Raw genomic sequence first — 118,942 nt, forward strand, 5'->3', positions numbered from 1 at the left:
GCTATGATACCCGGCATTGGTTTGTGTGTAGTGTAAAACTGATCCGGAGATTTGGTTCCGTAAATTACTATAACTCTTTTTCCGGAATTAGTGTTCCGGCATTTGTGTAAATTGTTAGTTGTTACCCCGGGAATAAACAAGAGGGAAGACGAACAGATGCGTTGAAATTATTTATTGAACAATTAAGCTGCTGGCGCTGCCCAGAATACTGAACATGGTGGAGAATCCAAACCGGGAGTATGATTCGTAATTTGTGTGCTTGCATTACATAATGACATTAACGTTGAACCGGTGATAGACTGTAGTTAGATGCGTTGTCCTACTTATGATGACATGTGTGCCGCCATTTTTCCCGCATCGCTGTGCCGCAACTCTAGCTCTTGAACTGTTGACCATAAGCCTACTATTCCTGTGGAACATGAACAGTAAATTAGCAATAACAAATCCATTTGAAGTTGGGTATACACCCGTAGGGGGGTACAGGGACATGGATTGTGATTTAGACCCAGTCGGAGTCCGACGAGATTTGTTTGATTGTAAGATGGAGAATGTGGAGTCTTTTGGCGGGAATCCTTTTACCAGTACGCAAGTGCCGGAGTTTCACACCAGATCATTTGCTATGCAGAGTTCCGCTCCCCAGATTTCATCATTACCCCCATTACAGAAGTTTAATGGATACCCAAACGAGGATGCTGGGAAATTCCTCAATGACTTTGTTTCTCACATGTGTGTACAGGGTATACACTCTCAAGATATATATGACAGTCGGCGCCTTATTAGTGCCTTTTCACTGTATTTAACTGGGCCTGCTTATACATGGTACCAGGGACTTGATGAGCTATGCCGAACATCATGGTGTGCCCTACAGTCTAAATTCAAGGACACTTATGTTGAAATAGGCCCAAACACGAATGCATCCCTATATGCTGAATCCCAGTTATTCAATCAGTTGCAACTGTTACCAGATATGAGGATTGAGGATTATTATGGCCTTATCATGAAGAAAGGCAACAGACTTCACAAGTCATCACTGGACATGCTGACCAAGTTTATCGATGGCCTGCCAGGCCAGCTCCAATTTTTTGTGCGGGCTGGGAGTCCCAGTACTATGGAGGCAGCTTTCCAAAGTGCGAAGATGGGTGATACCTTCGGATATCGGAAAGACAGTGTAAATTTCTCTGCGCCCCATACTGCAGTCCATGTTAACGCTGTAAGGAAGGAGGAGAATATCAGTCAACTTCATCAGCAATTACAGACCCAGGGATTACAGATTCAGGAACTGACCCAGAAGATTGATTCGCTTGCACGCGGAAATATTCACGGTTTACAGGGTGGGCAACATAGCACGTGTTTTCAGTGTGGTGGAAAAGGTCATGTGCGACGACAATGTCAGTGGGCACAGAACGGACAGAGTTCTCCAGAAACTCAGTGCCAATTATGTGAACAATTTGGTCACATGGCCAATGACTGTATTAAACTACATACACTTTCTGTGAACACAAATGTGCCCCCACCCGTCGCGCAAACTCAAAGTCATCCCCCAAACGGTGTAGGCCCGGGCGCTCACCGACCAGGACGTCCACAGAGGGTATAACGCGTCGGAATCGCAGTAAGTCCCCAACTCGGTGGGACAAAGTACAACATACAGACACTGACAGTACGGACAATGAGAGTATTGGTTACAATGAACACCCTGAAGCAAATTGTGTTGATTCTGAAAGTACTGATACATGTGGTGCTGAGAGTTGTCCGGCTGGTGATAGTGCCAAAAGTACCAATTTCCTATACTTACCTATTAAGGTTCATAACCTTTCTATTAATTCTCTACTGGATAGTGGGAGTTCTATTAACCTCATGTCATACCAGCTGTACAGCTCTCTACCCCAACAATGTATTGCCAGTAAAATGTGTAGTAGTGACAATCAGCAAATTACTCTTGCCAATGATGAAAAAGTTAAAATATATGGTATTGCCAAGGTTAAAATTTCTACTCCATATGGTAAACACAGAGTACCAGTTTATATTTTAGAGTGTACATCTCATCCTTTAATTTTGGGCACACAGTATTTACAGTCCAAAGGAATCATTCTTGATTTTTGTAAACACCAAGTGAGACAAACTTCATTTTCAATTAGGTCCACATCAGTGGTGCAATTACCGCCACATAGTGAGAGTGTTGTTTATGGTAAACTGCCTACATCTGTTGATATAGGAACACAGGGTATTTGTACAACCAGTAAATATGTATTTAGTAGAAACTGTTTGGTGGCCAGAGCTCTTGTAACATTACATATGGGCCACAGAGTACCTGTAAAGATCTATAACACTTCTAATGAACATGTTACCATTGCTAGGAATAATGTTTTAGCTAAGTTTGAGGTGTTAACAAATGATCATTTTGTAAACAAGACCAATTCAGCAAATTTTTGTGGTGCTGATAGTGTGAAAACTTGTGTTGGTGCAACAAAAGGTAACCTAAATCAGAATGTTTCACATTGTAACTCAGTTTCTACAGAGGTTACCTCCCCTGATAGCGCAAACTTGAATCAAAGTACTGAGGGTACTGCGGGAAATGAAAATGACAAGACAAGATTTTTGGGTAATTTTGATATCAATTCTTCTAGTTTGCATTTGAGTGAATCTGAAAGAAACACATTATGTGATGTATTGTATGAAAACAAAGACATATTTGTGACAAAGGATAATCCTACTCTGGGTTTTACAAATGTGATGCAGCATCATATCCATCTTAAGCCAGATTTTCAACCCAAACATCAACGTCCACATCGGCTTAATCCTGATAAACGCGAGGTGTTGAGAAATCATTTACAAGAACTTCTGAATCAAGGAATTATTGCTCCTGTGGCTCCAGATGAGGATGTGCCAATTACAAGTCCAATTGTGTTAGTTTCCAAAAAGAGCAAGAAAAATGATCGAACTGTTCCTGGAACAAAGGAAGCCCATCTATCCCAATATCGGTTTTGTTGTGACTTCCGCTATTTAAATTCGCAGACACAACAATTCAAGTACGCTATACCAGATTTACAGGAATTAACTGAATCTTTCACATCTTGTATTCCAAACTTTATTACTTCCATAGACTTAAGCTCTGGTTTCTTCCAAATGGGCATTGATGGACAGTCCTCGCCTTATACAGCATTCAATACCTGTTTCGGGACCCATAAGTTTCTACGGTTACCAATGGGGCTCAGTACTGCCCCCAACTCATTCCAATTATTTATGGACACTGTCTTGCGCGGGCTAACATTCCAGTCCGTCTTATGTTATTTGGATGACGTCATCATTTGCTCTGACTCGTTTGATCATCACATGGCTGATCTTCGTGAAGTATTTTCAAGATTTAGAGAATCTGGTCTTAAACTTGGTCCTCAGAAATGTCATTTTGCACAAGAAGAGTGTTTGTTCTTAGGTCACCTGATTTCAAAGAATGGTATTCGAGCACCGCAAGATCGTATAAAGGCTATACAGGATTACAGTCGTCCAACGTCGGCCAAGTCATTACGTCGCTTTCTTGGATTAGTCGGGTGGTTTCGGAAGTATATACCACAGTTTGCCGAGACAGCAGACCCTCTTTTCTTCTTGCTAAAGAAAGGAGTCAAATACCATTGGACACCAAGTCATTCGAAGGCCTTTCAAGACTTAAAAGACTTATTGCTCAAATCACCCGCTCTTGCATACCCTCGCTATGATCTCCAGTTTCGGATAGCGGTAGATACTTCTAGCCGAGGAATTGGGTATATGTTATATCAAAATCATCCAACCACAGATAACCCGGATGGTGTACCAAAAGTCGTTAGATTTGGATCAAAAAGTCTGTCAAGGTACCAACGGTCATATGGGCCTACTAAACTTGAGCTTTTGGGAGTAACTACAGCTGTATTAGACTGTGCTCAGTATGTTAGAGGTACTAACTTTATTATAGAATGTGACCATCAAGCCCTCAAACCCCTCTTTTTGAAGAAACTCAAAGGTGCAATATATGATAGGTGGCTGGCGATTTTACAGGAATTTAATTTCACCATTCACTACAAACCAGGGAAGGAAATGATTGTTCCGGATGCACTTTCTAGGGAACCAGAAGACAGAGAAGAGAGCAACAGTGGTTTTGAGAGTCCAGCTGCCAGTGATCCTTTCTTTCCTTATGTGGAGGAGAGAACAGGAAATATAACTTTTAAGGAAACATTATTGTCTGATCCACAAAGCAACAACATCCAGGTAATGGCGCGTCCACCCCCTTCCATATTACATATTGATGATGGTTATGATGCGGACACAGACATGGAAAGTGACAGTAAAATATGTCTATCTAGGCGACGCAGGGGAAACCATAAGTTTCATCAACAAAACCAGTCTTTCAGGCAGAATATGAAACATTTCAAGGAACATGATATAGAACACAAAGAAGGTCAGGATATGGAACACACACCAAGTCAGGATGTGGAACACTTCCAGGAACATATGGAACAGTCAACAGATATCGACACTGAAAGGCGGTGTCCATACTATTATCGGGAAACTACACAGGATGACAAGAAATCTGGGCTATATAGTGTTGATACAGACTTGGGAACTCCAGGTGATGCTAATTATCTGGTATCTACAGACATAGATGTGACGGATCATCCGAGCGAGGTGATTGAGAGTGATCATGATCATTTTGAGGATGCGATAAATGCTTTTCCTGTAAATGACAATATTACAAGTACTAGTGATAGAGACACTCTTTCCAATAGTGACACTGTATTATTTAGTGATAAAGACACTATGAATGTTTCACATGATACTGAGCACGGTGCTGAACATGTGCCAACCGACTCAACTGGTGTTGTGGATGAACCTTCAGTGCCTAACACTAACAGCGAGATTGACACTAATCATTTCTCACTTGACCAATTTCTCGCAAATGCCGATCTCAGTCGTTCTAGCATTGCGATTCTACAACATGCTGATGCGGATCTTCTTCCTCTACTGAAGTATCTCAAGAACAATGAGTTACCTTTATCGCAGAAACTGTCGCGACAAATTCTATTGGAAGCATCTGATTACATAATAGCTGATGGTGTTCTTCTCCATTCGCGGGTCGCGAAATCACGACGGACAAAAGACATGTGTCAATACCAAATTGTTGTTCCCAAGTCATTAATCAAGACAATACTAGAACTGTATCATGATTCTGTAATAGGAGCTCATGGCGGTATCACCGACACCCTGGACCGTATCAAAGAACATTACTTCTTTCCTAAAATGTCTACTTATGTCAGTGACAATGTGAAGTCTTGTACAGAATGTCAAAGTCGTAAACTCACCAAAGTGCATACAAAAGCATCAATTACATCATATCCAACACCAAGTCGTCCATTTCAAGTGTGGCAAGTCGATTTGCTTGGTCCCCTACCCACAACTTACAAAGGGAATGTGTATGTCTTTACGGCTGTGGATATGTTTAGCAAGTTTCTCTATGCTCAAGCTATACCAAGTAAAGATGCTTTGACTGTGTCATCAGCAATGTATCAGATGTTTTGTCAATACGGTGTTTGTCATACCATACTCAGTGACCAGGGATGAGAGTTTATTGCTCGCGTTACACAGGAAGTTTGCAAACACATGGGAATCAAACAACAGTTCACTCCTAGTTTCGCTCACCACTGCCTTGGAGCTTGTGAACGGCTACACAAAACGTTTGAGGAAAGGATGACACCTTTTGTGAATGATACACGGAAAAATTGGGATGACCTTCTACTTTCTATTGTCTTTGCTATCAACCTTAGTGTCAACTCCAGCTTGGGATATGCCCCTTTTGAGATATTGTTTGGTCAACGCCCGAGTTTCCCTCTGGTTCACATTCAACCTGACAATCTCTATTCCCTGTCACCAGATTGTGAAATCTACATGCAACAATTCTTAAGGAAGCTGAAGACCATTCGTTCTTGTGTGCTGGAAAATGTCGAACAGTCAAAACAGATTATGGTTGATAGGGTAAATTCATCAGCAAAGGATCTACATTTATCCAAAGGAGACTATGTGTACCTACATTCCACACAGACTGGGAAAGGTCAGAAACTGCAGCCAGTCTATACCGGACCTTATGTTGTAGACCAAGTTTGTTCTGATCATCGAGTCATTCTCAGTGACCCTATTTCTCGGAAATGTCAACCTCACCCTATTCATGTCAATCGTCTGAAAATGGCTTACGTCCGTCAGCCATCTCCTTGTTCATACCTTACAGGATCTGTCACTACACGAAAGGATTTGTCAGGTGTAGATTGTGGTATTCAAACGGAAAACCCCCAACTGCCACGCAAGGATACAACCAGTGTAGATTGTGGTAGTCAAACTAGTAACTCTCACTTTGATAATGATCTACCCTCCAATAAGGAATCTCTGCCCACAACATCTTTCCCAGTTCGTCCCAAACGAACTTGTGGAAAACCTGTTCGATACCGTGTCGCTGAATCTCAGAACTCTTTTAGTACGGATTCCGACAGTGCTCCATTTTACAAGGTCAAACGTGTCATAGGTCAAAAGGGGTCAGGATCTTCATTGAAGTATTTACTACAGTTTGCTGGAGAACCTGCACAAAATGCAGTGTGGATTGATGCCTGTGACTTAAACAAGAATATGCATAAAGCTGTTAGAGCACACCCGTCCCCTATTCTGGAGTAAATCATTGTATATGACTTGGAAGGACATTGTTAGATATTTACAAGTCATTCCTTCTTAGGAGGACAATTTACTAGTTTTTTGTCAAGAGGTTTAATTAGTATTTCTGTAAATTTTCCAGGCAGAAATAATACCTGTTATTGAAACTTTACAATGTTAATGAGTCATTTTCTGAATTTATATCATGTTATATTCACCTTTACCGTTTGTGAAGTAGACTGTTTTTCTAAGATTTTGAATTGTATTAATTCTAGTCAGTTTGAATATATGTGCCAGAATAGGTGCTGAACCATTTTTTACTAGTTATCTCCCTTTGTTAGTGCTGAAATTTTTGATAACTTTGAATTGTTTGTCATCATGCACTGTATTTTGCAGACCACATTATATTGTTCCTACTGGTATTGCCATTGGTTTAGCACATGAGGAGAAATTGTGAGAAGTACTGATTGTGGGTAAATGATTATGAGTTAATGAAATGCATACACTATATCAGCACTATACTTGTGAACAAATGCACTGTTGAATTGCCACGTTACATTTTGTAATAACAATTGTTATAATTGTGTGCTTTATTATCATGGATAAGAGTCTTTTCTGATAGTTAACTTGTGTCAGTCAAACATAGAAGGGAGCTATACCTATTATTATATCTGTCAGAATGAGATTAACTAGGGTGATATAAATTTTTCACTTTATCCTGAATGTGGTACACTTTGATTGATTACTTGGTATTACTTGGTGCAATCAGATATCACAGTACATGTATATGACTATTTCATTATTAACTATCTGTATCTTCATTTCATCCCATGATTATATGATATATTCTTGTCTTTGTTCCAAAGAAATGGGATACATTTTACTTGATAGATCAATTTTATTTTCAATTACATGTAATTATGTGATGAATTTTAAATCAGTTTGATTGTGCCAAAATTTGGTAAATTTTGTTAAGCCGGGGGGGATGTAATGTAGTGGGATCAAACTGATCCGGAGATTTGGTTCCGTAAATTACTATAACTCTTTTTCCGGAATTAGTGTTCCGGCATTTGTGTAAATTGTTAGTTGTTACCCCGGGAATAAACAAGAGGGAAGACGAACAGATGCGTTGAAATTATTTATTGAACAATTAAGCTGCTGGCGCTGCCCAGAATACTGAACAGTAGATGACCTCGCTATGATACCCGACATTAGTTTGTGTGTGGATGACCTCGCTATGATACCAGACATTGGTTTGTGTGTGGATGACCTCGCTATGATACCCGACATTGGTTTGTGTGTGGATGATCTCGCTATGATACCCGACATTGGTTTGTGTGTGGATGACCTCGCTATGATACCCGACATTGGTTTGTGTGTGGATGACCTCGCTATGATACCTGACATTGGTTTGTGTGTGGATGACCTCGCTATGATACCCGACATTAGTTTGTGTGTGGATGACCTCGCTATGATACCCGACATTGGTTTGTGTGTGGATGACCTCGCTATGAAACCGACATTGTTTTGTGTGTGGATGACATCGCTATGATACCCGACATTGGTTTGTGTGCGGATGACCTCGCTATGATACCGACATTGTTTTGTGTGTGGATGACATCGCTATGATACCTGACATTAGTTTGTGTGTTGATGACCTCGCTATGATACCGACATTGGTTTGTGTGTTGATGACCTCGCTATGATACCCGACATTAGTTTGTGTGTGGATGACCTCGCTATGATACCAGACATTGGTTTGTGTGTGGATGACCTCGCTATGATACCGACATTGGTTTGTGTGTGGATGACATCGCTATGATACCCGACATTAGTTTGTGTGTGGATGACCTCGCTATGATACCGACATTGGTTTGTGTGTGGATGACCTCGCTATGATACCCGACATTAGTTTGTGTGTGGATGAACTCGCTATGATACCGACATTGGTTTGTGTGTGGATGACCTCGCTATGATACCCGACATTAGTTTGTGTGTGGATGACCTCGCTATGATACCAGACATTGGTTTGTGTGTGGATGACCTCGCTATGATACCGACATTAGTTTGTGTGGATGACCTCGCTATGATACCAGACATTAGTTTGTGTGTGGATGACCTCGGTATGATACCGACATTAGTTTGTGTGGATGACCTCGCTATGATACCGACATTAGTTTGTGTGGATGACCTCGCTATGATACCCGACATTGGTTTGTGTGTGGATGACCTCGCTATGATACCCGACATTGGTTTGTGTGTGGATGACCTCGCTATGATACCCGACATTGGTTTGTGTGTGGATGACCTCGCTATGATACCCGACATTGGTTTGTGTGTGAATGACCTCGCTATGATACCCGACATTAGTTTGTGTGTGGATGACCTCGGTATGATACCCGACATTGGTTTGTGTGGATGACCTCTCTATGATACCCGACATTGGTTTGTGTGTGGATGATCTCGCTATGATACCCGGCATTAGCTTGTGTGAGGATGACCTCTCTATGATACCCGACATTGGTTTGTGTGTGGATGACCACGCTATGATACTCGACATTGGTTTGTGTGTGGATGACCTCGCTATGATACCCGACATTTTTGTCAGGTTCAAAATAATGTTATTGATCAAAAACATGAAAAAATATAATTGGTGTTCTCGCGCAGGAGGGTATTCATACGATATACATTTTTTCGGATGAAAATCCTTATTGTTTTAGTTAAGTTTTTTCTTCAAAATTATTCTTATTATTATTAACACTTGCTGTGAACACTCTCTAGCAAAAACCAAAACAGACAAGGAGCCGCAAAGCTTGGCATTATCCCCCGCAGTTGGTATGAAAACCCAAATACATGTATATATCAAGCTCAAAGTAAGAGTTATTAAGGAAACAGTAATTTGGTATTTTTGATTAAGTCTCGATGGTGACAGAAATAATACCGAACATGCAAGGTCCGCAATAGCAAAAGGCACAACTAGTCTGATATATTCAGAAAGGAGCTGCGTTGAACAGTTTTTGAGTTATAGCCCTGAAACAAAAGGAAATGGTAATTTGGTATTTTTGACTAAGTTTCCATGGTGACAGAAAAAAACCGAAAATGGAAGGTCCGCAATAGCAAATGGCACAATTAGGGCACTATTCTGATATATACAGAAAATTTCAAGGAGCTGCGTTGAACGGTTATGGAGTAATAGCCCGGAAAAGAATCGCGGACGGACACAAGGACGGCCGGACGCACGGACGGACGGAGGCCAATTTAATATCCTCCGCAAACGCGTTTCGCGGGGGATAATAAAACGTTTATATTACAGTACATGATAACGAACATCAAACTGGTGATTTGTCAGACATTTTGTTGATCCTATTTGAAAAGGTCAAGGTCACAGATCAAAACACAGAGATTTATTGGCACGACTATAACTTCATACAGGATCGTTCTATTTCATGAACGTTAAGTTTGTCATGTAGATCATGGTCGGGGCTAACTTTTCCTATACCTTTGTATCGCAAAATGTGTCATTGCCTCGCTATGGGTTCAAAATTAAGTCAGAAATAAAAGTCTCTAATTGAGTATTGTTTTTACCTATACCATGTGAAAAAACGTAATCTATTGAGCTGAAATGTGAAATTTTTGTGGTCAGCGGATGAAAAATGATTGAGATATCCCGCCAAAATAAAAAAAAATTAGGCAAAATGAGCTGAAACGCTTCTATATACCTACCGACTTAATTTTTGGCACACCAATAGCAAATAAGAGCGGCTACAAAAGTTATTACTTTTTTTTTTACCTTGACATTCATCAAATAAATAAACATAAAAGCATATCTTTCAAGCCAAATTCTTTGTCCTTTCGTTCCATTTCTTGCTCACTCGATGCGTTGCTTAGTTCATGGTCGGGGCTAATTTTTCTTTTAAACATGTTATCAGAAAATAGTTCAAGGTCAAGGTCTCAGCACGAGGTCAAATCAAGGCCAAAAATTTAAAAAAAAACTAAGAATGAATTTGTTTTCATTGAATATAAAGGAACATGATTTATTGACCGGAAATGTGCAAGTTTTATGGTCGTGCGATAAAAAAATGGCACAGAAATGGCACTTTGAAAAAAGTTCATTTTCCCGCCAAAATTCAAATTTCTCCAAAAAATGCGCTTGATTTATTTCTGCTCCTTTATTTTAACACATAAAGATTATTGGTATGTCGATATCATATAGCTGTGCCTACAACACAGATTGATTTTTTATTAACCTCGACCTTCATTCAAGGTCACAGAGGTCAACTGATAAAAAATCCTTTAAAAACGGTTCATTTTGATCATATCTAAAAATATTACCTTAAAAAGATGTATGCAACGTTTTAAGGTCAAATCATCAAGAATAACAGATACGGCACTTCAAATTTGTTATATATAATTGATAAATCCGTTTAAGTTTTTTAACAACCGGATTTTTCTCACCACTTTCGTCTCCCTTTTTTGCCAATTATATTACTTAGTCCGTTTCCTGTCTCTGGATCATGTGGTATTTGATATGGACTGAGACCACAATTAAGTACTTCCGGGTTCAGGCCCCACGAATGAAGTCCCCTCAAAAATGTATGTATTTCAGGAAAACAAATTAAATGCCTCTTTGAACTTGATTTCTGTTGATGAATTTAATGTGGATTTATAGCAGAGATGTCAATCTAGGTTTTGTGATGTAAAATAATAATATTGATCATTTATTATGTGCTCAAGGACCCTGTGTGATGAGTCCTGATTTGACCTCTACCCCTGACCCGGATGTATATAATCCACGTTGGTGACACATTTTGACAGCTATCTCCAGAAAATGCCGAACATGCCGGTTGAAACTTTTATATTTTGCTTCTCAGATGTTGGTCTTGGCCAGGTGAGATGGAAAGTTGCATATGAGATGTTGGGAATTTATTATGAATTTTAATGTTACAATGAAACATATAGCGAAGCTAATTGTGTTCTCGGTCCATATATGGTAAATATTGTACAGTTATATAGTAATCTACAGTTTAATGCTGTAGTTTATTGATATTTAACTGTCGATTATTATGTGTTTATATATATATGTGTGTGTGTGTGTGTGTTTATTTAATTAGCCCTCATAACTAATTAATCGTCTGAAATGTATATGACTTGTTTTCATTCCTGTGCATCTGATCGATCGCGATAGTGAAAGTAGGAAACAAAATTACACTTTCCTGCTTAGATTATTTAATGATACAGTACATTTTCCTTGTATATTTATCATCCTAGTCGAATTATTATCTTTCTTTGTTGCCTACTTTTAAAAAACAACCGAATATTAACTTATAAAATTTTCTTAACCATAATATAGTAGAGGTCGGTGTCGGTCGTTTATTTTGATATTTTACAACATTTCTGATTTTCCATATAGCCCATTTGATTGTAAAGATTATGATGTTTATCAGTGGAGTATTATCATAATTACGGCTTTGGCCTAATAAAAGAGTTTTTCCATCAATGTCTATCTCTAGAAATAATGTCAAAAAATCCATTTTTACTAGTTGTGTTATTTGTTTAGCAAATGTGCAGTGGTAAAATAAGTGTCTGTGGTAAAATAAGTGTCTGTGGGTTTCTATCTTGTTATTATTGCACGTATGACAATTCCCATTCTATTCATAAGACTGAGTTTGTGCTCAGTGTATATTATATATTGTCTACACATTTCAAATTGAATTTTTTTATTTTATTGTCTGTTGCAGTTCCCCGAACTTTACTTATTAACAGTTTAAATGGTTCAAAAGTTATAATTAAACGTTCCCAGTACTTATTCGATCATTATATTCCTTCTCAATTCCTTATTACTTATTCGATTCCTTCATCACTTATTCGTTTTCTCTTTTCTACTAATTAACATTTTAAATGGTTTATTACTAATTAATTGGACATTCGAATTACCCATTCGAACATTCCATTCCCTTTTCATACCTGTTGTCATTACTTATTCGATTCATTCATTACTTATTCGATTTCTTCATTGTTTATTCGATTCTCTATTACTAATTAACACTGTTAATGGTTAAAAACTAAATATAAAACATTCTCATTACCATGTGACCATTCCATTTATGAGCCATTACAATGTTTTCTTTTTATAATGAATCACATATATTTGTATCGGCAAAAATAGCTGGTAGTATGGTAAAGAGTGTACGTTGTGGGTAAATAATCGGATTGGCGTGTCATCACAGCTGTTAGACGTTCCACTTGTGTCAGTGTACAGGTATGATGTAACGAAGCCTACAGTTTGTTTGAAATATATAACATTGTAGATGTTCATAGGAATGAAGTCGTTATAAAGTTGACAAGAACAAAAAACAATCGTAGACGCGCCAGGTAACCCGGATATGCTACATTCGGTCCTTGTTTCACTGCCGTATTTATTGTAAAGCACACGCCTTTAGTAAATGACTATCGTACAAACAAATGTTTAAAGGCAGATAAAAAAACATGGGAAACCAGAAAATACAGTTCAACCAAATTATATTTCTAACTTAAAGGGGCAATCCTTCGTTCTGGCATCAGAAACATGCACAATTTATATTGGTGAAATATATGTCCGAACGATGATAAGATGTTTTTTGTGCCAACATGTAATAAAATTTATGCCAAAATGTACAAGAAAAGGGCGTATTGTATATACAAATCCCGTATGTCTTTGCGGTAATTTGTGATACTTCGGGTAGAATTAAGAATTTTCAGGACTTAATACTCAAAGAACTTTGGTTTATCTTGAGAGCAAAACTGCCTTTTTAATGTAAATAACTTTTACTACTCGGAAAAAATACATATTTTCCAGTGAGTTTAATTTTGACGACCTCAACTTTATTCAAATGAAGGGATGCCCCTTAAAAATCAACTTAGGCAAACTAAGAACATTAACCGCCCTGTAGTCAGAGCGTCTGTACCTGCTGCCCCCATTGCATGATCGTAATAGGAGAGTAATTTTGAATCTTATCTGTTCTCTTTTTTTTTCTTAACAACTCTCTTCTTCCTAATGTCTCCCTTGACAATGCCTCACTTTTTGACTTTAGTTCAGTTGAACGTGCGCCAATGTGAGGAATGTTTGGGATTCTGTGCCCTGGCCGAGACAAACCGTGTCTTGAAGAAATGGTAGTCGCTAGTCCACCTTAGTGCTCCGCATTTTAGCAGTGGGACGATTAATTCGCCCGTTGTAAGTGTATAATGTATAATATGACCGGGAGGGGTGTCCTGCTGGGTTTCTTCGGCAGTATGCTTCAGTGCGGTATCACTATATATCAGCAAACGTTCCGGACAAGGAGACATAACACGAACATACCGCAGCCTCCTAAAAACACACATACGCACTCACCACACGCATGCATGTCGCACGCACTAGAGGCCGTCCTTAAATGACATTGGCTGTTGATAGGACTATAACCAAATAAAACCAAAACCAAACCGGAATCTCACAAGGAGACTTAACACGGACATATCGCTGATTTCAAAACACATACATGTATGCACACACTTCAAGAATGCATGTCGCATGCACGAGAGGCCGTCATTAAATGACCTTACCTGTTGATAGGTTCAACAATGATTACCTAAAACCTTAAGTATTAATTTGAATAGAGAACCGTAAAGTTACAGGAAAAGTACCAGGGGTTCCGGAGGGGAAGGCGTCCTCACTTTCGGACGCTTCTATCGTCGGGTTGAAATTGAGGCTGGCTACATCTAGTTTTGCGGGTCTTTCACAGGAAGTTCTCTTTAATAAACTGAATTATCGAGGAAATGGGTAAACCACGTCTTCTCAACTAACAATCAGTCAGATTTAAGCTATTAACACATACATGTGCACATGCTCTTTTATAGTTTGCAATGCATGATAATCAAATATAAAGCAAAGGAAGAAATATCAAGAAAACGAAATAAAGTGAAGAGTTAGAGACTTGCGACCGCTGTAAGACATTTTGACTTAAGTTTGTATTAAATAGAGCTTACTTAATACGTTAAATACCAGAGCACACAAGCCGACAAGAGCGCTCAAGTGATATTCAAATATTGCCGTGGTGTCGCTTTTAATAAATACGGTAATTAGCGGGGTTATGGGATACAGGTACATACCATGTTACGACAGGGTTATACTACTGAAGTATAACACAGGGTAAGTAAAATTATCATTATCTACATCTCCAACAAGAAACAATATCATAAAGTGTAATTTTAAAGGGTATTATAAGGCACTGTTCGCGCAGTGTGTGTGTTATAGAACTCTTTGCTATCTACGGAAGTGTAAATGTGATATGTTAGTAAACAGGAAATTATATTACAGTTGTAATGTATAATAAACGTCTTGTTTGAGGACGTATAACAACATTGTGAAGGTTATATAGAATATAATAAGATAAGTTTGTTTTGTTTGATGACGTACATTACGGTTATGACGGTTTTATATAATACATTTGTATTTGTGCTTTGATTGATGACGTTTAACATTATACAGGTTACATATAATATTTGTGCTTTGTTTACATATAATAATTTGTGGAGGCGTATGGTTAGGTTGTGCGGGTAATATATAGTGTATGGTATATTTAAAGAGGACGGACATATTCATATTGTTCAACTATTTGAAGTAAAATTATGAAAATGTATGTAATTTCTTATTTTAAATTTATTAAAGTGTTTTTTGCTCAGAGAGTCTATAGCTGACGGTATCTCTAAACCACTGTCAACTGTTACAACCAGTGTAATTCTATATGGAAGTACTGGGACGGCAGATTGGACATTGTTTAATGCCGTTTAAAAAGCTTGTAAACATTAAATAAATAGAGGGATACGTTACCTATACGATATCTGAAGATCAATAAAATTTGGCCGTAGTATTCTGTGTCTGATATAGGGGACTTTAAACAACCTGCTTCACACACGAACGTCGTGCACGGGGACTACCTACCCAGGTAAGTATGTATACGGGTTTTACGTGTACGGGTGTTTGTATAGGTTGTGATATAAACTTCACTTAGTAAATATATCAATTATCATAATATATATTCACTGAGCCAAGTCGCGGCAGGGCGCAAGAGATTTTAGGATGTGATATGTTAAAAATGTCTTATGATGATTCAAAGGCGAAGTAAACTTACAGCTTACAACATTAACGACTTAACATCCTTGTCGGGACACTGAACCGTGTGAACTTAGGAAACTCTGTGGAGCAATCATATAAATATAAATGTCATTTATTTTATATGTTTTAACATTTTGTTTCTCTATGGCTATTTGCTATTTAGTGACCAACGAGTTGTGTATATTATACATTTGTATATAGTATTTGGATTTTGTCTTCTTATCTATAATCAATATTGAACATTCCGTCGTGACAGTTTATAGCGGTCGTCCTTTGTATTACTAATAGATCACTAGATCAATGAAATATTTGAGCGATATACGATAGGAATAACAATGGTTTAACAAAGGTATAATTAGCAGGTGAGTAGGACTATATATAGGGTATCTAATAGTATCTTCAGTAATACCAAAGATATATTTCACGAGTGTGGCTAATATCTTGATATTTTTCACGAGTGCGCACTGAAGATACTGTTAGGTAGTATGTTTGTTACATTTTCACAGCGGAATATACCGGGTCAGTTTTTAAGGTTCTACCTTGTCGTTTTCTTTGTCAAATCAGAAAAAAGGTGATATATGTGAAATACATCGCTTTTACAGAATGAATACTAGGGTAGAATTGATATGTATATATGATTATGTGGTCTCTCTTCTTGATTTACGGTAAAACATAAAGGATACAATATCTAAGACAAGATTTTATATGTTTGGTATCTGTTTCTGTTGATGTATCAAAAATGTTTAATAATGTGATTTTTTTTTATCTGGAGCATGTCGTGTCTTCACGCTAAATATGACTTGTTTGAAAATGTTCATCATTGTAGGTGGCTTCTGTAATGACGAGGTCGGCTGATATCCTCAACATGTACTCAAACTCCTATTATGACGTGGACGGATAATGACGTCACATCTTCGTCAGTGGCTGATTTGGCCTACAATTTATTTCTGTCTAACAGGTGAGTAATATAATTTACATATGTTATATCATGATCTAATATTTCAACTTCTACTCTAGTTGATGCCATGAATTGATTTAACCTGTTTCATCAGCAAGATAAACATTTACTGCGCGTATGAATATATGCCTCATTACACACCGTCTTACCATTATCAATCCGACATAGAACTTGTATTGAAATGATTTGTCGCATTTTTCATTGCTTTAAAAATCAATTAATCATTATATTTTAAACGTATGATGTTGTCTCAGTTCATATTTATGTGTAAAGTATCCACAAATGTAAACCTATCTGTATATTATAATAACATAACGATGCCAGAAATCTAGCAAATTAAGAAACGAATATCTCGCCATACTGTGATGACGAGATTCTGTTTTATCCAACGTCCTGTGGAACGGCCAGGATCATCCACGGACGTTATCCGAAGAAAGTAGACAGGGAAGTAACACTGGGACTTAAATCTCCAACCCACGATATACAGTAAAACCTTGCTATAACGAATTCCATGGGACCAGGAGAAATAATTCGTTATAACAGAAATTCGTTATAGAGTTTCTGAAACTAAACGTTGAAGTCATATAGGCCTACATTATACATATGTAAGCTTCCATCCCGATTCCACGTATGTTAGTCCATAAACACAACCAAAGACGACTGCACGTTACAAATATTTTATTTCATAAATAGACATCGTTTATTTCTTAAGCTTACATCTTTTTAAACCAATCTGTAATTTTGACTTGTTTTTTGACCGAGACTTTTTCAAAGTATGCTTCGAATGCTGATAAGTTGCTGAATAGTTCTTGCGGAGCGTTTTCTGTCTGACAAATATATTTGCGTAACGTTTCAACACATTGAACGGCCGTTTCGGTTTTTACTGGTTCGATACAGTCAACTGAATCGTCATCCGAACTGTCACCTGTACATTGTATATCTATATATATATATATTATATCAACACCGGGTATTGGCACGAGTTCACAACCTATAGTCCATATATATATGCATTATAATATCTGATTCTATGATACACACACGGGACGTTCGATGGGAATCCATGCCAAGTCCTTGTGTTGAGTAGGTACAATATACAGACTGTGTTGTAAAAGGATCAGTATGTCCGAATAGTCTCTCAAATAAAGGACTTAGAATTGTTGATACATTCCCCTCATTAAACTTTCACATGTTACGATGTGTTATATACAATACACTTACGATGATGATATAGTATCACAGTGTATAAATGATGGCTCGTTAGGGCCAAGTATCAAATCTCGCATTCTCGCACTCTCGACCTTAGGTCGAAAACGAGAGAATGCGAAAACGCGACGGCGAGGGAGCGAAAACGCGAGAATGCGAAAGAGCGAAAACGCGAGATTGCGAAAACTCGACGGCGGGAATGCGAAAACGTGACGGCGAAAACGCGAGATTAATCTCGCACTCTCGCCGTCGCGATTTCGCTCCCTCGCCATCGCGTTTTCGCATTCTCTCGTTTTCGACCTAAGGTCGAGATTAGACATTAACAGCCGTCCTTGCACTCTCGCTCCATCGCGTAAAAGACATTATACATCACTAGCTAGTGGCTACTGCATATATAAGGCCTACTTACCTTATACTACTGGTATTCCAAATTTGTGTAATAATTGAAGAACAAATCCCCAAATATATCATCCCTGGTATTTCTGTTTTCATTAAAATTAAACATATAATATTAATCCTTGACTGTACTGTAGATGATATTCTCAGAAAACGTTTAAATTGTTAGCTTATTACTTCAGATAATTGAGGCTCATCTAGTAAATCGAAGGTAGCATATAAAACAGTTAGGCCTATATATGTGTCAGTGTATCAGTGTATCAGACCTATTAAACATTTTTTTCTGGATTTCGATCCTATTCACCTCCATCACCCACAGACATACATACAACAAGCCTGTCATGATGAGGTTCTATCTATTACCGGACTTCCTTACGCGAGGGACCGAGAGTGCGAGGGCGGCCGCTAAGGTCTAATCTCGCATTCTCGCACTCTCGATCTTAGGTCGAAAACGCGAGAATGCGAAAATTCGACGGCGAGAATGCGAAAACGCGATGGCGAGAGTGCGAGAATAATCTCGCGTTTTCGCCGTCGCGTTTTCGCATTCTCGCCGTCGAGTTTTCGCATTCTCGCGTTTTCGCTCTTTCGCATTGTCGCGTTTTCGCTCCTTCGCCGTCGCGTTTTCGCATTCTCGCGTTTTCGACCTATGGTCGAGAGTGCGAGAATGCGAGATTTGATACTTGGCCCTAACGAGCCACCATATTATGATATAAATGATAATTTGTTACGTTTTTGTCACAGAATCTGCTGTTAATGATCATAGAATCAAAATGTCCGATGATATCAGGCTGGCGTCAGACGTTTTGTAGAAGTATGGCTTTGTTTCTATTTACAGTGATATCGTCTGCCCAGTCCACCGTGTCTCCCTCCGAGTCGGCGGGACCAGATAGGTAATCCTTGTTGTACATGAGTGTAATCATGTATGGAATTTATTAAGTTCATTTCCTTATAACAAAAGTTTCAAGTAATATTTACGAGAACATAAACATTCATTTCCATATAACCATGCTAATTTTGACTCGTACAATACATTATCCACCAAACAATCACTTATATGATCTATGACGTCACTATAGGGATATTTTTATGTCTTGCGATATCTTGACGGCATGGCCGTATGACAGGACTGGACATGTCAATTAAAGTCATCTTGTCCGTCAGTAAATTTACATATGTACTATTTATGTTATATACTGTAAGTGTGTACCTTATAGGGCCAATCACAACTCGGTCCCGAGTAAAATTTGCAGTATCGCTGACTTATATAGTGGAATTTTTATCTCGGGACGCGAATGATTAACCCCTTACTAAAATCATTTCATATAAAGTGGTCATTATAAGTCATACACAAAGACATTCGCATGTTGATTTCTTTTCAACGTAGCGATACACTTGAATTTCAAATAGACGGTCGGGGTTCGATTCCCATAATCGAAAAAGAAAAAGGTCTGCGGTCACCTGCCCTACCACGTGGATTTTCTCCGGATACCCAGGTTTCCTCCTACAATAAGACCCCTCGCCCGCTACTACATACAATCGATATTTGTTGTTATAGCTTGTTTCGCAATTATTGTACAAAAATAAGTTTACAATGTGAATAATATATGTGATCCTTGTTACAGCTCCGTTGTGGCAGTGATCGTGTTGGCGTCCATCTTGGTAGGATTCGGGTCACTGTTCTGTATTGGTGGAGTGTGTTTCTGTTGTTACAAGAAGTGTCAGGGTAAGTAGCGTCCGTCATCCATGTACAACCACACGATCTTTGTTAATAATATATCATCAATTAAAGACAGTTTCTATGTAACTAGGTAAGGTCTTGTTGTTTACATGTATCCGTTTAGGATAATACCGCGTTAAACTGACCACAGGCGTCTGCTTCTTGTTACTATTTATAGAAAAAATAGTCCCCTTTTTGCTGTATCAACTTAGGGGATTATTATTTTTTATATTAATAAATTAACAGAAGCTGACGTCTGTAAAGTGATCAGCTTTATATGATAATTAACGTAGATAGCGATATTAATCTGTACCAATAGTATTGTCTTTTATTTTTCCAGCTTTTACAGACATCCCATCAATAGTAATGTTAACATTTCTGTCTCTTTCTTAAGGAAGAATGTTTTCTCTACATTACAGATGGCTGTTACGTGTGAGAGGACCAGTGCTGAGCTATCAGTTCATTAGTCAAACCAGAGACTTGTATATCACGTGGTATATACGTCTCTGGTCAAACCACCGATATTTGTTGAGAGGATGCTGATTAGCTGGGAATCGCTAAAAGACCAAATGCTATTTTGATAAAAGTCAAAAAGTGTATTACTTAGAATGTACCAAGTGATTTTGTGATTAATTAATCAATCATGTTTCAAAAAAGACACGAAACGTTAAGTTAAATAATACATCTAGATATTGACCTCCACGTGATCAAGTTTTAGCCAATGAGAACCGAGGAAAATCGTACCATATACTGTGGTATAAAGACTTGTACCAAGCACCTGTGTTTTCAGTAATAATGATTGGATATGATGTACCAGTGTTACTCGCTACTTAACCCCGTACTGTCGAGATCAATTTGAAATTCAGAAATATTTTATGAGATTGTCACTGAACACAATTCGAGGTTCGACAAATAACAAGTGCGATCAATGATTGCGAAAGCTCACTGGCGGCAGCAATCACGCAATGCATTCATTTTTTATGTATGTATAAGCATGTCATTTTGAAATTGTATGTCACATAATATCGCTCCTAGACCTCTAATGGTTGTATAAACCAAATAGGAAGGGTGTGGACTTACAAGCTTTCCAAAACTAACCCCCAAAATCTTTAAAGTGGGTTTTTTTTTTTGTGTCAAAAAAAAAAAAAAAAAATTACATTTTTTTTCTACATGATTTTGACACAGTGTCACTCCTGGATCTCTAATGGATGTATAAACCAATTTAGAAGGGCATGAGGTGTATACTTTTGGACTTACCCCCAAAACTTTAAAGTGAGTTTTGGTGCCAAAGAGTTAAGTCCACTAAATGGTAAAATGCGAAAAAAATCGCAAATTTTGTTTGCATGATTTTGCCATAACATCACTCCTAGACCTCTAATGAATGTATAAACCAAATTAGAAGGGCATGAGGTGTATACTTTTGGACTTACAAGCTTTCCAAAAACTTACTCCAAAAACTTTAAAGTTTTGGGGTGGGACGCGGACGCCGACGCCGACGCGGGGGGTGACAGCATTAGCTCTCGGTTACTTGTAACCGGTGAGCTAAAAATGAAAATATCCTAAAATAAACGTAAAAAAAAAATCATGATATGAATCATTCGAAGTCTTATATTATATAGGACTATTTCTATCACATTTGTTGAACATTTTAATTTCTACTTATCCTATAAGTTTCGGGCTGTGTTGTTACGTCGAGCACGGAACAACTTTTACCTGAATGAAGGAGTGATGTTATAGTTCCTTCCTAATTTAGTCCGTCGTTTGAATATGATGTCCGATCATATTCAATAAAGATTTGACCAATCGTATCATAACTATTCATGCGAGTATACTTCGTTACAAATACCTGTACGTACTCAGCTGTTCAGGTCTTCTTTTTATTATTGTTAACTTGTATATGAGTTTCTTTCCTGTGTAGTGTGGAAGGATAATTTCTATCAATACATCACTTCAATGCCAAAGTTCATCAGTGTTTTTAAATATTTATTACCGTCTAAGGTATCTATGTTTCACCTTTCATTTTTTCTACCTAGTAGGAAGAAGTTTCTAATCATCTTTAAGTTTCCATGTTTTTATAAAATATAATTTAATCAGAGACTTGTATATCAGGTATATACATGTACGTAGAGACTTGTGTATCAGGTATGTACATGTACGTAGAGACTTGTATATCAGGTATATACATGTACGTAGAGACTTGTGTATCAGGTATGTACATGTACGTCTCTGATTTAATGTAAAATGAAAAGAGCAACAACAAATAAGCTTTTTATAATAATTTAATGACGATTTTAAATTGACACAAGTTTCACGACAGAATCTTGTAAATCTTGACACTTGGTTGTAAAAAGGTTTTATTAAGTCGTTATGTTTGTGTGAGCTGAGACAATTATGACACCTGTCTGGTATAACAGGGCAGTGATGTGACCAATCTACAACCAGAAATAGCTCTCACTTCCTCATAATAAAAATATGTTGCTACAGTAGCATATTCAAATGTAAAACAAGTTTTAATATTCTAAATTAATTTCTTTTTTTACACATTCAAAAACCCAGTCACCAATAAGAATTCACGTTTTGGTCAGATCTATCATATATTCAACAATATAATTGTAAGTACAATGTAAATTGATAATTAGATAATACCTGTAAAATGTATACAGGTAAAGTGTTATCTCATTAGTAGGACCATATCATGAGAGTTTTGGTTAACAATATGTCGTGTCAGACATTTAGTGAATGAAACTATCTTTACTACAAATATCACAATGAATGTACAGATTTAATTGAATTTTTTAACATAAACAAAAATATATATTTTCATATATTTCTATTGAATTTGTTTTATCTAACACAGTATGGTAAGCCGTTTCAATTCTAACATCATCTCACCTTCCTGAGAAACAATTTAACTTTTATTTCTTTAATTCTCTAATAATCACAGTAATTGTGATGTAATAAACATCCAGTTTTACTAAAATTGTACTGATGTTGGAACGGTTCTCCATACTCATGATTCCCCTAATACTTGTAAATACTATAAATATCTTACATTAAATATATTATCAATACATTAAAAAAATATACATTTAGAAAGCTGGAGGCAAGTTCACAAAAACTGATGATATTTGAAATAGAAAAAAATATAACCCACTAATTATAACTGCTAACTGTTTTTTGTAGACCAGCCCTGGTAAAATTCTCTTTAGCTTAGTCTGTAAAGTATCAGTCTAGAAAACCAAAAGACCTATGTTATATCTGTTGTGGAGGCATTACAAATGCCTTTGATTAAATTTTCTTAGGCTAATGGGCATGTTAAACAATACCCTATGTTCAATCTCCCAACGAAGATAAAACATGATGTCAGGAAAAAATACTCATCACTCATTGTGTCTCAAAAACTAATTCCAAATACTTCTACAGAATACTTGAGGAATACACTATATAACCTACCTATAACATTTACTTTATAGCCTACAGCCCTCAGGGGAAGACACTATAGCCTACAGCCCTCAGGGTAAGACACTATAGCCAACAACCCTCAGGGTAAGACACTATAGCCTAAAGCCCTCAGGGGAAGACACTATAGCCTCAAGCCCTCAGGGGAAGACACTATAGCCTACAGCCCTCAGGGGAAGACACTATAGCCAACAACCCTCAGGGTAAGACACTATAGCCTAAAGCCCTCAGGGGAAGACACTATAGCCTCAAGCCCTCAGGGGAAGACACTATAGCCTACAGCCCTCAGGGGAAGACACTATAGCCTACAGCCCTCAGGGGAAGACACTTAACCTACAGCCCTCAGGGGAAGACACTTTAGCCTACAGCCCTCAGGGGAAGACACTTTAGCCTACAGCCCTCAGGGTAAGACACTATAGCCTACAGCCCTCAGGGTAAGACACTATAGCCTACAGCCCTCAGGGGAAGACACTATAGCCTACAACCCTCAGGGGAAGACACTATAGCCTACAACCCTCAGGGTAAGACACTATAGCCTACAACCCTCAGGGTAAGACACTATAGCCTAAAGCCCTCAGGTGAAGACACTACAGCCCTCAGGGGAAGACACCATAGCCTACAGCCCTCAGGGGAAGACACTTATGCTTCTTCCTAGAGATTTCCCTGTCTCACCCCCAAGGGAGAACGATTCTATTTTCCCTGTCTCACCCCCAAGGGAGTGAACAATTCTATTTTCCCTGTCTCACCCCCAAGGGAGTGAGCGATTCTATTACTCCACTCTCAGACTGACTATAATCTTAATACCTAAAATGAATATCATCACTTTGCTATGGACGGATTAAGGATGAATTTGATTTTAAATACAATCATTACAGTACAAAAATATCTGATGACATATTTCAAAAGCACTTTTCAGCCTCCCTTTTACATGCAATGGAATGACCGGAGATAAAAGGACGGCAGTGTCTATTACACAATTATAGGTTTGGCAGGTCTATGTCCCTGTCATGGGCTTGCTGCGGTTTACAATGGAATTAAACTTTGGTCGTTTCTTCAGTTCTTCTGTTTTGCTGAGTGAGAATTTGTTGGACAGACCAGGGCTCCTGTGAAGATAAAATAAAATTTTAATGTTTAGACTTATCTCAACACAAACTAGAAAATGTCTGTAAGACATAAATGGTGCCACTTGACACCCTGAAACACAGTTTGGTGAGGATTGCATCAGCAGTTCCTGAGATTAGCTAGTTATATTTGTGTACATTGAATCAGGACGGGACGGGACGGGACGGGACGGGACGGGACGGGACAGGACAGACATGGGTAAACACTATATATATGCCCACCACACTCATTTCATGGCGGGGCCACAGATAAAGAAATAAGGGAATGTCACTATGACAGTTAAAGAAATTTAAAGTCAAATAAACTAAGAAAAAATATGAACAAATCTTCCTGGTACATGCCAGATATGTAAATTTTACTGTAGCAGACACAGGCTAATAACAAGGACCAAGTTATATTTCAGCTTCCAAGTCCAGAAAAAAATTACTTCATTAATGCCAGTCATTTACTACGGATGGATTAAACACGTGATTGTCCAATAGTAACTAGTATTTGTAAAAACTGGTCCAAGATTTCATCAATGTTCTGTAACCTCAGGAAATCTTGTAACTATATATACTTTTCCATAGGAAATCATTATACTGGAGTTAAGGAAAAAGCATTATTTTTCAGTAACATGCCGTATATTCTGTAATGGACTATGGACAATTTTAAAGTCAGACATCAAGGAATATTGAGGACTCTGGTTCCTGGACAGCTGAATTTAGTAGTGATTTATTACAGTTTATCAGCTCTATACGAAGATACCAGACTAAGTATTGTATTGTATAAAAATATCTTGTACATCTCTAACAGAATAGGTGTTGTTCTTTATCAAAATATCTTTATACTTACGCCATGAGTATCTCAATGGTGCGTTCAGAATCTTTTGTTTTCTTAGAATTCTTTCCGAGGACAAGACATTCTATGTTATGACACTGTAAACAAACAAAACAGATGAAATCAGAAGGAATTATAATCACCCCAACTTTAAGATTAGGCCATTTTTTTATTTCCAAATGCAACATATCATATACGACTTCAGACGTAGTTCCATTCTATACAATAAAGTCAGACTATATAGAAATCATGATCTTAATGCAACGCTAATTCTAAATTAAGCATACTATTGTAGAGTGATATAATGAAGATACTAGTACATGTATATATATACTGTATAGGTGTTTAATTCCATTTTATATCTGAATACAATACAATTTTGTAACACGCCAGGGGAGGTAATCCTTGAATACCTTTTGATAAGCTCGAATAGCTTTCTCCGTACCACCGCCTGACAAGTGTACAGAGGCGATGAGTTTATATGTGTCGGAAACCTGCTCAGAATAATCTCCATAAGCTTCACACTTTCCGGGCAAACTGGAACGCAGGATACTCAAAGCTTCCTGGGGAAACAGACAGCAAACAGTTTAACATACCAGCTTTAATTAAGAAATAAATACTTATAACTAATAAGATCAAGAACATCTATCATATGGCATTGATTTTGAAAATTAAAAAAAAGGGATAAAAAAAACTCCCGTCGTGATAAAGAGTATAGGAGAGACTAAACCATTAGCCCAGTCGGCTAAAGTATTGTCGATGGGTGAATATATATATTAGATACATAAGATTGTAACAGCCGTGACTCACGAACGTGTATTAATGACACGAGCATGTATTATTGGAAAATAATACAGTTTACATGGTTTTAAACCAATCAAAACTGGTGTTACATAGCAAACATGGTAGACTATAGAATAACTTGTAAACAGCATTAGGTGGTCGCTACAGCAAAGCTTACCTCTTGTCTGTCTACTCGGATCAGAAGTCTTGCTAATTCATCCATGACTTCTAATGTTTTCTTGTGATTTGTACCATGACAAGTCTGACAAATGGCAAGACATTCGTTCAGGTATTTCTCTGCCACACCTGTTCAATAGAACAAACACACCATTCATTTAATATTTTCTCCATCATATTACCTTGAAGTTTATAAATGTAATTTAAATCAAATAATCTATGTTGTATCACCACCATTATCACCAAACCCACAAACCAACGTCGAAATGATAAACCATCATCACCACCATTATCACCAAACCCACAAACCAACGTCGAAATGATAAACCATCATCACCACCATTATCACCAAACCCACAAACCAACGTCGGAAATGATAAACCATCATCACCACCATTATCACCAAACCCACAAACCAACGTGGAAATGATAAACCATCATCACCACCATTATCACCAAACCCACAAACCAACGTGGAAATGATAAACCATCATCACCACCATTATCACCAAACCCACAAACCAACGTCGAAATGATAAACCATCATCACCACCATTATCACCAAACCCACAAACCAACGTCGAAATGATAAACCATCATCACCACCATTATCACCAAACCCACAAACTAACGTCAAAATGATAAACATGCTAAATTACCTTCGGCTTCTTCCCTGCCGGTCTGTGAGTAAGCTCTGGCCAGACTTAGAGCTGTATCCATGGTGACAAGGTTATCTTCACGGTAACTAAAATATATTTACATATTCAAATGTATCATTACAATTATGTTGGTAAAAGAATCTCTGAAACATGAACACTTCATACTCCTTGCTACATTATAATTAAGTATTATAGATATTCTAATGATGAAATATTTTGGGTAACACTCAAAATATTCATAATTATCATCAACAAACATTGAATGTCTATTCATACATCTGTCCCCTACAGAAAACCTGATTTCATCAAACTTTTATCCGTGGTAAATTTTTACTAGCTTTTGTCATTATTACGGAGGCCTGCTATGTATGTTTCTCAGTTTTCTATGGAGGGTATTTCTATCTCGATAGATCTATCCTAGATTGGAAACTTCTCATGAACATATAATTACCACTTAAAAATATGACACATTCATGTAAATAAATGCATATTTACGGGTAAACAATATTTTGATTTGTGTATAAGGTGACACTCACTTGGCGCCGGCTATGGAGTGGGCCTGTAGGTACATCTCTATAGCTTTGTCGTGGTTGGCATGGCGACCTTTACTCTGTTCCAGGTGGGTGTAGTTAAGAAAACAAATTTCCTGATTGTTTTAATATCAGATGTCTGGAGAAACTAATTAGAGTCTTTCACTTTGAATACCACTTCTTTTAAAATCTTCAAATAAAATTAGTAAAGAAAGTAAAGCCCTGATTTGCATGCCCTTCTGAGGAAAAAACACCGGCCTATGGTCAGTACCTAGCAACTGCCCCACATAGGTTTTGAACTCGCAACCCAGAGGTGGAGGGCTAGTGATAAAGTGTCGGGACACCTTAACCACTCCGCCACCGCGGCCCCATCAGCTGACAGGCGAAACACAATGGAAGAAATCATTATGTATAGAAAGAAAAAGAAATACAGTAAAACAAAGGAATGCTTAACATTAACAGTTGGATACTGACACCTGTCCACTAGTACTACAAGTTGTCTGTATGTTACACAAAGGATATCTGTCCATTCTCCTGGTAAACAGGGACTAACTCCATACTGTCCTTGCCGTAGTGAGCCTCCATCTGGTCCAGCAGTTTATCATACTGACTGCTAGCGAGGGCGTGCTTCTTCTGTTTCCAATATAGTCTAAAAAACAGTATAACATAACACCAATATAGTCTAAAAACAATATAACATAACACCAATATAGTCTAAAAAACAATATAACATAACACCAATATAGTCTAAAAACAATATAACATAATGATGTTGGTACATTTATATGACAGAAAGTTCTATTTCAACCCTATATTAACAAACATGGCACCCATTCTCTAATGGATACAGACTATTCCGTCAATTTTTCAAATGTTACTTACAAGGCATATTTCAGGACAGACTATCACATATTAATACAGGGCCTGAAATCCTTGTCAAGGTTTGCTAGAAACTTAAACTAGAGCTGTCACCGAGGGGGTGACAACTTACAAGTATACCCCCGCTTTTCCATGATTGGTTTGGATACTTTGTGAAGTTGCCTATTTATGGCATATCTTCAATTTTGTTTGATTTTGTATCCAGTAACTACTCAGCTGGCAGCCATTCCAAAAAATCATGACAAATGATTCATTGAAAATTGCTCGACATTCGCATAGCCAGATCGCATAGCTGAACATTTGCTCAGTCGGATGAAACTCACCAATTTTTCCTGTTAAAAGTGGCATAATTTATTTAAAAGGACTACTTGGGGAAAATCACAACACCATATATGGTCTTTTAACTATACAACAATTTTGTGAAAACTGAGGAAATGCATAACTGGACAAAATTGTAACCATTTTTCAACAAGAGATCCCAGAGGGATCTTGGCGCCCACCATTGAATGATCTTTATAGGTTCCATGTCAGATTGATCTTTTCTCTACTTTTCCCTTCCTCTAAGTCTTACTAATCTGTGTAAATTCAGAAACAGCCCTCTAGTACTTTTCAAACAAGGGGAACCTATATATAAAATTTAAGATTTAGCGATAATGGCTGTCTGTTGTTTTCGGATTGGTCCCAAAATGCAACACCAGGGACCAAGGGGAACCTACATATGAAATTTGAGAAAGATCCCTTCAGTACCTTCTGTAAAATAGCGATAACAAACTTCAATTGGACCTAAATACGAAAATTTGAGAAAGATCCCTTCAGTACTTTCTGAGAAATAGCGATAACAAACTTCAATTGTCAAAATCTAAGATGGCTGCCTGTCGGCCATGTTGTTTTCTGATAGGTCTCAAAATGTAATACATATTTGTATGCATAACTAGGCACCAAGGGGAATCTACATATGAAATTTGAGAAAGATCCCTTCAGTACTTTCTGAGAAATAGCGATAACAAACTTCAATTGTCAAAATCCAAGATGGCTGCCTGTCGGCCATGTTGTTTTCCGATAGGTCTCAAAATGCAATATGCATAACTAGGCACCAAGGGAAACCTACATATGAAATTTGAGAAAGATCCCTTCAGTACTTTCTCAGAAATAGAAAAAACAAACTTCAATTGTCAAAATCCAAGATGGCTGCCTGTCAGCCATGTTGTTTTCCGATTGGTCTCAAAATGCAATATGCATAACTAGGCACCAAGGGGAATCTACATATGAAATTTGAGAAAGATCCCTTCAGTACTTTCTCAGAAATAGCGATAACAAATTTCAATTGTCAAAATCCAAGATGGCTGCCTGTCGGCCATGTTGTTTTCGGATTGGTCTCAAAATGCAATATGCATAGCTAGGCACCAAGGGGAGCATACATATGAAATTTGAGAAAGATCCCTTCAGTACTTTCTCAGAAATAGCGATAACAAACTTCAATTATCAAAATCCAAGATGGCTGCCTATCGGCCATGTTGTTTTCCGATTGGTCTCAAAATGCAATATGCATAACTAGGCACCAATGGGAGCCTACATATGAAATTTGAGAAAGATCCCTTCAGTACTTTCTCAGAAATAGCGATAACAAACTTCAATTGTCAAAATCCAAGATGGCTGCCTGTCGGCCATGTTGTTTTCCGATTGGTCTCAAAATGCAATATGCATAACTAGGCACCAAGGGGAGCCTACATATGAAATTTGAGAAAGATCCCTTCAGAACTTTCTCAGAAATAGCGATAACAAACTTCAATTGTCAAAATCTAAGATGGCTGCCTGTCGGCCATGTTGTTTTCTGATAGGTCTCAAAATGTAATACATATTTGTATGCATAACTAGGCACCAAGGGGAATCTACATATGAAATTTGAGAAAGATCCCTTCAGTACTTTCTGAGAAATAGCGATAACAAACTTCAATTGTCAAAATCCAAGATGGCTGCCTGTCGGCCATGTTGTTTTCCGATTGGTCTCAAAATGCAATATGCATAACTAGGCACCAAGGGGAACCCACATATGAAATTTGAGAAAGATCCCTTCAGTACTTTCTGAGGATTAGCGATAACAAGAATTGTTTACGGACGGACGGACGGAGGGACGGACGGACGGACCACGGACCACGGACGCAGGGCGATCTGAATAGCCCACCATCTGATGATGGTGGGCTAAAAAACTATGTAAAAAGCATTTTTTCAGAAAAAGCATTTACTGGAGGCACATGTGCATGCTTCAACTGTGTAAAAAGTTTCAAGACAATCCATTGAAAACAAAATAAATCCATAGCGGGACAAACTTGTAACCATTTCTTACATAAAGGGTCATAACTCTGGGTTTTTATAGGAAAAAGCTGTTCCTGGCGGCAAAATTCCATGTGGTCCTTCAATTCCATATAAAGTTTCAAGAAAATCCATCCAAAACTAAGTTTTAAAGAAAAAGGGGCATAACTCTATTAGAACTGGTAATTTGGCAAAATCTTGACATAGAGCACAGCCTCATAGGGTCATCTAACTATATACCAAATTTTAGTAAAATCCATAGAAAACAAAGCAAATGCATAGCCGGCAAGCTAGTAACCATTTTTTACATAAAGGGGCATAACTCTGTAAAAAGGGTTTTTACGGAAGAAGCCGTTACAGGAGACACAACTTCATGCCATCCTTCAACTCTGTATCAATTTTCAAGAAAATCCATTAAAAACTAAGTGAATGCAAAGCCGGACAAAATTATGACACATTTTGTATGAAAAAGGGGCATAACTCTGTTAAAAAGGGCTAAATAGCAAAATCGCTGCAGGGGACAAAAGTTCATATGGTCTTCTAACAATATACTAAATTTGAGTGAAATCCATAAAGAAATGAACGAATGCATAGCCGGACAAATTTTGTAACAGACGGACGGACAAGGTGATTCCAGTATACTCCACCTAACTTCGTTGCGGGGGGTATAATAAGATCACTATATGATATCCAACCTTATTTTTTAACCAATTTGTCAAAATCACTCAAACCGTTAAAACAGCAACAAGGAAAACAACCAGTGATTGTCAGGGAAATGAAACAAAAGTGGAGATAACTCTCAATTCGTTAGGCGACAAACATTGTTATTACCAAAGTAATACAGGTAGGGGAGTATAATATAACATTGTTATTACCAAAGTAATACAGGTAGGGGAGTATAATATAATACAGGTAGGGGGTATAATATAACATTGTTATTACCAAAGTAATACGGGTAGGGGGTATAATATAACATTATTATTACCAAAGTAATACAGGTAGGGGGTATAATATAACATTGTTATTACCAAAGTAATACGGGTAGGGAGTATAATATAATACAGGTAGGGGGTATAATATAACATTATTATTACCAAAGTAATACAGGTAGGGGGTATAATATAACATTGTTATTACCAAAGTAATACGGGTAGGGAGTATAATATAATACAGGTAGGGGGTATAATATAACATTATTATTACCAAAGTAATACAGGTAGGGGGTATAATATAACATTGTTATTACCAAAGTAATACGGGTAGGGGAGTATAATATAATACAGGTAGGGGGGTATAATATAATACAGGTAGGGGGTATAATATAACATTATTATTACCAAAGTAATACAGGTAGGGGGTATAATATAACATTGTTATTACCAAAGTAATACGGGTAGGGAGTATAATATAATACAGGTAGGGGGTATAATATAACATTATTATTACCAAAGTAATACAGGTAGGGGGTATAATATAACATTGTTATTACCAAAGTAATACGGGTAGGGGAGTATAATATAATACAGGTAGGGGAGTATAATATAATACAGGTAGGGGAGTATAATATAATACAGGTAGGGGTTATAATATAATACAGGTAGGGGAGTATAATATAACATTGTTATTACCAAAGTAATATAGGTAGGGGGTATAATATAATACAGGTAGGGGAGTATAATATAATACAGGTAGTGGGTATAATATAATACAGGTAGGGGAGTATAATATAATACAGGTAGGGGGGTATAATATAATACAGGTAGGGGGTATAATATAATACAGGTAGGGGAGTATAATATAATACAGGTAGGGGAGTATAATATAATACAGGTAGGGGGTATAATATAATACAGGTAGGGGAGTATAATATAATACAGGTAGGGGGTATAATATAATACAGGTAGGGGAGTATAATATAATACAGGTAGGGGGTATAATATAATACAGGTAGGGGAGTATAATATAATACAGGTAGGGGAGTATAATATAATACAGGTAGGGGAGTATAATATAATACAGGTAGGGGAGTATAATATAATACAGGTAGGGGGGTATAATATAATACAGGTAGGGAGTATAATATAACATTGTTATTACCAAAGTAATACAGGTAGGGGGGTATAATATAACATTGTTATTACCAAAGTAATACAGGTAGGGAGTATAATATAATACAGGTAGGGGAGTATAATATAACATTGTTATTACCAAAGTAATACAGGTACGGGGGTATAATATAATACAGGTAGGGGAGTATAATATAGCATTGTTATTACCAAAGTAATACAGGTAGGGGAGTATAATATAACATTCTTATTACCAAAGTAATACAGGTAGGGAGTATAATATAATACAGGTAGGGGAGTATAATATAACATTGTTATTACCAAAGTAATACAGGTAGGGGGGTATAATATAACATTGTTATTACCAAAGTAATACAGGTAGGGGAGTATAATATAACATTCTTATTACCATAGTAATACAGGTAGGGGATATAATATAACATTATTATTACCAAAGTAATACAGGTAGAGGAGTATAATATAACATTGTTATTACCAAAGTAATACAGGTAGGGGAGTATAATATAACATTGTTATTACCAAAGTAATACAGGTAGGGGGGTATAATATAACATTGTTATTACCAAAGTAATACAGGTAGGGGAGTATAATATAACATTATTATCACCAAAGTAATACAGGTAGGGGGTATAATATAATACAGGTAGGGGGGTATAATATAACATTCTTATTACCAAAGTAATACAGGTAGGGGGGTATAATATAACATTGTTATTACCAAAGTAATACAGGTAGGGGAGTATAATATAACATTATTATTACCAAAGTAATACAGGTAGGGAGTATAATATAACATTCTTATTACCAAAGTAATACGGGTCATGGAGTATATTATAACATTATTATTACCAAAGTAATATGGGTAGGGGGTATAATATAATACAGGTAGGGGGTATAATATAACATCCTTATTACCAAAGTAATACAGGTAGGGGAGTATAATATAACATTCTTATTACCAAAGTAATACAGGTAGGGGAGTATAATATAACATTCTTATTACCAAAGTAATACAGGTAGGGAGTATAATATAATACAGGTAGGGGAGTATAATATAACATTGTTATTACCAAAGTAATACAGGTAGGGGGGTATAATATAACATTCTTATTACCAAAGTAATACAGGTAGGGGAGTATAATATAACATTGTTATTACCAAAGTAATACAGGTAGGGGAGTATAATATAACATTGTTATTACCAAAGTAATACAGGTAGGGGAGTATAATATAACATTGTTATTACCAAAGTAATACAGGTAGGGGGGTATAATATAACATTGTTATTACCAAAGTAATACAGGTAGGGGGGTATAATATAACATTGTTATTACCAAAGTAATACAGGTAGGGGAGTATAATATAACATTCTTATTACCAAAGTAATACAGGTAGGGGAGTATAATATAACATTGTTATTACCAAAGTAATACAGGTAGGGGGGTATAATATAACATTGTTATTACCAAAGTAATACAGGTAGGGGGGTATAATATAACATTGTTATTACCAAAGTAATACAAGTAGGGTGTATAATATAACATTATTATCACCAAAGTAATACAGGTAGGGGAGTATAATATATTAGAGGTAGTGGGGTATACTAGAACACATTATTACTTTGCCTTGGCATGTGAAATGTCAATTTCCATTTCATCACACTCATCCTGTGTCACACAAGACATCTTGAAGAGGTCGGCAAGAAATTTATCCGCCTTGGTAAGGACCTGTTCTGCTTCTGGAAACTTCTTTAGTGCTGTCAAAGCCCGGCCTTTTGTGTGGTATAGTCGGAACAGGACGGTGTAAACATTGGCTTTCTCTGTTTCCGTGGTGATGGTTGGTGGGGAGTTGAGGAGGATAGCCTTTCCATTGTCCGCGTGGTAATCAGCTTGAGCTGCGTAGGCTGCAAAAAATATACCATGAACATCAAATCGGGTCCAACTTCAAACATTGGAAATATTGACACTTACCATTTACCAACAGTCCAATTAATTATAATTCAATAACAGTGGAAAAATTGGATGAGACTTGGTGTAGACTATACTAAGATGTTTTATTTTCTCCAGGTTTTTCTACTCCTCCAGATAACACAGGTATTTACTTCTATATACTGTATACCTGATAATTTTCGCCCCCGTTTAATTTTCGCCATTTTTGCACTTCGAAGATAGGGCGAATTTAAGATGAAGACGAAAATTTCTAGCTGAATTGAAATATTTATAAACCATAATACACGGGCCAAGTGTAGTCAGATCACAAACATACCCTCTTACTTTTCAACTGTTAAATCACATACTAGGCTTAGCATTTTCAATTAAAAACGATACATACATGTACTAAGTTATCTTAAAAAATCAGTAATTTCTTTTCAATTATGTAGTCCGGTCATGATAAAAATGAAATGCAGAGTAGCATCAAATTCCTGCCATGGAAAAAACTAATTTTATGAGTTCACTGTCACTTAATATTGTGGCTTCCATTCATGTACATAGAGAATACATGGTCAGTGTCTTAAAATATAAGTTGTATTTTGGTGAGGGTAAAGAAAGACAAACGTGGCGAGCCTTGGCGAGCCACTTTTGTCTTTCTGTCCCAAGCCATGACCATGTATTCTATTTATCATGTAACAATAAAAACAAAATCATCAAAAAATAGTCATTTTGAAGTGAAACGGTGTCAAAAATGACAGAAATATGTTCGCCTATTAAACGTAGTTTCACTTTGAATTAGGTCAGTAGAACTGACGCATGTGCTAAGATTCCAAAATACAGCTGTTTTCTGTCACTGCCGTATACAGCAAAAAAATATATATGGTGGGTGTATTCCGACAATCCGGTGGCAGTTGCAGGATAAATGTATATACGTGTGAACAAGAGAAAAGACTGGTCAGTCATTAGTCACGGTGCGGGGAACTTACAATTGATCATGTTTGCTTAAAATCACCCATGCATACCCGATACTACTTGAATCAGCAGTGACTAAACGAAAATCTCAGCACAGCTAAACGTTCTTTGTTTCACACCTGATTACATTTCACATCTTGTGCTAGTAAGACAATTAGGGAACTCAATAAGTCCCGAGTGGTCCGATTGCAACTGTATTGAGAATTCCGAAAGGAATTTTTCGATTTTACAAACGAGGAAAAGGATATTTCTTGAAATTCATTTAGGGCAAATTTAAAATGGGGCGAATATGTTTTGTGTTGCTCAAGGGCGTAAATAACCTGGGGCGAAAATTACCAGGTATACAGTAGTGTCAGATTACACAGGTATCTACTCCCACATTGTGTCAGATTACACAGGTATTTACTACTACATATTGTCAGATTACACAGGTATTTACTCATACACAGTGTCAGATTACACAGGTATTTACTCCTACATATTGTCAGATTACACAGGTATATACTCCTACACATTGTCAGATTACACAGGTATTTACTCCTACATATTGTCAGATTACACAGGTATTTACTCATACATATTGTCAGATTACACAGGTATTTACTCATAGTGTCAGATTACACAGGTATTTACTCATATATATTGTCAGATTACACAGGTATTTACTCATACATAGTGTCAGATTACACAGGTATTTACTCCTACAGATTGTCAGATTACACATGTATTTACTCCTACATATTGTCAGATTACACAGGTATTTACTCATATATATTGTCAGATTACACAGGTATTTACATACATATTGTCAGATTACACAGGTATTTACTCATACATAGTGTCAGATTACACAGGTATTTACTCCTACATATTGTCAGATTACACAGGTATTTACTCATATATATTGTCAGATTACACTGGTATTTACTCCTACATATTGTCAGATTACACAGGTATTTACTCATACACAGTGTCAGATTACACAGGTATTTACTCATACATATTGTCATATTACACAGGTATTTACTCATATATATTGTCCGATTACACAGGTATTTACTCCTACATATTGTCAGATTACACAGGTATTTACTCCTACATATTGTCAGATTACACAGGTATTTACTCCTACATATTGTCAGATTACACAGGTATATACTCCTACATAGTGTCAGATTACACAGGTATTTACTCCTACATATTGTCAGATTACACAGGTATATACTCCTACATATTGTCAGATTACACAGGTATTTACTCCTACATATTGTCAGATTACACAGGTATTTACTCCTACATATTGTCAGATTACAGTTATTTACTCCTACATATTGTCAGATTACACAGGTATTTACTCCTACATATTGTCAGATTACACAGGTATATACTCCTACATATTGTCAGATTACACAGGTATTTACATACATATTGTCAGATTACACAGGTATTTACTCATATATATTGTCAGATTACACAGGTATTTACTCCTACATATTGTCAGATTACACAGGTATTCACTCCTACATATTGTCTGATTACACAGGTATATACTCCTACATATTGTCAGATTACACAGGTATTTACATACATATTGTCAGATTACACAGGTATTTGCTCATATATATTGTCAGATTACACAGGTATTTACTCATACATAGTGTCAGATTACACAGGTATTTACTCATATATATTGTCAGATTACACAGGTATTTACTCCTACATATTGTCAGATTACACAGGTATTCACTCCTACATATTGTCAGATTACACAGGTATTTACATACATATTGTCAGATTACACGGGTATTTACTCATATATATTGTCAGATTACACAGGTATTTACTCATACATAGTGTCAGATTACACAGGTATTTACTCCTACATATATATTGTCAGATTACACAGGTATATACTCCTACATATTGTCAGATTACACAGTTATTTACTCCTACATAGTGTCAGATTACACAGGTATTTACTCATATATATTGTCAGATTACACAGGTATTCACTCCTACATATTGTCAGATTACACAGGTATATACTCCTACATATTGTCAGATTACACAGGTATTTACATACATATTGTCAGATTACACAGGTATTTACTCCTACATATTGTCAAATTACACAGGTTTTATTTGAAGTTATTTCAGCCAGGTGTTCTGTCTCCCTTAACATTCAAAGAATCAAGATGTTAATTCTAGTAATGAGACAAAATGTTTACGTTTCTTACATTTGTGGTCGAGGTAGGCCTCTGCTAAGTCAGCGTAACTGCGGGCGAGTCTCCAATCTACTGCTCCATGGACCATCCTCGAGTAGGCTATACACTTTACATATTCCTGTATACCTTTGTCCACCTGTAGGAATCAAAGGTAAGTGTTTTGATATGTAAAGATTTATTGATGGACACTAAAATAAAAGTAGAAGTGTAGATGAAGTCAGATATAAAGTAATTGTGGCTACATTTTTAATGTTTCATTTTGTCTGCAATTGCACCACAATAATGTTGTGCAGTTTTAGAATTGTTAACTTTGTTCAAAAATTTAAAACTTTACAGAAGCACGAATATAAAAGTACACATTTCTAAGTTTGATTTTTATTTGATCCTCAAAATAAGTTGATTTCTATTTGATCCTACAAAGGCAAAACTTCAAATTTTACAATTTTAAAACTACACAAAAGTATTGTGATGCAATTCATTGTGCATAGAAGATTGTCATTCAATTTACAGATAATTCAGAGTTTTTAGTTAGAGACACCACACAGAAAATAAAGTATGATGTAGGAGTAGATCATCCGAGACAGCCACAGAGACCATCTCTCTACCAAATACAATGTACTAATTATACAACCACTGGTAGTCATCTTTCAGGGTGTCACAATACAGCTTTGCCAGTTACCTTTCCCTGATCGAGGAATTTGCTAGCTTTCTTTGTTGAAGTCTTTAACAGGCGGTCCGGAGGTGTCGTGTTAACTTTCTTGCGTCCGTTTTTTGGTCGGTGTGTTATACGTGACGTACGAGGTGCCTCATTTGCCATCTCCTCCTCATCGTAATCCTCACTGTAGGAAGGAGATCACATGCAATGTACTTGGAAATTGAACAAAATGCAATTCTAAAAGAGAAACACAGAATAAATACTGTGGTTATGAGCTTAAAATAATATTCCTCTGGGCGTGTTGTTAATTCCACCACAGATTATCAAGGTGGCTATTATATTATCTGGACATACTGAAAAAGCTTAATACTAGTACTGTTTGATCAACAGTAAAGTTGGTTTTCTGTCCCAAAATCAGAGTAAAACATACCGCTATTATCATTATATATACAGTTTCAATATGGCAGATTGTTCCAATAACATTGTAAAAATTGTTTGGGAAATAATTCCTTAATGTTGCCAGCAAGAAAAGTAACCTACTCTTCATCATAATCATCCGAATAATCATCTTCGTCATCGTTATGCTGACTTCGCTGTGTTTTAGGAGTCCTAGGTGTCCGAGATGACCTCTGACCTTGCGTCCGTGACGATGGCCTTTTGGTGGTTTTAACCTCGATCACCATTGGTCGCCCTTCCTCTGCTGAGTAATCCTCCTCGTCAGACATTGTTTGTATGTTTCTGTTGTTTGTATGTTGCTGTTGTTTGTATGTTATTGTTGTTTGTATGTTATTGTTGTTTGTATGTTATTGTTGTTTGTATGTTATTGTTGTTTGTATGTTTCTGTTGTTTGTATGTTTCTGTTGTTTGTATGTTCCTGTTGTTTGTATGTTCCTGTTGTTTAATGATTTATTGACTTGGCCGTCTCCCTCCCTGTAAACAGACAGTATGATATCTACAGTTCCATTTGATCAATAGTTATATAAATGTCACCTTGATAAGATACTAAATACTAGTGTACAATGGAGAGTTTCCCTTTATTGAGAGCATTAGTCTAGTAAGCCAGGGGACCTGAGTTTGATCCCTAGATCTCCTATTATATATTCATAGAGGTTGAGACGTTTTATCCAGAAAAAATATGTTGCATCTACTCTTGAGCAGAAAAAAACTGACAAGGAATGACATAATGTACTGTACATGTATATATACTTTCTTTTTTCTGTATGCCAACATTTTAGAAACAATCACCATGCATCATTGATCTGTTGATAGTGTTAAAGATCAGTGTTCATCTTTAAGGTGATCATAGACACCCTACATTGTAGGTCAGTAACACAATCCTGTCTACATAAAGAGCTACTGATAAATGCCCTCCTTACAATAATTTACATAGAGACCAGGCAGTAGAATGGAATAGCACAGTATTCCACAAATCCAAACGGATATTGCATAGCATTAGTGATTTCAGACGATTTTGGCGTATTTGCAGACCAGATTAATCAACTGTATTGTTGATATCAAATTGCATAGCCCGTATAGCCTACACGATAATTTACCTTTTTTTTAGCTCAGAATGTTGTTTACGTTGTCGCCATGTTTTCTCAGGTAGAAGTTAATCACGAAACTTATTTGTATTTGATTCTTATTTACCTACACCGTAATTGATATCATTAACAAAGTAACAAAAAAAATATTTATTAAATTCACTACATATGTGGTATTGATGTTGGACCAATTATTAAATTTATAAAACAAGTGTACATGATTATAAATTTAGAGAGTATATTTAGCGTCAGTCGAGCGTTTGAAACTGGAGGCCGGGCACTTGTCAACGACAAATCCTATTCGACGTAGATTCATTGGCAAGCATGGCGGCTTCTCAGTTGGTAAGAAAACAAAGTAGCAAATATCTTGATTAATACATTAATTGAAGGACGTTAGCACATTTTGAATTGCCAATTTTTTTGTCAGTAAATGCAAATAAATGTCCAATAGACTTCCGATGTGTTGGGATACGTTTTCAAGACAGGGCTGTTGTTGCAGCTGACACGACTGACGTGTTTCGAAAATTTCTACTTTCGAAATCAAATTCGATTTTTTCAATACGACATTATCTGATGTCATCCACATGATTTGGGATACATGCATGTACTTAAATACTTATATGCACAATGCATGAGTTCCATAGTTAAAGTTTTTTTTTCAATTTGTTCAATGCATCCTTTTATTTTGTTTGTTTACTTCCAGTATTCCATTATTTTCAAGCAAGAACAAGGTAAGTCAGTCGAGCGAATCGTAGTGTTGGGAAATCGGTTGAAAATAATAATCGATCATCGGTTGGAATCGGATACCCTATTCGATCCGATAATCGGTGAAATAATCGGTTTACTTTTCCAATGCATTTATAACTTTAATATCTTTAAAATTCCATTGAATATTAGTAACTTAGCATGGAAATAAACTGTTTTCAGTTATCTGCCTTTGTTTACTTTATTTTGTGTTGTATGTGTACTGTATGCTTCACCCCCCTCTGTAGTATGTGAAACATAATAAAGTCTCTAATATGTTAATGCCACTTTATGAATCACTTAACCAGTTCCTTTAAGCACTATAGAAAAGGGGTGTTCCAACTTGATATGTTTTTGGGATTTGAGGATTTCTCAAAATAATTTTAATTACTAGATCATGAGGACACATCAATCACAAAAAGCTACAATCAAGAAAAACAATATTTTTATTAACAATGAAAACAGCTTAATTGAGCTATTAAACTGATAAACAATAACAATTTAGTATTTATAACAGAGCAATAACTAAACATTCTTGACTAGACAATTGACAGTTTTTGACATTTTTGACACACCATTTTTTTGACTAGAAAATAATAGTAAACAATAACTAAACATTCTTGACTAGACAATTGACAGTTTTTGACATTTTTGACACACCATTTTTTTGACTAGAAAATAATAGTAAACATTTATTGAACATGTATACGAACAAGGGTGAAAAACTCACAAATGCAAATACAATACATGCACTCAGATCTCCCTGGAAATTATTGTTTTTAATGTCTGTTGATATATTGCATCATCGACCCGTCCTCTCCGTTCTTGACTCAATACAGTATTTGATCCTGATACAACATCACATCTTTTGACAAATGCAGCCGATATTGTTGGTTGAACTAATTTTGTTTCAACTTTGTCTGATCGCGATTGTGTGGAATTTCCCGACGGTAATTTGTGTTCCCCGTCAATATGGGCTCTGAAATTCGTAGTATTTCCTGAAAACGACGGAAGAAAACATTAAGTTGATACTTGTTCAAAGATAATAAATATACAACTGACAAGCGTTCTAAACGGCTGATACAATTTTGAGTTTACAAATGAAACACATGTTACGTCTGCCGTACGAGTTTGTTAGCTTGGTAGAACTTACCTGTATTTCTGTAAATCTTGCGGCATAGACGGCAAACAGCTTGCGTTGTATCCAAATTCTTTTTTGATGGTGGTTCATTATCATTAATTTTATAAAATCCGAAGAATTTCCAAACATCTGATTTCGTTATGGAGCCTGGGTTTGGGTATATTTCCCTTAGATTTTCTTCAGCGGCCGCCATCTTTGTACATTGTTTGACGGGCGCGTTCGATTACATATACTGAGGTTCGTTCGTTTCGGTACCTTTTTATATTTGCCGATGATCGATTGTTGATGTTTGCCATCGATCATCGGCATCGAGATGCTATAAACGATCGCTAATCGATCTTTACCGATCATCGTCCCAACACTAGCGAATCGTGAAACCAGATTAAATCAACTGTTAAATGCATAAACAATTCAAAGCAGAAACAATTAGCATGTCAATGATGAATCAATGTTATAGCAAGCTTCCATCTATACAATCTAATTAAAATCTAGATGGTCATTATCACAACGTTACATGAACATCTAACAACATCCCATGAGGGGTCACGTCAGGGTGACCTTTTGGATTAGCCAATCAAATGACTGCTTCCAGAATCTTGGAAGTGAATTTTATATGTCCGAATTAGCATGACTACAGTGCATAGCTTGTATAATCTGTCAATTTAATTTGTTTCAAGTCATTTCGTCCCATAGGGCATATAGCTATATACTGTGCCGAAATGGTTTGCTTCAGATGCATGATTTGACGAAATGTTTTGCTTCGATGACATCGACAAAATGCCAATTCGCCCTGAAAGTGAAATACACACATCTCAGAGGTCATCAGAACATGACCCCTTATGGGAAGTTGTTAAATGTTCATGTAACGTAGTGGGAATGACCATCTAGATTTTAATTAGATTGCCATCTATATTGCAATAACTATAATTAACTAATACATAATACAAGTGTCTACATGTATACTTGTGTAACAGAAAGAGAGAAGCATGTCTCTACTGAGGATCGAACCAGAAACCCTTGGTTTATAAATTATTTTAAAATCCCCCCCTAGCGTCAAGCTAGAAGGGGACCTATATATCACTATGTACACTGTTTACAATTAAAACCTGCCACACCACTCACCCCTTTCAGATGTGTACTCCCCCAAACATACATGTACACTGAGAGTGAAGGGCAACTAGTTACTGTTGACTGAGAGTGAGAGCTAGTCCACTAGTTACGAGTTCACTGAGAGTGATCAGAGGCCACTAGTTCACTGATCATGAGAGTGAGAGCTAGTCCACTAGTTACTAGTTCACTGAGAGTGATCAGAGGCCACTAGTTCACTGATCATGAGAGTGAGAGCTAGTCCACTAGTTACTAGTCCACTGATCGTGAGAGCTAGTCCACTAGTTACTAGTCCACTAGTTACTAGTCCACTGATCATGAGAGTGAGAGCTAGTCCACTAGTTACTAGTTCACTGATCATGAGAGTGAGAGCTAGTCCACTAGTTGCTAGTTCACTGATCATGAGAGTGAGAGCTAGTCCACTAGTTACTAGTTCACTGATCATGAGAGTGAGAGCTAGTCCACTAGTTACTAGTTCACTGATCATGAGAGTGAGAGCTAGTCCACTAGTTACTAGTTCTCTGAGAGTGAGAGCTAGGCCACTAGTTAATGTTTACTGATCATGAGAGTGAGAGCTAGTCCACTAGTTACTAGTTCTCTGAGAGTGAGAGCTAGTCCACTAGTTACTAGTTCACTGATCATGAGAGTGAGAGCTAGTCCACTAGTTACTAGTTCACTGATCATGAGAGTGAGAGCTAGTCCACTAGTTACTAGTTCTCTGAGAGTGAGAGCTAGGCCACTAGTTACTAGTTCTCTGAGAGTGAGAGCTAGGCCACTAGTTACTGTTTACTGATCATGAGAGTGAGAGCTAGTCCACTAGTTACTATTTCACTGAGAGTGATTAGAGGCCACTAGTTACTTGTTCACTGATCATTAGTGGTGGGCCGATTATCGATTATAATCGGAAATTAATCGAAATTACCAAAATACAGCGACAATCAATTGTTAAATTGATAATCGATTAGTGAAATTTCCATTGAAAATATCTCCGGTAAAAAATGCGGCGTTTCCGGAATAAGTGCCCTGTGTTGGTTTCTGTGTTAGTCACTGTTCCGGTCACGAAAACGCTTCACGCACTCAAATTATATACAGTTATAACGCGTCTGTTTAACTCATACGCTTGAACAAAATGGAGGCACTTGAGACGGTGACACATGAGGCGGAATGTTTGTCGCCTTCGCTGATATGTTAATAAAGATAAGTTGACATATTTTTTTTTTCTCCCGTATGATGGCGTATCAAGTGACTTGTTTCAGTTTCAATTTGAATTTCAACGTTTGCCGGTGATATTCATGCTAAAGTAAACGAAACTAAAAGTTACATACTGACTGGTCTGTTACGTTACAACTTTGAACAATGGCTTTAGTTTTGAATTACGTTGACATGTTTCAAATACTGGATTTTTGTACCAATTAATATGAGTATTATACAGATTGTGGATGGGAAATAATAACAACAACAACGTCTCGTATGACTTCTTTTATTTCTATTAATCTGGTATGTTCATTGGAAACTTGTTAATATTGTTTTAAACTTTAATCATGAATTCACAATACATTTTTTCAAATATTCATAATACATTTAATAAATAACTCTGATTTACATACTATCCGATTATAATCGATAATCGATCGGAAGGGGCTCTCCGATTATGCCGATTAATTGATTAGGAAATAACATCCGATTCCCAACACTACTGATCATGAGAGTGAGAGCTAGGCCACTAGTTACTAGTTTGTTCCTATTGGGAACTTTCCCAGCATGGTCAAGGAATTTTCACTTCTTAGTTATTTGTCAGCCCTATAAATATTGTTATATTTCCAATCTTACTCAACTTCTTTATACACATATCTGAGGCCAGCTATAGCCTGTTTCAAAAATACATCTATTACATATATACAGCTCACGAAGACAGCATATGGAGTTGCTCGTGGCGACAGAATGAGAGGGACAGAACAGAGAATATCGTCACAGGAGGAATTGACGATATGGTTAAGATATGGAGATGGTAAGTAATACAAGAATCTCATTCTGTATCATGCGTAGTCTTTTAGGCAGACTGTAGAAATGTTTATTGAAGAAAGACGAGCTTTCTATGTCATTTTCCTCATACTCCAACTTCTTACTTATTTAAACATAATTAATAACAACAATATACATAATAACTGTTTACCAATAAAGATTGTTATGTTGAAATTGTATATAAAAAAAGCTACAACGCTAATCAGCGCTTTATTAAATTTGTCTTTGTCCAGTTGGCATTCATCAGCCCATATATAACTTCCAACTGAAAGCAGTTCAATGCTTATATACATTGTAATTAGAAATAGACTTGTTCACACTAACCAATTATATCCGATCATCAATGCTGTAATCTCGACACTAGCATCTGTTTTGAAATACTTCTGTATTATGGTTTGAGTTATTAGTTCAGATATTTAAGTTTTTGTTGAACATTACTCTGAATTATAAAACTTATGTTTTACAGGTCGGATGAGAAACTTGACCTGAAGCACGAGTTGGAAGGTCACCAGTTAGGAGTCGTCTCCGTAGATATGAACCAATCTGGCACCCGTATCCTTGTTATAGACACTGTTTATACATCACAGATTTATGTTAGACAGACCCCCTATTGTCTGTCTCCTAGATAAATAAACTACAGTACAGATCTATACAATTAAGGGGCCACAGTAGTTAAGGTGTCCTGACACCTTATCACTAGCCCTCCACCTCTGGGTTTGAAATCCACATGGGTCAGTTGCCTGGTACTGACCGTAGGCCGGTGGTTTTTCTTCGGGTATACTTTGGCTTTCCTCCACCTCCAAAACCTGGCACATACGTCAGATCCTTAAATGATCCCGAATGTTAAAAGGACATTAAAATAAACCCAAACCTATACAGCTAAATGAACTATTATTGTAATCAACTAGTTGGTAAACAAAAGTTAGTGATATGTATAAACCTCTGTTTATTTTGTTTGTTATATGTGAGTCAAAAAAATTCCTCAACACATTGTCTGCCCAATTGTCTTCATTGATATAAACTTTTTTTTTGTCCAAAAACAACAAATGGATTACAGTCTAATTCATACAAGTTACAAGCTCTTATGTCATTATTTCTTGTTTATTGACCATTGACAATGCAACACCATATTCTGTACTTGAAAATATCCATAAAAATTATCTGAGCATAATTATTCATATTACAAAAATGTAGATTTCAATAATTAATTCTTAATAATTTGTAACCATATGCCCATTGTATATTTTGCATATTTTTGGCTGACACAGTTATCATCATATCAAATCCAATTTGTGTAATATTTGACCTTGACCTTTGTGAGTGGCTGCGTCCAGCAGTCTGGACAGCCATGTCCGAGTCTGGGATGTGGAGACGGGCAAGTGTATCAAGAGTATGGACGCTGGGCCAGGTAAAGTTACATTAAATAATGATCCCTCCCAGGTAAAGTTACATTACATAATGATCCCTCCCAGGTAAAGTTACATTACATAATGATCCCTCCCAGGTAAAGTTACATTACATAATGATCCCTCCCAGGTAAAGTTACATTAAATAATGATCCCTCCCAGGTAAAGTTACATTACATAATGATCCCTCCCAGGTAAAGTTACATTAAATAATGATCCCTCCCAGGTAAAGTTACATTACATAATGATCCCTCCCAGGTAAAGTTACATTACATAATGATCCCTCCCAGGTAAAGTTACATTACATAATGATCCCTCCCAGGTAAAGTTACATTAAATAATGATCCCTCCCAGGTAAAGTTACATTACATAATGATCCCTCCCAGGTAAAGTTACATTACATAATGATCCCTCCCAGGTAAAGTTACATTACATAATGATCCCTCCCAGGTAAAGTTACATTACATAATGATCCCTCCCAGGTAAAGTTACATTACATAATGATCCCTCCCAGGTAAAGTTACATTACATAATAATCCCTCCCAGGTAAAGTTACATTACATAATGATCCCTCCCAGGTAAAGTTACATTACATAATGATCCCTCCCAGGTAAAGTTACATTAAACCCTCTGTTGTTGATATAGGTCTACAACTGCAACTGTTTAGAAAATTAATTCTGAGAAGCATTATTTCTTTTTTTTCCCAGTCAGAATTTGATTGTTAGATCTCGCAAAACACTGACTTGAAAATGTTCTGCAGTAATTATGAACATTTCTACATTTTTTATAATGTATATGTATAAAAATCTGATGGGTATTTATGTTTGCACTATATTAAATATCCGCTAATATAACAAATTTAAATGCCCAACTATATATGGTATTGACAGATCTACTGGTTTGCTTATTTTGCAGCATTAACTACAGACGGTGACAAAGTAATTTCAGTTATTCACAATTTTATATTTTTTTTGCTTGAATGTATGATTCCACCTCATTTGTTATCATAGTAGTAAGAAGGATGAAGATTGTAGAATAAAGTTTCTGATTTATTTATCAATCATCTGTTGTTTTTATCAAATGAATTAACTCAAGAATTACCATTGTAATAAAGAACTTCATGCTAACACAGAATTATTGAATGTTATTGTGTTTATACAGTTGATGCTTGGACGCTTGCGTTCTCCCCAAACTCCCAGTTTCTGGCCTCAGGTAGTCACAGCGGTAAGATTAACATGTTTGGTGTGGACACTGGACGGAAGGAACAGTCTCTGGATACCAGGGGGAAGTTCACACTCAGTCTCGCATTTGTAAGTTGATATTATCTATACTGACACACGTAGACTATAATGGGATCCTAATCAAACTGTGGATGATAATAGAAGATATTGACTAAATGAATAATATTGATCTTCTCACTTAAGTATTCGAAAAATGGAGAATTAGACAATCAGTCACCCTGAGGATGGGGATTTCTCTAGTGTGGTCTTTGCATAGAGTTCCCTGCAGGTAGGGATTAATAATTGTACCTGCTGCCCTCATTGCATGATCATAAAAGGTGACTAGATATGGGTTTGATTTTTAATGTCAGTATGCCTTTGGCACCTGTCGTTATAGTCGTGGTGGGTAAATTTTGTTAGTCACACTTTTGTTTCCAGCTTCTTCTGTTTTCTGTAATTCACAAATGATATACATCTGCAGCCTAATATAGTTCCTATTTTGACAGCAATTATTGACACGCTTTAACTGATGGTTCCCGTGTTTACTGCAATGATTTAAAATGAAATATGAATATATAGTAGGTGTTCTAGACTATTTTAGATTGTAAATATAAACATTTTCCTCACCAGTATATGCAATTTTGTTGGCGTAGGATTACGTAGTTCTGTCTCAATCCTGCCTTGAAAACGAAAGTAAAAAATTAAGTTTGATTGTCGCATACTTGCCAACTTTTTAAAATTCTCATGGGGGAAAAAGTGTGTGTGCGACATTTTTGACTGGAAAACACATTTCACGCGCAACACATTTAGCAAACAAAAACTAAGGGGAGATAATTTGCTATTGGAAAATAAATTCCTTGCATGAACACTTACTTCCCTCACTTAAATAAAGAAAAGGGGGAAAAAACTTATTTCAAGCTTGGCCAATGATTTTTTAACCCACCATCATCAGATGGTGGGCTATTCAAATCGCCCTGCGTCCGTGGTCCGTCCGTCCCTCCGTCCGTCCGTCCCTCCGTCCGTAAACAATTCTTGTTATCGCTATTTCTGAGAAAGTACTGAAGGGATCTTTCTCAAATTTCATATGTAGGTTCCCCTTGGTGCCTAGTTATGCATATTGCGTTTTGAGACCAATCGGAAAACAATATGGCCGACAGGCAGCCATCTTGGATTTTGACAATTGAAGTTTGTTATCGCTATTTCTCAAAGTACTGAAGGGATCTTTCTCAAATTTCATATGTAGGTTCCCCTTGGTGCCTAGTTATGCATATTGCGTTTTGAGACCAATCGGAAAACAATATGGCCGACAGGCAGCCATCTTGGATTTTGACAATTGAAGTTTGTTATCGCTATTTCTCAGAAAGTACTGAAGGGATCTTTCTCAAATTTCATATGTAGGTTCCCCTTGGTGCCTAGTTATGCATATTGCGTTTTGAGACCAATCGGAAAACAATATGGCCGACAGGCAGCCATCTTGGATTTTGACAATTGAAGTTTGTTATCGCTATTTCTCAGAAAGTACTGAAGGGATCTTTCTCAAATTTCATATGTAGGTTCCCCTTGGTGCCTAGTTATGCATATTGCGTTTTGAGACTTATCGGAAAACAACATGGCCGACAGGCAGCCATCTTGGATTTTGACAATTGAAGTTTGTTATCGCTATTTCTGAGAAAGTGCTGAAGGGATCTTTTTCAAATTTCATATGAAGGTTTCCCTTGGTGCCTAATTATGCATATTGCGATTTGAGACCAATCGGAAAACTACATGGCCGACAGGCAGCCATCTTGGATTTTGACAATTGAAGTTTGTTATCGCTATTTCTGAGAAAGTGCTGAAGGGATCTTTCTTAAATTTCATATGAAGATTTCCCTTGGTGCCTAGTTATGCATATTGCGATTTGAGACCAATCGGAAAACAACATGGCCGACAGACAGCCATCTTGGATTTTGACAATTGAAGTTTGTTATCTCTATTTCTCAAAGTACTGAATGGATCTTTCTCAAATTTCATAAGTAGGTTCCCCTTGGTTCCTTGTATTGCATTTTTGGACCAGTCTGTCCTGAAAACAACCTGGCAAACAAACAGCCATTATCGTTAAATCTCAACTTTCTTATATAGCTAGGATTCCCTTGTTTGAAAAGTACTGGAGGGATGTCTCGATTTGCACAGATTAATAAAATGAAGGGAAAAGTAGAGAAAAGATCAATCTGACATTGAACCTATGAAGATCATTCAATGGTGGGCGCCAAGATCCCTCTGGGATCTCTTGTTTTTTATTCAGGTTTGGAAAGATAATTATATAAGCAACAAGTTACAAAAAAATAGATGCAAAATTACATCATTTTTAATTATTTCTGGAAATTATTTAACTCACTGTTCACTCTAAATAAAAGTATTTACTTTGATATGTTATGAAAACTATGTTGTAAGATAGATGTCAGTCAATGAATGCAAATTATCACAATGATCTCACTTTCTAGCAATAATATAACAATTTAATATCTGAATGAAATTTCAAATGTTTCCTTTGGTTTAAAACAAAAACAATGATACAAAAAAATAAAAAGGGCTGTACTAGCAGTTGTACTCACTATATAGGCCTACAACTCTGTGCTTTGTAGGTGGAGACTGATACTTAAATTCTTAGTTTTTAACAAGACAGTATTTAGTTTAAGAAAGTGAGTATTTGTGGACATGTTTTTGTCTTTCAAAACGTGAATTGGGAAAGTTTCTGCCAAAATAAGCCTCTGCTAATTGATACTAAGTTAGTAAGTATGCTGATGATACGGTGATTGAAACGACATGTTACCTACCGGCAACTAGGCAAATGGTCGTTATTGTGAATTTATTTCCTTGTGCTAATTATTTAAAGATCAGCCAATGTTTAAATGTAGTTAACATTTCAATAAGTAATCTGTCACATTCGATACTCCGTTGATAACATTGTCAGTGTTATTTTCACTTTTTCTGTCCGAGATATTACGGTGTCTGTTTACTGTCAAGTAGAGGTCGTTTATGCGCTTGACATCAAAGGCAGTATACGAAGCCATTTGCAAGTTTTTAATCAACCATGATCGACCTGCTACGAAACAATCACCACGCGTCCTCAGCTTAATTGGTTTTAATTAATTGTTTATTTCTCGGGGTATTGTCACCCTTGCAGTCAGTGAAGTGTCAGTATTTCGTTACGGTCTGTGAGCAGGTCAGTTAACTGACCAATGCCCCACACATACGTCTTTCACCAGCCAGCAAGCGTTACCTGTCATAGGGCTAAGTGAAACTAACAAGATGAATAGGGGCTCCATACGGGGTTGTCAAGACATATTCTCCAAAATCGGGAGAATACCCTATGTTTTATCTATACGATCGGGAGACGGGGCAGGGAGTCTGAAATCGGGAAATTCCCGACTAAATCGGGAAAGTTGGCAAGTATGTTGTCGTGGAAATTTACATGCGTCCAAAGAGAAACTATCCACATGTCTTAGACTCATATGTTCATCCTGAGTTCATATGCATGAACATTTCATATAAGCCTAAAACCAACCATCTTTACGTAGTGAAATGTTTACAATTCTATAAACAGCCAAACATTCCACGGAATAACTTCACGTGATCATCACTAATTGGCCAAAATGTCCATCAGTTTGCCGCTATCACAAGTAGACAAACACGAACATATATTTACCATTGTATGGCACTGCCACTATATAACCCTACCAATTCAGTTGCGAGTTCACCAGCTTATGAACTGCCAACTGAAATTTGAATTTGAAAATTAAAAAAATGCCAACTGAAAGCCATTCAATGCTTAAATGACAGCCTCCCAAAACACATGCATACACTACATTCATGCATCTTACATCCTTAGATAACTAGAGATGTAGATTGGCTGTAAAAATACAAACAAATCTCATTCTTTTGTAATATTCAAAAGTTTCTTTCTAACTTGTATATATCCTGATCTGTTTGATACAGAGTGAACCATTAGACTTGTATATATCTGATCTGTTTGATATTGAGTGAACCATTAGACATGTGTTTTGTTGCATCTTATAGGAACAATTTCACAGTGAATGAAAACCTTTTTTTTCTCTCTTCTTAGAGTCCAGATGGCCGACATATTGCGTGTGGAGCCATTGATGGCATCATCAACGTGTTTGATATTGAGTCTGGCAAGCTGATACACACATTAGAAGGTAAATAATGGTCCTTAATTATCAATGTCAATATTTGTTATATTGTATCCTTAACTCAACATATTGTACAAGATAATAAATTCCATGTTTTACATTTGATAGCAGTGACCTCCTCGCACTCTTCACTTAATGACCTGTGTCACCCTGTGTTTTACAGGTCATGCTATGACTTATAATGACATGTATCACCCTGTTTTACAGGTCATGCTATGACTTATAATGACATGTGTCACCCTGTTTTACAGGTCATGCTATGACTTATAATGACCTGTGTCACCCTGTTTTACAGGTCATGCTATGACTTATAATGACCTGTGTCACCCTGTTTTCCAGGTCATGCTATGACTTATAATGACCTGTGTCACCCTGTTTTACAGGTCATGCTATGACTTATAATGACCTGTGTCACCCTGTTTTACAGGTCATGCTATGACTTATAATGACATGTGTCACCCTGTTTTACAGGTCATGCTATGACTTATAATGACCTGTGTCACCCTGTTTTACAGGTCATGCTATGACTTATAATGACATGTGTCACCCTGTTTTACAGGTCATGCTATGACTTATAATGACCTGTGTCACCCTGTTTTACAGGTCATGCTATGACTTATAATGACATGTGTCACCCTGTTTTACAGGTCATGCTATGACTTATAATGACCTGTGTCACCCTGTTTTACAGGTCATGCTATGACTTATAATGACATGTGTCACCCTGTTTTACAGGTCATGCTATGACTTATAATGACATGTGTCACCCTGTTTTACAGGTCATGCTATGACTTATAATGACCTGTGTCACCCTGTTTTACAGGTCATGCTATGACTTATAATGACATGTGTCACCCTGTTTTACAGGTCATGCTATGACTTATAATGACCTGTGTCACCCTGTTTTACAGGTCATGCTATGACTTATAATGACATGTGTCACCCTGTTTTCCAGGTCATGCTATGACTTATAATGACCTGTGTCACCCTATGTTTTACAGGTCATGCTATGACTTATAATGACATGTGTCACCCTGACATGTGTCACCCTGTTTTACAGGTCATGCTATGACTTATAATGACATGTGTCACCCTATGTTTTACAGGTCATGCTATGACTTATAATGACCTGTGTCACCCTGTTTTACAGGTCATGCTATGACTTATAATGACATGTGTCACCCTGTTTTCCAGGTCATGCTATGACTTATAATGACCTGTGTCACCCTATGTTTTACAGGTCATGCTATGACTTATAATGACCTGTGTCACCCTGTTTTACAGGTCATGCTATGACTTATAATGACATGTGTCACCCTGTTTTCCAGGTCATGCTATGACTTATAATGACCTGTGTCACCCTATGTTTTACAGGTCATGCTATGACTTATAATGACCTGTGTCACCCTGTTTTACAGGTCATGCTATGACTTATAATGACCTGTGTCACCCTGTGTTTTACAGGTCATGCTATGACTTATAATGACCTGTGTCACCCTGTGTTTTACAGGTCATGCTATGACTTGTAATGACATGTGTCACCCTGTTTTACAGGTCATGCTATGACTTATAATGACCTGTGTCACCCCATGTTTTCCAGGTCATGCTATGACTTATAATGACATGTGTCACCCTGTTTTACAGGTCATGCTATGACTTATAATGACATGTGTCACCCTGTTTTACAGGTCATGCTGTGACTTATAATGACATGTGTCACCCTGTTTTACAGGTCATGCTATGACTTATAATGACCTGTGTCACCCTATGTTTTACAGGTCATGCTATGACTTATAATGACATTTGTCACCCTGTTTTACAGGTCATGCTATGACTTATAATGACATGTGTCACCCTATGTTTTACAGGTCATGCTATGACTTATAATGACATGTGTCACCCTGTTTTACAGGTCATGCTATGACTTAATGACCTGTGTCACCCTGTTTTACAGGTCATGCTATGACTTATAATGACCTGTGTCACCCTATGTTTTACAGGTCATGCTATGACTTATAATGACCTGTGTCACCCTGTTTTACAGGTCATGCTATGACTTATAATGACCTGTGTCACCCTATGTTTTACAGGTCATGCTATGACTTATAATGACATGTGTCACCCTGTTTTACAGGTCATGCTATGACTTATAATGACATGTGTCACCCTGTTTTACAGGTCATGCTATGACTTATAATGACATGTGTCACCCTGTTTTACTGGTCATGCTATGACTTATAATGACATGTGTCACCCTGTTTTACTGGTCATGCTATGACTTATAATGACATGTGTCACCCTGTTTTACTGGTCATGCTATGACTTATAATGACCTGTGTCACCCTGTTTTACTGGTCATGCTATGACTTATAATGACATGTGTCACCCTGTTTTACAGGTCATGCTATGACTTATAATGACATGTGTCACCCTGTTTTACAGGTCATGCTATGACTTATAATGACATGTGTCACCCTGTTTTACAGGTCATGCTATGACTTATAATGACATGTGTCACCCTGTTTTACTGGTCATGCTATGACTTATAATGACCTGTGTCACCCTGTTTTACTGGTCATGCTATGACTTATAATGACCTGTGTCACCCTGTTTTACAGGTCATGCTATGACTTATAATGACCTGTGTCACCCTGTTTTACAGGTCATGCTATGACTTATAATGACATGTGTCACCCTGTTTTACAGGTCATGCTATGACTTATAATGACCTGTGTCACCCTATGTTTTACAGGTCATGCTATGACTTATAATGACATGTGTCACCCTGTTTTACAGGTCATGCTATGACTTATAATGACCTGTGTCACCCTGTTTTCCAGGTCATGCTATGACTTATAATGACCTGTGTCACCCTATGTTTTACAGGTCATGCTATGACTTAATGACCTGTGTCACCCTGTTTTACAGGTCATGCTATGACTTATAATGACATGTGTCACCCTGTTTTACAGGTCATGCTATGACTTATAATGACATGTGTCACCCTGTTTTACAGGTCATGCTATGACTTATAATGACATGTGTCACCCTGTTTTACAGGTCATGCTATGACTTATAATGACATGTGTCACCCTGTTTTACAGGTCATGCTATGACTTATAATGACATGTGTCACCCTGTTTTACAGGTCATGCTATGACTTATAATGACCTGTGTCACCCTATGTTTTCCAGGTCATGCTATGACTTATAATGACCTGTGTCACCCTGTTTTCCAGGTCATGCTATGACTTATAATGACATGTGTCACCCTGTTTTACAGGTCATGCTATGACTTATAATGACATGTGTCACCCTGTTTTACAGGTCATGCTATGACTTAATGACCTGTGTCACCCTATGTTTTACAGGTCATGCTATGACTTATAATGACATGTGTCACCCTGTTTTACAGGTCATGCTATGACTTATAATGACATGTGTCACCCTGTTTTACAGGTCATGCTATGACTTATAATGACATGTGTCACCCTGTTTTCCAGGTCATGCTATGACTTATAATGACATGTGTCACCCTATGTTTTACAGGTCATGCTATGACTTATAATGACCTGTGTCACCCTGTTTTACAGGTCATGCTATGACTTATAATGACATGTGTCACCCTGTTTTACAGGTCATGCTATGACTTATAATGACATGTGTCACCCTGTTTTCCAGGTCATGCTATGACTTATAATGACCTGTGTCACCCTGTGTTTTCCAGGTCATGCTATGACTTATAATGACATGTGTCACCCTGTTTTACAGGTCATGCTATGACTTATAATGACATGTGTCACCCTGTTTTCCAGGTCATGCTATGACTTATAATGACCTGTGTCACCCTGTTTTACCGGTCATGTTATGACTTATAATGACATGTGTCACCCTGTTTTCCAGGTCATGCTATGACTTATAATGACATGTGTCACCCTGTTTTACAGGTCATGCTATGACTTATAATGACATGTGTCACCCTGTTTTACAGGTCATGCTATGACTTAATGACCTGTGTCACCCTATGTTTTACAGGTCATGCTATGACTTATAATGACATGTGTCACCCTGTTTTACAGGTCATGCTATGACTTATAATGACATGTGTCACCCTGTTTTACAGGTCATGCTATGACTTAATGACCTGTGTCACCCTATGTTTTACAGGTCATGCTATGACTTATAATGACATGTGTCACCCTGTTTTACAGGTCATGCTATGACTTATAATGACATGTGTCACCCTGTTTTACAGGTCATGCTATGACTTATAATGACATGTGTCACCCTGTTTTCCAGGTCATGCTATGACTTATAATGACATGTGTCACCCTATGTTTTACAGGTCATGCTATGACTTATAATGACCTGTGTCACCCTGTTTTACAGGTCATGCTATGACTTATAATGACATGTGTCACCCTGTTTTACAGGTCATGCTATGACTTATAATGACATGTGTCACCCTGTTTTCCAGGTCATGCTATGACTTATAATGACCTGTGTCACCCTGTGTTTTCCAGGTCATGCTATGACTTATAATGACATGTGTCACCCTGTTTTACAGGTCATGCTATGACTTATAATGACATGTGTCACCCTGTTTTCCAGGTCATGCTATGACTTATAATGACCTGTGTCACCCTGTTTTACCGGTCATGTTATGACTTATAATGACATGTGTCACCCTGTTTTCCAGGTCATGCTATGACTTATAATGACATGTGTCACCCTGTTTTACAGGTCATGCTATGACTTATAATGACATGTGTCACCCTGTTTTCCAGGTCATGCTATGACTTATAATGACATGTGTCACCCTGTTTTACAGGTCATGCTATGACTTATAATGACATGTGTCACCCTGTTTTACAGGTCATGCTATGACTTATAATGACATGTGTCACCCTGTTTTCCAGGTCATGCTATGACTTATAATGACCTGTGTCACCCTGTGTTTTCCAGGTCATGCTATGACTTATAATGACATGTGTCACCCTGTTTTACAGGTCATGCTATGACTTATAATGACATGTGTCACCCTATGTTTTACAGGTCATGCTATGACTTATAATGACATGTGTCGCCCTGTTTTACAGGTCATGCTATGACTTATAATGACCTGTGTCACCCTGTTTTACAGGTCATGCTATGACTTATAATGACATGTGTCACCCTGTTTTACAGGTCATGCTATGACTTATAATGACATGTGTCACCCTATGTTTTACAGGTCATGCTATGACTTATAATGACATGTGTCACCCTGTTTTACAGGTCATGCTATGACTTATAATGACATGTGTCACCCTGTTTTCCAGGTCATGCTATGACTTATAATGACATGTGTCACCCTGTTTTACAGGTCATGCTATGACTTATAATGACCTGTGTTACCCTATGTTTTACAGGTCATGCTATGACTTATAATGACATGTGTCACCCTGTTTTACAGGTCATGCTATGACTTATAATGACATGTGTCACCCTGTTTTACAGGTCATGCTATGACTTATAATGACATGTGTCACCCTGTTTTACAGGTCATGCTATGACTTATAATGACATGTGTCACCCTGTTTTACAGGTCATGCTATGACTTATAATGACCTGTGTCACCCTGTTTTACAGGTCATGCTATGACTTATAATGACATGTGTCACCCTGTTTTCCAGGTCATGCTATGACTTATAATGACATGTGTCACCCTGTTTTACAGGTCATGCTATGACTTATAATGACATGTGTCACCCTGTTTTACAGGTCATGCTATGACTTATAATGACATGTGTCACCCTGTTTTACAGGTCATGCTATGACTTATAATGACCTGTGTCACCCTGTTTTACAGGTCATGCTATGACTTATAATGACATGTGTCACCCTGTTTTCCAGGTCATGCTATGACTTATAATGACCTGTGTCACCCTGTTTTACAGGTCATGCTATGACTTATAATGACCTGTGTCACCCTGTGTTTTACAGGTCATGCTATGACTTATAATGACATGTGTCACCCTGTTTTACAGGTCATCCTATGACTTATAATGACATGTGTCACCCTGTTTTACAGGTCATGCTATGACTTATAATGACATGTGTCGCCCTGTTTTACAGGTCATGCTATGACTTATAATGACATGTGTCACCCCATGTTTTACAGGTCATGCTATGACTTATAATGACATGTGTCACCCTGTTTTACAGGTCATGCTATGACTTATAATGACATGTGTCACCCTGTTTTACAGGTCATGCTATGACTTATAATGACATGTGTCACCCTGTGTTTTACAGGTCATGCTATGACTTATAATGACATGTGTCACCCTGTTTTACTGGTCATGCTATGACTTATAATGACCTGTGTCACCCTGTTTTCCAGGTCATGCTATGACTTATAATGACCTGTGTCACCCTGTTTTACAGGTCATGCTATGACTTATAATGACCTGTGTCACCCTGTTTTACAGGTCATGCTATGACTTATAATGACCTGTGTCACCCTGTTTTACAGGTCATGCTATGACTTATAATGACATGTGTCACTCTGTTTTACAGGTCATGCTATGACTTATAATGACATGTGTCACCCTATGTTTTACAGGTCATGCTATGACTTATAATGACATGTGTCACCCTGTTTTACAGGTCATGCTATGACTTATAATGACATGTGTCACCCCATGTTTTACAGGTCATGCTATGACTTATAATGACCTGTGTCACCCTGTTTTACAGGTCATGCTATGACTTATAATGACATGTGTCACCCTGTGTTTTACAGGTCATGCTATGACTTATAATGACATGTGTCACCCTATGTTTTCCAGGTCATGCTATGACTTATAATGACCTGTGTCACCCTGTTTTACAGGTCATGCTATGACTTATAATGACATGTGTCACCCTATGTTTTACAGGTCATGCTATGACTTATAATGACATGTGTCACCCTGTTTTACAGGTCATGCTATGACTTATAATGACATGTGTCACCCTGTTTTACAGGTCATGCTATGACTTATAATGACATGTGTCACCCTGTTTTACAGGTCATGCTATGACTTATAATGACATGTGTCACCCTGTTTTACAGGTCATGCTATGACTTATAATGACATGTGTCACCCTGTGTTTTACAGGTCATGCTATGACTTATAATGACATGTGTCACTCTGTTTTACAGGTCATGCTATGCCAATCAGATCGCTGTGTTTTTCCCCCGACTCTCAGCTCCTCGTAACAGGATCAGACGACAACCAGATCAAAATTTATGATGTGTAAGTGATGTCCTTTTATTATTATCTCATTATCTCTTGCGATACAGCAATTTCTACCTTTCAATGTGAGACATATTTTTGTCTGGTACCATCATCACATGGTGAGCTGTTCAAATGGTCCTTCATCTCTGGTCCATCGTCTGTTTGTAAACAATCCTTTTTATGTGCTGTGAAAAAGCAACCTTAAGTGGTCATTGTCAAATTTCACTAGAACAATTTCATTTGGATCTCTTGGGGGAATCAAAATGTCGCTTGTTTCAATGATAAACCCTGATGAGTTCAGGATGGGGCCAGAAATAATATTTCCCAAAAAACAAAAATATCACACTAGATAATCTTGTCTCCTGCTGCGAAATATTTGTTTGTGATTAAGTAATATGATTCACACTTTTATATGTTTGAAGACATTCATTGAATTTAAATAAATTATAGAAAAAATGCTTAAATCGTACACATCAACCTGTTTTACCCCAGAGTATTCTGAACTATTTTCTTTGCAAATGGTAATTATAACTCATATACACTCCAGTTGATGCAACATTGGAAAGTTACCTCAAGCTCTTGGGTTGATAAAAATGGCTCTCGGCCGTCAAATACTCACTGTGTTTAGTCTCTGATTTTCCAATTTGAAATCAATAAGTGAAATCTTCAATTGTTTTTACATTTGATACTTAAAGTGAAAGTCAAATACTTTTGATTGGTTCGTCATTTCTGAGAAATAGTCCAGGTAAAAATGGCCGTGCTGGCTGAGTTGGTTGAAGTGATTATGAGGCGAAACCTAACGTTAGCTTGTTTCTGCAACAGAGATTCCGATATCAATAAAGAGGTTGCATGTTTTTAATCAGTCGTTAGTGAAATGCTTGTACAAAGTATATAACATGAAAATGTGCAAGTCACCGGAACAGATAAGGTAGGCCAATTCATTGGGGACAAATTAAATTTCCGAGACGAGTTTCTTCTAACGAGAGTTGTCAGATCTCTAATCAGGATACAGAAAATAAGCAGTAATTAAATTGAGTACGATTTAAAAAAAACTAAGAAACCAAAATAAACTGGAAGAGAAATTAACAGTAATCTTGTATAAAGGGAATCGTGATGTGGTTTAATTATCAAGAAACATGACAAACATCACAGATTAATCAATCTAAGAGTTAAACTTAATCATAGTATATCCAATTCAAGTGAGGTTTTAAAACGTAATTCTTCACTGTTCATCACAACTTTAATGCAAACAGCCTTTTAAAAGTAAATACAATTCCTTAAAATGATGTAGGATAATCACCAGTAAAACATTCAGGAAGGCACTTAAAAAAAACAATAAAAATGTCTTCTTATTACGTGCCATTTTATATTTGTTTAATATTTGCCTTTCTCCTGTATCTCAATCCCTCGTGAACAGCACCTATGAGTGGCCTCGACACTTTTATCTCTGTTTCTCAGAAATGTCTTACTGGATTTCCCGTTGGTCCCTTGTTGTGCATGTTTCATTTTTAAACTGTCAGAAAAAAAGGTGGCAAACAGATGGCCATTTTGAATTTTCATAATCTAAAATTAGTGCAATCATAATTATCAATGTAAAGTAGGGGATTATGAATCTTTGTGTAACCTAGTAAAGTGGGGTATGATTAATCTTTGTGTAACCTAGTAAAGTAGGGGATTATGGATCTTTGTGTAACCTAGTAAAGTGGGGTATGATTAATCTTTGTGTAACCTAGTAAAGTGGGGTATGATTAATCTAATGTATTTATTTCTTACTGACCAATTGGTTTGATATTTGCAGCCAACACGCCAACTTAGCAGGAACATTATCAGGCCATGGTTCCTGGGTGTTAAGTGTGGATTTCTGTCCAGACAATACTCACTTCGTCTCCAGGTATGTCACAGAAAGTAGTGTACGACGAGTACATAAACACGTCATACATTACACTGAAAAAGGTCAAACATTGTTAACAGTAATAGTGTGCTGTCTGACGAGTACATAAACATGTGTCATACGTTATACAGAAAAAGGTTAAAGATTGGAAACAGATAAAAATGATTGGGTCAGACTATTGTCTCCAGGTATGCTATACAGTAAATAAAGTCAATTCTGTGGCCATGTTCCAAAGTATTGTCATTAAAATCGTGAAACTATTGAGACGTTTAGGGTAGCACTGTTTTAGGTTATGTTGTTATGTTGTACTGGTGAAAATAGTGGGTTTAATGCTTCAGTTTCAAGGTCATGAAATATTTGTTATCATAAAGGAATCGTTAGAATTTTGCTTGAAAAATTTCGAACTTTTGAGAGCCCTGTCTCTAGTTAAACTACATCTTATTTCTGATTAAAAACACTCGTAAATATATGGTTGTTTTGAAAATATAAAGTTCTTCAAACATGATTGGGATAAACTAAATAGAAGGAATTTTGAAAGATGTTGTAAATTTTCGATTACAGTTCCTCCGATAAGACGGTGAAGATCTGGAACGCTGGGTCCCGACAGTGTGTACACACATTCTACGACCATTCAGACCAGGTAACTGTCTTATGTCAGACCAAGTAACTGTCTTATGTTACATCAGACCAGGTAACTCTCTTATGTTTGTTAAATCAGACCAGGTAACTGTCTTATGTTACATCAGACCAGGTAACTGTCTTATGTTACATCAGACCAGGTAACTGTCTTATGTTACATCAGACCAGGTAACTGTCTTATGTTACATCAGACCAGGTAACTGTCTTATGTTACACCAGACCAGGTAACTGTCTTATGTTACACCAGACCAGGTAACTGTCTTATGTTACATCAGACCAGGTAACTGTCTTATGTTACACCAGACCAGGTAACTGTCTTATGTCAGACCAGGTAACTGTCTTATGTTACATCAGACCAGGTAACTATCTTATGTTACATCAGACCAGGTAACTGTCTTATGTTACATCAGACCAGGTAACTCTCTTATGTTACATCAGACCAGGTAACTGTCTTATGTAACATCAGACCAGGTAACTGTCTTATGTTACATCAGACCAGGTAACTGTATTATGTTACATCAGACCAGGTAACTGTCTTATGTTACATCAGACCAGGTAACTGTCTTATGTTACATCATACCAGGTAACTGTCTTATGTTACATCAGACCAGGTAACTGTCTTATGTTACATCAGACCAGGTAACTGTCCTATGTTACATCAGAACAGGTAACTGTCTTATGTTACATCAGACCAGGTAACTGTCTTATGTTACATCATACCAGGTAACTGTCTTATGTTACATCAGACCAGGTAACTGTCTTATGTTACATCATACCAGGTAACTGTCTTATGTTACATCAGACCAGGTAACTGTCTTATGTTACATCATACCAGGTAATGTTACATCAGACCAGGTAACTGTCTTATGTTACATCAGACCAGGTAACTCTCTTATGTTACATCAGACCCGGTAACTGTCTTATGTTACAACATACCAGGTAACTGTCTTATGTTACATCAGACCAGGTAACTGTCTTATGTTACATCATACCAGGTAACTGTTTTATGTTACATCAGACCAGGTAACTGTCTTATGTTACATCAGAACAGGTAACTGTCTTATGTTACACCAGACCCGGTAACTGTCTTATGTTACATCAGAACAGGTAACTGTCTTATGTTACATCAGACCAGGTAACTGTCTTATGTTACATCATACCAGGTAACTGTCTTATGTTACATCAGACCAGGTAACTGTCTTATGTTACATCAGACCAGGTAACTGTCTTATGTTACATCAGACCAGGTAACTGTCTTATGTTACTTCAGACCAGGTAACTGTCTTATGTTACATCAGAACAGGTAACTGTCTTATGTTACATCAGACCAGGTAACTGTCTTATGTTACTTCAGAACAGGTAACTGTCTTATGTTACATCAGACCAGGTAACTGTCTTATGTTACATCAGACCAGGTAACTGTCTTATGTTACATCAGACCAGGTAACTGTCTTACGTTACATCAGACCAGGTAACTGTCTTACGTTACATCAGACCAGGTAACTGTCTTATGTTACATCAGACCAGGTAACTGTCTTATGTTACATCAGACCAGGTAACTGTCTTATGTTACATCAGACCAGGTAACTGTCTTATGTTACATCAGACCAGGTAACTGTCTTATGTTAAATCAGACCAGGTAACTGTCTTATGTTACATCAGACCAGGTAACTGTCTTATGTTACATCAGACCAGGTAACTGTCTTATGTTACATCAGACCAGGTAACTGTCTTATGTTTTGTTAAATCAGACCAGGTAACTGTCTTATGTTACATCAGACCAGGTAACTGTCTTATGTTACATCAGACCAGGTAACTCTCTATGTTACATCAGACCCGGTAACTGTCTTATGTTACATCAGACCAGGTAACTGTCTTATGTTTTGTTCAATCAGACCAGGTAACTGTCTTATGTTACATCAGACCAGGTAACTGTCTTATGTTACACCAGACCAGGTAACTGTCTTATGTTACATCATACCAGGTAACTGTCTTATGTTAAATCAGACCAGGTAACTGTCTTATGTTACATCAGACCAGGTAACTCTCTTATGTTACATCAGACCAGGTAACTGTCTGATGTTACATCAGACCAGGTAACTGTATTATATGTTACATCAGACCAGGTAACTGTCTTATGTTACATCAGACCAGGTAACTGTCTTATGTTACATCAGACCAGGTAACTCTCTTATGTTACATCAGACCAGGTAACTGTCTTATGTTACATCAGACCAGGTAACTGTATTATGTTACATCAGACCAGGTAACTGTCTTATGTTACATCAGACCAGGTAACTGTCTTATGTTACATCAGACCAGGTAACTGTCTTATGTTACATCAGACCAGGTAACTGTCTTATGTTACATCAGACCAGGTAACTGTATTATATGTTACATCAGACCAGGTAACTGTCTTATGTTACATCAGACCAGGTAACTGTCTTATGTTTTGTTAAATCAGACCAGGTAACTGTCTTATGTTTTGTTAAATCAGACCAGGTAACTGTCTTATGTTACATCAGACCAGGTAACTGTCTTATGTTTTGTTAAATCAGACCAGGTAACTGTCTTATGTTACATCAGACCAGGTAACTGTCTTATGTTACATCAGACCAGGTAACTGTCTTATGTTACACCAGACCCGGTAACTGTCTTATGTTACATCAGAACAGGTAACTGTCTTATATTACATCAGACCAGGTAACTGTCTTATGTTACATCAGACCAGGTAACTGTCTTATGTTACATCAGACCAGGTAACTGTCTTATGTTACATCAGACCAGGTAACTGTATTATATGTTACATCAGACCAGGTAACTGTCTTATGTTACATCAGACCAGGTAACTCTCTATGTTACATCAGACCAGGTAACTGTATTATATGTTACATCAGAACAGGTAACTGTCTTATGTTACATCAGACCAGGTAACTGTCTTATGTTACATCAGACCAGGTAACTGTCTTATGTTACATCAGACCAGGTAACTGTCTTATGTTACATCAGACCAGGTAACTGTCTTATGTTACATCAGACCAGGTAACTGTCTTATGTTACATCAGACCAGGTAACTGTCTTATGTTACATCAGACCAGGTAACTCTCTATGTTACATCAGACCAGGTAACTGTCTTATGTTACATCAGACCAGGTAACTGTCTTATGTTTTGTTAAATCAGACCAGGTAACTGTCTTATGTTACATCAGACCAGGTAACTGTCTTATGTTACTTCAGACCAGGTAACTGTCTTATGTTACATCAGAACAGGTAACTGTCTTATGTTACATCAGAACAGGTAACTGTCTTATATTACATCAGACCAGGTAACTGTATTATATGTTACATCAGACCAGGTAACTGTCTTATGTTACATCAGACCAGGTAACTGTCTTATGTTACATCAGACCAGGTAACTGTATTATATGTTACATCAGAACAGGTAACTGTCTTATATTACATCAGACCAGGTAACTGTCTTATGTTACATCAGACCAGGTAACTGTCTTATGTTACATCAGACCAGGTAACTGTCTTATGTTACATCAGACCAGGTAACTGTCTTATGTTACATCAGACCAGGTAACTGTCTTATGTTACATCAGACCAGGTAACTGTCTTATGTTACATCAGACCAGGTAACTCTCTATGTTACATCAGACCAGGTAACTGTCTTATGTTACATCAGACCAGGTAACTGTCTTATGTTTTGTTAAATCAGACCAGGTAACTGTCTTATGTTACATCAGACCAGGTAACTGTCTTATGTTACTTCAGACCAGGTAACTGTCTTATGTTACATCAGAACAGGTAACTGTCTTATGTTACATCAGACCAGGTAACTGTCTTATGTTACATCAGAACAGGTAACTGTCTTATGTTACATCAGACCAGGTAACTGTCTTATGTTACTTCAGACCAGGTAACTGTCTTATGTTACATCAGAACAGGTAACTGTCTTATGTTACATCAGACCAGGTAACTGTCTTATGTTACATCAGACCAGGTAACTGTCTTATGTTACACCAGACCCGGTAACTGTCTTACGTTACATCAGACCAGGTAACTGTCTTACGTTACATCAGACCAGGTAACTGTCTTATGTTACATCATACCAGGTAACTGTCTTATGTTACATCAGACCAGGTAACTGTCTTATGTTACATCAGACCAGGTAACTGTCTTATGTTACATCAGACCAGGTAACTGTCTTATGTTACATCAGACCAGGTAACTGTCTTATGTTACATCAGACCAGGTAACTGTCTTATGTTTTGTTAAATCAGACCAGGTAACTGTCTTATGTTACATCAGACCAGGTAACTGTCTTATGTTACATCAGACCAGGTAACTGTCTTATGTTACATCAGACCAGGTAACTGTCTTATGTTACATCAGACCAGGTAACTCTCTATGTTACATCAGACCAGGTAACTGTCTTATGTTACATCAGACCAGGTAACTGTCTTATGTTACATCAGACCAGGTAACTCTCTTATGTTACATCAGACCAGGTAACTGTCTTATGTTACATCAGACCAGGTAACTGTCTTATGTTACATCAGACCAGGTAACTGTCTTATGTTACATCAGACCAGGTAACTGTCTTATGTTACATCAGAACAGGTAACTGTCTTATGTTACACCAGACCAGGTAACTGTCTTATGTTAAATCAGACCAGGTAACTGTCTTATGTTACATCAGACCAGGTAACTGTCTTATGTTACATCAGACCAGGTAACTGTCTTATGTTACATCCAGACCAGGTAACTGTCTTATGTTACATCAGACCAGGTAACTGTCTTATGTTACATCAGACCAGGTAACTGTCTTATGTTACATCAGACCAGGTAACTGTCTTATGTTACATCAGACCAGGTAACTGTCTTATGTTACATCAGACCAGGTAACTGTCTTATGTTACATCAGACCAGGTAACTGTCTTATGTTACATCAGACCAGGTAACTGTCTTATGTTACATCAGACAAGGTAACTGTCTTATGTTACATCAGACCAGGTAACTGTCTTATGTTACATCAGACCAGGTAACTGTCTTATGTTACATCAGACCAGGTAACTGTCTTATGTTACATCAGACCAGGTAACTGTCTTATGTTACATCAGACCAGGTAACTGTCTTATGTTACATCAGACCAGGTAACTGTCTTATGTTACACCAGACCAGGTAACTGTCTTATGTTACATCAGACCAGGTAACTGTCTTATGTTACATCAGACCAGGTAACTGTCTTATGTTACACCAGACCCGGTAACTGTCTTATGTTACATCAGAACAGGTAACTGTCTTATATTACATCAGACCAGGTAACTGTCTTATGTTACATCAGACCAGGTAACTGTCTTATGTTACATCAGACCAGGTAACTGTCTTATGTTACATCAGACCAGGTAACTGTATTATATGTTACATCAGACCAGGTAACTGTCTTATGTTACATCAGACCAGGTAACTCTCTATGTTACATCAGACCAGGTAACTGTATTATATGTTACATCAGAACAGGTAACTGTCTTATATTACATCAGACCAGGTAACTGTCTTATGTTACATCAGACCAGGTAACTGTCTTATGTTACATCAGACCAGGTAACTGTCTTATGTTACATCATACCAGGTAACTGTTTTATGTTACATCAGACCAGGTAACTGTCTTATGTTACATCAGACCAGGTAACTGTCTTATGTAACATCAGACCAGGTAACTGTCTTATGTTACATCAGACCAGGTAACTGTTTTATGTTACATCAGACCAGGTAACTGTCTTATGTTACATCAGACCAGGTAACTGTCTTATGTTACATCAGACCAGGTAACTGTTTTATGTTACATCAGACCAGGTAACTCTCTTATGTTACATCAGACCAGGTAACTGTCTTATGTTAAATCAGACCAGGTCACTGTCTTATGTTACATCAGACCAGGTAACTGTCTTATGTTACATCAGACCAGGTAACTGTCTTATGTTACATCAGACCAGGTAACTGTCTTATGTTACATCAGACCAGGTAACTGTCTTATGTTTTGTTAAATCAGACCAGGTAACTGTCTTATGTTACATCAGACCAGGTAACTGTCTTATGTTACATCAGACCAGGTAACTGTCTTATGTTACATCAGACCAGGTAACTGTCTTATGTTACATCAGACCAGGTAACTGTCTTATGTTACATCAGACCAGGTAACTGTCTTATGTTACACCAGACCCGGTAACTGTCTTATGTTACATCAGAACAGGTAACTGTCTTATATTACATCAGACCAGGTAACTGTCTTATGTTACATCAGACCAGGTAACTGTCTTATGTTACATCAGACCAGGTAACTGTATTATATGTTACATCAGACCAGGTAACTGTCTTATGTTACATCAGACCAGGTAACTGTCTTATGTTACATCAGACCAGGTAACTGTCTTATGTTACATCAGACCAGGTAACTGTCTTATGTAACATCAGACCAGGTAACTGTCTTATGTTACATCAGACCAGGTAACTGTCTTATGTTACATCAGACCAGGTAACTGTCTTATGTTACATCAGACCAGGTAACTGTCTTATGTTACATCAGACCAGGTAACTCTCTATGTTACATCAGACCAGGTAACTCTCTTATGTTACATCAGACCAGGTAACTGTCTTATGTTACATCAGACCAGGTAACTGTCTTATGTTACATCAGACCAGGTAACTGTCTTACGTTACATCAGACCAGGTAACTGTCTTACGTTACATCAGACCAGGTAACTGTCTTATGTTACATCATACCAGGTAACTGTCTTATGTTACATCAGACCAGGTAACTGTCTTATGTTACATCAGACCAGGTAACTGTCTTATGTTTTGTTAAATCAGACCAGGTAACTGTCTTATGTTACATCAGACCAGGTAACTGTCTTATGTTACATCAGACCAGGTAACTGTCTTATGTTACATCAGACCAGGTAACTGTCTTATGTTACATCAGAACAGGTAACTGTCTTATGTTACATCAGAACAGGTAACTGTCTTATGTTACATCAGACCAGGTAACTGTCTTATGTTACATCAGACCAGGTAACTGTCTTATGTTACATCAGACCAGGTAACTGTCTTATGTTACATCAGACCAGGTAACTGTCCTATGTTACATCAGACCAGGTAACTGTCTTATGTTACATCAGACCAGGTAACTGTCTTATGTTACATCAGACCAGGTAACTGTCTTATGTTACATCAGACCAGGTAACTGTCTGATGTTTTGTTAAATCAGACCAGGTAACTGTCTTATGTTACATCAGACCAGGTAACTGTCTTATGTTACATCAGACCAGGTAACTGTCTTATGTTACATCAGACCAGGTAACTGTCTTATGTTACATCAGACCAGGTAACTGTCTTATGTTACATCAGACCAGGTAACTCTCTATGTTACATCAGACCAGGTAACTGTCTTATGTTACATCAGACCAGGTAACTGTCTTATGTTACATCAGACCAGGTAACTCTCTATGTTACATCAGACCAGGTAACTGTCTTATATCAGACCAGGTAACTGTCTTATGTTACATCAGACCAGGTAACTGTCTTATGTTACATCAGACCAGGTAACTGTCTTATGTTACATCATACCAGGTAACTGTCTTATGTTACATCAGACCAGGTAACTGTCTTATGTTACATCAGACCAGGTAACTGTCTTATGTAACATCAGACCAGGTAACTGTCTTATGTAACATCAGACCAGGTAACTGTCTTATGTTACATCAGACCAGGTAACTGTCTTATGTTACATCAGACCAGGTAACTGTCTTATGTTACATCAGACCAGGTAACTGTCTTATGTTACATCAGACCAGGTAACTGTCTTATGTTACATCAGACCAGGTAACTGTCTTATGTTACATCAGACCAGGTAACTGTCTTATGTTACATCAGACCAGGTAACTGTCTTATGTTACATCAGACCAGGTAACTGTCTTATGTTACATCAGACCAGGTAACTGTCTTATGTTACACCAGACCCGGTAACTGTCTTATGTTACATCAGAACAGGTAACTGTCTTATGTTACATCAGACCAGGTAACTGTCTTATGTTACATCAGACCAGGTAACTGTCTTATGTTACATCAGACCAGGTAACTGTCTTATGTTACATCAGACCAGGTAACTCTCTATGTTACATCAGACCAGGTAACTGTCTTATGTTACATCAGACCAGGTAACTGTCTTATGTTACATCAGACCAGGTAACTGTCTTATGTTACATCAGACCAGGTAACTGTCTTACGTTACATCAGACCAGGTAACTGTCTTATGTTACATCATACCAGGTAACTGTCTTATGTTACATCAGACCAGGTAACTGTCTTATGTTACATCAGACCAGGTAACTGTCTTATGTTACATCAGACCAGGTAACTGTCTTATGTTACATCAGACCAGGTAACTGTCTTATGTTACATCAGACCAGGTAACTGTCTTATGTTTTGTTAAATCAGACCAGGTAACTGTCTTATGTTACATCAGACCAGGTAACTGTCTTATGTTACATCAGACCAGGTAACTCTCTATGTTACATCAGACCCGGTAACTGTCTTATGTTACATCAGACCAGGTAACTGTCTTATTTTACATCAGACCAGGTAACTGTCTTATGTTACATCAGACCAGGTAACTGTCTTATGTTACATCAGACCAGGTAACTGTCTTATGTTAAATCAGACCAGGTCACTGTCTTATGTTACATCAGACCAGGTAACTGTCTTATGTTACATCAGACCAGGTAACTGTCTTATGTTACATCAGACCAGGTAACTGTCTTATGTTACATCAGACCAGGTAACTGTCTTATGTTACTTCAGAACAGGTAACTGTCTTATGTTACATCAGACCAGGTAACTGTCTTATGTTACATCAGACCAGGTAACTGTCTTATGTTAAATCAGACCAGGTCACTGTCTTATGTTACATCAGACCAGGTAACTGTCTTATGTTACATCAGACCAGGTAACTGTCTTATGTTACATCAGACCAGGTAACTGTCTTATGTTACATCAGACCAGGTAACTGTCTTATGTTACTTCAGAACAGGTAACTGTCTTATGTTACATCAGACCAGGTAACTGTCTTATGTTACTTCAGACCAGGTAACTGTCTTATGTTACATCAGAACAGGTAACTGTCTTATGTTACATCAGACCAGGTAACTGTCTTATGTTACATCAGACCAGGTAACTGTCTTATGTTACATCAGACCAGGTAACTGTCTTATGTTACATCAGACCAGGTAACTGTCCTATGTTACATCAGACCAGGTAACTGTCTTATGTTACATCAGACCAGGTAACTGTCTTATGTTACATCAGACCAGGTACTGTCTTATGTTACATCAGACCAGGTAACTGTCTTATGTTAATCAGACCAGGTAACTGTCTATGTTACATCAGACCAGGTAACTGTCTTATGTTACATCAGACCAGGTAACTGTCTTATGTTACATCAGACCAGGTAACTGTCTTATGTACTCTTCAGACCAGGTAACTGTCTTATGTTACATCAGACCAGGTAACTGTCTTATGTTACATCAGACAGGTAACTGTCTATGTACATCAGACCAGGTAACTGTTCTATGTTACTCAGACCAGGTAAACTGTCTTATGTTACATCAGACCAGGTAACTGTCTTATGTTACATCAGACCAGGTAACTGTCTTAGTTACATCAGACCAGGGTAACTGTCCTTCTGTTACATCAGACCAGGTAACTGTCTTATGTTACATCAGACCGGTAACCTGTCTTATGTTACATCAGACCAGGTAACTGTCTTAATGTACATCAGACCAGGTAACTGTCTTATGTACATCAGACCAGGTAACTGTCTTATGTTACATCAGACCAGGTAACTGTTTTATGTTACATCAGACCAGGTAACTGTCTTATGTTACATCAGACCAGGTAACTGTCTTATGTTACATCAGACCAGGTAACTGTCTTATGTTACATCAGACCAGGTAACTGTCTTATGTTACATCAGACCAGGTAACTGTCTTATGTTACATCAGACCAGGTAACTGTCTTATGTTACATCAGACCAGGTAACTGTCTTATGTTACATCAGACCAGGTAACTGTCTTATGTTACACCAGACCCGGTAACTGTCTTATGTTACATCAGAACAGGTAACTGTCTTATGTTACATCAGACCAGGTAACTGTCTTATGTTACATCAGACCAGGTAACTGTCTTATGTTACATCAGACCAGGTAACTGTCTTATGTTACATCAGACCAGGTAACTCTCTATGTTACATCAGACCAGGTAACTGTCTTATGTTACATCAGACCAGGTAACTGTCTTATGTTACATCAGACCAGGTAACTGTCTTATGTTACATCAGACCAGGTAACTGTCTTACGTTACATCAGACCAGGTAACTGTCTTATGTTACATCATACCAGGTAACTGTCTTATGTTACATCAGACCAGGTAACTGTCTTATGTTACATCAGACCAGGTAACTGTCTTATGTTACATCAGACCAGGTAACTGTCTTATGTTACATCAGACCAGGTAACTGTCTTATGTTTTGTTAAATCAGACCAGGTAACTGTCTTATGTTACATCAGACCAGGTAACTGTCTTATGTTACATCAGACCCGGTAACTGTCTTATGTTACATCAGACCCGGTAACTGTCTTATGTTACATCAGACCAGGTAACTGTCTTATTTTACATCAGACCAGGTAACTGTCTTATGTTACATCAGACCAGGTAACTGTCTTATGTTACATCAGACCAGGTAACTGTCTTATGTTACATCAGACCAGGTAACTGTCTTATGTTACATCAGACCAGGTAACTGTCTTATGTTACATCAGACCAGGTAACTGTCTTATGTTACATCAGACCAGGTAACTGTCTTATGTTACATCAGAACAGGTAACTGTATTATGTTACATCAGACCAGGTAACTGTCTTATGTTACATCAGACCAGGTAACTGTCTTATGTTACATCAGACCAGGTAACTGTCTTATGTTACATCAGACCAGGTAACTGTCCTATGTTACATCAGACCAGGTAACTGTCTTATGTTACATCAGACCAGGTAACTGTCTTATGTTACACCAGACCAGGTAACTGTCTTATGTTACATCAGACCAGGTAACTGTCTTATGTTACATCAGACCAGGTAACTGTCTTATGTTACATCAGACCAGGTAACTGTCTTATGTTACATCAGACCAGGTAACTGTCTTATGTTACATCAGACCAGGTAACTGTCTTATGTTAAATCAGACCAGGTAACTGTCTTATGTTACATCAGACCAGGTAACTGTCTTATGTTACATCAGACCAGGTAACTGTCTTATGTTACATCAGAACAGGTAACTGTCTTATGTTACATCAGACCAGGTAACTGTCTTATGTTACATCAGACCAGGTAACTGTCTTATGTTACATCAGAACAGGTAACTGTCTTATGTTACATCAGACCAGGTAACTGTCTTATGTTACATCAGACCAGGTAACTGTCTTATGTTTTGTTAAATCAGACCAGGTAACTGTCTTATGTTACATCAGACCAGGTAACTGTCTTATGTTTTGTTAAATCAGACCAGGTAACTGTCTTATGTTACATCAGACCAGGTAACTGTCTTATGTTACATCAGACCAGGTAACTGTCTTATGTTACATCAGACCAGGTAACTGTCTTATGTTACATCAGACCAGGTAACTGTCTTATGTTACACCAGACCCGGTAACTGTCTTATGTTACATCAGAACAGGTAACTGTCTTATATTACATCAGACCAGGTAACTGTCTTATGTTACATCAGACCAGGTAACTGTCTTATGTTACATCAGACCAGGTAACTGTCTTATGTTACATCAGACCAGGTAACTGTATTATATGTTACATCAGACCAGGTAACTGTCTTATGTTACATCAGACCAGGTAACTCTCTATGTTACATCAGACCAGGTAACTGTATTATATGTTACATCAGAACAGGTAACTGTCTTATATTACATCAGACCAGGTAACTGTCTTATGTTACATCAGACCAGGTAACTGTCTTATGTTACATCAGACCAGGTAACTGTCTTATGTTACATCATACCAGGTAACTGTTTTATGTTACATCAGACCAGGTAACTGTCTTATGTTACATCAGACCAGGTAACTGTCTTATGTAACATCAGACCAGGTAACTGTCTTATGTTACATCAGACCAGGTAACTGTTTTATGTTACATCAGACCAGGTAACTGTCTTATGTTACATCATACCAGGTAACTGTCTTATGTTACATCAGACCAGGTAACTGTCTTATGTTACATCAGACCAGGTAACTGTCTTATGTTACATCAGACCAGGTAACTGTCTTATGTTACATCAGACCAGGTAACTGTCTTATGTTACATCAGACCAGGTAACTGTCTTATGTTTTGTTAAATCAGACCAGGTAACTGTCTTATGTTACATCAGACCAGGTAACTGTCTTATGTTACATCAGACCAGGTAACTCTCTATGTTACATCAGACCCGGTAACTGTCTTATGTTACATCAGACCAGGTAACTGTCTTATTTTACATCAGACCAGGTAACTGTCTTATGTTACATCAGACCAGGTAACTGTCTTATGTTACATCAGACCAGGTAACTGTCTTATGTTACATCAGACCAGGTAACTGTCTTATGTTACATCAGACCAGGTAACTGTCTTATGTTACATCAGACCAGGTAACTGTCTTATGTTACATCAGACCAGGTAACTGTCTTATGTTACATCAGAACAGGTAACTGTATTATGTTACATCAGACCAGGTAACTGTCTTATGTTACATCAGACCAGGTAACTGTCTTATGTTACATCAGACCAGGTAACTGTCTTATGTTACATCAGACCAGGTAACTGTCCTATGTTACATCAGACCAGGTAACTGTCTTATGTTACATCAGACCAGGTAACTGTCTTATGTTACACCAGACCAGGTAACTGTCTTATGTTACATCAGACCAGGTAACTGTCTTATGTTACATCAGACCAGGTAACTGTCTTATGTTACATCAGACCAGGTAACTGTCTTATGTTACATCAGACCAGGTAACTGTCTTATGTTACATCAGACCAGGTAACTGTCTTATGTTAAATCAGACCAGGTAACTGTCTTATGTTACATCAGACCAGGTAACTGTCTTATGTTACATCAGACCAGGTAACTGTCTTATGTTACATCAGAACAGGTAACTGTCTTATGTTACATCAGACCAGGTAACTGTCTTATGTTACATCAGACCAGGTAACTGTCTTATGTTACATCAGAACAGGTAACTGTCTTATGTTACATCAGACCAGGTAACTGTCTTATGTTACATCAGACCAGGTAACTGTCTTATGTTTTGTTAAATCAGACCAGGTAACTGTCTTATGTTACATCAGACCAGGTAACTGTCTTATGTTTTGTTAAATCAGACCAGGTAACTGTCTTATGTTACATCAGACCAGGTAACTGTCTTATGTTACATCAGACCAGGTAACTGTCTTATGTTACATCAGACCAGGTAACTGTCTTATGTTACATCAGACCAGGTAACTGTCTTATGTTACACCAGACCCGGTAACTGTCTTATGTTACATCAGAACAGGTAACTGTCTTATATTACATCAGACCAGGTAACTGTCTTATGTTACATCAGACCAGGTAACTGTCTTATGTTACATCAGACCAGGTAACTGTCTTATGTTACATCAGACCAGGTAACTGTATTATATGTTACATCAGACCAGGTAACTGTCTTATGTTACATCAGACCAGGTAACTCTCTATGTTACATCAGACCAGGTAACTGTATTATATGTTACATCAGAACAGGTAACTGTCTTATATTACATCAGACCAGGTAACTGTCTTATGTTACATCAGACCAGGTAACTGTCTTATGTTACATCAGACCAGGTAACTGTCTTATGTTACATCATACCAGGTAACTGTTTTATGTTACATCAGACCAGGTAACTGTCTTATGTTACATCAGACCAGGTAACTGTCTTATGTAACATCAGACCAGGTAACTGTCTTATGTTACATCAGACCAGGTAACTGTTTTATGTTACATCAGACCAGGTAACTGTCTTATGTTACATCAGACCAGGTAACTGTCTTATGTTACATCAGACCAGGTAACTGTCTTATGTTAAATCAGACCAGGTCACTGTCTTATGTTACATCAGACCAGGTAACTGTCTTATGTTACATCAGACCAGGTAACTGTCTTATGTTACATCAGACCAGGTAACTGTCTTATGTTACATCAGACCAGGTAACTGTCTTATGTTACATCAGAACAGGTAACTGTCTTATGTTACATCAGACCAGGTAACTGTCTTATGTTACATCAGACCAGGTAACTGTCTTATGTTACATCAGAACAGGTAACTGTCTTATGTTACATCAGACCAGGTAACTGTCTTATGTTACATCAGACCAGGTAACTGTCTTATGTTTTGTTAAATCAGACCAGGTAACTGTCTTATGTTACATCAGACCAGGTAACTGTCTTATGTTTTGTTAAATCAGACCAGGTAACTGTCTTATGTTACATCAGACCAGGTAACTGTCTTATGTTACATCAGACCAGGTAACTGTCTTATGTTACATCAGACCAGGTAACTGTCTTATGTTACATCAGACCAGGTAACTGTCTTATGTTACACCAGACCCGGTAACTGTCTTATGTTACATCAGAACAGGTAACTGTCTTATATTACATCAGACCAGGTAACTGTCTTATGTTACATCAGACCAGGTAACTGTCTTATGTTACATCAGACCAGGTAACTGTCTTATGTTACATCAGACCAGGTAACTGTATTATATGTTACATCAGACCAGGTAACTGTCTTATGTTACATCAGACCAGGTAACTCTCTATGTTACATCAGACCAGGTAACTGTATTATATGTTACATCAGAACAGGTAACTGTCTTATATTACATCAGACCAGGTAACTGTCTTATGTTACATCAGACCAGGTAACTGTCTTATGTTACATCAGACCAGGTAACTGTCTTATGTTACATCATACCAGGTAACTGTTTTATGTTACATCAGACCAGGTAACTGTCTTATGTTACATCAGACCAGGTAACTGTCTTATGTAACATCAGACCAGGTAACTGTCTTATGTTACATCAGACCAGGTAACTGTTTTATGTTACATCAGACCAGGTAACTGTCTTATGTTACATCAGACCAGGTAACTGTCTTATGTTACATCAGACCAGGTAACTGTCTTATGTTAAATCAGACCAGGTCACTGTCTTATGTTACATCAGACCAGGTAACTGTCTTATGTTACATCAGACCAGGTAACTGTCTTATGTTACATCAGACCAGGTAACTGTCTTATGTTACATCAGACCAGGTAACTGTCTTATGTTACTTCAGAACAGGTAACTGTCTTATGTTACATCAGACCAGGTAACTGTCTTATGTTACTTCAGACCAGGTAACTGTCTTATGTTACATCAGAACAGGTAACTGTCTTATGTTACATCAGACCAGGTAACTGTCTTATGTTACATCAGACCAGGTAACTGTCTTATGTTACATCAGACCAGGTAACTGTCTTATGTTACATCAGACCAGGTAACTGTCCTATGTTACATCAGACCAGGTAACTGTCTTATGTTAAATCAGACCAGGTCACTGTCTTATGTTACATCAGACCAGGTAACTGTCTTATGTTACATCAGACCAGGTAACTGTATTATATGTTACATCAGAACAGGTAACTGTCTTATATTACATCAGACCAGGTAACTGTCTTATGTTACATCAGACCAGGTAACTGTCTTATGTTACATCAGACCAGGTAACTGTCTTATGTTACATCAGACCAGGTAACTGTCTTATGTTACACCAGACCCGGTAACTGTCTTATGTTACATCAGACCAGGTAACTGTCTTACGTTACATCAGACCAGGTAACTGTCTTATGTTACATCAGACCAGGTAACTGTCTTATGTTACATCAGACCAGGTAACTGTCTTATGTTACACCAGACCCGGTAACTGTCTTATGTTACATCAGAACAGGTAACTGTCTTATGTTACATCAGACCAGGTAACTGTCTTATGTTACATCAGACCAGGTAACTGTCTTATGTTACATCAGACCAGGTAACTGTCTTATGTTACATCAGACCAGGTAACTGTCTTATGTTACATCAGACCAGGTAACTGTCTTATGTTACATCAGACCAGGTAACTGTCTTATGTTACATCAGACCAGGTAACTGTCTTATGTTACATCAGACCAGGTAATGTTACAACATACCAGGTAACTGTCTTATGTTACATCAGACCAGGTAACTGTCTTATGTTACATCAGACCAGGTAACTGTCTGATGTTACATCAGACCAGGTAACTGTCTTATGTAACATCAGACCAGGTAACTGTCTTATGTTACATCAGACCAGGTTACTGTCTTATGTAACATCAGACCAGGTAACTGTCTTATGTTGCATCAGACCAGGTAACTGTCTTATGTTAAATCAGACCAAGTAACTGTCTTATGTTACATCAGACCAGGTAACTGTCTTATGTAACATCAGACCAGGTAACTGTCTTATGTTACATCAGACCAGATAACTGTCTTATGTTACATCAGACCAGGTAACTGTCTTATGTTAAATCAGACCAGGTAACTGTCTTATGTTACATCAGACCAGGTAACTGTCTTATGTTACATCAGACCAGGTAACTGTATTATGTTACATCAGACCAGGTAACTGTCTTATGTTAAATCAGACCAGATAACTGTCTTATGTTACATCAGACCAGGTAACTGTCTTATGTTACATCAGACCAGGTAACTGTCTTATGTTACATCAGACCAGGTAACTGTCTTATGTTACATCAGACCAGGTAACTGTCTTATGTTACATCAGACCTGGTAACTGTCTTATGTTACATCAGTCCAAGTAACTGTCTTATGTTACATCAGACCAGGTAACTGTCTTATGTTACATCAGACCAGGTAACTGTCTTATGTTACATCAGACCAGGTAACTGTCTTATGTTACATCAGACCAGGTAACTGTCTTATGTTACATCAGACCAGGTTACTGTCTTATGTTACATCAGACCAGGTAACTGTCTGATGTTTTGTTAAATCAGACCAGGTAACTGTATTATATGTTACATCAGACCAGGTAACTGTCTTATGTTACATCAGACCAGGTAACTGTCTTATGTTACATCAGACCAGGTAACTCTCTTATGTTTTGTTAAATCAGACCAGGTAACTGTCTTATGTTACATCAGACCAGGTAACTGTCTTATGTTACATCAGACCAGGTAACTCTCTTTTGTTACATCAGACCAGGTAACTGTCTTATGTTACATCAGACCAGGTAACTGTCTTATGTTACATCAGACCAGGTAACTGTCTTATGTTACACCAGACCAGGTAACTGTCTTATGTTACACCAGACCAGGTAACTGTCTTATGTTACATCAGACCAGGTAACTGTCTTATGTTACATCAGACCAGGTAACTGTCTTATGTTACATCAGACCAGGTAACTCTCTTATGTTACATCAGACCAGGTAACTGTCTTATGTTACATCAGACCTGGTAACTGTCTTATGTTACATCAGACCAGGTAACTGTCTTATGTTACATCAGACCAGGTAACTGTCTTATGTTACATCAGACCAGGTAACTGTCTTATGTTACATCAGACCAGGTAACTGTCTTATGTTACATCAGACCAGGTAACTGTCTTATGTTACATCAGACCAGGTAACTGTCTTATGTTACATCAGACCAGGTAACTGTCTGATGTTACATCAGACCAGGTAACTGTCTTATGTTAAATCAGACCAGGTAACTGTCTTATGTTACATCAGACCCGGTAACTGTCTTATGTTACATCAGACCAGGTAACTGTCTTATGTAACATCAGAACAGGTAACTGTCTTATATTACATCAGACCAGGTAACTGTCTTATGTTACACCAGACCAGGTAACTGTCTTATGTTACATCAGACCAGGTAACTGTCTTATGTTACATCAGACCAGGTAACTGTCTTATGTTACATCAGACCAGGTAACTGTCTTATGTTACACCAGACCAGGTTACTGTCTTATGTTACATCAGACCATGTAACTGTCTTATGTTACATCAGACCAGGTAACTGTCTTATGTTACATCAGACCAGGTAACTGTCTTATGTTACATCAGACCAGGTAACTGTATTATATGTTACATCAGACCAGGTAACTGTCTTATGTTACATCAGACCAGGTAACTGTCTTATATGTTACATCAGACCAGGTAACTGTCTTATGTTACATCAGACCAGGTAACTGTCTTATGTTACATCAGACCAGGTAACTGTCTTATGTTACATCAGACCAGGTAACTGTCTTATGTTACATCAGACCAGGTAACTGTCTTATGTTACATCAGACCAGGTAACTGTCTTATGTTACATCAGACCAGGTAACTGTCTTATGTTACATCAGACCAGGTAACTGTATTATGTTACATCAGACCAGGTAACTGTCTTATGTTACATCAGACCAGGTAACTGTCTTATGTTACATCAGACCAGGTAACTGTCTTATGTTACATCAGACCAGGTAACTGTCTTATGTTACATCAGACCAGGTAACTGTCTTATGTTACATCAGACCAGGTAACTGTCTTATGTTACATCAGACCAGGTAACTGTCTTATGTTACATCCAGACCAGGTAACTGTCTTATGTTACATCAGACCAGGTAACTGTCTTATGTTACATCAGACCAGGTAACTGTCTTATGTTACATCAGACCAGGTAACTGTCTTATGTTACATCAGACCAGGTAACTGTCTTATGTTACATCAGACCAGATAACTGTCTTATGTTACATCAGACCAGATAACTGTCTTATGTTACATCATACCAGGTAACTGTCTTATGTTACATCAGACCAGATAACTGTCTTATGTTACATCAGACCAGATAACTGTCTTATGTTACATCATACCAGGTAACTGTCTTATGTTACCTCAGACCAGGTAACTGTCTTATGTTACATCAGACCAGGTAACTGTCTTATGTTACATCAGACCAGGTAACTGTCTTATGTTTTGTTAAATCAGACCAGGTAACTGTCTTATGTAACATCAGACCAGGTAACTGTCTTATGTTACATCAGACCAGGTAACTGTCTTATGTTACATCAGACCAGGTAACTGTCTTATGTTACATCAGACCAGGTAACTGTCTTATGTTACATCAGACCAGGTAACTGTCTTACGTTACATCAGACCAGGTAACTGTCTTATGTTACATCATACCAGGTAACTGTATTATATGTTACATCAGACCAGGTAACTGTCTTATGTTACATGAGACCAGGTAACTGTCTTATGTTACATCAGACCAGGTAACTGTCTTATGTTACATCAGACCAGGTAACTGTCTTATGTTACATCAGACCAGGTAACTGTCTTATGTTACATCAGACCAGGTAACTGTCTTATGTTAAATCAGACCAGGTAACTGTCTTATGTTACATCAGACCAGGTAACTGTATTATGTTACATCAGACCAGGTAACTGTATTATATGTTACATCAGACCAGGTAACTGTCTTATGTTACATCAGACCAGGTAACTGTCTTATGTTACATCAGACCATGTAACTGTCTTATGTTACATCAGACCAGGTAACTGTCTTATGTTACATCAGACCAGGTAACTCTCTGATGTTTTGTCAATTCTTTCCTTATAACTTGATCATGTTTAAATCCAAATTTGGTTGTCATAGTGATCATTTTTGCACATCTCTGAGAAACTAATCTACCCTTAATGAAATTTCTTAATGAGATTTGTTTCCTAAAACGTACCAGTTGTGTGCGAACTGGCTGACTTGTGATGCTTCATTTCTCATACTTATGTACGTTTTATTAAAAACGAGACAAGGAATCTTTATTCGGGATGAAATGTATAAAACATAGATGTTAATATATGACGGAACTATTCAGGTATTGATTTTACATCCGTTACATTGTAAAAAGAAAAACTTGAAGAATATAGTTTGCAGAGATGGCCCCCATTTTGGGAACTCACTTAATATTCAGTTGTGTTCTGTTACATGGGACCGTGTGATATAGAGTGAACCATTAGACACGTGTATATATCCTGATCTGTGTCCGTTCAGTAAAACTGCTACAAACTATTTCTATAGGTCTAAAATTAAAACCATTGTTACTCCCGTCTTCAATTGGATAAAATTGCCATTTTCTAAGTCAGCCATGTTGTTTGTGTTAAACAGGTCTGGGGAGCCAATCAGATAATACATTTCATTTTCTAAGTCAGCCATGTTGTTTGTGTTAAACAGGTCTGGGGAGCCAATCAGATAATACATTTCATTTTCTAAGTCAGCCATGTTGTTTGTGTTATACAGGTCTGGGGAGCCCGATACAACCATGATGGATCAAAGATCGTGTCGGTGTCTGATGACCGAGCTATTCATGTGTACGACTCGCCTCTCATGTCGGGTTAAATTAAAAACATTCATAAAATTCTGTCCATTACATTTATTTTCTGAAATTTTCATTTTATAGGAAGCAACTTCAATTAATGTTACATCAAACTTTGAAAATGTTTTAGGTAAAAATTATAGGTAAATTAAATAAAAAATGTATGTTTTACTACATGAATGCCTCACAAAAAATTCATATTTGACAATTAAATTTACAGTTTGAGAATGGGAGTATTAAAAGAGACAATTTTTTAATTTTTATGAAAAAATAACTGGGTCTAGTACAATATGTTCTTGGCTTTCAGAATGTGGAGTAACGTTTTCTTAATTATTGATATTAATTAGAAAATATCTACAACGACTTATTGCCAATCTAATTAAAATCTAGATGGTTATTATCACTATGTTACATGAACATCTAACAACATCCCATAAGGGGTCACGTCAGGGTGACCTTTTGGATTAGCCAATCAAATGACAACTTCCAGAATCTTCAAAGTGAATTTTATATGTCCGAATTAGCATGACTAAAGTGCATAGCTTGTATAATCTGTAAATTTATTTCAAGTCATTTTGTCCCATAAAGCATATATCTATAAACTGTGCCGAAATGGTTTGCTTCAGATGCATGCTGTGACGAATTGTTTTGCTTTGATGATATCTACAAAATACAAATTCGCCCTGAAAGTGAAATACACTTATCTCAGAGGTCATCAGAACGTGACCCATTATGGGAAGTTGTTAGATGTTCATGTAACGTAGTGAGAATGACCATCTAGATTTTAATTAGATTGACTTATTACTACACTGGGATAACATTAAAAAAAAAAAATTTATTAAAAAAATCCTTTAACTTATCCTGTATTGTTTTTCTATCCAGGCCAATTTGAATAATTTATCTGTTCCAGGATACCAATAATAAAGTGACAAGTGTCTATTTTAAAGATTATTTTTATAGAAAGATAGTTGTATTTGTGGCTCATTCATTTTCAGAGTAGTACAACAACTGTTGTATGTGTATATACCAGATGTACATTCACCTGCAAAAGTAAAATGTAAACTAGTTAAACGAAATTGTCTTGTGAAAAGACTGGTACCAGCAGTGCCCATAATGATGTTATAATATAGTCCAGGAGAGGGCATCAATAATTGATTGGTATTTATAGTTGTAATAGATGACATGGGTTTACAGTTTTGCAATAAGGTTTTCACTTACAAAGCACTGTCATTTATACTGAATTTAAATGTCATGGCAAAGCATTTCTGAACAGTGCTTAGTATTATCAAACAGAATAAAGATAGGTAGTTAAATACAATTATAGAAGGGACTAGTAACATTCATTAGTTCTATTACATTGATAATGTAATACAACTAATGAATGTTGCTAGTCTCTACTAAGAATAATAAAAATGTTGTTTAAGGTGTTTAATGAGACAAAACATGCAGTATAACATGTATTAATTGGGCATGTATGTTTTTGTTTGCAAAAGTACAAAATCAAATTACATTCATGCACCAATATCAGAAAAATAGGACAAGTACAGAGCATATACTCACAGTGTATTTTTTGACAAATGCTTGCTAGCCTGATGTCAACTAATGTACTTGTTGATAGATTTGAAGTAAACAAATATGCCTGATTGATGTACATGTAAGCGAAGTGAGGTCAAAGGTCAAATCTTTGTATACGCAGAAGTGTGTTAACATTACCGAGAACATTTTGAAATATTTTTATATTTCTTATATATAGATTATTACTGGTACTTATAGCAACAGATGTTCTATCACAGTGATAGTGCGGGAAATAATTAGTGAAATACATGTACTCACAAAACTGATTAAATTTTGTGAAATTGGGATGGGTGGGGGATGCCGACAGAAGGAGGAGTGTCATAAATGTTTGGCCTAGGATCTTTATTATATCTCCTCCTCCAATTAAGTGAGACATATGTTAGTGTTGATTTTTTCTTGTTCTTGAATTTTTATGAATATGAGGTCCAGATCTGTGGTCTGAAATGAATTGTTAGCCGTCATAGTGAGTGCTTGTACATAGAGAAAATGTTGGAAGTATGGGAGAAGGGCGTTTGTGGAGAGGGTGGGAGAAGTGATTGTCAGAGGATGGGAGAAGTGATTGTCAGAGGATGGGAGAAGTGATTGTCGAGAGGATGGGAGAAGTGATTGTCAGAGGATGGGAGAAGTGATTGTCAGAGGATGGGAGAAGTGATTGTCAGAGGATGGGAGAAGTGATTGTCAGAGGATGGGAGAAGTGATTGTCAGAGGATGGGAGAAGTGATTGTCAGAGGATGGGAGAAGTGATTGTCAGAGGATGGGAGAAGTGATTGTCAGAGGATGGGAGAAGTGATTGTCAGAGGATGGGAGAAGTGATTGTCGAGAGGATGGGAGAAGTGATTGTCAGAGGATGGGAGAAGTGATTGTCGAGAGAAATAACGAATGATGGCTACGTATTATTATGTCAATAAATTTAACAAATGTGAACTTTGGTTTTGGTTTTGTTTTAAATTTCAATTAATAAAAGAAACATGTTAACATATTCTTGACATTAAAAATCCAGAAATATGTGTGATTTAAAATAAAGGGCAGTAATTGAAAATTAGATTGTGCCACTGGTGACATCGTAAACGTACCCACGACTGTGACGGTTCATCGTCAAAATAACTTGTCATACGGAATTCAAATTCAAACAATTTCTACTTCACATTTACATTCACAATTACGAAGCGACACCACATTTCTTTGGCTTTTTCATATGAATTGACTAGCCAAATATCATGACTCTAGACCTTTTGGTTTTAATGACGAAGTCGTTTAGAAGGGGAAAATTAAAAGTCAGATGGAAGATGTGAACTACAACACAACAAAATATTACAATGGAATCGTGCATCACAGAAAATGAACTAAAACTTTCATCCTGGGATAACTACGTACTGCAGATGCTGTCAGACAGGGTCATCCCCTAACTTTGTTGCAGGATGGAGGTTAACTGATCAAAGGCCATGGGAACAGCAACCTCATTCAGCATGTGTTGTCTAGTATTACACATATTACAAAATCGTCTTAATCTTGGAGCATTATTATATCTACCAGCTTCAATGGCTAAACAATGCGCAGATAGACGTATCTTAATAAGACAAATTCTAAATCTTTTAGGAATATATTTGGTAAGATAAAAAGGTAATGTTACATTGTCCACAAGATGTTTTTGAGGATGACTAATAAATGGTGTAGGTGTTGCTGAGCTTGGTCAAAAATTCTCTGCTTAATAACTGGCAAAATATTGTCGATATATAACTTGCATACATTTGCTGGTTTTCCCACACATAACCAAAACCAAGCGAAAAAAAATCATTTTTAACAAAAGTTACCCAATTGAAACAATTTCTTGCATTACAATTTCTTAAAAATCCATATGCACGATTTAAAATACAATTTCGTGTAGTAATTAACTTAAACCAGTACTTAATTATCCCTAGTTCCCTGTAATATTGTAGTGGAAAACGACCTAGTTCACAATATACCATCGCATTTGAGGTTGATTTAAAATGTGTATGGACCTTTTCAATGTCAATTGCCTTTGACGATCCCCATATCTCGCAACTATAGCTTAAAATACTTCCAACATATGAATCGAACAGATGAAGCATAGTTTCAATATTTTATTGCATGTGATTACATTTTGTAAAAAGGGCAAACATTGCTTTCCGATCCTGATTTGATAGCTGTATTTGAATACTGTTGAATTTATTATTAAATTTCAGATTTACTCCTAAATATGTGAATTCATTTACACAAGCAAGATCACTATCCTGATATGTCCATTTCTCATTGTAGTGAACTATACCACCTTTTCGAAAAACAACGACTTTAGTTTTTTCAATGTTTACAGTAAGTTTCCATTGGTTTGAATACCTTTCTAAATTATCGAGTAGATCTTGCGACCCATTGACAGTCTCCGGAAATAGCACCATATCGTCAGCGTAAAGCATTAGAAATAAACTAAGGTCTTGAAAATCGTATTGTGAATTACAATGCGATACAAAGTATGGAGGGTTAAAAGGGACATAATATATGTTTAACTTTTCTTGTTTGTTTAACTATTTAACTTATTGTTTTGATTATTGTTCCTTTATCTTTTATTTTTTCATTTCTTTATTTTTACATCGTGATAAGTGTTGATATTAAATTTCTTTTATTCAGCGGTAGATAGTTTGTGTTTCTTTGTTTTATATTCCTATTGCTGCAAACTGATGCTATAAACTAAGTAAAATTGTGTTTAACAATTTTAGATATTAGTCGGCTATTTCTATTTTGTGACCAAAAACTTTGATTTAATATGTCATTTTTTCAGTTTCTGCTTGATAGTTTTATGGTTTTCAAATTTAGTGGTTTAATATCGCATTTTCTTCTTTTCCTATTTGGTTATTTAAGTATATTTTGTTTCACAACAACAATGTAAGTGTTTCAGAATTATGTCCCAAAAAACCCTTGATGCATTTTTTCAAACTATTCTAACACCAGGGGGCAGTAAAATCTAAACATAAATATATAATCACGGGGCGCTCCCCAACAACCACCGACTGGTTACTTCATATTATGATTTTATCAAAACGGTTAAATCCTAGGCATTGTGCTTATTAGATATGTAATTATTAGTATTGAGACACCGTTTGTGTACCCATAAAATGTTTCTTTTTGACGATTTTTCCGTGTCGTTTTACGACATCGCTCAACTTTTGTGACGGAAGTGGGTCAATCAGCTAGACCAACGTTCATCTTTCTTATGGAGTCGTAGGTTTCCAGTAGGTTTCCTAGGTCTAGTGTAAATGTTACGTGTTCATTCACGTTTTAGAGACAGGCGACGTTTAAATATGTAATATTTTTAAAATGTCTTTATTATTTGTTTGTTTAATGAAATTGCTGTGTCGTTAGTTTATGCTTTGATCTCTTGATCATGATCAGCTGATATTTGTTTATGTTGTGGAGCAACGACATTTCGAGAATCACATCTCGTACACATTAGCTAAGTACGATGACACGAACTTTCAAGGAACTACGTATACTGTACATGTACTTCAGTACACACTAGCAGTATATTAAATAATTCTTTTTCAGTAATAGAAGTTTTTTTCTCAAATTCTTAATGAAATATAGATATGATCTAATTAATGCTTTAAATTTTGACAGTGTCAAATTATATCATCTGTTGCATTGATTAATAAATGAAATAAGTTTTCAAATATATTTAAACCCTTCACTTTTATGCACCAAAGAAAGCAATATGCAAGAAAGCTGTTCTGACAAATTTTAAGCTAAAATATTGTCAATTATTATGTTGCATTAGGAAAAATTCTGTTGCTTTGGGTGTATAGAAAGATGTCATGCATTTTTTTTTATCTTTTAAAATTAAATCAATTTCAATTTATTACAAAAAATTATCAGATAGAAAATTATTTGACAAAATCAAAGAGTTACCAGGTTTTAGCTATCACAATTTTACAAAATAGTTTACTTTGAAATTTCATGAATTAGTAAATTTTCAAATATCTATAAGTTGCTTTATTATCAATTCCATATCAACATATTTCAACCCTTTGCTTACATGTGCCAAAGAAAACCATGTGCGAGAAACCTGTTCTGAGAAAATTTTACTAAAATTATGTTGATTGTTATATCACATAAGTTAATTAACTAATTTAGGGTGTGGAACCATGTTGTAGTTTTGTCTTTTGAATTTGTAATCAGTTTCAACTTATCAGAAAAGGTATAATAGAAAACTACTTGTCAAAATTAAAGAATTGCTAATATTTTGTTATCACTATTTTACAAAATAGTTTTTCTCCAAAATTTCATCTGCACATAGGTAGCAAGTGGTAAATTTTGAAATATCTTTGCTTTAAATATCATTCCGACATATTTCAACCTTTCGCTTACATATACCAAAGAAAACATTGTGCAAGACACCAATTCTGACAAATTTATACTTAAGTTTTTGGAACTATTATGTATTTACTGTGTTGCACTATGTTAAATTCAATGTTGGGGAACAAAGTAGTTGTTTTTTTTATCTTTTGAATTTAAACTTACTTATATAAAGGTATTATAGAAAATTATTTGACAAATTCAAACAATGACCAGGATTTAATGATAACCATTCTACAAGATAGTCTTCTTCATAATGTCATCTCCAAACAGGTGAAATACAGTAACACTACAGTAGGACTAGTGTACATGTAAATAGTTTATATGTTTCTTTTTTTTAGGCCAACACCACCATATGCAAACATTTACATTAGGAAGGGTGTTACAAATTGTTGGCCAAAGACTGCAGTTAATTTCCCTCTATATTCTACTGAAGAAACAAATTCAGGATTTTGAAACTTTACATAAAATCTGGTTTTAATTTCATATTGTAGAACTATTTTCTCAATATCAAACTATTTTGATATTGGGATAACACCATTTTCTTTTATTTTCACATCTTTCACAATTGCAACTGTAACAAATAAAAATTAAAAAGTTTTAAACAGGTACTGAAATTGCAGGCCTTAGACCGCAAGTAATTATCCTCTATGTTCTACTTAAAAAAAAAATTCATTAAAATGTTTTTTGAGACTGCATAAAGTATGGTTTTCATTTCATTTTGTAGAAGTACTCTCTCAATTTCAAGCCATTTAGATATTAAGAAACAAATTTTCCACAATTTTCACTTCTTTGGTACTATTGCCACTGTAAGATAGTTACTTATTTATTATTGAGGGGCTGCGGTGGCCGAGTGGTTAAGGTGTCATGACACTTAATATCACTAGCTATCCACCTCTGGGTTGCTAGTTCGAAACCTACGTTGGAAGTTAACTGGCCATGGTACTGACCATAGGCCGGTAGTGTTTCTCCTGGTACTCCGGCTTTCCTCCACCTCTAAACCTGAACTTAGCAGTTAATAGGACGTTAAACCAAATACACCAAGTATATTAGTATTATATATATAGAAGAAGTATAGTTTGAACAGTTATCCTGCAGAAGAAAATGGAAGCTGACAATCAGTCCGGTATGTGCTGTCATGGTTATGTCTTTGGACAAGACCACTTTACCCTTTTTGTTCTGGATGGCATGCAATGGGCCTCTTGTATGTTGTTCAGTCAGGTAGTCACCAACTACTACAAGGAAACCCAGCCTCAGACTTAAAGATGCTACTTATTTTTTAGAATCTTGGCAAACTGGTCTACACTGCTACCTTACAAGAAGTTTAAATCATTTATTTGAAAAGAAAATATTATTTATTTTGCTTGGTAAGCTCCATTTCTTGGATGGCTTGTGGACAGACAGGTCTCCTGCATGTTGTTCAGAGGTAGTCACTTACTACTACAAGGAGACCCTGCCTCAAACTGACTCAGCTGGCTATTCAAAGGGTGATAAACAAAGCTAACAAATAACAAAGCAAATATATATAAGAGTAAGAGATAATTTGCCACTTAATTTTCAGAAACTCCAGGGCAAACTGGTGTACACTGCTACCTGATAAAAGGTTGAAAAAGTTATTTAAAAATAAAAATATGATTTATTATGCATTATTAAGCTTCCTTTACATGAATTATTGGTCAAATTCACATAAATAATTTAAAACTTGCTAATTACTTAATTTTCATCCGTGATAGAAAAAGGGAGATAACTCGCTCACCTGTTCTTGATATTAAATTACATGGGTAATAAGATATTTCCTTAAAGTTATATTCATGATCGATCAATTATCGATATGATGATGATTGATAATGAACTTATTAGTGATTCCCAACACTACTGAAGAAGTTTTCGAATAAAAAAATTTAGACAATCTCCCAATTTGCTTGACACGGACCACTGACAAAGACGCTTGATACTGACTTTGAACTATGGGGAAATGCTTTAACCAAATGTCCAAAAACAAATGAAAGTATCCTATGAAATGAACTCTTCCTAGACTTAACTAATAATTGACAATTAACTAAAATGTAGAAAACCAACGATTGTAAAGATTTAAAATACTTTATTTATTTTGTAAATCTCATTTAATTGAGGAATAAAAGAATTGATTGATTGATTGATTGGTTGATGGAAGTCTAACCGTTATATCGAAGTCTTGGAACTGGCAGTACGGGCGCTGTATGATCAATCTAATTAAAATCTAGATGGTCATTATCACTACACGTTTCTCATGTAACGTAGTGAGAATGACCGTCTAGATTTTAATTAGATTGCTGTATGATATGCGGAACTACGAAAACCAGTCTAGTACTTCGGGCTCTTGGCCTACTTGCCTGTGCCATTCAACCGGAGCAGATACGAAAAAACGGGCTCGGTGTCGTAAACACTTCTTTTAAACTAGGATTTTATCATCTGAGGATATAATATTGATATTATTTCGAATATTAAGGATAAAAAGCAGTGAGTGTATAATTTAGGGCCAAAGCTTAATCCAAACAATGATGAAGTGTTTCAGTCGGACATTGGTAGGAATTTGAGAGTCACTGTTGCCATGGCTGCTGTAGGGAGTAATCCTTACTTCCGAAGCGATTGGTTTGAGCACACTCTGGCGATAGAATGAAGATGAAAAATTGCATAAGGGTTTTTTGGGACATAATTCTAACTTTCTATTTCTTACTTTTTCCCCTTTCTTTCTCTCTTCATTTTTAGTTTTCATCTTTCATGTAACATGTTTTAGCAAAAATAGTTATTTAACAAGTTGTAAAATTGGAGAACTTTAAAGTTTAAATATAAAATCTTAACAACAGTAAAAAAACAAAAACAAAAAAACAAAATGCACAATTGAAGATAAAATGTTAAAATAAAGAGTTTTGAATTCAAAAAAGTAACAACGTAAAATGAAGCATTTAAATTGTGAGAAATAAATCAGTAATGACAAATAATGAGAAGTTGCAATTAGAAAAGTAAAAGAAAGTAAGAAAAAAGATTGAAAATAGTATGTTTGACTTATGTCCCTTTTAACCCTCCATAACAAAGGAAGATTCAAAATCGTTAACATACAAAGAAAAAAGTATCGGGGAGAGAATTTCCCCTTGGAAGAGGCCGATAACATTATCGAAGAAATCAGAGATACGACCTTGAAGACTTACACAAGATTTTACGTGTCCATATAAAGATTTGATCAAATTCAAAAGTTTCCCTCGTATTCCTAATTTTGATAATTTGTACCACAAATTTAAACGATCAACGCGGTCAAACGCTTTTTGAAAATCAACGAAACAGCAGTAGAATCGTTTGTTGTTGTTAAAAGACTTTGTAATTATTGAATGTATTGCAAAAATTACGGAAGCGTAGTAGGCTCACATTGGAGTATGTTTTTCATGGCATGCGAAAATATTTTATCTGGCGGCCGCCGCTTAATTATCTGGCGGCCGCCACATATTTATCCGGCGGCAGCCACTTAATTATCTAACGTGATTCTTATGTATATGTAAAATGATATCAATCGAATTTACATGTAAATATAGCGGGTTGGGTCAGACGGGTCTGTAGCTATTGCTTAAAACTGGGGTATCCTGACGTTTCGCCCAAAGTCGGTTCGTACCTAAGAGAGACGGTTCGCATATAAAAAAGACGGTTCGCCCCTAGTGAAACATGTTTATTGAAATAAAAAAAATTAAACTTGTGGCAGGATCGATTTTGATATATTGTTAATTGTATTATCTCTGTAATTGTTTAGTCGTATCTATAGTGATTAGTTCCCGTTTATTCTGTACATCGTCTTAGCGTATGTTCTAGTTATTGTGTCATATGTTGTCATATAGTCATTGGTCAGTTTAGTCTTTGTCTTACGTCATAGTCTTAGGTGTTATTTCATTGGTTATTCGATTTCGTGGTATTTCTTATGTTCCGGTCATTGTTTCATTATATGACTGGTGAGCGAACGGAACAGACCGGTTGTGGTGTTGATACATCGACGTCATGTAATCGTAAGTTTAGTTTTAACTATTCTCCACATCCCCACTGATTGCATTTATTAATTATGATCGGTATCAAAAGTAAGATTTATATTACTTTGATGTGAAATAGTTTCATGTATAATATTCATGTAAAACTATACGGTTAGCCGGTAATGATTTCAAGTAATACTATTTGAATCTGTTTAAACCTTTTACTCGATAAATGTACATTATAATACTACATAATGATGTTGTTAATTTATTACTAGTCCAAATATCTAGTGTCTTGATTTGTAATGTGACCGGGTGGGGTGTGCTACTGGGTGTCTTCGGCAGTATGCTTCAGTAAGATAGCACTTTAAATCGGCAAAAGTTCCGGCCTATCACAAGGAGACTTAACACGAACATACCGCAGCCTCCCAAAACACACATACGCACTCACCACACTCATACATGTCGCACGCACGGGAGGCCGCCCTTAAATGACCTTAGATGTTAATAGGACGTTAAACAAAATAAACCAAACCAAACCAAACCAAGTCTTGATTTGTAACTTCACAGACTCGCCCGTCCGTCATAATGTAACCAGACAAGTTCCTTTTGAAGAACTCTGTGCCTTACACAGGTTATCTGCCCTAAATGTATTTTTACTATGTATACAGATAACTGTATATCTGTATAGTATTCAGCAGTTATTGTTAATACTTACCGTAATATTGTATGTCCGTACTTACCTTGGCATAGTTAGGGCTTTTCACTTTGTGGTGAAAAGACCTATTGTTTTTGTTCTTCTTCTTCTTCTTCTTCTTCTTCTGCATTTCAGTTGGTAGAAACTGTAACGCCAAACTGGTTAAAGTTATTCAGATTTCTTTTTCAGCCTTTATTATAGAATGATTTGAAGGGGTGCAGGAAATAAAAATTAAGTAGGTCGAAAAATCCAAAATGGCCGCCATGACGTCAAAGCTAATTTGCTTAAATGGCCACAACTCAAAAACGGTATGAGGTTAAAAATATTCAAAGGTATATTCATGTAGGATTTATCTGGGGCCAACTTTCACATGATTACGGCTTGGAGGTTAGAGGTCAAACAAAAAAGTTCGCAGGGGGTCAAAGTTATGCTATTTTTAGATTTTTTTAAACATTTTTACTATTCTTCTACAGATCAATACAGTATGTCATTCCGATGATATTGATACCTTCGGTGTCTTAATAGCACTTCCGGTTAATGTAGTACGCCATTTTGAAAATGTCCCTTTATATTCTATATCAAAAAACGTTTCACATTTTAAACTTCTCAAATTCCACCAGTGCGACTCAGCACAAACTTTGACAAAATGACAATGAGATAGTACTGACCAAGTCTTGTTATCATGTGGTCAGTCCGAAATCCAATATGGCCAGCATGACGTCATGTATTGAAAAGTTTAAAATGGCCATAACTAAAAAAAAAATATTCTTCTACACAGGTCATGCAATTATGTTATTTGTAGATAATTCCTGGAGCTAATTTTTTGCTACCAAAAGTTTTCAGGTCAGAGGTTAAACAAAAAAAGTTCGCTGGAGGTCAAAGTAATGCTATTTTTAGATTAAATTTTTTTTTTTACTATTTTTGAAAACTTCTTCTACAAATCAATAGAGTATGTCATTCCGATGATATTGATACCTTCGGTGTCTTAATAGTATATCCGGTTAATGTAGTACGCCATTTTGAAAATTTCCCTATATAATCTATATAAAAAATAGTTTTACATTTCAAACTTCTCAAATTCCACCAGTGCGACTCAGCACAAACTTTGACAAAATGACAAGAAGATAGTACTGACCATGTCTTGTTATCATGTGGTCAGTCCAAAATCCAATATGGCCGCCATGACGTCATGTATTAAAAAGTTTAAAATGACAATAACTAAAAAGGATTTATTCTACAGTGGTCATGTGATTATGTTATTTGTAGATAATGCCTAGCGCTAACATTTATTACAAAAAGTTTTTGAGTCAAAGGTGAATAGAAATTAAAATATGGGGTTAAATTTGTCTATTTTTGGAAAATCTTCATTTTTCAATTTTTTCCCCAAAATTCTGTTTAAGTATGACGCAGTATGTCATTCTGATGATTTTGCTGTACTTAGTTTTTCAGTAAAATTTGCTGTTAACACGAGATGTTTTCGTAAGTTAGGGGGGTCTGGGGGGTCTCCCCCAGGAAAATTTTAAATCAAAGAGGCCAGATATGGGTTTTTCCACTATATAACAGTAGTTTTTGGAAATAAGTTAGCAATAAAAAAATGCACTTTTTACCTTTTTGCATGTACATTTTGTATATATATATGTATTGTAAAACTTCTGAGTGTACCAACTGGTGTTTTTGTTTTATTTAGAAGTTTTTGTGAAGAATTAATGATGTCTGTACAGTCATGTCTTGTGTCATTTTTAATAGAGTTGTGTTAGTGTGTGGAAAATAAAACAAAATGTAACATAATGTAGGAACAAATCTTAATTTTCTGTTTTTAATGTACAAAGAAAGGATTGTCACTCAAATTCAGATTCAGATTCACCACTAAAGTAATCAGAGCCATCGCTTTCACTGTCGTCTTGAAGACCGAATTTTTCAGCTGCTGCATTAACCAGTTCATGCACAGTAGGCGGAGATTCCTGGAGAGCACATACAGCATCTGTAATGTCCTCAGGTACCAAGCTGTGCATGTCTGCTTGTACAGGAATGAAGGTCTTTTCAAGTTGGGCGGTGTGGGGTGGTTTGGGGATCTTCTTTCTTTGTTTTGCAGAAAGCCAAGTGTGGACACTAGAGGCAATTAGTGCTTTGCACTCTGGTGACCCTACTTTGGGACCATTGAGGGCGATTTGCATCAATGAATTCAACATGTCCCCCTTCATGGTACTTCGAAGACGTGTTTTTATCAATTTTAGTCTGGATGCTCCCCTCTCTGGCCATGCATTGGAGACTGGAATAACCATCAACGCTTCTATCACCTTGCACATGAGCGGAAAGTGTGCAATGAAAGCATACCTTTGACTGCACAGCCTCTGCAATGCCCATTCAGTTGGTGAAATGTTCCCAGCCTTTACATTTTCTGGTAGAAGCCAATCCTTCATCGCATACTTGAGAGCACTGAATTCAGCATGCAACTGTGCTTGGTTTTCCATACTCTCTGGAAAAAAGTGTGATGCTAAAAGGCTGATATGTGTGTTACCATAGCTTTGGAACTCCGGATGATTTTTGGGTGGTATAGCAGTACAATCACACACTTGCATGGCATTGAGAATTGGGGATGCGTTTTTGAACCTGTTGTTGATGTTTTCGATTAAAGATTTTATGTAATCTTGTAATAATTTTTCAATTTCAAAACATTTTATTGACACATAAGGACAATAGGATTGGACAGCAGGCAAAGCCTATATAAGTCCTCTCCCAAAACAGTAACATACACAATGGTACAAACATGGACATAATAAAACACATTACATATTACAATCTCAATGCTTAACAAAGAGACATCTCCATTAGATTAGTATTAATTTTGTTTTATGAAAGGAATACTCTAACCTTTTTAAATAGGTAAGACAATATTTATAGCAAAAAGACAGAATAGGCATTAATTTCCTTATTGAATAAATTTTAACAAACTGTATGGAATAAACATCTGATGATATTGAATTTCCTTATCCCAACAGATACAGGCCACATAGTCCATTTCATCATCACACTGGCCATCCACTGATGAAATTTAGAAATTCTATATCACCAGATAGTTTATATTGTTTGGGTTAAAGGTTAAATATAAAGTTTGAAATGATTATTTGACTGAGAATAGTATTTAACAGGAGCTGCCTCACAATATTTACATGTAGGTAGAAATATATATATTTTTGACCACCAACCCACACTCTCCATAGTAAACAACCATATGACTTATATATAGAAAAATATAGGCAGAAGCAGGAAGTAGCATTAAATTATATGGTATCAGTTTCCTGGTATCAATATATATATACCATCTTTGTAAAAATGTATTCATTACTACTAGTATATCATAATTAATATACAAAATGTACATCATTTTTATTTATATCTCACTACTCATGCATATTTTGTTAAAGGAAATAATAATAAATAGTAAATAATAATAAATAATATAAGTATGTCTTTTATATCATAACATGCTTACATACATGTAAATTTTGTGTAAGTACTATACCAATGTGGTTATAAGTTGTCAAGTATGAAATTTAAATCTTTTTGAATCAGAAATGTATTTAGATTACAATTTTCACAGCCGTTGAGAAAAACATCTAGTAGTAAGTGGTCATGATGAATGACTTGCGTAGTATTTTGACAGAGAATGATACGTATATCATTATATCTAGCGCATTCAAAGAAGAAGTGGTATGCAGTTTCAATACTAACATTACAAGAACACATGGGTGAATCGGATAGATGATCTTGGAAGAGGTCGAAGTTAAGATTGCTAGCATTATTTCTTAGCTGACAGAGAAGAATGTTCATCTCTCGATTTCCTAATATTTTTTTTGAAAACATCAGTAGTATTTGAATTTGGGATATGGTGCTGAGAGATTAATTTTTTAAACTGATATATAGAGTGAACATTTTCTAGACTAGAGGCAATGTTATTGAATTCATTAAACATGGAAGGAAAGAAACTATTAAAATAATTAATTGTTCTGCATAAAGGTGGATCAAATAGCCTAACTGATCTCAGTGGATATCCAGATAGGGTTGGATCATGGAGATAGGGTTCAACAATATCATTCAAATAATCTGGTGATTCATTATGGAGAATTTTGCACATCAGCATTAGTTTGTGTTGTTTTCTTCTACTTTCTAATGTTACCCATCCTAATTCTTTGTACAAAATATGATGTGAGGTACCTCTACGCAATCCTGTTATTATCCTAGCAGCATCAAGTTGGACAGATTCTAAGAGATCTTTTAAGTTTTGTGGCCAATTGTCCCACACCACATCAGCATATTCCAGTATTGGTCTTATATAAGAAATGTAAATAGTATTTAATGATTTTCTATCCAGCTGATGTTTCATGATCCTTAAAATATTTAACCTTTTACTTGCTTTTTTAAAAATGTCATTAATGTGATCATTCCATTTAGCATCTTCACTGAATGTAAGGCCTACATATTTATGAGTATGGGTAACAATTACTGGCTCATTATAAAAATATATATCTGGATGAGTAGAATTTTGTTTTTTTAGAAAAAATAACAGATTCAGTTTTATTTGGGTTGAACTTGATATCCCATTTGGTGGCCCAGTTCTTAATATTAGTTAGATCATCTGTTAATTGCCCAGCCAATTGATTAGGATCATCATCTGTTATAGCGTACAGTGATGTGTAATCAGCAAACAGCTTAATAACATTGGCAACACAGTCAACTAAATCATTTATATAAAGTAAAAACAACATTGGACCGAGGACCGAGCCCTGGGGTACCCCCGCATTTACAGACCTGAATGTAGAGATAAATCCCTCAGTTTGTACCCTTTGCTTTCGATCATATAAAAAATCTTTAAACCAAAATAGCAGTTTCCCCTTAATACCATAAAGTTGTAGTTTATGTAAAAGTCCATCATGCCAAACACGATCAAACGCCTTGCTTATGTCACAGAAAACAAATCTAAGTTCTTTATATTGATCAAGGCTTTGTACAATAGTATGATAAATAGATAACAGTTGGTTAACAGTTGAATCGTTTGGCATAAACCCAGATTGATGTTTAATGATAATATTGTGTTCTTTCAAATAATTATACAAGTATTTAAAAATTATTTTTTCTATTATTTTACTTAAACAAGATGTAATAGAAATAGGCCTATAATTAGATACATCATTAGCCGACCCTTTTCCTTTATAAATAGCATTTATGTTTGCAGTTTTCCAGCGAAGGGGGATAACTCCTGTTTGAATAGTTTTATTAAAGTAAGAGGAAGGGTAATAGAAGGTTCAAGTTTCTTGATGATTTTAGGAATCATACCATCAGGACCAGGTGGCTTATTGCTATTAAGAAGAAGAAGTTGATCACTAGTGTCCTGTTGGGTAATTGTTATATTTTCTAAAGAATGTGGAAGGTTCATTTCAATGTCAGGAACAGGCTCAAGATTTTCTGAAGAAGTAGATATGGATGTGAAGTATTTATTCAGACATTCCGCTTAATCAAAGGGATGCTGAATAAAAGAATCTTCAAATTTAAGAGGAGGGATAGGGCTAGACTTATTGTTTATATTAAGTACATCCTTAGTTATTTTCCACCAGTTGCTAGGAGTTGTGTTTTTGTTTGCTAAAGATTTCTGTAAATTACCAATAAATTTCTTCTTTGATTCTCGTACAAGAGTAATGGTGTCATTCCTGACTTTCCTATAGTTTTCCCAATGTAATAATTTTTGCAAGTACTGTACATCATTCTCTGAACACCTGATTTCAGTGGTTGATAAGATACCATCCTTGGTGTCCTCCAGCAGCTTTTTCACGGGTGCGTTGATAGCATTCTCTTTTGCAAGTTCCAGAAGCTGATCCTTTGTGTGACTGATACAAGGTTCAATGGTGCTGAAGTTGATTGTGCCCTGCTGGAAAGCTTTGCTCAGCTTACTGAGAATAGGCAAGACAGCATGAAGGATATACAGTGTGCCAATCTTCTTTGCCTTAGAAAATTTCTTCAATAGACCGTAACAGGCAGGATCACCCTTCAGTTGACGCAGAGTCTGCAAGATGGCAGGCAAGTCGAAGCATACTGCATCAATTGCCTTGTCAAAGGACAACCATCTGGTAGCACATGCCTTCTTCAACCTCCTGGAGATCTTATTACTTATTCTGGCTTCCAGGTACACTGCCTTCATCTCTTGCTGGATCTTTAGGTAAACAGACAACTTCTTTGGGGAATTATCAAAAACCTTCCACAACTGCGTCACCTCAACTTCTGCATCTTTGATTTTCTTAAGGTCCTTGTTGGTGTCTGTACATGCCAATGCCAATTTATGGCAGATGCAGTGGACAGATATCATCATTGGTACATCCTTCTTTATAATTGCCGCCAGTCCATTGTTTTTCCCAGTCATTGCACTGGCTCCGTCAGTGGCCAAACCTCTCATGTCATCCAGTGGTATACCTGCCGACTGAAGGTTTCCCTTAATGACATCATACATAGCTTCTGCATTTGCGGAATCTGCCTTTTCTAAGACATTGGAAGAAAACAAAAATTTGCATTCTACATTGTTAGTGTTTCTGTCAATGTACTGAATGAACCCAACCATTTGCTCCTCGTTACTGATGTCAGCAACATCATCAACCATAAGTCCATATGGTTGATTTGTAATTTGTGTGGTGATCTCATCACGGATTCCATTTCCAGGGGTATTAAACATCTCCCTTATGGAAGTTGCTGAGCGGTAAGTAAAGTACTTCATTTCTGTCACACCAAGCAACTGTATCAGTGACAGAAGACTGGGGAGTTTTCTGTTTGCTATAGCCTCCTTCGCTAGCCAGTATATTGAGTAAAACGCCTTTTCCAAGACATCATTTTTAACAAGTTCTTTTTCATCAATTTGTTGTTGAAAAATTGATACTCTGTTTAGCATTTCATTCTTAACAGTAACTTTGTGCTTGGATGAGGCAGCATGATCATTCAAAGTGCTGAGCTTGAACCGAGTAGATGGCTTGGCAGAAAATGTCTCACTTTTGTTCTGGTTTGCCTTGCTGTGGTGTTTCCTACACAAAAGACAGTGAATGCCCTCACCCTCAACATACAATGCCCACCACATCCCGGTTTCTTCAGAAAAAGATATATTTTTCCTTAACAACCAGTCATGTTGAAACCTGTCTTTTTTCTTCTGACCCGACTTCTCCATATCAATCCTACCCAATTCCTTAACAGAGAGTGAACCGCAGCCATTTTTTCTACAGGAATGGTAATTATGGATATGTTTATCTGGAAACATCTTGTGAATAAGATTCAATGTTTCTGTTTCTGTCATGAATGTAGAAGTAGATGATTCTTCGACAAGGATAGGTGATGGGTTTACTGAATTGCATCCTGCAGGTGTATCCAGTAATGATGGCGAGACAGGTGCAGGCTGTACACTTGGGGGTGTCTGACCTTTTTCAGGATGTTCATCTGCATTAAACAAAAAATGATATCTATGATGGTGTTTCATGTTGTGTTTTAAAGTAGATATGTGCACGATTTGATTCGGTATCATTATGGGTCCGTGTGGCTTATTGATGAAATTAACCTTAGTGTGTAGGAATTTACCCTAACCATGTTAATAAATAATTACAGTAAGTACAGTATATTCAGACAGTGAAATAATATTCTGATTTAAGCGGACAACAAAGTTCAATAGCTCGTGATTCATAGGAATTCATGGAATAAGGAGAACTTGGGACAAACTTCACTTATCCTACATGAAGTTCCACATTTTTTCTAAATCACTCATAATTGTAAATAAAAAAACAAAACAAAACAAAAATTACCTTGAATTTTCCTTGAAGGTCACAGTTCCAAAACACGTACACTGAAAATGAACAACTTAAAAAATGCAAATTAAATAAAAATGATATATAAAACACGAAATACATTATTAAAGGCTGTGATTTTACTTCTTTATTGTGTGCGTAATAATTTTAATTCATTACGCCGATTCTGTGTCAGTAACGTAGTGTGACCCAACTACATGTCAATCACGTCAGACGTTGGTAATCATCTCTCTTCAGAGGATCGCACTCCATAGTTAATCATACGGTTATATTGTACCGTTGTGCGACGATGAACAGTTCAAATGCATCTAAATAACATACCCTTTTGTTTTTTCCTTGAGACTTCAAAAAAGTCGTGTAGCCGTTTCATGGTGAACCGGAAGCATGTGCTTGTAACTCGTGGTCAGTCAGACGTTTTTATCGCAGCGCGAAAAAAAACATCACACACAATACCTAGATTAACATTGATCGGTGTCGTGAAGAAGCTTGTTGTTTTCTTCCGACGGTGTTTTGACAGCATGGACAAGTGAACAATGAGTAATCATTGAATATTATATAAATAAGGTTGTGTTTTATTTGTTTCCCGAACTCCCCAAAGTCAGAATACGTTTCACAACATTTTAATATGTAAGTAGACATCTGAAAGTAGCCGGCGCCGGGAGCAAAGTAGCCGGTGAAATGCGCCGGTCGCCGGCTTATTTTGAACACCGTGATATATTTGTATTGTTTGATGTTGTTCAAAATCCTTATGTCTACTTGTCTGCAATAAATGGTCCTGAAAATTCACCAAGGTCTTTTGTGATATTTACATGCATAATCCTGCCCTGTAACATTGGACCCTCCAGTGAGGACCATTGTGTTTGTGAGTATTCGTTACTCAGTGACATCCCGTGCACGCGCGTGTGACACAGGTAAATGGACATGCGTTTCTAAGCGCCTACCTGATACTGATTCCCCAAATCATTCCATACAAACGCTGCAGGGATCAAGGTGGTTTTCCAAGATGGCGGCGCCCACGATGAACTTTCCAAGCGTCAACGTGATATGAACTGTCCGGTGTTTCTTGCACACGCCGTGGTAATCCGGATGTGTTTTATGAGTATTTTGCCCGTGACGAACTATATTTTCCGTGTGGACAATATTTATTTGGAATAAAGGTGCTGTTGCAGGAATGCTCTAAAACCGCCCACGAAGGAAATCGATCCTTTACCTAATGCCCGGATAGACATATCCATGGGGCATCTGAGAGTACATATGAACCTTGTTCCTTTCCGGACATGCCAGAATGAGGCCATTTTGTACCAAAGTGGTAAATACTCACAAGCACACTCTTTCAAGTATTTATAAGGTCAAAATGTTATTTGTCTGTAAGGAAAATTGTTCTAAAATTACATTTATATATCGGGCAACATAATCGGATATCGATTGTATGAATCTTTTCGTTAGTTTCTGTGAAATTTGACATCAAACATAAAAAATGTTTTTTTCTCATAAAAATGAATGCACGTTTAAACGGCATTTTGTCTAATTCAAACCCCGAGTACTATCGCATTTTGTCGCTAGAAAATATCTCCATTCATTTGTGTAATCCATGAAAAAAATTACTGGATATGCCTCGTTTTTGCAACTTCTATTAGTCAACCCCAAATAAATCTTATATAGATCAAAATGCTGAAAGCACTGCATGCTAGTGAAGACATCTCGTCCGGACAAGAAATACGTTGAAATATTATAGGAAACACGATTGGACGAATTCGCCTTCCAGATTTTTGTCAGGATAATGTTAGTCCCTTTACCAATTTTCCTACCTCCATGACTTTGTTGTACAACTTATGTGCTTTGTTCTTGCTCATTCAGCACATCATGTATTATTTGTGTATTTAGAACTTAATATCATATATATATATATGAGTATTATATTCCTTCACAGTTACATTCTAGACACTGTCGATCATTTTTGAAGAGTGACAATGACGCTACGTTGTGTATATCAGAAACATTCAATGTAGTATCTTCCCTACATTCTGGATTATATGTATAAGCGGGCTATTTACTTCATCAGTGGCATAAACTTGGTTGGTCGAAGTGGTTTTCGAGACTGACTATGGACATAGACCCCAAGGTAGAAGAGAACACTGGCGATATGAGCACACATACCAACAGTCCTCTGACCGGTTGGACACGTACAGTTGTAATTCTGTATTGATGGTTGTTCGGTAACTGAGTACTGGATCCATATGTTGTATTTCGTTTGCGATTGATGACGAGATCGGATTTGACATCGAATCAGGTCAGAAGATTGTTGGTATGCCATTACTTTATAATCTCCATCTGCTGTCAAATGTTCCGATATGTATCCGGGGGTCAACTTCACCTGGTACGTCCCACATGCCAGATATTCTAGATATTCTTTGTCAAGACGTGGGAACTCGAGCTGGGCTGCCTCTAGCTTCTGCCATTGGGATTTGGCTCTCCGTGATAGGTCTGGCTCTTTCTCAACACGCTCTGCTCGGATGTTGGACTTGTTTAGAAGTGAATTCATCTCCAGAGCAACTTTTTCATCTTCGGCTGCTTTTGTTGATGAAGGCTGATATATGGGTCCACATGGCCAATTCAGACATGCCGTGACACTTTTCAAAAGGCTTTCGAGATTTTTGATGAAGTAGTGTGATTTGAGTTCAGTTTTTAAAAATCTGAATTGCTTGAAACGAGAGTGATAACTTTCGACCACCCATCTTGTTTTAGTGATACACCTGTCTGTGTTTGCCTCCATACCATAATGTTGACTCTGTCCAGGTTTGAGAAATGTCGGCATGTGAGTCTCGTATCCCTCGCCTGATAGTTTGCTCAAAATGTCTCGGAAACCCCTTCTACAATTACCTGATAATCTCCCTCTAGGAAACCTGACAGACTTTGTAATGAGGTATCTTGTCGGTGATTTTGGCGTCATTATCACTATCAAGAAATGGGCCGTCAGTGTCTAGAACGTAACCGTTAGGGAAGACAATACTCATAAACTTCACGTATAATGTGTACTCAGATGGGAGTATATATCTAGTATACTGTGTACTCAGATGGGAGTATATATGTAGTATACTGTGTACTCAGATGGGAGTGTAGATGTAGTATTCCCTGTACTCAGATGGGAGTATATATGTGGTATACTGTGTACTCAGATGGGAGTATAGATGTAGTATACTGTGTACTCAGATGGGAGTGTAGATGTAGTATACTGTGTACTCAGATAGGAGTATAGATGTGTTATACTGTGTACTCAGATGGGAGTATAGATGTAGTATACTGTGTACTCAGATGGGAGTATAGATGTAGTATACTGTGTACTCAGATGGAGTATATATATGGTATACTGTGTACTCAGATGGGAGTATATATGTGGTATACTGTGTACTCAGATGGGAGTATAGATGTAGTATACTGTGTACTCAGATAGGAGTATAGATGTGTTATACTGTGTACTCAGATGGGAGTATAGATGTGGTATACTGTGTACTCAGATAGGAGTATATATGTGGTATACTGTGTACTCAGATGGGAGTATATATGTAGTATACTGTGTACTCAGATGGGAGTATAGATATAGTATACTGTGTACTCAGATGGGAGTATAGATGTAGTATACTGTGTACTCAGATAGGAGTATATATGTGGTATACTGTGTACTCAGATGGGAGTATATATATGGTATACTGTGTACTCAGATGGGAGTATAGATGTGGTATACTGTGTACTCAGATGGGAGTATAGATGTAGTATACTGTGTACTCAGATGGGAGTATATATGTAGTATACTGTGTACTCAGTTAGGAGTATAGATCTAGTATACTGTGTACTCAGATGGGAGTATAGATGTAGTATACTGTGTACTCAGATGGGAATATAGATGTGGTATACTGTGTACTCAGATGGAGTATAGATGTAGTATACTGTGTACTCAGATGGAGTATAGATGTAGTATACTGTGTACTCAGATGGGAATATAGATGTGGTATACTGTGTACTCAGATGGGAGTATAGATGTAGTATACTGTGTACTCAGATGGGAGTATAGATGTGGTATACTGTGTACTCAGATGGGAGTATAGATGTAGTATACTGTGTACTCAGATGGGAGTATAGATGTAGTATACTGTGTACTCAGATGGGAATATAGATGTGGTATACTGTGTACTCAGATGGGAGTATAGATGTAGTATACTGTGTACTCAGATGGGAGTATAGATGTGGTATACTGTGTACTCAGATAGGAGTATAGATGTCTTATACTGTGTACTCTGAAGATAGGAGTGTATATGGGTGTAGAGGATCTTCCCTGGATAGCTATGTATGTTATATTGAATTAATCATGTTAACCAATCCCTATGATTTATTATAGCATGAGCCTTAGGCAGCTAATAGCAGTATATAAAATCATTTAATTACAAGCTAAATAAGGTTTGTATTACATAGCCGTGAGTGGGGCCATGATAGTTCAGCCGGATTTAGCTTCTACCAGGTAACCTTAGGTGAATATCCAACGTTTGTGGCCGGACTCTCCCTGCCATGTCGGTTTGTGTTTCATGGGAAACTGGGACACAGGCCGGTCTGTGCTTGTGTGGTTGTGTCCTAGGGTACCACACTTTACTGTAATTGCTGTGGATGGCATGCAACGGGCCTCCCGTATGTTGTTCAGTGAGGTAGTCACAAACTATTACAAGGAGGCTCCACCTAAAAATGACCACAGCTGTTTACGTGTTGATAAACCCAGTAAACAAACAAAACACAATTGAAAGATTATGTATATCACATAACTTGTATTTGTTAGAATATATTGAGTAAAACATCTTCAAATTTATGAATGTTAATTCTATATCATTTTCATAAGAAAGGAAAATTTTGACTGGGACGTTATGTTCTCTGCAGAAATAATCATGCAACATCATAGATTTATTTAGACACAAAACATTATTTGTGATGAAGTGTTTATTACACGTGTTGTATATTTATGAGATGGTGTATGACATGATAGAACATACCAGTTATGTGATGAGATAATATTCTGAACAGGATGAAATTAAAGCAGGAATAATGATCATTTTTTGTGTTTGTGTGTTACAGCTTCCTCGGAATCTGACAAGGATGAGGAGAAAGGCGGACAGAATGTCTGGGACAATGAAGAAGGTGTAGCCTACAGCTACAGCTTCTTTCACTTCATGTTGTGTCTGGGGGCACTGTATGTCATGATGGCTCTAACCAACTGGTGCAGGTAGGTTGTGGAATCTAGGGAAAGGTTGAACCTCAAGGACAAACGTTACGGTCAAACTTCAAGGTCAAACCTCAAGGTCAACACTTCTATAATAAGTCCCCTTATGTCTGGTGGGATTTAGGTTTTACACTACTCTCATGTTGTGTGTTTGGCATTGTTTGTGATGACTCTCATCAACTAGGATAGGAAGGTTATGGAATCTCAGGAAAGATCAAACTTCAAGGTCAAATCTCAAGGTCAAATATCAAGGTCAAACTTCAAGGTCAAACTTCAAGGTCAAACTTCAAGGTCAAATCTCAAGGTCAAACTTACAAGTCAAACTTCAAGGTCAACAGTTCTATAAGTCCCCTATATAGGTATTGTCAGGTGGAGCTTAGGTTATACACTATTTAATAAGTCAGTCTGTATTTCAATTTGTTGCATTGTTTCAGCATCTGCTAGCTAGGTCATGATACAGTTATCATTTTTTTTGTAAGAAAATTCTTCCAATGGCAAAGGATCACATAATAGATTTGCACATAATTGATTTGGGTTTCATGTCAACTACACAAGAAAAATAAGAATTTAAACATTATATTGCGAGATTCTCCTGATTGCATTATTAAGGATGAGTGCAGCAAACTAGAATCTTCAAGAAGTCAAATGAATCACTCCATTTTGTGCAAATCCATTGGAAATTAAAATCTGGAGAATTAAAAGAATGAAAAAGATGAAAGTATTTGAAATAAAGCGGAAAAATTACAAAAATTTAGATACATCTGGCTTATGAGTTAATGTATTTTTGGTGTATTTATACTTTATATTCTTTTTGTAGTCCAAGTTCTAACTTCAACACACTGAACTCCAGAATGCCGGCTCTTTGGGTGAAATTCTCCTCATCTTGGGTCTGCTTAGCCCTTTACGTTTGGACGCTGGCAGCTCCTTTGATCCTCCGCAACCGCGAGCTCAGCTAAGGGACGTAACTGTCATGCAGAATCAAACAAGGCAGGCTACAAAGTTTTGACAACTGCCAAGAGACTGTTAATGAACTAGACAGGATGGAGACCAGAACAACTAGATAAGTCTGAGACAAAAATCTGTTGGGATGGCATTCAAACTGATGTGATATTCACAATTTTTTTTGTTTGTGAAGGAGGAACACCACTATTTGATTGTATATGTCCTATCTTATTGAAGATTCATTAGCTCAACTGCTTGTTAGAATTGAAATATAAAAACATTAATGACGGCGACATTCTTGTTGGTCAAATGTCAAATTAATTATTTAAAAAACGCTTTATTTTCAATGTAAAAGCAAAGAATATAGTTGACTTTTATTGAGTTTCTGTGTTGAAAGTTGCTCTGCCTTCTTTGACGAAGGGTTGTCTGATAAATTAAACAGAATTACCTTGACAAATTATAATAGCAGTGCAGCATTATGTATGGAAAATATTACGAATGTTTTATCAGAAAAATGAGAATAACAGATTATCACTTCGTTTTGTGTGAAATAATTATGATGTTTTGAAAAGACAATTCATGCAATACATTATTTAGTTGTCCATGAGCTGCGGTTGAGCTAGTGAAACCTTTTACCTGTGGATATTCTGTAGTAACTCGCTGTGCTATATGTTTTGTTTAAACATAAATTTTTTTCATCCAGAATTATCTATTTAATGCAAAGTTTGAATTGTTTTTAAGGAATTATAATGTTTTTTATCATTCTTTAGAATAGCTTCAGGTTAGTATCTATTCTTCAAAGACATTGTGTATGAATATCTTTTAACTAGAAAATATAGTTTCTTCTGCATCAGATAATACTTCTTAATTTATATTCTTTTACTGTTTATTGTTGATCAGAAATTCTTAATTTATCACAAAAGACATTGCAAATTATAATGCAAATCATAAATCAAAACAATAAATCTGTATTTACTTTATTGATTTTGTGATTTATTTTTCATGTACAAAGGACCATCATTAATCTGATTGTCGATAGTCAAGGAAATTTGAGATCCTGACAAAAATGTTTGGACACATATTTCCATTGTGTTATTTTTACTCACCAGACTGATCAAACTCCAGATTTGAAAACTATTTATTTTGTTTAAGAAAAAATTTTGGATTTGATCCAAAACATCAGAAATGAAAGTTTCTAAATGTTGTTTGGGTTAATTAATATTAATTTCCTGTCTTGTGGATCCCCAATATTTTTGTAGCAGGTGTATGATGTAAATGTTGTAGTACAATTGTTTTTATTCCCACCTAATTAATTAGGTATCTGTATCTTACAGACCTTCATATCCTTCCCTTTAAGGTAACCGTAAACTTGTTAATTTGATTTCATGTTTTGAAATATTAAATTAAGCAAAAATTTTGAGATATACATCTATAAAGTTCACATACAAGTAATGTGTGTTAAGTTAAACGTGAAATGAAGTGGTGATGATAAAATAACAACTGTACAGTATCTTTGTTTTTACTCAATCATTTAAGAAATCTTTGATGATTTACTTTCCATTAACTTTCTCTTGAATTGTAATATTTTTGAAATGACAAACTGTTTTATCCTGTTTGTGTCTTCAGTACTTTCAGTACTTTGATTCATCAGTGTTTTCTATCCTATATATTTATTTTTCTCTCGATAAAATAGCCACAACATGCTTAATATAGATATTGCATCACAAAGTTTTTTAAATTAAAGTTTTAAACCATTATATAACTAAATTTCATAGCAGAGATGCCGTTTTCTTTTCTAGAGACAGGTTAACCAAAAAGAGCTTTTTCTAGGAATTATTTGTGATATTGTTATATGTTGTTTTGTAATCTCATTGATGTCATTACATTTATAGATATGTTTTCACAATATTATCAGGCATTTCCCAATAGACGTGTGTCTGAGTATAGGAATTTCTGCTTTATAGATAATTTTTGTGCTATTTCATACTTAATGATTCTGCTTTACTTGAGTCTGTACTTATACTAAGGTAAGAGTAGATTGCATTGATGATGAATCAATCTTTCCTCTCTGCAAATAGGTGAAAGGTGGAAATTTTACAATGTTAATGTAAATCACACTAGGCATAAGATGACAACACTTTTCAAATATCTACTCATTTAAATCATGCAGTAAACATATTTTCTTTAAATGAATGAAATTAAGTAAACTGGTATGATACTGAATTTGCCAGTTCAAGGAATAGGTCCATTCATGATTATATAAAGAGCTACAATTGACAAATGCCGCCGCCGGGGTATAACCCGTCGAATAACCATGTAACCATGGCAGCAGAGTATTATACCCCGGTGTATAACCCCTCCGCCCGATGAATAACCCTTCGTCATTGAACGCGCCTGCATCGGAAGTCGGGCAGTGGAACTCTTTTGCGTTTGTTGTCATCACGATTTGGCCGATCAACAGAAGTAGAAATAACCGCGATATTGGACAGCAAGGATGCTTTAATTCAATTTATTGTGGGTTTGTTTTCGGTATAATAAAACTATTATGACCCTCTGTGTCGGGATATATCCAGAATTATGTCCCTGGGAAGAGTTATTTTCCCTCAGCTACGCCCTCGGGAAAATAACCCTTCCTAGGGACATAATTCTGGATATATCCCGACACAGAGGGCCATAATTATATATTATAATCATGAAGGTGTGCCTCCATCGAGTCTAAGACAAGACGCTTAATGGATCATTCTGTATACTTCCATGTTTTACACCATACACATTGCAAAAGACTTGTATATGCAATGTAGTCTATCAGGACGATATGGACGTAGGAAAGCATTGCAATATCTAGGGAATTCGTTAAGTTGGTGAAACCGATCTATACTTCTATACAAGAGGGTAGCAATACTACATACTATTTCATTAGTATTCATCATCTCTTAGCTAAGATTTGGGTAAAATACGTTACATCACTGAACTAAATTCGAACGTGTATATATATATATAGATATTATTATTTTATGCAATTATAGTATAATTAAGAATGTTCTATCCAAAAAACATGGTCTGGGTGCCCGTTTTAATTTTAGTATATAATTGTGGTGACCATGTAATGTTGCACAGAGTATAACAAATGGTGACCTCGTGTGATGCATTACAATTGGGCTTCGTTTGTCAGCAGGCCAGATTCTTAAAGATGCCTCCAGTAACGGGACTGGTTAAAATAGAATATTGACAAATATTAGATCAAAACACCTTTTCATCATCCTATTTTGTTACCCTATTTAGCTTCCGAACTAGCACGTGCACTGATTTATACATAGGAGGGTAACAGGATAGGGTTTTACGGTAGGAAGAAGCTTCAGTCTAGAATACATAGGAGGGTAACAGGGTAGGGTTTTAAGGTAAGAAGAAGCTTCAGTCTAGAATACATAGGAGGGTAACAGGGTAGGGTTTTAAGGTAGAAAGAAGATTCAGTCTAGAATACATAGGAGGGTAACAGGGTAGGGTTTTAGGGTAGGAAGAAGATTCAGTCTAGAATACATAGGAGGGTAACAGGGTAGGGTTTTAGGGTAGGAAGAAGCTTCAGTCTAGAATACATAGGAGGGTAACACGGTAGGGTTTTAAGGTAGAAAGAAGATTCAGTCTAGAATACATAGGAGGGTAACAGGGTAGGGTTTTACGGTAAGAAGCTTCAGTCTAGAATACATAGGAGGGTAACAGGGTAGGGTTTTACGGTAGGAAGAAGCTTCAGTCTAGAATACATAGGAGGGTAACAGGGTAGGGTTTTACGGTAAGAAGAAGCTTCAGTCTAGAATACATAGGAGGGTAACAGGGTAGGGTTTTAAGGTAGGAAGAAGTTTCAGTCTAGAATACATAGGAGGGTAACAGAGTAGGGTTTTAAGGTAGGAAGAAGCTTCAGTCTAGAATACATAGGAGGGTAACAGGGTAGGGTTTTAAGGTAAGAAGAAGCTTCAGTCTAGAATACATAGGAGGGTAACAGGGTAGGGTTTTAAGGTAGGAACACGCTTCAGTCTAGAATACATAGGAGGGTAACAGGGTAGGGTTTTAAGGTAGAAAGAAGCTTCAGTCTAGAGTTTAGATACTTTCCCCTGTCTCACCTTTAAGGGTGTGGAAGGAGGTTCTTCTAGTCTCGTGTCCAATGGAAGAATTGTATTATTTCTCTTACCCTATCATATGTGTTATGTATGCAGTATTGACGTTATAGAATACCAGATGTTGTCTACTTGACGTCACATTCGAAAATCACAATCAAATGATGAGATCAGGAAAGTTCGTCCGGTTTAGGTAGAACTTATTCTAGTCGAGTGATCTAGGACTAAGCTAAAGTGTAAAATTCTAGTCGAGTGATCTAGGACTAAGGTAAAGTGTAATATTATAGTCGAGTGATCTAGGACTAAGGTAAAGTGTAATATTATAGTCGAGTGATCTAGGACTAAGGTAAAGTGTAAAATTATAGTCGAGTGATTTAGGACTAAGGTAAAGTGTAAAATTATAGTGATCTAGGACTAAGGTAAAGTGTAAAATTATAGTGATCTAGGACTAAGGTAAAGTGTAAAATTATGGTCGAGTTATCTAGGACTAAGGTAAAGTGTAAAATTATTTTTAGCAGAGCTGTTAGCAGGCATGTTAACAAGGTAGACACAAGCACAGTGTACGTGTCATTTACCAGATAACTTTTATCTAAACGGCAGAGAAACTTAAATATTGGGTCGTTTCGAAGTCTCTAATGATTCTGTTAATTCTTTGATCGATCTGTGTGAAAGTACATGTTTAATGTTGTAAAATAAAGTTATCATCTTCTGTAAGTGTTTGATTGTGAATTGTTTTATTCAGTAGCTAGAAATGTAAGAATAGCTCATAATGAAGTATATTATGAGTTATCTGAAAGTTAGCTGTTCGTTCGTCCATCCGTCTGTTGGTCCTGGACTAATTGGTCTAGATGCTCGGTTCACATAAATGTTAAATGTCAAGTTCAAAGGACAAAGATCATCAGGTTCAACAGTCAAGGTCAGATTCTGCTTGTTTTTACTGTTGAACAGTTTGTTATGACAGGATCAAGCAAAGTTGTTCAGAATTAAACAAGGAGTGTACTTACCAAGTGTCAAGGCGTATAACTCCGAGTTCAAGGTCGTTTTGATACCCTGAATTATTGTTTGTTAGAATTAAACAATGAGTCCTTTGATCTAAAGTCAAAGTCACAGGGTCAAAGGTCAATGTCTTGTAGAGCAACTTGTAGAAAAAAACCTGCGTAAAAAGATCAATGAATTTCCACGCATTTCTCAAAACACACATAAATAAATTGTGTGACCTTTGCGATATCCTATTTGATATTAAAAGTGTAAAAGAAGATGAGAGGTACCGAACACTCCTATCTGTTTATGAAATACCCTCTGGGATAAATCCTAATGCAGCTAAACACCCTTCCGGTGTTCAGAACAAACAGATTGATTAATAGAGGCTATCTTTCCTCCATGGTCATGTGATATCAGAGAAATGAGCACCTAACGAATGATCCAAGCGTTGATATATAACACCAAAAGTTACAAATAGAAAATGTTAAAGCTGCTGTAAGGGCTAGTCGACCAATCTCGATAAAAGAGAACAGTGTGAATTACGACAAGGAAAAGACAAATCATGTATCATACCAATTCTGTGAACCAGTGGCAGACCTTGTGCCAAAACTATATTGGTGGATGTGGTTTCGGATGGAAAACTAGAAAAGGTCATTAGAGTTTATGCAGTACTTCAGCAACTTCTTGACCACTTAGGCGGGAATGTCAAGGCTATCTGCTACACTATCTCGTCATGTTCAGAAACATTTCAAGCTTCAGGACGAAAGGCTGACAGGTTGGTTGTCCGTTTTCAATTGATAGATCCTCAAGTCACAAACTCCCTGCTGTGATATTGTGTAATGACAACACACACTTCAGCTCTGAGACAGCAACTCCAGAAGTTGTTCAGCCACTTAAAGGCATCGGGGCGCGTCATGTCCACAACCATACAGCGGGACCTAGACAAGCGCCTTTTGCTCAGAAGTTAACCCTCGGAAGGGTTGTTATTGGCGAAGGTTGCTCAGGTCGAGTACATCCTCCAAGCTCTGTCAAAGTGACGAAGACTGATATCATCAGTGTTAGTGGTGTTATCTTCCAACCCTGCGATTTCAACATGTATACTTATAAAAATTATTTCTAAAATATAATTTATCATATGAAGACCGGCTTATTAATTGTAGGGCTAATTTGATATGTATTTATAAAATTCGGAATATTCTGAGAATGGTCCAATCCTATCGTGCTATAACATTTCACTGTAGTAAAACCACCGGAGGAATGATTATCAACCTTTATGTGAATAGCATCACTATCGTTATACAAGTACTGTCATTTACGCCGCTCGCGCTACATTTAGACATTCCTTTTGGTCTCTTTATGCTCATTAATAGTCCTTAATTGCCGTTTAAGTCCAATATTGTGAGTTTTCCGTGTTAGGAATTCTTGTCTCTATGTTATGATAATAATTCAGCCCGAAATGTTTGTTGAAGTTGGGGTTTTCAGCAATGTTACTTATCCTTAGATGTCGGCCTTTACATTTTTTTTACACTCGGGAGACCACTCACCGATACATTGCTTTTTACCTCCTTGGCTATACATGTACATTTAGGAAAATTAATTGATGACGCACTTGTCTAATTAACTTATTTCTTAACTGATTTATCAAACTGAGAACGCTGATTGTCACAAAACTGATGAATAATGATTATTTACCTTGACGAAATATGAAGGATTAATCAAACTAAATACAAAAATACTGAAACAGTAAGTTAAACCGCCGATAATATCTATCTTTAAGCAGTGAAAAAAATATTCCTATCCTATTTACAAAATCACATTTAACGGAGACTTTAAACACTAATACAATACCGTTCTAACAATAAGAGATAGGTGTGTAGATGCGGGTTGTGAAGTTGTCTTTGGGAGACATTAATCAATCTGCGAGAAACACAATAATTTCCAAACACAATTGACTTTCCCCAATGCTTGTTAATCTTATAAAAATACATCATCCTACTTACTTTTTAGGGGCAATTTATCTAACTTAAAATCGATCATTTTTATATCACAATATTCCTAATGTATTCAACTTTGTGTCTTGCATGCGATTATATGCATATTTTCGTGTTTAGCTGCTAATTATAACTTATGTGTTAAGTAAAGATCGAGGTATACGAGTACTGACAAATAAATCAAATATAGATTCGTATAAGATCCTCTTCGAAACACCATTTATCATCTCCGACACTTCTAAGCTATATATACATTGTATATCTATAAATACACTCGCACTGTCCGTGAAGCCGTATTTAAAGGCCACGCTACACATGTGGTATGGTAAGAAAGCCATTTAAGAAAACCACAACTTGATTCGTTTTTACCTACATTGGTGTGAGTTTTGACAACAGAGGACATGTGATCCTCGTTAAATATTGATTCATTTAAAATAACGGATGGATTCGACATTTCATCACTTTGATGTGGTGTTTATTTAAATTTATTTTATGAGGAGAAGCATTCCCTAACAATCGCATAAGTATACGTTTCAATATAACGTTTATTTTCAGACCATGGCAACATTTTCAAACCAATTCTCGTCGTCTCCAATCGAAAGCTCGCAATATACAGCAACTTCGCCACTTACGGATGTCTCCTCGATTGTTGCAGGCAAGTAATATGAAAATAAAAATACATGTTTTACCATTTCGCCATGCTTTGTTTGATTTGCAGGGTAAGGTAGTTCCAGTTTCAAAATGTTTTCTTTTGCTGCGTATTAATGACTACCTAGTGTTAATCGGATCGTTTTCAAAATATTGAACTACATGTTTTTCTAAGAGTATTTTTCCCATTCAGGTTAGATACTATTCTGCCCCGATTGCCTCAGCCTTCTTTAACTCGGTGTTGAATTAATCTACATCCGTTTATGCACAAACAAAAACGTTCTACACGATCCCACCTGCCTTTTGAAATCATATGTAAATAATTGTTTTGTTTCGTTAGTGATCCATTGCATTCTTGTATCAAGGTTTGTTCGTATCACTGAAAATTCAAATACCGATGGTTTGGGTTAATATGAATGAAGGCATAGCCTTGGAAGAGCACAGCTAATATAATTGTCACTTGTATACGTGTATATATATATGTACATGTAATATATATGTATTTTTTTTTCATTATATTAGCAGATTGATGAAAATCACAAGGCCATGATAAGTCATCAAATGGCCTTATATAACAAGAATTATACAGAATTATATATTTCATCTTTTCCAATAACAATCTTTAACATCAATATCAATATCAATAACATCTTTCAATTTATGGAGTAGTGTTCAAGTAATTAAATAGTATCATTAACCAGGTTCAGCGAGACATTGAGAAAGGGTGAACACTGAACTTTAATGAAAATTCTCAAAATTCAGTTTTGAGACCAAAATATGTGAATCTGTAAAGACATTTAAGTTTCAATTAGATTAATATTGCTTTTATAACACAGTTTAAAGTAAATCTGAACATAACTTCACAAAATTCCCCGTTAGTACTTTTATTTTACCCAAAAATAGCTATATACAGTTTGTATATATGTGAACCTGGAAAAAAATCCTCTAAATGATGGATAGGTGCATGTACAGTATAGGTGCATGTACAACAGTATATATGATTGTATCAGTACCCTCACCAGATTTAATTCAATCTGACAACCTGCAACTCAATAACACTGTCAAATGTGGACTTTAAACAAATATTGACGCCACTACTATTAAATATTTGTAGTGATGGTTGTAAACTCGCTTTTATTTAATAAATGAATTGAACAAATTAAATAAGGCCAAAAAGTGTGATTTCTGTATATGAATTAAATACTTATTTCTATAACCTATCCCCATAGGGGGTATAACAGAACAGGACACCCTGTGGTAAAAAAAAAAAAAAGAAAAAGAAAAAGAAAAAAAAAATCTATTTTGAAAAGTACCTTAATTAAGTCTCTTTCATCCATGAAGGATATGTTTGATTTCTTCATATCTGGAAGTTTAGAAGTTTCGTCAATTTTACGCTTTTTGGTCCCACTACTCAGGCCACTGTGGATCAGTCATAGTGCCAATATATATATATATATATATATATATATATAATCGATTCACAAAGTTTCTACAAGTTTTATTCTATATATATGTATATACACATGTACATAAATATATAAACATATACTATTGCACAGATATCCCATTCTGATACTTCTATTAAAGTTTGTGTTATTTCAAATAGCAATATTCAATATAATTTCTGTTTTTGTATTGAGTTAACTAATAGCACGGGTCCCCTCATCTTCCAAAAACAAACTATAGACCCAAAGTGCATTAAATTATATCAATTTTAAAGGACTTGAATTGAAGAGCCTTCTACCATGTGTAATATTTGATTCTACCGTATATTTGGAATGGAATATAGAACATTTTGAACTGTTATTCAGTCACTTCAACTCATTTTTGGGCAAAACCGCTTTGGACCGAGGACATGTACTTATAAAATATGATTTGAAGATCTATTTATAGAGAACTTTTAAAAGAAATTCACTTAACAGTTAACATTGTGCGCTTTTAAAAATAAAATATGAATCAACTTTGGGATTACATCAGTATATAATTATAATGTTCTGTCAGTTTTGTAATATCTGGTTGAAAGTTTAAATTTAGTTATTTATATCAAAGTTTTTCGAGTTGTCAAACTTTGAATTATCTTATATATATTTTATAACTATAAAAAACAAAGATTTTGACTTGGACCAGTGAGATACTTTAATTTATAATCAGTGTTTTTGAGTCATCATAGTTCGAGTTAATTAATTTTGATTGTAAGTACAATTGTACATGTATTCTCGTCTCCACTAAAACAGAATTTGTAGCAAATTTAAGTTAAACCTACTAAGAGTCAACACCAAAGACAATTACTCTCCTTTTATAATTACTATTAATTACAAAATAATTATAGAAATTCTATAATCGTCCAGGCTTTGGAAATTAACAGCAGTTGTTTATAAGGTTTTAAATCATATTACACTGTACATTTACATGTGTTCATAAACGTTGTAATACATTTGGTTTAAATTTGGTTTACTTCATTTAAAGGGTGATTCCATCATTAGTTTAAATTCAAAGGTAAGGTCATCAAAATTAAACTTATAGGAAAATATGATTTTTCTTTAATTTACATAAATCAAACAGTTTGACTCGCAGGGTAATTAACACAAGTTCTCCAAATTCTAAGTCGTAAAAATTCTTTATTCCTACCAAAATATCACTTTTTACTTGAAAGCCAGTCAGTATTTTTGTAGGATTCATCATTTTTCTGTACATTTTGGCATTGATTTATTTCCCTGTTCAAAAGTGGATTTCATCAGTAAAAAATGTACATGGTTCTGATATCTGAAAGAAGGAATGTCCATCTAAATTGAGTCTCATTATATAATTAACTGCCAGGGTCATTTAAGAACATGCCAGGCATTGGAGAAGTGTTGGAACTTCAAACACCTAATTAGAACACACACAATAAAACAGTCCTTGTATGTTGTGACATTGAGTACAAAAGATTGTTTTAGATTTCCTTTTTATTAATTTCAGGCAATATTTTGTGAAATAAACAGTTACTATACTTAGCAATAGAAATCTGATCTAACTCTCAACAGTATAATATGACAATTATTTTATAAACGTTGCAAAGAATTATTTTTCAGATAAGTTTCATTTAAAATTCAATCATTATTCTTGGTACAACCTACATATGTGCCATGTTGATCTATGTTTATTTCTGCTTACTAATGTAGACTAACTACACAAGTACTAAGCCTGCATTTTATAATGATAAAAATCTAGGGTTATCACATGGGCATTATATACTGTACTGTATCTAGACTCTTCTAATTATAATAAACAATGCGAGTCAGACACATCGTAACCTCTGTAACTAACAATAAAAAAGCTGGGACGTAACCGATAGGCACTTGTTTCCTATGCATATGCCTAGCCTAGTTGTCTTTCGGCATGTTATTGTTTACAATGTAAATCAAGTGCCTGTCGTAAGCCTACGTTAACGCTGAGAAAATAAATCGACAAGGCGGACTGAATATTTACGATAGAATCGATCATAACACAGTTGTTATCGGCAAATGCCTACCTTTGATCAGATCAGACTGGAACCACATACAAAAATAATTACAAGGACCCTATACTGAGTTTAATGCCAACGTACTCGCATGTCTTGTTGTGTACAATGTATATAGGTCAGACGTGAATGGAGACGATGACATTCGGTAATTCCCGATCGGTTACGGTCGACATGATAAAAATAAAAGCGAAAACATACCGCTGTTTTGTTACTTATTTTTCATCTGAGAACAAAAGTCATATATAACTAATGTTTAAACACTATAGTGAGACTTTGGTGTTGATATTGTTCAAGATTAATACTACATCCGGTTTTGAGCCATTCCGGTACCGGTTTTTTGGACCATACGATTTTCTTTGTTCGTATGTATGGGAAGGGAGGCAACTCTTGTTGGAGGTACCGTTTTCCAGTATTTATTATCCCCTCTCGGCGAAAGTCGGGGAGAGGATATAGCGTTCCGTTCGTAAGTAAGTACTTAAGTAAGTACGATAGTAAGTACGTACGTACGTATGTTCACTTTTTGTCAGCTCTCTTGCGACTTGATTTTTGAACGGATTCTGACCAAACTTCAAACATGGGTCTAGCATGAGAATACCTCGAATGATTTTATAGTCAGTTCGTTACATTAAGAAGTACTTAAGTAACGTACGATAGTATA

The 118,942-nt window shown here is 36.5% G+C and overlaps 4 protein-coding genes across 4 annotated transcripts; 1 reads left to right on the forward strand and 3 right to left on the reverse strand.

The window, feature by feature from the left end:
• Positions 1-22,328: 22,328 nt before the first annotated feature.
• LOC117315485 (tetratricopeptide repeat protein 23-like) lies at positions 22,329-40,289 on the reverse strand. The gene is made up of 12 exons (XM_033869692.1): positions 40,229-40,289; positions 39,216-39,605; positions 38,700-38,859; positions 38,033-38,156; positions 34,513-34,795; positions 28,139-28,265; positions 27,623-27,705; positions 27,087-27,172; positions 26,429-26,556; positions 25,881-26,030; positions 25,483-25,565; positions 22,329-24,629 (listed from the first exon to the last, which is right to left on the reverse strand). Exons 2-12 carry the CDS (start codon positions 39,398-39,400, stop codon positions 24,521-24,523), a joined length of 1,518 nt encoding a protein of 505 aa, XP_033725583.1. The 5' UTR covers positions 39,401-39,605; positions 40,229-40,289; the 3' UTR covers positions 22,329-24,520.
• Positions 40,290-40,456: 167 nt separating this feature from the next.
• On the forward strand, positions 40,457-84,895 carry LOC117315471 (WD repeat-containing protein 61-like). The gene is made up of 11 exons (XM_033869675.1): positions 40,457-40,558; positions 40,920-40,947; positions 45,111-45,216; positions 45,697-45,782; positions 46,552-46,638; positions 47,798-47,946; positions 51,959-52,052; positions 59,235-59,328; positions 61,109-61,201; positions 61,763-61,841; positions 82,321-84,895. The coding sequence occupies exons 1-11, from the start codon at positions 40,541-40,543 to the stop codon at positions 82,417-82,419; spliced, it is 933 nt and encodes a 310-aa protein (XP_033725566.1). The 5' UTR covers positions 40,457-40,540; the 3' UTR covers positions 82,420-84,895.
• Positions 41,389-42,453, reverse strand: LOC117315472. Its single transcript, XM_033869676.1, has 2 exons — positions 42,114-42,453; positions 41,389-41,958 (listed from the first exon to the last, which is right to left on the reverse strand). The coding sequence occupies exons 1-2, from the start codon at positions 42,292-42,294 to the stop codon at positions 41,714-41,716; spliced, it is 426 nt and encodes a 141-aa protein (XP_033725567.1). The 5' UTR covers positions 42,295-42,453; the 3' UTR covers positions 41,389-41,713.
• Positions 84,896-98,531: 13,636 nt separating the features above from the next.
• On the reverse strand, positions 98,532-100,529 carry LOC117315335 (zinc finger protein 862-like). The gene has a single exon (XM_033869484.1). The coding sequence runs from the start codon at positions 100,527-100,529 to the stop codon at positions 98,532-98,534; it is 1,998 nt and encodes a 665-aa protein (XP_033725375.1).
• Positions 100,530-118,942: the final 18,413 nt, after the last annotated feature.

The sequence above is a fragment of the Pecten maximus genome, chromosome 17, assembly GCF_902652985.1.
Source record: "Pecten maximus chromosome 17, xPecMax1.1, whole genome shotgun sequence".
Taxonomy (NCBI): Eukaryota; Metazoa; Mollusca; class Bivalvia; order Pectinida; family Pectinidae; genus Pecten; species Pecten maximus.

What these genes read in the sequence shown, in the direction of transcription:
- LOC117315485 (XM_033869692.1), bottom strand. Translation starts at nt 39,400, where the DNA reads ATGTCTGACGAGGAGGATTACTCAGCAGAGGAAGGGCGACCAATGGTG. An exon ending in GGCCTACCTCGACCACAAAT is followed by an intron (nt 34,796 to 38,032) that starts GTAAGAAACGTA and finishes TATTTTTTGCAG; the next exon opens with CCTACGCAGCTCAAGCTGAT. An exon ending in TTTACCAGGAGAATGGACAG is followed by an intron (nt 27,706 to 28,138) that starts ATATCCTTTGTG and finishes AACTACACCCAC; the next exon opens with CTGGAACAGAGTAAAGGTCG.
- LOC117315471 (XM_033869675.1), top strand. An exon ending in ATGGTTAAGATATGGAGATG is followed by an intron (nt 45,217 to 45,696) that starts GTAAGTAATACA and finishes TATGTTTTACAG; the next exon opens with GTCGGATGAGAAACTTGACC. An exon ending in CAGATCAAAATTTATGATGT is followed by an intron (nt 59,329 to 61,108) that starts GTAAGTGATGTC and finishes TGATATTTGCAG; the next exon opens with CCAACACGCCAACTTAGCAG.
- LOC117315472 (XM_033869676.1), bottom strand. Translation starts at nt 42,294, where the DNA reads ATGGCGGCCGCTGAAGAAAATCTAAGGGAAATATACCCAAACCCAGGC. An exon ending in CAAGATTTACAGAAATACAG is followed by an intron (nt 41,959 to 42,113) that starts GTAAGTTCTACC and finishes CGTCGTTTTCAG; the next exon opens with GAAATACTACGAATTTCAGA.
- LOC117315335 (XM_033869484.1), bottom strand. Translation starts at nt 100,529, where the DNA reads ATGAAACACCATCATAGATATCATTTTTTGTTTAATGCAGATGAACAT.